A 136,632-nucleotide genomic window follows, 5' to 3' on the forward strand; every position below is an offset into this window, starting at 1 on the left:
CAAACAAAGTCTAAACAGATCAAAGTTGCTCTCTTTATTTTCTTTTCTTCTTTATTTCTACTTCAATAAATAATCGTTGCTCCCTTGATTTTCCCGAGTACTACTGTCGTCTGTCTGTCGATCGAATCTCCTTGATGAAGTCGATCTGTGAATTGCTTCCTACTGATCAATAAATAATGAAAACTTTGTTGATGACTGAGTAATGTCAACAGAATCACATTGTTAAGAGGCTGTAGACAATTTTTCTATGCTTAAAGAGTTGAGACATGATGAAACTTGCAAGTAAAGCAAACTCCCAACCCCTGACATTAGAATTAAAATTGAGGGACTATGAAGCTAATGGCACAAATCAGAAAACGATTCCAGAATATTTAATTATATGATATTATTGAAAGACACATTTCACATTACACTTCTACGTACTTTTCATGCAGACAAAACATATAGATAATAAGGCATTTTACACTTCGTCTCAAGGTTCCCTTAGAAGATAGAGTGATTCAGAATTAGGACGGAAAATGAAGCATAAAAGCTTAAAAATCATATTAACAAAGAACATAATTCTTCAATCCTGCCTGAAGCCACAGTGCCATACTGATGCTGTATTGCTGTATATATATGTTGGTAGTGTAAGCATTTGGATTTAGTGTCCACCGCCAAGACCACCACCCAGTCCTGCACCACCACCAAATCCAGAACCACCACCTGCACCAAAGCCTCCTCCAGAGCCACCTCCTCCACCAAAACCACCACCACCACCAGTGCCTCCTCCGAGTCCACCACCTGATCCTCCTCCAGCACCAAAGCCTCCTCCTGAACCTGCTCCACCCCCTAAACCACCTCCACTACCTCCTCCGAAACCACCTCCACCTCCAGACCCACCACCAAGGCCTCCACCGGATCCTCCACCAGCACCAAAACCACCTCCAGACCCACCACCAAGGCCTCCACCGGATCCTCCACCAGCACCAAAACCACCTCCAGAACCACCACCTGCTCCACCTCCTAATCCTCCACCACCTCCCAATCCACCACCGCCGCCAGCTCCACCTCCAAGTCCCCCACCACTACCTCCTCCAGCACCACCACCAAACCCACCTCCAGCACCACCGTCTGCTCCACCTCCTAATCCTCCTCCACTTCCCAGTCCACCACCACCACCTAAACCGCCTCCACTTCCCAGTCCACCACCACCACCTAAACCGCCTCCACCACCAAGACCTCCACCGCCACCTGCTCCACCACCTAAACCACCTCCAGCGCCACCACCCAATCCACCACCTCCACCTGCTCCCCCGCCTAAACCTCCTCCACCTCCTAAACCATCACCTCCCCCAAGTCCACCACCTCCACCTAAGCCTCCTCCACCACCACCACCAAGCCCTCCACCTGCACCACCACCAAGTCCACCACCTCCACCTAAACCCCCACCAGCTCCACCATTAAGCCCTCCTCCTAAGCCACCACCACTATTTCTAAACCCTTTACGTCCTAGCAAGCTTTTTTCTTCAGCAAAACCCCCAACATCAGCAAGAACCAAATGGTTAAAAAGCAAAACAAGTAGAACAGCAGATGAAACACGACGACAAACACTTGTCATCTTTAACTGAACACTGAAACCCCACTATCAAGTTTCAAAACAACAAGAAGCTCTACCCAAGAAGCAAATGGTGAAGAGTACTTGTATTCTGCATGAATGAGAGCATTGTAATGCCAAAGTATATATAGCTAGCGTAACAGAAGCAGAGTTACTACACTGGCTCCCACCACCTACCAGTGTCGAGTTAATGCATCCTCATCATCTCTTATTGGCCAAATAATATAACGTGGAGTTGGGGTCAACTGATCGATAATGAGTTTAAGATAAGTTTACAATATAATATATATGATGTTATAAAAATTTTCTTGTTGAACATTTTGAACTCCAAACACTAATCTTATAATTCTAATTATGCTCCGTAGTGAGATTCTTTTTTTCCTATGTCAAAACACATTTGTGGAGAATGCTCCATTTTGACAGTTCTTTATAATAATCATCTCCCTCTTCTTTTTCATATTAAGACGTACGCTAGCAATCCTCTAATTTCTTACCTTAACTGAAAAAAAGATAATAATAACAGGAAGAATGGGGTTTTGTCTCTTGAATTGTAAGTAGTATTTACATTTTAAAAATCAAAGATTGATACATTGTCTTTTAAGAGGTGTTGCTAATGATCTTTAAACAGTACTTTCTGGCCGTTCTTATTCACAAAATTTATTCACCTATACATCTTACTAGATGTAGACTTCATAAAATAGGAAAGTGAATCAAACTTGGTGAAGTACATTCAGATAGACAAACACGATTATTCCGCCTTAACTTGACGCCAGAAAAATAAACAAGGCGTAGATACTGAGGAATGTAGACTGTATGTAGTTGAGCCTACTCATCACTAACTTCCAACACTGAGATTAGGTTAGGTTCTATTGAGTAATTCGAAGCTTCCTTGACTTGAACTAAGTACTTTTTTTATTTTATGATAATGAACTTGAACTAAGTACAATCAACCCTACCTACACATGTTTTGGCACCCGTAGCTGCCGAGTATAATTTATTCTGGCCAACTGCCAACTTCTACATAAGCACATATTTTCAACTCCAGGTCCACTAATTCACACAAGGACGCCTAGTTATCCTTAACTTAGCAAGGAGTGAGCAGACAGTCAACTGCACTTGGGGCCAATTGTACTAGCACTGTAGCAGTAGCATTGAAGTTGAATTGTTGAAATTTTAGTATTTCAACTCTAATAACATGGTCTCATTAAATTAAATGACTTCACAATGTCACAACCAGATATATTAACTGAGACGCGGTTTCGATCTATTCTTTTTTGAGGGGGTATTTCACCATATCTTTTTTGGTTTAAAGACTGGGAATACATCTGATATTGCGCACATGAAGGATACAGCTATGCGGTTCATTAATGTTTTGATGTAGTCTTATGCTGACGAGTGTTGGGCCTTGAATCCTATATGATATCACCCACTTAAAAACTCTGCCCCTGCGCATATTTTTCCGTCTTCCTTTGGTACCTTCGCAATTTCTATTCCAAGCCCTTGATCAATATCCATAGTGCTCTTTCTTTCCATTTTTTCAAATGATATGATATACAAGATAACTTTCTTGATTATATATTTATATGCAAACAACAATCAGATTGTGGACTGAAAAATGCACTCAAATTCTACAGATTTAGTAATAAAGGCACAACTTCTTTACTGGCAACCTATTGCTCTAAGGGCTTTCATTCAGAAGGTGTCAGGGTATACAGTGAACCTTCATCAACATCTCTGGAAGTTGCTGGAAGTTTCCAAACCAAACTTCATGGATACACAGATTGTACGTAGAAATATTTAATGTAATTTTTCATGGAAATTATCAAGCGATGTACTGGTGCCTGGTGCCTGGTGGGGTATTATTGTCCCCTGTCAAAACTGCCAGAGAACATCTCGAATTGCAAGCCAGAGAGAACAAATTATGAATGGCGCTTCTAATGAAACTCGATCCATACACTGCCGACAGTTAGCTTAGTGTCACAATAAGTCTTCTTTGCAGAAATATTTACATGTGCTACATTGCCACAGTTCATCCAATTGTTGAGTAATAGCATCCACTAATGACTAAACTGAAGATTTTGTCTTTCAATATTAATTCTTTCGTCCCATATGTAGTGTAGGAAAAGGATAACATACAGAAATAATAGGGTATGATTTCAATTTCCGAAAAATATATAGATATACATTTCAGGTCCGTATACACTCGAACAATTGTACATGCGAATTATTGAAAGTAAAAACGCGACTCTTAATTCTTAAGTATATAGGATGGAAACTGAACCCAATTACCCAAGTCTAGCTAAGTCAGAGTTGAGCGCCAAACTCCTTAAGTTTCCTGTAAAATTGCAGCTGTGGGATTGTAGACAGTGATGGTTTATCTCAGCATTTGCAAGCTGCAAATATTAGAATGATGCAAATATTAGAATGACTAAGGCTAAGTCCAATGGTGCGGCAAAACACCAAATATCACGGAAATTTTGATCCAATGGTGCGTCAAAACGCTAACCTGCCAACGCTAAGAGATAGCATCAAGTCTACACGCCACTATGAGTGGCGGGTAAAAGAAATCTATTTATTTTTTTTCCCACACGCCTTTGAGAATGGCTTGAGAGTCCAAACAAAAAAAAATCCTTTTTTTTTCCCACACTCCTGTGGGAATGGCGGTTGGAGAGTTCAAAAAAAAAAAAAAAAAAATCCTATCCGCCATAAGCACTGGCGGTTGAGAGTCCAAAAAAAAAATCTTTTTTATTTTTAATTTTTTTTCCCCACACGCCTGTGGGAATGGTGGTTGGAGAGTCCGAAAAAAAAAAAAAAAAAAAAAAAAAAATCCTTTCCGCCATAGGCATTGGCGGTTATGAAAATAACCATTGGGTTCGACCAAACCATTGGACTTAGCCTAAGAAAAGGAAATGTTTACATGGTATCACTATATTTTGGATTTTTATCATCCCATAATAACATGGTTAAGCACCAGATTACCCTCCAGTCGGCTCCAGACACAAAAGAAGGTTGAAACTACTTGTAACCAATATCAGGAGATAGTTGACATTGTCACCAGGTGGAACCAATACCAATTTAATTGGAATAAATTAGTCGGAAACAGTGTCACCGAGTTTGGACTTACAATAGATATGAAGGGATGTAACCCCCCTCCCCAAAAGTTCCAGAGCCTATTGCTTCTGAAGTACAGGAAGGGTATACAATTCTTCTGGATCATAATTAATCCATACATAAAATAAATAAATTCTCAACCCTTGAGAGTTTTTCTCCGTCAACTCTCCTAACTACGTACACCTGCATTCATCCGACCATATCTTTCCATGACTTTCCTAGTAGCCAGTGCTGCTGCCTCACTTGCCCTTAGTGTTCCACTTGCCATGATTGCAGCAAACTCACGACCGATCTCTTCCTGAATTTTTGATCTCGCATTTCCAAGAGGGTCACCAGCAACACCATCGACCTTCTTCTTTGGTGCCCCTACTGTTGATGCGGGAGTAATTGTCTTTGTGTTATTCGAAGTACATAATTTCTCAGACGCCTTTGCAGAATCCCCAACAGATTTTACTGGAACCTCTGCAGCACTGCCTGATTTTGTTTCCCGGGATTCTGTGATAGTTGCACTAGTCGTGGTAGTGGTTTTGTCAGCATTTGAATTCACAGTTGTAGACATAAAAGGACGCGGTTGGGTCAAGGGCATAGGCCTGAACTGAGGAGCTTGAGGAACATCACCTGACTTGAGCGTCGTTTCCAGTTGCTGAATCGTAGGCACTGTAGTGAAACAAAAGCAGATCACAATCAGTTGTATGAAACTCATGCTTTCCCAAAATTCATAAAAAATATGAAAATCGTTTATTACAATTTTCTCTTTAAACTAATGAAAAAAGGGCTAAAGCCGAATATCATAGCATCTCCTGTATAGAAAATATAAGAGGTCACTACCCAAAATTGTCGTGCAATTGACAAGAGGAAGAGTGTTTATCAGGGAAAGCATGTTGCAACAACAAAAGATCCATAAACTATTGATGATGTCAACATCCAGTTACACGTACAAGCATCACAAGGATAATATTGCAAATCCATGAATAAGATAACGTCAATAGGATCCAACCAAAAAGTGTGAAGAGAAGAAATACTCACAAATCAAAGCACCCATAGGGCTGTTAAGGACTTCATTAGGAAGTTGCAGAATGTAGTCTGGAATGTCAGTGCCAACTAAAAACTGGGTAACTTCATTGCTAAAGTTATTGCAGTTATGCTTGAGTGAACTGTAGGTCTCAGCAGTATAACGTGGGCTTATCTCCTGCAAATACTCTTCAAAAGTTCTTTTGGTACATGTGTGAAACCCAGGTCTACTACCCGGATTGATTTCCGTGGGCGTCGTCCCAACTGGGGCATGCTGAATTCCTCCTCCAAAGTAGTACTTTCGTTACCATACACCACTACTCCAGTGTGCCTGTTGCGTAGTCATCAATAATAAACATCAAATAAATAAGATGCAAAAATAAAGTGATTTCCCAATTTAATGATATGTGTAGATCTATTATCATTATCCATTATGCAATACTGCAGTAGTAATTCCAAAGAAATTTCTCTTCGTTCACAGTTACCATAGCAAAACTAAATGTGCTAAACATAATGTAGTACAATTGTCTCAGTGCAGTGGACTGAGAAGATAAGATCCCTACCAAATTCCTTCAATAGCTTTCCCCAAAAAACTTGTAGATAGTTGACGTGCAAGTCCTTGGCTTAGGTCATACACATTCAGTGACACCTTCTGACCATCCTGTTGAGACATTGAACAAATGTCAAGAAAAAATAAATTACAATAAATTAGTGGGCTAAAAGAGTGGCAATATGCACTAATCAACCTGACATAGATAAAAGAGAGACAAAAGATGCGACAAGGACTACATACCTCTGCCATTTTCCAACTGCTCAAATGTAAGGTACTTCAGACAGAAATACTGGGCGTAATCTTAAATTTCTGTTTAAAACATAGTTCAAAAACAAATAGAATTGGATTAAGATAAATCTAAACAGACTATCTGAATTCTCATATTATCATCATTCACAAACAAATATAAATCCAGAATACAGTTCACCATATTACTAGAGCACAAATGTTTGATCTATACTGATTTAACTTCCTTACGCCCCGTTTTTCTTTTCTTTTTAATGGGTGCACACTACTAAGGTATAATAGATTAAGTAATTAGCTTTCCACTCTTTTGCAACTCAATCTTTTCAATCTTATCGATAAATTCCAAACATTTGGTAACAAATCTTTTAAATCTTAACAGCTAGAACTTTTAAGAAACAATGCTAGTTCCTAATATTTTAGCTAATTACTAATAATCCTAGCAATGTGGAGTTTCTCGCAGTACAAACATTGTTTCACTGTTTAACTCTTATTATCCAGCTCTAGTTTACACAGAAAAATCTGACAATATCGAAAAAACTAAATAAAGGCCCACTCTTTATTTCATATTAATGCTGCATTATGTTCTCTTAACTCAGAAAAACAGGTGGAATGTAGATAAACTATGAAAACTAAAACCCTTCAGGGATCTAAGCAATAGAAAAAGATACTGACTTTATATTCAGAAACAATATATATAAGTTAAATAAAAACATAACCATAAACAATGATTCAAACATGATTAAAGGATCTATTTTTTAATAATATAAAAGAAGGAGAGAAAGATGAGACTTACATTGAAAACACAGGAGAAATTTGAGTTTTTGTGTTTTGAGGGGGGTGAAGATTTGAAGAAGAAGAAGAAGAAAAGTTATTTGTTTCCAATTTTATAGGCGTAACAGATTCTATCACACTTGTTATATATAAAAAGGTTTCAAAATAGACTTGTGGTTCGATAGTTTTCTAGAAGGTACTTACTTTGACACGTTTGAGGAGTTGTGTGTTTAAAGTGTGGTAGATTTGTTTCCCAAGTTACTACTGACCACTTTTGTACTTTCCAGTTTCCACACGTCTGTGACTTTGTAAGTCAACGTGTATCTGCAGTAGATTTCCAAGGTGGAACTGGTCTCGAAAGAACAAGTTATAGCACTGATTTGTAAACATAGTTTGTCGAATTTGTTCATACCATAAACACAAAGAAAATAGTGTGATCCTTCTTTAAATCAGGAAAAACAAAGAAAATGGCACAATCGGTCAAAAGTATGACAATTGATAAGTCAGACCAATCGCCAACTTTGACCCGAAATATTCCAAAAACTATACCAAAATTTCCACAATAGATACTGGTAAATGGTAATTCAAGTAGGGGTGGATATCTAAATATTCGAATTCGATTGGAATTTGTATTCGAAATCGAATATTATCTGAAAATTTTGGATTCGGATTCGGATTCGGATTCAGATAATTTTTTATGTCATAAATGGTTTTGGTTTCGGATATTGATATCCACATCCAATTTAAAAAATTAATAGTTATTATATATATAATTAATTATTATTTTTATATAAAATTATAAATTAATAATATAAAACTATAATAACAAAATAATAATAATAAATAACAAATATATATATTTATATTAGTTTTTATAGTGATAAAATAAATTATTCAATTTTAATTTTTGGATCTGATATTATCCGATATCCGATTCGGATATTTGAAATCGGATTCGAATAAATTTTTAATATCTATTCAATTCGGATTGTGATATCTGTATAAATTTTACACCCCTAAATTCATGTAAGCGAATTCATATAAGCGGGTATTATTAATACTTTTGACATATTTGAGTCCAACAATTTTCATTTCGTGACTTATTTATCCTGATATATATAAAATCAAGAAGATATCGCTATTTTGGGATTGGCAAGACAACAAAATAACATACATTTTTCTATTTTTCACCATAGAAAACAAAACGCAAATAATCATTCTCCGTTTATTAATAATCCAACTTTTGAAAACTTTAAAAGTTAAAAAACAATTGTAACATGCCTTATTTGCTTTGCTGTACAGGCGGCAGTTTCTCCGCTTGCCACGTGCCACACTTCTCTCTCCTAGAACGCGTTTTCTTTCCTTCTTTCTTTCATTTTTCCAGAAAAATTTACTTGCACTGAAAGAAAGCGATCTGCAGTTGAAGTTTTAAAAGATTAATATGATAGATATGGTTAGTGGAAATATTTTCCATTGTAGAAAACATTCATGGCCATCTGAAGAATACATCAGCAAAACTACTTTGCAGTTGGTAAGTTTTTTTTTTTTTTTTTTTTTTTTTGTTGCCACTGATTTTTATAACTTAGTTTAAACTTATAATGATTGCATGTTTTTTTTTGGACATGGTTATATATAGTTCGACTTCGATAGTGCTGCCCCACCGAAACATGCTTGGAGGAGGAGATTAAATAGTCATGCTAATATACTTAAAGAGTTTAGTGTCACATTTATGGAGGCACTTAAAATGGTTAAGTATATTTATTGGTTTTTATATATATATATATATATTGTTAGTTGGTCACTCTAACTTTTGTTTCTGGTGTATTTCAGATGCGACTTGGTGTTCGACTTTGGTCATATGTAAGAGAAGAAGCTTCTCAAGGAAGGGTAAATATCTTTTTGACTTGTTATTAAAATGTATAATGTCTTGGATAAGTTTGAGTTCATTGTTACCAATTTGAGCTTCTGTATTTTGTAGAAAGCACCTATTGATCCATTTACTCGAGAAAGCTGTAAACCCTCAGCGTCACAAGGAGTTCAGCTTGGAGGGATGGGGTATGTAGCCAGCGGGGCTATTACAATCGCGATAAATTTTTACTTCTATTGATGATATTGGTTTTTGTGGTATATGCAGAAGTGGTAGCATATCAAGAGGCTTTAGAGGAGAATTCAGACAGTTGCAAATAGTTCCGGGTTTGTGTGAAGCTTCTCCCATTATGGCCAATCAATTTTCTGTAAGTTTCTGCCCCTATTATTACTTATTTAACTAGGTGGTCTTTCCCATTTTGATCCTTGCAACATGTCTATGCCAATGTAATTATTTAGTTAAGATGAACTACTGACGGAACAATTTATCTGGCCATATCAATATCATTCCCGTTAAATAGGTGTTTTAAATAAATTTACTGTTCTCTACTGGATTGCTACTGGAACATTCTCCTTCAACAAGTATTTAGTTTTATTTTTCACAACCACTATCCCGTTTTACCAGTCACCAATTGTAAAACTTAATTTTTTTTTCCTGCAAGGTTAGGTATGTCCCTTCTCATGTCCTGTTGAGTCAAATTTTACCAGCAACCACTTATCAGAACACTAGATAAAGAAAAATTGTTGCAATTGATCCAAGTAGGTAACAAAAACTTGTGGATTGCTCACCATTCTAGAAATCTGTATTTAAATAGCCAATCCTAGTTATATACTTATATTTGGCTTTCATTACCTTGCATGTAACTCATCATAGGTTGGAAAAGTGCACATATTATATATGATCTGTCTGATGAATCGCATTGTTGTAGTACTATTATGCTTTGGGTTGTGGCTGGGATTTGGTTGGTGTGTTTGAGACATGCTAATCTGCTAGCCTCGCTTATAAATCTTTTATGCTGCAGATTTTTATATCTAGAGATCAAGGGAAAAAAAATACGCATCAGTTTTAGCTCCAGGACAACATGAAGGTTTAGGGTAAGATGTTTTCTTTTGGCTCGGGAGAGGTTTTATATGAAAGATCCATGTATCGACCTGTTTGAAACATGAGGCATATTTCAAAATACATTGCTAAGGACTAAGGTTTTGTCTGATACGTTAATAACTATCTGATTAGCATACATGAGGAATCTGTTGCTAATATTTACATTGTTTGACTGATGAAACTCTATTTATTTACCTTCTTGGATGATTCACAGTTTCTAACAGTGATGACTAATGTGTTGCATCAAAGTATAAACATTTATTCCAGGAAAAGAAAAAAAAGTGGAATAAAAGGATAGGAAAAGATACCCGACACAGTTGTAGGGCCTTGTTATTATTACACCCCGTGTCTACAGTCTTATTGACGTCCTTTGGAAGTTTTTTCTATGTAATCAGCCTCAAATTATCTTAGTAAGGCAGAGAACCCCTTTTCATTTCAAAATCTGAACTTGTTCAAGAACAAGGAGATAGTGAGAATGAGGTTCTCTGTTGTTTCCATCCTATTACTGGATTTGGTTTTAGCTTAATTAGTATTCAGAATTTCGGATGTCTAGAGATAGATCCTTGTTAACATTTAGCATGGGTAACTTCTCTAGTTTGTATCTGGTCCTAAGATGTCTTGTCTTCTTCCAGAAAATCTGATGGTCAGGGTACGTCTTCATGGGGATGGAATTTGAGTGGTCAGCATTCTACGTACCATGCCCTGTTCCCAAGGGCATGGACAATATATGATGGTAAGGTTTACTAATAATATTGTCTAAATGTGTTATTCAAATTTCCATTTGCATTAAGAATGACCTCACCTCTGTTCTTGGACCAAACCACAATAATGTCTCTTGATTTTGAAATTATTTCTCCAGGTGAACCAGACCCAGAATTAAAGGTCTCTTGTCGTCAAATATCACCGTTCATACCTAATAATTATCGAGACAGCAGTCTCCCTGCTGCCGTATTTGTGTACACGGTATGTATAATTGCTTGTTTCCATCACTAATTCCCATGTAGATAGTGAAGCTATTTTCCAGTGATCTGCTTCTACAGAAATGCCAGCTATGAGTTTATTGTATGTTTTCAATGGATAAGGCAAACAAATATAGTTGCGTGCTCATTAAGTTAATCTTGTCTTCTTTTCAGTTGGTGAACACCGGAAAAGAAAGGGCAAAAGTCAGCCTTCTTCTCACTTGGGCTGTAAGCAAAAGTTTCCCTGCCTACCTTATTTTGTCTCATCAGTTCTGCTTATATCATCTGAGAGATGTCATCTAAAAGTTTTTTGTGTTTGCAGAATTCAATTGGAGGAACCTCACATTTGTCTGGTGATCATTTTAATGAACCATTCATGTTAGTACATGTGATTTGTGCTTCGTACGAAATGGTAGTTACACGTCACTTTTGAAACTGATTGATCCTTTTTTCTTCTTTTGTTATTTGATAGAGGCGAAGATGGAGTATCTGGTGTACTTCTACATCACAAGCAAGTTGTCAACCCTTGATTGTTCTTGTATGCTGGTTAGCAGATACCCCTTAGGTTATTTTTTGTGATGATGGAGAGTTCCATCACCCACTTGTGTTGACTTAAACAGGCTGCTTTCTTGTGAAAAATGTTTTGCATGCCTCCTTTAATTATTATTAGGAGGTTGAACTTTGGTAGATCTTTGATATGTAGGAGGTTACTGAAATTTCCATTTATCACTCTTTCTATCATTGGCTTTGCCATTCATTATGTTGGTATCATAAGGAATTGTTTATCCATTTCTAAAGATTTATCGGGTATGAGTTTTTGACTGATACAAATATGCAGGACTGCGAAAGATAACCCTCCTGTTACTTTTGCTATAGCTGCATGCGAAACTCAGAATGTAGATGTGACTGTTCTGCCATGTTTTGGCCTGACTGAACAAAGTCACGTTACAGCTAAGGATATGTGGGGCACCATGGTACAGGTATTACCAAATCGTATGTTATGTGCTTATCACTGGCACACATTTTTATATCTGAATAGTTTGGTGGGTTTTGACTTTTGTTCTTTTATATCTTATGTGTCTGTTTTAGTGATCCACCCAATACTGGCATGTCACTTGTACCCGCTTTTTCACTTAGATCCAAACCCATAATTTGGCTGTCATTTTTTTTTGATTGGCATAATTTGGCTGTCATTGGTCATCCTCTGCTGTGGGGTTTTCTCAAAAGTCTCAAGATTAGTATGTCGTAGATTGATAGGATGTATCCAGGGTCTAGGGCTGTGCAGTTCCTAAATGGGGACTAAACATTGGCGTTACCATCACCTATCATGGGCTAGGTGCCTTTCCAGCATACCCCCTTCGAGTTATATGATAGGCTTAGGAACGAGTCATCATTCGCTTTGGTACCACTTTTTAACGATCTAACGATCCACCTGATAACTTTATGTCCAGATTGTCACTTAGTTAGTTAGTCACTAATCATAGTACTGCTCCTGCCAAGGCAATGCTTAACTGTGGAGATATGTTTGCATTGGTGTCTTCCTGTGTGTGTGTGAGAGAGAGATATAGAGACGAATCAGACGATGGTGATATTAAGACTGTTGCTGTTTGTCCTTCCTTCCTTTCTTCCCTGACACCCGACACCCGCCCCCATTTTTATATTTTGTGAATATGTTTCTCTCAATATATATATATATTTTTTTTAAAACTTATGATAGTTCTAATGTCTTTTTAAGGGTGGTCATTTTGACCGAGAAAACATCAATGTCGGGCGCAAAGCATACCATCGTCACCTGGAGATACACTTTGTGCGGCAGTTTCAGCCTCGGCATGGGTAGAAGCTCATGGAAAGTGCACTGTTGCCTTTTCTTTAGCTTGGTCATCTCCAAAAGTAAAATTTCTAAAGGGAGTACCTATAACAGGTGATCTCTCATATGGGTTTATTTTATTGAACTCATTATCAACATTTTCCCTTAAATTTAAGGAAAATTTGCACAGGGTTTCTTCAAGAATTTTGTTATTGTAATTTTTCTGTATCGGCGTTAGTGCAGCCACACTTCCTTATGGGATGAATAAAAGTCCTTTGATTTTCTTCTTAGGGTAGTGTTGAGATGTTTGTTATAGTCCCACATGGGATATGTGAAGCCTTGTAGTATAGTATAAATGTTCCTGGGCCTCTCCACTTATCACCAATTGGCATATGGGTTTATTAACGGAAGCAGTTTTTCCTAATGAGTAATGAGTAAGACGAGTGTCTTCTGTAGAAGAAAGCAGTTTATCGTTCTGTATTTGTCTGCCCTGTCTAAAACATACCCCCACCTGCTAATGACACAATATTCACAGGTACATACATATATACAGAAAGGGTATTGTACGAAGGATACCTACAAAATGGGGCTGATTTTTTTCGTAGATGATCTCTTTGGTAGATCACCGTTGCAAAAATTTCAGTTTGCTTGGACATTTTCAATCATGTTAAATATTGTCCTCACTTTTGGAGTACTTAGTCACCAGTAGTTGTTAATTTGCATTCCTCTTTTGACTTATTTATTTCTGGCAGGAGGTACACAAAGTTCTATGGCACTTCCGAGAGATCCGCCGTTAACTTGGTTCATGATGCATTAATGAGTATGTTTTTGTGAATGCATCCAATCTTATCTCAAAATTTGCATACAAGAGATCTTTCAAAGATACGGTGGATCCTTTATCCACGGAAATCTTTTGAAACTGATAGTCCTGTTTGCATTTTATGCATGTCATAGTTGAACTTGTTATTTGTTTTTAAGCATGATTAGGACTTGGAACTGTCCTTTAATATTATGATGTGATTTTAGCAGATTATAAGCAGTGGGAGGAAGAGATTGAGAAATGGCAAAATCCGATACTCAGAGATGACAGTCTTCCAGAATGGTATATTTGGCACATGAAAGCCTTATCTTTTGCCTTTTGAATTCGAGTCACCCTGTTGTTAGTTTGGATTTAAGGAATAAACTACATAATATGATATGTAAAGTTTTGGTACATCTTCCCGTTAGAAGTTGGAACTATATTTGATTCTGTCTGGTCTTTGACTCTTGTCAGTCACTGAATGATATTGAAACAGGTATTGTATGTTATATGATGACTGCTAACCAAGGTTTCTAACAATTTTCATATGGACTATATAGACCGCAGTCTGGGGATATGTTCTTATCCTTTGATGTGGAACCTATTTCATATCAAAATTTAAGTTAAGGCTTAGATCGTTTTATAAGTTTGCATGATACATCTTAAACTTTTCTTAATGGTTGCAGGTACAAATTCACGTTGTTCAATGAGCTTTATTTCTTGGTTGCAGGAGGAACCGTTTGGATAGGTACATTTGTCTTGATAATGTGCATTGCGCGACTAATTTTGGATTTGGCATATTCATCTCCTGTTTGGGCTGCCCATTAGTTTGCAATTTCGATCATAATGATACAGAATTTTGGTGAACTTTTTTTTTACTGACAGTTCATATATATGAATTATCCATAATAATATAGATTTGAATGCACAGATGTATAGATTTGTGCTATATTACTTATTTGTACCATCAACAAGCTTTCTGAAATGAATTTTTTGGAGACAGATGGTCACTTACCAGCTGCAGATGATAAATCGAATTTGGATGGTTATCGACATAAATTAAAAGATGTGGATAATTTAGATGCTAAAATAATTACAGCAAAGGTGAACGTCAATCAGGGTGTGGTGGTTCAGCATGACAGAATAAATGGTTTCTCAAGTAAAGAGCTTGATAGGATCAATGGTTTCTCAAGTAATGGTGTGATTGATGAAAATGAAGACACATACCAAGGATCTCTACACAGTAGCGAGTCGGTGGATCTTGAGGAAACTAGAAGAACCAACAGTTTGCATGGACCAAAAGATGATGATGAGGATGTTGGTAGGTTTTTGTACTTGGAAGGGGTGGAGTACATAATGTGGTGTACGTACGATGTGCATTTCTATGCATCGTTTGCTCTTTTAGCTCTCTTCCCCAAAATTGAGCTGAGCATTCAGCGTGACTTTGCTAAGGCCGTCTTATCAGAGGATGGAAGGAAAGTCAAGTTTCTGGCAGATGGTACTTCGGGAATTCGTAAGGCTAGAGGAGCAGTACCTCATGATCTGGGCACCCATGATCCTTGGCATGAGATGAATGCTTACAACATACACAATACAAGTAGATGGAAAGACCTCAACCCGAAGTTTGTTCTTCAAGTCTATAGGGATTTTGCAGCGACTGGGAACATGTCCTTTGCTGTGGATGTGTGGCCAGCTGTTTGTGCTGCAATTGAGTACATGGAACAATTCGACAAAGATGGTGATGGTCTCATTGAGAATGATGGATTCCCAGATCAAACATATGATGCTTGGACGGTTCATGGAATTAGTGCTTACTGTGGATGCCTTTGGCTTGCTGCTCTTGAAGCTGCAGCTGCTATGGCTCATCAGCTTGGGGACAAGGCATTTGCTGAGAGGTGTAGAAGTAAGTTCTTGAAGGCTAAACCAGTTTTTGAGGAAAAACTGTGGAATGGGTCATATTTTAACTATGATAGTGGGTCAAGTAGTAACAGTAGATCTATACAAGCTGACCAACTAGCTGGCCAGTGGTATATAGCTTCATCAGGCTTGCCTTCTCTCTTTGATGATTCCAAAATCAGAAGTGCTTTACAAAAATATTTGATTTCAATGTTATGAGAGTGAAAGGAGGGAGGATAGGTGCTGTTAACGGATGTATCCTAATGGAAAGGTGGACCGAGTCCTGCATGCAGTCGCGTGAAATTTGGACTGGTGTCACCTATGGCCTGGCCGCTACCATGATCCTGACTGAAATGAAAGATGAAGCCTTCACTACTGCAGAAGGAATTTTCACTGCTGGCTGGTCAGAGGAGGGATCTGGGTAAAGCTCTTCTGCTGTATAATACAATGTTTCTAACTTGTCAATTTGCAGGAAGTATTGTTAGTGTTTTTTTAACATCTGTTTCCACCTTAATAATTGTTTTTAACTTCCTATGTCAATGCCTTCGCATGTAACATCCGTGGACCTCTAACCACAGGATTGCCAAATAACCTGAATCCTATCTGACTTGATGCTATAAGATTCCTTGCATTATATCCATTTAACTTGATGCTAGGGAGCAGGAGTGTATTGTAACTTGCATGCTTTTTTGTTAACTGCAACTATTCATTGTTTATTGATTTATTCATGGAAAATCCTGTAACCTGTGCAGTTATTGGTTCCAGACACCGGAAGGTTGGACAGTTGATGGTCATTACAGGTCACTAATATATATGAGACCACTTGCAATTTGGGCCATGCAATGGGCCTTAGCTTTGCCGAAGTCTATTCTTCAGGCCCCGGGGATCAATATGATGGACAAAATGTACACATCAAGCAATGGGAAAGCCTCGACAAATGACATTGGTGGTGTCCGGAAACTAGTAAAGAAAACAAAGTGTTTCAGCAATGCAGTGTTTCACTGCTCATGTTGATTATTGTTAACAGAAGCTCTCTGCTGAGGGAGGTTATTTTTGTAAAGTAAGAAGATACTAATCTTTGTTGCTCCCCTGTAACCCTTCCGGAGGAAATAAATACTGGGGATGGGGAGTCTCTTGGAAAGCATGTAATAAAACTTGAAGAGGGTCTCGGTTAATTATTTCATGTAAATAATATTTTCCCATATAGAGGACACTGAATGATAAAATAGTTCTCAGTAGCTGAATTTATACATGTTTTATCTTCTGTTCTTTTCTTGGTGGCTGGGCGGTTTCTTCTCTGCACTGATGCTAGATGGGACTACACTTCCTGAGGTCACTAGCAGTTGGCCCAAACTTCCTTTTTCATTTTCAAAAGGGTATCTGCTAGGTAGGAACTTTACCAACGCATTTAGTTGCAGAAGATCAATTACACCACCGAGGCATCCTGTAGGAGGCTGTAGCTGGACATCCGGGTCTTAAAAAAAAAAAAAAATCTAAATCTCATTCCTGGAACCTGCGTTTGTTTGGAAATCTTTGGAACTTGGAAGTCACAATCAGGCTTCTTTGTGAGGTTGGAAATATTTTTGTATCAGTGGGCTCTGATAATTAATGAATGATGAGGATAGACTTGGCCAGAAATATGTCTACATCTGAAGTTTCAGCCACCGAGTTGGACAGTTGGACCTCGACATAACGCGCAAAGACCAATACAATGACACAAGTTGCATATTCCTCGTCGACATGATACGCGCGCAATATCTGAACTACCAACCACATTACTGTAAGCTAGAAACACCCTCGTGATTGACTGACTGGTTGCAGTGTAAGCTACGGAATAAAGAATTGAGGTTACATACGGGGGGGAGTCTTGGGCATTTCTTGGTATCTTTTTGTTGCAATGTTCTTGTTGTTTCCTTACTTTTCTTAAATATATAAGAATGAAGACCAGTTATTGCAAATTTTATCACAGTTGTTCTTCTCGTTGCTTAGAATGATGCTTTGGTGATACGGAATAAGTAGATTGTGGGTGTAGGATTCAAGTGGTCATGTTTCAATTGCTTTTATTCTTCTCTTTCATCGTCATTAGCTTGAATGAAATTCTTCTACTGTCTTCTTCCACTAATTGTTCGGCTGGGTTTCATCTTCCATACCCGTTTGGTGATCCCTTGAAATTTGGTGACAATGGATATCCAGCATTAGCGCTCAAATACTTAGCCAACCGAATTGTCATTAATGTTTCCGACCATCTTTATCGTGTGCAATGCATAGATCATAATCGGAAACTTGTAACAGTAGTGGACGTGGATATAGCTGAACCAGATTGTCCTCAACCACGAAGAAATGTCTACTGCCAATATGACCATCTTCTACAATTGCACCAACAATACTCGTACCCCAACTGTGGAGCAACTTCTTCCTTGTCCAGACAGATACAACAACAACAACAGAAATGAACGTTCTTATGCTTTCACTCTAAATAACATTTCAGAAGGATTTAACCTGTACAAAACTACAACTCTAAATAGCAATTTTTGGCGAAGTTTCAGTCTTACAGAGAAAATTATAATTGAGATTTTTTAATTTAATTTCCACAACTCTAGAATATATGTAAACTCACTTCTCAGACAGCAGTTCAAATATGGATGGTATTAGGAATGGAAATAGAGAGCATAATCATCATATAATGCACTCAAAATTCTAACAGAAAAAAGCACAACAAAATATTTATACAATTCAATAAAATGAACTCGTAACTATGGTCATGCCATGCATATGTTAACGAAAACCACATGTTTGCATTGCAGGCTCAAAAACTACACTGATGGTCATAATTGGTGAGCTTATTATATACTACATATCACTTGATCAACTATTTATAAAAACATTTGCAGGTTTAAATCTAAAAGCAATCTCTTGTTTATAGGCGTATCCACTGGAGTCGGAGGAGTAGTACTTCTAATCTTATTGGTACTTTACAGCAAGATTATTTCCTCATTATGCTCTTGTTTGAGGAATAAAACAGAGAGTTCAAAAACTGTAGAAGCAGTGTTCTTGGAGAACTACATGAGGATTATTTCCTTGTTATGCTCTTGTTGGAGGAATAAAGAGGAGAGTTCAACGAATGTGGATGTGTTCTTGGAGAACTATGGATGTCTTGGTCTACAAAGATATAAATATTCAGATGTCAAGAAGATGACCAATTCATTCAAGAATACATTAGGCAAAGGAGGATATGGCTGTGTGTTCAAAGGACAGCTTCGTGATGGCCGTTTAGTGGCCGTTAAGGTATTAAATGAATCCAAGGGCAAGGGTGAAGATTTTTTTGCAGGTGCCGACTAGCAAAGTCGGTAAAACCTTTGGGTGATGATACCAAAGGTCTGGGGCTCGAACCCCGCTAGCATCAAAGAGTTACTGATCTCATTTAAAAACAGGCTTACCAATAAAAAAAAAAAAAAAAGGGTGAAGATTTTGTCAATGAAGTTGCTACCATTGGCAGAACAAACCATGTAAATGTGGTCAGCCTTCTCGGCTTTTGTACTGAGAAAACTAAACAAGCTCTTAAATATGAGTACATGCCGAATGGATCACTCGAACAATTTATTTACAAAGACAAGGAATCAAGTATCACGCCTCCTCTAGAATGGGAAAAACTTTATCAAATAGCACTTGGTATTGCTAGAGGGTTGGTATACTTGCACCGTGGTTGTAACACCCGCATTTTGCATTTAGATATTAAACCTCACAATATCCTTCTAGACGAAGACTTCTGCCCAAAAATCTCCGATTTTGGGATGGCTAAATTTTGTCCAACAAGAGATATCAGTATTTTGTCCTGGTTTGGAGCTAGAGGAACTCAAGGTTACATTGCACCTGAAGTCTCGTTTAAAAACTTTGGAGGGGTGTCTCACAAGTCCGATGTTTATAGTTATGGAATGATGGTGTTAGAAATGATTGGTGGGAGAAAGAACATTGATGTAACAGTGGAGAACATGAGTGAGATTTACTTTCCACAGTGGATATATAATCATCTTAAACCAGACTTTAATATAGAAGGATCCTCTCAGATGTTTGAGGAGGAGACGACAAAAAAGATGATCATAGTGGCTCTTTGGTGTATACAAACACACCCAACAAATAGGCCTTCAATGAGCAAGGTAGTAGAGATGTTAGGAGGAAACAATGAGGAGTTGCAAATGCCTCCAAATCCTTCACATTCTTCTTCGGTATTGTCATAAGAGTACTCTACAATCGAATTGGGATTTGTGCCAGGACACTAGTGCTCGTTAAATATAGATATGGAAGCAGGTCTCATTGTACTAATTTTGAGCAACTGTAAAATATATGTTATAGCTCCTTTTTCCGTCTGTTATCCTCCATTGGCAAGATCAATCTGCAAGCTCTATATGACTCTTTGGTGCTAGTGAGCATTATTAAACTATCCAATGATGGCAATTTCTATCAATGTCAGTGGTAAATTAAGAAGTGTTCGTTTTTTTTTAATAAGTATTTGCGTATTTGACTACAAATGATTTCTTCTCAACCCTGTTTTTGAGGTAATTTTTGCAGGTCTTGGGTTTGACATCTTTAGCCCGATGGTTTAACTTGATGCAAAGGAATATTTACTTGGGGCATTTTTGTTTTCTATAGGTTGAGGTTGGTTAAATTGAAATTGTGTGTAGACTAGTCTGCCTCAAGGCCTCAAAATGTTAGACACTTTACAGCATATCACACAACCGCCATGATCTATTATTTAGATTTATGCAAATTTTTGGCCCAAAAAGATCAACAGCGGAAAGATAGCTTTACACACCAGTGTAAATCCAATTAAGAATTTGTATAAGGCGACACACACCTGTCCTCTGTCATCTTATCGAATTTAAAGGGCTACATGTGGTGCAAGCTAGGTCCTAATCAGGCCATCTCTGAGTCTTCAATGGGTTTCAATGCCTTCTGCAAACGGTGAAATGTGACCTTCTTTATGTATATCATAAAATACACAAGTAAATCATAGTCACAAAAATCTCCAATATATATGAGAGTATGAGACCACTAGCAATTTGGGCCATGCAATGGGCCTTAGCTTTGTCGAAGGCTATTCTTCAGGCCCGGGGGATCAATATGATGGACAAATTGTACACATCAAGCAATGGGAGAGCCTCGATCGACAATTGACATGGGTGGTGTCCGGTCGTCCCGAAACTAGTAAAGAAAACAAAGTGTTTCAGGCTTTCAGCAGTGAAGTGTTTCAGTGCTCATGTTGATTATTTGTTAACAGAAGCCCTCTGTGCAGGGAGGTTGATACTAATCTTTGTTGCTCCCCTGTAACCCTTCCAGAGGAAATAAATACTGGGGATGGGGAGTCTCTTGGAAAGCATGTAATAAAATTGAGGAGGGTCTCGGTTAATTATCTCTTGTAAATAATCATTTCCCATATAGAGGACACTGAATGATAAAATAGTTCTCTGCATTATTAGCTGAGTTGGACACTTGGACCTCGAACCCACATATGTTGCATCTTCGTCGACGTGATATGCACGCAATATCTGAACTAGTCAAGTCAAGAAACCAACTGTGAACCTAAAATAATTCTGACCACACATTATATGGATTTGAAACCACACTGTGGACTTCATTATTTTTTCGATGACCATCAGTCCATCACCCCAAAAATAATGCAGAAGACTTGATGAAGTCGTCTATGCGCTTTAAGATAGATGAACTCTCCGCTTGCCTATCCGAAAAAAATAAGAAAAGAAATCTTGTTACTGTTGTTCCACTGAGCTGCTCAAGAGTTGTAAACAGATGGTGTTTTGGTGATCGATCAGAAGAAGAAGAAGTATAGTTGTCATGTTTCAATTGCTTCAGTTTCTCACTTTTGTCCTAGTTATCACTGGGCTGAATGGAATTCTTCTAGTGACTTCCGATAATTGTTCATTACCCGTTTATTACCCGTTTCAACTTGAATTTCTTGACGGGTCTATTGGTGATTATGGATATCCAGGATTTGTGATAAAATGTTTAGACTCCCGTATGGTCATTAATATCTCCAACCATCTCTCTCTTGTGCGAGACATAAACTACGACTACAAAAGTTTGTCAATAGTGGACGTGGATATAGAACAAGATTGTCCTGAACCACGAAGAAATTTCTCATTGCAACCGTATTTACACTACGATGATTATTCCAAGGCCCAAAATATCGATATCGATCAATATATCGGTGTACTCAAAAACCGATATATATCGGATATTTCGGATATATCTATTTTTTTTGTAACCAGTCCAAACTATTTAAAATGTCGGAAATATCGGATATATCGAAAATATAATATCGGAAATATTGGATATATATTGGAAATATATTGGAAATATCGGATTTATATTTTAAAATGGTCAAAAAGTCAACTGATATATATCGATTATATCGGAAATATCGATTATATCGGCAATATAAAGTTTCATATCGGAAATTCCGATATATATCGGAAAAAAAAGAGTTTTATATTCGGTGGATATATATCGGAAATATCGATGTCGCTGTACCAAAATACCGATATATATCGGCGATATATCGGATATATCGGCGATATTTTGGTCCATGGATTATTCTACTCCCAATAATATGACCTTCTTCTACAATTGCAACAGCAGTCCTTATGGCGAAGGTTGGGAGCTGCCTTTCCCTTGTCTAGACAACAACAATACCAATCTATGTTCTTATGCTGTCCTTGGGTATAGCATTACAATGGATCCCTGTTCGGAGACTGGTGGTACCGTTTTTAAAAACCGATTCGTCCTATCGTAGTGATTCGCCCTATAGTGCCCTGGCACAGCTCAAACAAGGGTTTGAGCTCCGCTGGTCTACGCCAATTGAATGTCAGGAATGCGAGAGTTCAGGGGGGCTGTGCCAGTATAATAGTACAGGTTTTCGTCGTTGCAACGGCAAAATTGGAAAGTTTGCGCAAAGAATCTATCCACGTATGTTCCTAATTTCTTCCCCGCTTACTCTCTTGTTTCAACTTATTCCTTAGAGATGATCCTGATTTTAACAACGTACTTGTGTGTTTACAGCAACTCCATAATATGGTGGAGTGGAATTCTTACTTGTGTGTATACATGATGTAATGCTGGGTTTGCTATTGCATTATTGTCTATCTATTAGAGCATTCCCAATGCAACCACTCTTATTCACCTCCACGTCAGCTCTATTTCTCCTCTTTTCTACCGTTTTGGTGAAAAACAAGGTAAGGCTGCCCAATGCAAATGTGACTATTATTCTTCGGGATGTTTGATTCCGTCTGAATGTAAAATTCGAAAAAACGCGCCGGACGGAATGAAACATCCCGTTTGAAGTTAAAAAAAAACCCGAAAAAAAGTCAAAAAAACACGCGAGACGGAATGAAACATTCTGTACGAAAAAAAAAACCGATTTTTTAAAAAAAAACACACGAGACGGAATAAAACATTCCGTCTGAAGTTCCCAACTTAGCTACTATCTTGGTTGAAGGTTTCACTTTCGTTTTGACTTGGGAAAATAGTCACCTTGATATTCACCTTTGCATTGGGCAAAGGTTTTTGACCATTTAGAAGTGAATATTGTCACATCCCCTTGATATTCATCTGCATTGGGAATGCTCTTGCCCTGTTTCAATTATTTTTGTTCCTTCTGAAGGCAGAAGAGTTTTTTTGGCATTCTTTCTACTATATATATTATTGTCTGAAGTTCTCATCTCTCAAACACTCAAGTAGAGTGATTGAATTTTATATAGCAGAGAACGGTCGTTCATTCCATACTTCTACTATATTATTTTAGAGCGGACAAATTGAAAAAGATAAATATAGGTACATTTTATGGAAAGCCATTACTGCCAAGCACCAGATAATTTATGAATACACCATAGCTTGTTTCCTGATTCTTGTGATCGATGTAAATTATTGTTCTTTCCGGTCAAGTACATTTTTGTGTATTTTTTGCCCTAGACGCAGTTAGGCGTCTTACTTTGTCACATAAATAATGATGTTGTAGGAAACAAGCAAAGCGTACATGCCCAAATGAATCTAGCTAGACTTCTAGACCTTTATTATTTTTTTAAGGAAGGATAAAACAAAGTCTGAATTACAAAAATTTATAACGTTGTTTGGTTTGTATTACTAATGATAATCTCATGCTTGCATTGTAGGCAACTCTACTGGACAACTCATGCCAAAAGGTAAACCCAGCATCATATCCATACTTTTACAAAAATATTTTTGAACAGACAAATTGAAAAAGAAAAAAATATAGATACATTTGATGGAAAGTCATTACTGCCAAGCACCAGATAGTTTATGAATACACCACAACTAGTTTCCTGATTCTTGTGATCGATATAGATTGTTCTTTCCTGTCAAGTAGATTTTTTTGTATTTTCTGCCCCAGACGGCGATTAGGCGACTTACTTTGTCACATTACTAACAGTGTTGTAGGAAACAAGCAACGCTTACATGCCAAAATGAACCTAGCTAGACATCTAGACCTTTATTATCTTCTTAAGGAAGGGTACAACAAATTTTCAAATAAAAATAGTATGTGGGATGCTAATCGTGTTATGTTGTTTTCTATGTATTACGAATAACAATCTCATGCTTACATTGTAGGTAACTCTACTGGACGGCGCATGCCAAAAGGTAATCCATCATCCATATTTATACTAGATTATGTCATCCAAGGGAGCCTTTTTTTTTCATCGTAAAAATAACATGATAGAGTGGTCATCTAGACAATAAGAAGCAAGTTTGTTTGTTTGTTTTTTTTGTTTTTTTTGTTTTTTTTTTTCCCACTAACAAGAAGCAAGTTTTTATAGGGGTTAACTAGTACCCCTAGATGAGCTAGTTAGGATCCCCTACTAGATGGGAAAGAAATGCCCTCATTGTTTTCAAAAAGAAAATGTTCAATTTTACATAGGTGGGGGCAGTTGTGTCATTTTCAGTTATTTGACCTAAAAGTTAACCGTCAAACCAAGTTGACCGTGTGTTTGGTGGGGGGGGGGGGGGTTTAACCCAATTTTACGGGCTAGTTAGATGTTGTGAGCTATTGAGATGTTTAACATAGTGCCGAATGAGATTTTAATGACGATCTCATGCTTGCAGTGACGGGCAAACCTATTGGATTAAAGGTCATAATTGGTGAGCTTACTATATAATACATATCTTGATTAGCTCTTTATAAAAACATTTGCATTTTTTAAATTTAAAAGCTATCTCTTTGTTTATAGGTGTATCCACGGGAGTTGGAGTAGTAGTACTTCTTATCTTATTGGTACTATACAGGAAGATTATTTTCTCAGTATGCTCTTGTTGGAGGAATAAAGTGGAGAGTTCAACAAATGTGGAAGCAGTGTTCTTGGAGAACTATAGGAAGATTATTTCCTCATTATGCTCTTGTTGGAGGAATAAAGCGGAGAGTTCAACAAAGGTGGAAGTGTTCTTGGAGAACTATGAATGCCTTGGTCTACAAAGATACAAATATTCAGATATCAAAAAGATGACCAATTCATTCAAGGATATAGTAGGCAAAGGAGGATATGGCTGTGTGTTCAAAGGACAATTTCGTGATGGCCGTTTAGTGGCCGTTAAGGTATTAAATGAATCCAAGGGCAAGGGAGAAGATTTTGTCAATGAAGTTGCTACCATTGGCAGGACTAACCATGTCAATGTGGTCAGCCTTCTCGGCTTTTGTACTGAGAAAACTAAACGAGCTCTTGTGTATGAGTTCATGCCAAATGGATCACTCGAACAATTTATTTACAAAGACAAGGAATCAAGTATCAGGCCTCTTTTGGGATGGGAAAAACTTTACCAAATAGCACTTGGTATTGCTAGAGGGTTGGAATACTTGCATCGTGGTTGTAACACCCGCATTTTGCATTTCGATATAAAACCTCACAATATCCTTCTAGACGAAAACTTCTGCCCAAAAATCTCCGATTTTGGGATGGCTAAACTCTGTCCAACAAGAGATATCAGTATTTTGTCATGGTTTGGAGCTCGAGGAACTCCAGGTTACATTGCACCCGAAGTCTCATTTAGAAACTTCGGAGGAGTGTCTCACAAGTCGGATGTTTATAGTTATGGAATGATGGTGTTAGAAATGATTGGTGGGAGAAAGAACATTGATGCAACAGTGGAGAACATAAGTGAGATTTACTTTCCAAGATGGATATATAACCATCTTAAACCGGACTTCAATATAGAAGGATCCTCTGAGATGTTTGAGGAGGAGACAACCAAAAAGATGATCATTGTGGCTCTTTGGTGCATACAAACACACCCAACAAATAGGCCTTCAATAAGCAAGGTGGTGGAGATGTTAGAAGGAAACAATGAAGAGTTGCAAATGCCTCCAAATCCTTCACAATCTTCTTCTTCATCATTATAAGAGTTACTCTACAAATAATTGGGATTTGTGCTACGACACTGCTCTTGAAATTTACTATCTTTAGGGAAGACAATTTCACTGCTGACACTTGACACCTTGGCAAAGACTGCTACAACTCTTACAGCGAATGAGTGAGTTGTTTATGAAGGCAAACCAGAGTGGATTCACAAATGGGAAGGGCCTTTCCAAATTTCTTATAGATTTCAGTGAAATATACTTTATTCCATAGTTATAAATGGAAGTAATGGATGCTTGATTGAGCCTGACCTTATACCTTAGAGAAGCAGCCTGTTGCTGCCTTCCTAAACACCTTTTGTCCTTTTTTTTGTTTTATTTTTAATACAATTTAACTTACCCAGCAAAAAGAAAAGAAATTTAGATAGGGAAGGGTCTTATTGTACTAATTTTCAGCAACAGTAAAAGATATATTATAGCTTCTTTTTTCAAACTGTTATCTTCCAATGACAAGATCGATCTTCAAGCTACATGCATAATTGCATATGACTCTTCGGTGATACAGGGCTTTATTAAACAATCCAATGATGTCAATTTCTCTCAATGTCAATGGTAAATTTAGGATTGCTCGGACTTTGTTTCTCTTATTTTTTAGTTAAATTAAACGTATTAGGCTATTTTTTATGAGCACTACTTCGGTGCGCGAGATGTATCGTGCGCAGGAAGTGAGGGCCGTGGATCACTACTTCTTGATACAATACACACGCACCCCCTTTGTGATGAGTGGCCGAGATGTGAGGGCGTAGCCTACATCTCGCGCACAGTAGATTTAGCCATTTTTTATTTCTTCTCAACCCCGTTTTTGAGGTAATTTTTGCAGGTTCTGTGTTTGACATCTTTAGCCCGATGGTGTAACTTGATGCAAAGGAATATGTACTTTTCATTTTTGTGTTTCTATAGGTTGAGGTTGGTTAAACTGATATATTGTATTCTATTCAGCCTCAAACTGTTAGACATTTTACAACACATGACACAACCGAATATTTAGTTTACGCAAATTTTTGGCCTAAAAATGATAGCTTTACAGTTTACACTATAGTGTAAACCCAATTAAGAATTTGTGTAAGGCGACAGGCACCTGTCCTCTGTCATCTTATCGAATTTAAAGGCTCCATGTGGTGCCACTAGGGACCCCTAATACATATTTACGGCCTCGTATATAGTTCACAAGTAACTCAACATATAGAGAGAAAAAAAAATCAAAATACATTCGTACAGTAAAGGAGATTCTCCTCAAGTCAAGATAAGATCAGAGATATCAAAAAAAATTCCACCACGTCTAAAGTATACAAGTTATTACTTATTGGATGCTATGTAGTTGTTGCAGCAACCTACCATGAGTACTGAATTCATAAATTTTGTGAAGGTTGAAGTGGGTGCCACATGAGGATGTAGTATAATGCAGCTCTATAAGGTAGGTGGCTTTTGGCATTCATAATCGGAGCGTTCTTGCTGGTTCAGTTACAATGTCTAAGAACATTCATTTCCATCTTAGCACATGTAAAGCTAAATGAATTGAAGTTTCTAGTTGGCTTTGTTGTTTCACTTCTTGCTTAAAATTGTATACAGATGACTTAGAAATACAGAACATTGTGTCAACTGAGTTGGTGACCAAGAAATAAAAGAAGATTAGCAGAGGACTAGAGGAGTAGTATGTGCTCAACATTCAAGTAGTCATGTTTCAGTTGCTTCAACTCCTTACGTTCATCATTATCAGCCTGAATGGAGTTCTTGCAGAAACATCCAGTTATTGTCCGGAAGCTACTAATATTCGATATCCATTTCGGTATCAAATTAATGATGGGGCTATTGTCGGTGATGATGGATATCCAGGACTACTGATCAAATGTTCAGAGTATCCATATCGTCTGTTCATTAATATCTCAAACCACATCTATCATGTGCAACGCATATATTATGAAGCGAAAATTGTAACAGTGGTGGACGTAGATATAGAAAAAGAAGAATGCCCTCTACCAAGAAGGAACGTCTCATTAGAATCCATACCGTCTTTACACTACTATAGTAAACAAGCCAATATGAACATTTTCTATAATTGCACAAACATTGGAAATGTTGAGCAGGCTCTTCCTTGTCTAGAGAATAACAACAACAACAACAACAGGAATACCAGTAAACGTTCTTATGCTTTCGTTCGAGATAACATTCCAAAAGGATTTAACTGGTACAGAAACTGTGAGGAGAGTGTGGAGGTACTATTTGACGCCTTCTACTTTGATGTCTCTTTAAACAGGAATATCACACAGGCATTAAAATTGGGATTTCCGCTAAGCTGGTCGGCGCCTAGTGACTGTGAGGATTGCGAGCGATCTGGTGGACAGTGCCAGTACAATAGTACTGGTGCTTCTCGTTGCCACTGCAACAATGGAGAGTTCAGGGATAGAATCTGTCCACAGACACATCCGGGTATATCTTTCCCTCTTGACGATCTGTTCAACTTTAATCCATAGATATTCAACAACTAATGTCTTATTGATCGAGAATCTTATTTATCCTCTGTACTGATTATTTTATCCCCAACCAAAAGGTAAACCCAAATATTCATACTTCTATCATAGAAGGGAGAATTCATTTTTTTTTGTTTGATAAGGTTTCAGTTGATAGAGTGGTGTATTTGTTTTTTTATGGTTTTTACCTCAACAAAATAGTTTCAGTATTAAATTCAGTATCTTTACTTCTGAAAAAAATAGTAGGGTAAATTAGTAAGTGACGGTCATTCATTTAATGTATTGTTAATGAAAATTTCATGCTTGCACTTACAGGCAAAACTACCGGATCAAAGGTCATGATCGGTGAGTGTACTATGAATATACTTCACAGAATCCTACCTTCTTTGATACTTCTAAGATGTAGCTTATTTTGCCTTTTCTGCTCATAGGTGTCTCTACTGGAGTTGGAGTATTATGTTTCATCTTACTCGTTATTTATGGGAGGACTGTTTCTTCATCATTATACTTAGTAATCTCTCATTGGAGGAACGGAAACAAAAGTCCAACAAATGTGGAAGTGTTCTTGGAGAACTATAGATGTCTTGCTCTACAGACATACAAATATTCAGATATTAAGAAAATGACCAATTCTTTCAAGGATACATTGGGCCAAGGAGGTTATGGCTGTGTATTCAAAGGTAAGCTTTGTGATGGCCGCCTAGTGGCAGTTAAGGTGTTGAAAGATTCCAAGCAGAACGGAGAAGAATTTATCAATGAAGTCACTACGATTGGCAGGACGAACCATGTTAATGTCGTTGGCCTGCTGGGCTTTTGTAGTGAGGGGACCAAAAGAGCGCTTGTGTATGAATTCATGTCAAATGGATCTCTCGAAAGGTTTATCTACAATGAGAACAACTCAAGCACCACACCTCCTCCTTTGGGATGGGAAAAGCTATACCACATAGCACTTGGCATTGCTAGAGGGTTGGAGTACTTGCATCGAGGTTGTAACACCTGCATTTTGCATTTCGATATAAAACCTCACAATATCCTCCTAGATGAAGACTTCTGCCCTAAAATCTCCGACTTCGGGATGGCTAAACTCTGTCCAACGAGAGAAATTAGTGTTGTGTCCCTGGTTGGAGCTCGAGGAACTATTGGTTACATTGCACCTGAAGTCTGTTGTAGAAACTTTGGTGGGGTTTCTCACAAGTCGGATGTTTATAGTTATGGAATGATGGTGTTAGAAATGATTGGGGGAAGAAAGAACATCGATGCAGCCGCAGAGAACATGAGTGAGATATATTTTCCGCAGTGGATATATAATCATCTTAAACCAGACTTTAATATAGAAGAATCCAATGGGATGTTTGAGGAAGAAACGACCAAAAAGATGATTGTAGTGGCTCTTTGGTGCGTACAAACACACCCAACAAATCGGCCTTCAATGAGTAAAGTGGTAGACCTGTTGGAAGGAAACAATGATGACTTGGTAATGCCTCCAAATCCTTTTCTTGATCTATCTTCACTATTTTCTTCGAGTTGGTGTACCGCCAAATTTGGATTTGTAATAGATTTAGTGTGACTACATTAGATGTTCTACTTCTGAAGTTATTGCCAACTTATCGAAACTAAATGAGTGGCAAAGATTATCTCTTCTATTTTTGTTTTCATAATACGATGTACAGAACCTTAATGTTGTAGCACAAATTTGTGTAGTGTGTCGTGGTTCCCGTGTAAATTTGTGATCTGAGGTTGAATTCTAGACCTTTTGATTTTGCAAGAAGTCCTTGTACAGCTTGCACTTGAAACCCCACTCTTGCTAACTTAACGGCAAATACCGTTATGAAGTCCCAGCAGGAACTTCATATGATTATTGTTCATCTCAATATTACTACTTAACAAATTAGACAAATTTTTAGAAAGTAAAACTATAAATCTGTAGTTAAAAATAAAAACTGCCCATCGTAATCTTTGGCTGTAATAAGTCTGTGACTGCAACTTCAAAGGATTCAATCTCATGACAAATCAATGAAAAATAATTGGCTCATGAACCTCAATTTAGTTTCTCAAATAGCAATGTAAACATATGTACTGGAAACAGAGGAGGTATACAATAATCGTTCTTCTGGAGAGGTTCCATCAAAGCCATTTCCCATTCTTGAAAACAAAACGGGGGCATACCCATGCTTTAAAAAGAGCATCTTTGGTGTGGGTGTTATTGAAAAATACATCCATTTTCTCTATCCGAAATCTTATTGTAATGCATAGACTACTGTTCCTACTTCCTATGCCGCCGTAATTACTGTGACAAGGTAAGATGTCCTCGTAATAACATCCATGTAAATTATACATTTTAAAATCCAGCATGCATATACATGTTTGTAGTCACTAATCATGCACGGATAAGTGTTTTCCCTTCACATACATCGCAAATGTTGTAGCCAAGGCCTTCACAGTATGGACATTTTGTTCCCTTGTCAACCCATTCCAGAAACTGCAAACAAATTGAAAATGTGCCTGTGAGGCAAAATTATTTAGTGTACCACATATATATTGGTTCGCCAGTTCCATCACATTCTGAAACAGAATAATGACCATTATTAGTTTCAAGTTATAACCAAAGTCTAGTTTGGGAATCTGTATCTAGCTTCTTCCTTGTTAACTTCTAAATATGCTAGATATAGACAGTCTGATCACTAGTACAAAGGACATTTATTTCCAGAAGAGAGGGATAACACTCATTCAAAAATGCAAAGCTTACGGGGATATTTATAAGAAGGCAAATGCTCTTCGGCCTTAACAAGTCGAATTCTTGAGCAAATAGATAACAGACATACCTGTACATAATACACGCCCCTCCCCACGACAATCAATACACTTTGTTGTTGAAATTCCACCTTGCTTGCTGAAACCTCTTTGTTTCTGCCCACAAGTCTGTATGAATCTTCCCACCGATTCTCTCCAAGAAGGAAGACACATTGGTGAGATGCCTCAAATTCTGCATCTTCACTTTCCTTAATAACATTCTGCTTGATCTCCAAGACTTCTGTCACAGAAGCAACTGAAGCCCTATTTGCATTCTCCTGACAGAAAAGGAAAACCTCTTCAATCGTGACATAGAAATTGAGTAATGCACCATGTTTTAACAGTGATGTTCTTCAGTTTTAGCGCATATGGTTATGTTATGTTAGTGAATACATCCGCATTACAAGCCAAAAGTAGATACTCAAATCCATTGGATTCCATGAGAAGCCATTCACATTTTCAGTAGTAGAAACAATTATGTTGATCATGGGAAGAACTATGGAAATTTTCAATCAACTAGTTCAACCAACAAAAGGATTTCCTTCTACTTTTATATATCAGTGTAAAAAAACTGTGTACACTGATTTCGCCCTAACGTTGTATTCAACGCCATTGCTGACTTGGCTGTATACATTTCCAAAGCTCACCATTCAAATGGCCCCATCAAAATTATCTTATTCTTAGCAGCATGCATTGGTTGAGGATCCTGAACTTGGTACGTGAGGCAATGGGTTTGTACAAATCTTCACTTCTTGAGCATCAAAATGAAAGAGATGACACTCCAGCTCATTGAATGAAGATTCTAGATGACAATTCCAGCTCATCTCGTGAAGATTCTAGATGATATAATCTGTGTATATTCCTAGTATATTTTCTTTCTTTATACACAGATTATGTCATCTAGAATCTTCACGAGATTATGTCATCTAGACATGTTGGAAGGAACACTGATGACTTGGTAATGCTTCCTAATCCTTTTCTTGATCCATCTTCACTATTTTTCTTCTTTGTCGTTATAAGAGTTAGTCTACTGCCAAATTTGGATTTGTAGGAAGATATAGTGTCACACTGTCACTACATTAGATGTTCTACTTATGAAGTTATTGCCAACTTATTCAAAACCAATTAAGTTTGGCAAAAGTTATCTGTTCTATTTCTGTTTTCATAATACGATCTACAAAACCTTAACGTTGTTACACAAATTTTTGTAGTGTGTTGTGGTTAACGATATAAATGTATGATCCAAGTTCTCAATTCTAGACTTTGATTCTGCAAGAAGTCATTATGAGACTTACAGGACATGAAACCCTCCCCGTGAACCCCACTCTTGAAGTCTTGCTAACTTCACTTCAGATACCATCTTGAAGTCCCAGCAATGACTTCCTACGATTATTGTTCATCTCAACGTCACTACTTCAATGACAAATTAGACTAATTTTTAGAAAGCAAAACTTTAGCTCTGTAGTTAAAAATAAAAATTGCACAAAACTATATCTGTAACTGCAACGTCAAAGGATTCAATCTCATGACAAATCAATGAAAACTAGGTTGCTTTCAAATGGCAATGTAAACACATGTAGTAGAAACACGGGAGATATACGGTAATCTTCCTTCTGGAGAGGTTCCATCAAAGCCAATTCCCATTCTTGAGAACAAAACGGAGAAGGACATAACTATGCTTTAAAATATTTATAAGAGATAAATTCCCTTCGGCCTTAACAAGTCAAATTCTTGAGCAAATAGACAACAGACATACCAGTGCATAATACGCCCCTCCCAATGACAAAAGCAATACACTTTGTTGTTGAAATTCCCACCTTGCTTGCTGAAACCTCTTTGTTTCTGCCCACAAGTCTGGATGAATCTTCCCACCGATTCTCTCCAAGAAGGAAGACACGGTGGTGAGATGCCTCAAATTATGCAACTTCATTTTCCTTTATAAAGTTCTGCTTTATCTCCAAAACTTCTGTCACAGAAGCAACTGAAGCTCCATTTGTACTTTCCTGGCAGAAAAAGAAAACCTCTTCAATTGTGACATAGAAATTGAGTAATGCACCATAGCTTAACAGTGATATTCTTCAGATTTAGCACATGTGGTTATGTTATGTCAGGGAATACATCCGAATTACAAGCCAAAAGTAGATACTCAAATCCTTTGGGTTCCATGAGAAGTACCATTCACATTTTCAGTAGTAGAAACAATTATGTTGTTCATGGGAAGAACTACAGAAATTTTCAATCAACTAGTTCAACCGACAAAAGGATTTCCGTCTACTTTTATATCAGTGTCAAAACACTATGAAAACTGGCGTCGCCCTAACGTTGTATTCAATGTCATTGCTGACTTGGCTGTACACGTTTCCAAAGCACACCATACAAATGGCCCCATCAAAACCATCTTAATCTTAGCAGCATGGATTGGTTGAGGATCCTGAACTTGGTACGTGAGGCAATGGGTTTGTACAAATCTTCACTTCTTGAGCATAAAAAATACAATAGTTCTTGCTTGCTGCAAAACGAGCAGGTCTTGGGTGTTCCAAGGGTTGCCATTCCTTAATATAAGACTTCAAAATGGACAATCCATGTCGGATTTATACATATCTGTGTGTCAAGTTATGTTTCCTCTTAATCTATCCATTGAAAGGGAAGGCTATTCTTGTTTTCGACTTACTATATTATAACCTCCAACAATGTCTTGTAAAGTAAAAGACACTTGGAGATACTTTGCTACATTGCAGTGGAACAGGTACTAATAGACGACATCCCAACAGTATAAGTAATAGTATCCAACAGCAGGCAGCATGACATTATATGCCAACTATCCAACAAACCATGAAGCATAAGCATTAACAAGGTTTCCACTATAGATTAACTAAATAAACCTTTTCGGCTCTAATCCACACTTACATGAAAGTTAGGGACAACTGCTCCTTGCGCCATAAATAACTTTTCCAAGAGTTCAGCTGTCATAATTCCATCTTCAAAAGCACCTAATGAGGCCTGTCATCGTTTTTGAAGTAGTTAAGTTATATATTGGTTATTACTATAATACTTTCCTTTTCCTTTTCTTTCTTCTCCCTTTTTTTTTTCTTTTGTGAAAAACAGGATTGAGTTCCCACCATTTTGATGATTTTATAGAGAAAAATGACTGAGCAAGCAACAAATACACCACTCACTTGCCGAGTTTTTACAGCACGTTCAGTCCCACTCGAGAAGCTAGAAAACTCCATATCTTCCTCACCTGAATAAAATCCCAGTTTTTGTAATGCTTCCTGTCATGATCACACCCCTATTAGAATCCAAATTTCATTCCAGAGATTTAGGTTTAACACTTTCGAGTTTCAACTTATAGGTGAGAAACCAAAGAAATTCATGTTACCACCATAACAAACTTGGGTTACTCCTGTCGAATATACACCCATTACTATGACATTTTAGCTCTATCCTAACTGAGATGCTATCTGGTATAAAGTGCAAGTACAGACAATTAAGTATATTTGTTTTATAAATTTTATCAAGCACATTTTCCCTCTTGCATAGTGGGTCATAATCAAGTTCTTGTCCAAAAAAACGTCTCCGACTTTTCATCCTCACAATTTACAATATATTCCTTCTGACCAGTTCAAATAGTAAAATGTGCTAAGTATCACCTTTACATCTAATATCCCAAAATCCTTCGACAGTGCGCAATGTTTTTAAATATCTGGCTATAAGACGATATGTGATTATGAAAGTTTCAGCTAGTTCACTACTTTCTACATATAAAATAAGCAAAAAAAAGTTTATAAGCAGAGCGCTTTCGCAACCCAGAATGCTATAGAGATCTGATTTCTGCAGAAGTGCAGAGCACCAGGTAGTAATAAGTTAATAACACTATGGCCATAAAGCATCATGTCAGTCTATCTTGACTAGCCTCATTTCTGTGGTTATGTTAATTGTCCTTTAATTATTTTTCATCATGAAACTGTCTGCGCAATTCTTTTTCATCTGTAACAGATCTTATACATAAGTGTCATAAAAATTTTATATGGAATTATTCAATTCAAATTATATATAAATAAAATCAATCAACCAACCTCGCCTTCTGAGCCTTTCCTCAAAGACGAAACCCTCTTATTCTTCGGCCTTTTCATATCTTCATTTACTCCGCTATCGAAAACCATCATTTCCTTCACTCCCTCCTTCTCTTGAAGAAGTGAATTCTCTTTCGGCATTCCAACGTGTCACTTATTTCTTGGTTTGTCAAGTTTGTGAAAAATAACTTGGTCTCAGCCGCTGGGTTTTACCACGAGAGCACAAGGTTCAAACCAAGTGGGCCTAAAACAATTATGTGGATTTGATTTGAAATAATTGCTGAAACATTCATTATGTGGAATTGAATGGCAGAAGACTTGATGAAGTCGTCTATGGAGATGAGCTCTATTATTTAAAATCTTGTCCCTGTTGTTCCACTGACCTGCTCAAGAGTTGTAAACAGATCAGAAGTATAGTATGTGTGTGTGAGATTGGAGTTGTCATAATGTTTCAATTGCTTCAGTTCCTCACTTTCGTCCTAGTTCTCATCGGCCTCAATGGAATTCTTCTAGTCACTTCCGAGAAGTGTACAGGCGATTTTTCTGTTTATTACCCGTTCCGACTTAATTCAGGTGACCAGATTGTGAGAAATAACGGGTATGTCGATTCTGGGTTTACTTTGAATGATAGTGGATATCCAGGATTAGTGATAAAATGTTTAGACTCCCGTCCGGTCATTAATATCTCCAACCACCACTATCTTGTGCGAGAGATAGATTACAGTAAGAAGTTTGTAAGAATAGTGGACGTGGATATAGTAGACCAAGATTGTCCTCAACCACGAAGAAATTTCTCGTTACAATCCACACCGTACTTGGGCTACTTCGGTGAACATGTCAGTGCTATTGTCTTCTACAATTGCACCAACAATACCCAAAATGTCGAGCAGCTTATTCCTTGTCTAGACAACACCACAAATGAACGTTCTTATGCTTTCATTGAAGGTAAGATTCCAATAGGATTTGACGGGTACAAAACCTGTTCGGAGAGTGTAGTGGCAACGTTTAGTGACCTGGCACAAAACTTAACACAGCAATTAAAACAAGGGTTTAAGCTCGGCTGGTCTCCGCCTACTACTGAATGTGATTACTGCGAGAAAAATGGCTGGTGCCAGTTTAATAGTACAAGCTTTCGTACTTGCATCCACTATCCTTTTGTTCCTGATAGAGGTATGTTTCTAATTTCTAATCTTTACACCCCCATAAATCGGACTAGCGCCCCTTTGACCAATTCAACGGTACTAGCACCCTTCCATTAAATACACAAAAAACACTAACGGCAAGCAGCTACGCGGGATCGCACAATCTACGACATCAGGTTGCCGCGAGATCCCATATCCCACGGAAAGTAGTTGCCGTAGATCTTTTTTTAAATTTTTTTTTTTTAATAGCCACCGTAAAAAAAGTTAGTTCCTGCGAGATGGTTTTGTTTACTAAAATGGAGTCTTTGCTTGTGTTAACTATCAAAACTCTTTTTCATTAATTTGATCACAAAATTTTCTTATAACATGAAAATATTTGCCGCGAGATAGTAAAATTATGACTCGATTGTATATTTTTTTTGTCATAGTTTTGGTGTTGTTCTTGGAGTGTATAAAGAAACTTTAAAGAAGAAAATAGGGTATCCATATGTCGTGTGTGTTCAATACGCAAAATTTGAAGTGAAAAAAAAAAAAAAAAAAAAAAAAAAAAAAAAAAAAAAAAAAATGCCGCTCAAATCTGCTTTGCCGTGGGATATGGGATCTCGCGGCAACCCGATGCCGTGGATTGTGCGATCTCGCGACAACTGCCTATTGTGGGATATGAGATCTCGCGGCAACTGCCTGCCGTAGAACTATGGGCATGTGGAGTGTAAAAGGACATATAAGAAATAACCATTATTGTTTTACTTTTTGTCAAAAGGGTGCTAGTCCCATTTATGGGGTGCCAATACTGTGCCCCATACATCATGTAATTCTGGGTTTCCTATTGCAATATTGTCTATCTATTACCCCATTCCAATTATTTGTTCCTTCATTCTGGAGGGTGTTTTTGGAATTTGTTCTAGTAAATATATTGTCTCAAGTAGAGTGATTGAATTTTATATAGAAGAGAATGGTCCTTCGTTCCATACTTATACTATATTATTTTAGAACGGACAAATTGAAAAAGAAAAATATAGATACATTTGATTTGATGGAAACTAATTGCCAAGCACCAGATAGTTTATGAATACACCATACCTCGTTTCCTGATTACTTTTTCCTGTCAAATAGTTTTTTGTGTATTTTCTGCCCGGAACGCAATTAATAGAATAAAAGGTTGTAAGAAACAAGCAAAACATTAAAAGGTTCACTAGGACTCAGAACTTGTAGTGCTACAATTTTGAGTGTCTGATTGTTTTATCCTGATTAGACAACGCTTGAAGAACTGTTAGCACTCGGTCAGGAGCAAAATTCATGTTTAGGGCATTGCTATGCAATCCTCAATCCATAAGTGTGTATTTCTATTACTTTGATTATAATAGTCTGTTAATCATCTTTTCTTAATTCTACACTATTATCAAACAAGTTATTCATTCTTATAAGTAATTATCCATATTGTTTATAAGTGATTCTAACGCGAATTTAGTATGAAAAATCATTTTTCAGATAACAGTTCAAATATTGTTGGTATTAGGAATGGAGATAGAGCTTGTAATGCACTCGGAATTCTAAGAAAATAAGAACAACAAAATGATTGTACGATTCAATAAAATGAGCTTGTGACTATGGTCATGCCATGTATATGTTAACGATAACCACATGTTTGCATTGCAGGCCGCGGCTTACCCATTATAGCACGCAAGATAATTACTATTGGTGAGCTTACTATATACTATATATCATGTATCGGCTCTTTACAAAAACATTTGTAGTTTTTTAATTTAAAAGCTACCTCTTTGTTTACAGGTGTACCGTGTGGAGTTGGAATAGTTATTACAATCTTATTGGTACTTTACAGAAAGATAATTTTCTCATTTGTCTCTTGTTGGTGGAATAAAAAGGAGACTTCAACAAATGTGGAAGTGTTCTTGGAGAACTATGGATGTCTTGGTCTACAAAGGTACAAGTATTCAGAAGTCAAGAAGATGACCAATTCCTTTAAAGATACATTAGGCAAAGGAGGATATGGCTGCGTGTTCAAAGGACAACCTTAAGTGATGGCCGTTTAGTGGCAGTTAAGGTATTGAATGAGTCCAAGGGTAATGGAGAAGATTTTGTTAATGAAGTTGCTACCATTGGCAGGACTAACCATGTCAATGTGGTAAGTCTCCTTGGCTTTTGTACTGAGAAAACTAAACGAGCTCTTGTGTACGAGTTCATGCCGAATGGATCCCTCGAACGGTTTATTTACAAAGACAAGGAATCAAGTATCATGCCTCCTCTAGGATGGGAAAAACTTTACCAAATAGCACTTGGTATTGCTAGAGGGTTGGAATACTTGCATCGTGGTTGTAACACTCGCATTTTGCATTTTGATATAAAACCTCACAATATCCTTCTAGACGAAGACTTCTGCCCAAAAATTTCTGATTTTGGGATGGCTAAACTATGTCCAACAAGAGATATCAGTATTTTGTCATGGGTTGGAGCTCGAGGAACTCCTGGTTACATTGCACCTGAAGTCTCGTTTAGAAACTTTGGAGGCTTTGGAGGGGTGTCTCACAAGTCGGATGTTTATAGTTATGGAATGATGGTGTTAGAAATGATTGGTGGGAGAAAGAACATTGATGCAACAGTGGAGAACATGAGTGAGATTTACTTTCCGCAGTGGATATATAATCATCTTAAACCAGACTTCAACATAGAAGGATCTTCTGAGATGTTTGAGGAGGAGTCGACCAAAAAGATGATCATAGTGGCTCTTTGGTGCATACAAACACACCCATCAAATAGGCCTTCAATGAGCAAAGTGGTGGAGATGTTAGAAGGAAACAATGAAGAGTTGCAAATGCCTCCAAACCCTACACTATCTTCTTCCTCATCGTCATAGGAGTTACTCTACGACCAAAGTGGGATTTGTGCAACAACACGCTCTTTAAATTTAGATAGGGAAGGGTCTCACTGTACTAATTTTCTGCAACAGTAAAAGATATATTATAGTTCCTTTTTCAACTGTTATCCTCCAATGGCAAAATCGATCTTCAAGCTCCATATGACTCTTTGGTGCTACCGGGTTTTATTAAACTATCCAATGACATGTAAAGCTAAATGAAATTTCTAGTTGACTTTGTTGTTTCACTTGTTACTTAGATTTGTATACAGATGACTTAGAAATACAGAACATTGTGTCAACTGAGTTGGTGACCAAGAATTAAAAGAAGATTAAGGGAGTAGTATGTGCTCAACATTCCAAGTTGTCAATTTTCAGTTGCTTCAACTCCTTACGTTCAGCATTATCAGTCTGAATGGAGTTCTTGCAGAGACATCCAATTATTGCCCGGAAGTGACTAATATTCGATATCCACTTCGGTATTAAAATAATGATGGGGCTATTGTCGGTGATGATGGATATCCAGGATTATTACTGATCAAATGTTCAAAGTATCGTCTGTTTATTAATATCTCAAACCACACCAATCATGTGCATCGCATATACTATGAAGGGAAAATTATAACTGTGATGGACATAGTTATAGAAGAAGAAGAATGCCCTCTACCAAGAAGGAACGTCTCATTAGAATCCATGCCGTCAGACTACTATAATGAACATGCCAACGTGATCATTTTCTATAATTGCACAAACATTAAGGGTCTTCCTTGTCTAGAGAACAACAACTACAACAACAACAATACCAGTAAACGTTCTTATGCTTTCGTTCGAGATAACATTCCAAAAGGATTTAACTGGTACAGAAACTGTGAGTAGAGCATGGAGGTACTGTTTGACGCCTAGTGGCTGTGAGGATTGGGAGCGATCTGGTGGACAGTGGTGGGGTTTCTCACAAGTTGGATGTTTATAGTTATGGAATGATGGTGTTAGAAATGATTGGGGGAAGAAAGAACATCGATGCAGCAGCAGTGAACATGAGTGAGATATATTTTCTGAAAATCATCTTAAACCAGACTTTAATATAGAAGAATCCAATGGGATGTTTGAGGAAGAAACAACCAAAAAAATGATCGTAGTGGCTCTTTGGTGCATACAAACAAACTCTACAAATCGGGCTTCAATGAGTAAGGTGGTAGACATGTTGTAAGGAAACAATGATGACTTGGACACTTGGTAATGCCTCCAAATCCTTTTCTTGATCTATCTTCACTGTTTTCTTCTTTGTCGTTGTAAGAGTTGGTGTACCGCCAAATTTGGATCTGTAGTAGATTTAGTGTGACTACACTAGATGTTCTACTTCTGAAGTTATTGCCAACTTATCGAGACCAAATAAGTGGCAGAGTTTATCTCTTCTATTTTAGTTTTCATAATACGATGTACTTAACACGAATTTGTGTAGCGTCTCGTCGTTCCCGGGTAAATTTGCGATCCAAGGTTGAATTCTAGATCTTGATTCTGCAAGAAGTACTTGCACAACTTGCACAGCTTTAAACCCTCCCCGCAAACCCCACTCAAATACCGTCGTGAAGGCCCAGTAGTGACTTCATATGATTATTGTTCATCTCAACATCACTACTTCAATGACAAATTAGACTAATTTTAAGAAAGCAAAACTATAAATCTGTAGTTAAAAATAAAAACTGCCCGTGGTAAACTTTAGCTGTAAGTCTGTAACTGCAGCTTCAAAGGATTCAATCTCATGAGTCATGACAAATCAACGAAAAAATTGGCTCATGAAATAGAGGAGGTTTACAATAATCTTTCTTCTGGAGAGGTTCCATCAAAGCCATTTCCCATTCTTGAAAACAAAACGGGGGCATAACCATGCTTCAAAATAAGAGCATCTTTGGTGTCGTTTTATTGAAAAATACATCCATTTTCTCTATCCGAAATCTTATTGTAATGCATGGATTACTGTTCCTATGCCACCATAATTACTGTGACAAGGTAAGATGTCCTCATAATAACACCCATGTGAATTAACATATTAAAATCCAGCATGTATATAGATGTTTGTAGTCATTAATCAGGCACGGAGATGTGTTTTCCCTTCACATACATCGCAAATGTTGTAGCCAAGGCCTTCACAGTACGGACATTTTGTTCCCTCGTCAACCCATTCCAGAAACTGCTAACACATTGAAAATGTGCGTGTGAGGAAAAATTATTTAGTGTACCAAATATATATTCATTTTGAAATACTACTCACCTGCGGCTCGATATTTGGTTCGCCAGTTCCATCACATTCTGAAACAGAATAATGACCATTATTAGTTTCAAGTTATAAGTTATAACCAAAGTCTGGTTTAGGAATCTGTATCTAGCTTCTTCCTCACTTATTAATATGTAAGATATAGTCAGTCTGATCCTGTTTGGGTGAGAACTCACGCAAACACACTAATGATCTTGTTGGAGAGGTTGATATGGAGTGAGAGAGACTGTACCACCAATGGCTGCCTACGTATCCAAATTGTTCTCTGGAATCAAGTCTCAAAAATGCACGTAGTTCTTTGTTTGAAATGATTGTTGGGTATTTATAGGAATCTTATTGCTAAAAATACCCTTTCCTTATTTGACGAGATATTTCCCTCTTTGTATGAAATCTTTCCTAAAGCTTCATATGGAAAAAATCCCTTGACATATCTCCGGACCTGCTATATATAACTTGGGTGTCATATTAGTGGGCAGTGTCATTGCTTTAATAGAGGGCATGCCCGAATGCCACATTAGTAGACAAGCGGGGCTGCCACAGTAGCGGGCTAGCAAGCCCGCCTCATTAGTGGCCGGCTCTTATAGTGGTACCCAATGATTGTCGTTCGTAGGGGTACAAGTACAGTGGTACATACACCGCCCCCTCTTTGCCGGATGGAATTGCTTCCTTCGGGAAGAATAGACATCATATTACTATAAAAGAATGAAACAGTGTGGTCACAATTTCTGCGATGCCACGCGAATAACTTAGTTAAGGTACTTAACTTAGAATGCTTTGAATTAAGTGTCGATGTGTGCACAACCTCTTTTATACTGAAGAACACCTAGGTGATAATGTAAAATTTGGGAAACAGAAATTTCATTTTGTTGATAGACCACGATAAACCGGTTTGCATTTATATAGTCATTCCCGCTTGATTGCTATGTGATTTGTGATGAGTGGGGTAAGGTATTGTAAATGCTAACCCCACGATTTTCTGGTGCGTGGGTCAAGATATTGCATATGCAAGTCCCGTGACTTCTTGATGCGTGGAGTAAGGTGTTGCGACGCAAAACTCCACGACTTTGTGATCGTGGAGTAAGGTTTTGCAAACACAAACTCCACAACTTTTTGATCGCGTGGAGTAAGGTTTTGCAAACGCCAACTCCACGACTTTTGATCGTGGAGTAAGGTTTTGCAAACGCCAACTCCACGACTTTTTGATCGTGGAGTAAGGTTTTGCAAACGAAACTCCACGACTTTTTGATCGTGGAGTAAGGTTTTGCAAACGCAAACTCCACGACTTTTGATCGTGGAGTAAGGTTTTGCAAACTCAAACTCCACGACTTTTTTGATCGTGGAGTAAGGTTTTGCAAAGCGCCAAACTCCACGACTTTTGATCGTGGAGTAAGGTTTTGCAAAACGCCAAACTCCACGACTTTTTTGATGCATGGAGTAAGGTTTTGCAAACGAAAACTCCACGACTTTGAATTTGTGTAGGTTAAATACCAACCTCACCTAAACTAAGGTGGTGGTGGTGAACTAGAGCGCTTTCTTTGTACATTGCTTTTGAGGAATTTATATACACCGTGTCGTGTCTTCTTTGAATGGAAGTCAAATATGGAAGAATGAAATTTTATTGATGATTTGAAATTTGAAACAACATAGCTAGTCTGTCTCATGGACAAACACTAAGGAGTCATCCTCAAGCTACCAATTTGTACTAATGGGAAACCAATTTAACGATAAAAACGCCTAAGATGGAGCGATTCCATGGTTTTGGGAGAGGGTTCCCGAAATTGTCTTGAAGGAAATATCGCCCTTAGAGGCGATCGGTCAATGATAAGAGGTCCTTCCCAGTTTTCGCCTAGCTTCCCTGCCTCGATGATCTTTGATTGTCTACACAAAACCCAGTCGCCTGGATGAAAAACTTTCAAGCGAAGCTTCTTGTCATATTGCTTCTTCATTGCGGCTTGGTAATGGAGGAGACGAGCAATACTTTCCTCGCTCAAGACTTCATCTAGATTGGCCTTTGAATGAGCTACTAATTCGTCATTATGGCCATCATTTAAAGGCGTGCCCGGTCGTCGCCCCAAAGAAAAATTTCCGTGGGTAATACCGCCGCTCCATCGCCCGGTTAAATGGTGACATTCTGTCGGAGCTTTGGAGTTGTTCTATACGCCCATAGAGAACGGTACTGGTAACTCCCTTGTCCACTTGCTTTTAGCCTTGTTCGAAATCGGCGTTTGAGGATTGCTAAGATGGATTTATTTGTCGCCCGGCTGCCCATTTGCTTGGGGGTGATAGGGTGCGAAAAATTGTCTTTGAATATGGAGACTAGCACAAAGCACAGTATTTCTTTCGCATCAAATTGCTTTCCATTGTCCGATATTAGCTCGGTAGGGGGATACCAAATCGGCAAATTATATCCTTCCATAGGAACCGCCGTCGGCGTCCGAAGCTTGTATGTGCACCAAAGGTTGTATACGCCCACTTGGTAAAGTAATCAGTAGCTATGAGGAGAAAGCGAACATTCCACCGGAGCTCTAGGTAGGGGCCCAATGATGTCTAAACCCCATTTTGCAAATGGCCATGGTGAGAAAATTGGGTGTAGCTCGATTGGGAAGAGTACCCAAATGATAGTGTTTCTGACAAGGAATACATGTCTGGGAAATGTTTTTCGCATCCAATTGCATATGAGGCCACCAATATCCTTGCGTCATTGCCTTATGAGCCAAACTTCGACCACCCGAATGATTTCCGCATATCCCTGCATGGATTTCTTGTAGCACGGCTGTTCCTTCCTGTGTTGTGAGACACCTCAACATAGGAGACAATGAATTACCTTTCCTGTACAATTGCAGAGTTCCTGTGGATGAAGATATGAGTATAAACTTCCATGAGTCTCTTTTGACGTTATCTGCGATCTTGGGCTCTGCAGGGACTATGCCATTGCGTAGAAATGCAATGACCGGTGTCGCCAATCGTCGATGTCTGCCACGATATTTGGGTAAGTGAAGTTGTCGGGATCTTCTGTAATTTCGTCGTCACCTTGATCGTTACTTTCAGGTATAGAGCAGGAGTCTGCATCATTTTCTTGAAGAGTCATGTTTCCATCTTTCTGGGAAGCGTCTTCACTGGGCTTGTCTTGTAGGGGAATATCATACTTCCTTTTCCTCGTATTGACAATATTAATGTCCGATGGTAGATGTTCCCTATCCATACTGAAAAAGCAACACGCGTTGATGTAGATGTCTGTGAGTTGTTCTAAGGACAAGTCAATGCTTTCGGTCTTCTTTGGAAATCAACGTTAACTTGTCTTGGTCCATCAATGTCTACTGCTGCGGATAGATATGCTAAAGCGTCTGCATGTCGAACATCATTCCGAGGCCTTTGTATAATCTGGATGGTTTCAAACTGGTGAGCAAGTCTGTGAATTAGGTCTAGGTATGCTGCCATTTTATCGTCTCGGGCTTCAAAAGAGCCTGAGAATTGCCCCGCCACCAACCGGTGAGTCGGTGAAAATTTGTAATTTTCGAACTCCTAAGTCCAAAGCTGTGCGCATTGCGTACATGACAGCTTCATATTCTGCTACATTATTGGAGGCCTTGAACCCAAAACGAACTGAGCGCTCAATGGTTGACTTATCTGGCTTGATAAAAACACATCCTAATCCGGCGGTTTGTTGTGTGAGCCATCCGTGTAAACAATCCATGAATCGGATGAAGGGTCGGTATGCTTTGCGAGGGGCTTCCTCGCCTCAACTATAGCCGTTTCACTATAGATCTTTGCTGTCTTGGTTGACCGGGGGACAAAATCGTCGATAGGAAATCTGCCATTAGGGATGCAAGTGCATGACCCTTTTCCGAAATCACGAGGTTCAAAATTGATGCTATAAGCACTTAAGTAGATGTCCCATTCCGCGAGTCTACTTGATTCCCGGCACGCCGGAAAACTTTATAGAGGATATTCCGTGTACACTTTGATCGATCTTCCTTGGAAATATGGCTTGAGTATGCCCCGGCAAAGCATGAACCAAGGCTAGAGCAATTTTTTCAATTCTCGAATATCTGCTTTCCGCCCCCGTTAATGTTTTACTAATGAAGAAGATTGGACGACCGTTTTCTCCATCGATGAACATGACTGCACTTACTGCCGTATCTGTAGCGGCCAAGTAAGCTCCAACAGGTTGCCCAGAATTTGGGCCGCCAAGATTGGTGGTGCGACAAGGTAGTTCTTAATTGATTGAAAGGCATTTTCACAATCATCATTCCACTTTGCTGAGTCTTTTAACGTCTGAAAGAAAGGATGACACCGGTCCGAGTATTTAGAGATGAAACGATTTAGTCTTTCTTAAAACGCTGTGAATCTTGAATCTCCTTTTTTGTTTTTGGAGAGGGCATGGATTGAATGGATCGGATCTGTTCTGGGTTAGCTTCGATGCCTCGACGAGTCATCAAATACCCTAGAAATTTTCCTGATATCAGTCCGAAAGCACATTTCAAAGGATTTAGCCGCATGTTGAATTCGTCAATTCTGTCAAAAACTGATTGTAAGTCAGAGATGTGATCGCCGCTGTGCTTGGATTTTACAACCATGTCATCAATGTAAGCTTCCATTGTCTTGCCCAACATATCTCCGAATATGGTGTTGATCATCCTTTGGTACGTAGCCCCTGCGTTTTTTAAACCGAAAGGCATAACTTGGTAACAAAAAATCCCTTGGTCAGTGATGAATGCAGTTGCTTCTTGGTCTTTAACAGCTAGCGGGATCTGGTGGTATCGAATCACGCATCCATAAATGATAAGCGTGGGTAGCGGGCGTGGCATCTACCAATTCGATATTAAGTGGAAGAGGGTAGGGATGAATCGGGCAAGCTTTGTTAAGGTTCGTGAAATCAATGCACACTCTCATTTTACCATCTTTCTTGGGCACCTTTGCAACCACGTTAGACAACCACCGCGGATATGAAACCGGTCGATATGGTGAGTTGAGAGTAACCGATCAATTTCCTCTCGACTTTGAGTTTTCTATCACGGGGCCATCGCGCTGGAAACCGCCGAGGCGGCTTGATGGTAGGATCCATGTCAAGTGTGTGGCATGCAACTTCAAAGGGTGATCCACGGCATCCGCTTTCGACCCAAGCAAAGATCTTTTTGTTTTTCCGAGGAGTGCTACCATTTCTTTTTGTTCATTTTCCGTCGATTCGCGAAAATGAAAGTTGTTTGTCCGCCTAAATTCCCAATTTGAACTTCTAAGAGGCGATCGATAGTCGGCGGTCCTTCATTTTGTGAACTAGCGGTATAAATCGCGTAAAGTGGCTAACTCGATTTAGACACCTTTGCTTGCGAATTCTCGAGAATTGTATTTCCCGCATATCCGTGACGATATTCATCCAAGACTTTCTCGTGACAAAATTGGGAAGCCATCCGGTCACAGCGCACCTTACAAATTTTGTCGAGATGGGAATTTTCTCTTGCTGGTGAAAGGTAGAGACTCTTGCGCCCATCTTTGTGGAGCCGATCTCTTCCTAGGATTGCATTATCACGGGGACTTGCAATTCATCGGGAGGAATTCAATGTCAATAGACTTGTCCATGGCGTGGTGGTAGAGACTCTTCCCTCTTGGAGTTGTTCGCGGTTCCGTCAAACCCAATGATTGGAGTACTTTTCGTAGTAATTAAATTTTTCTCGACGGTGCATGTTCTTGTAGCAACCTTTTGCAAAAAATGACGACAGAGCTTCCGATATCTATCATGATCGCGGTTGAACTTCGCCATAATCCAACGAAAGCTGAAATGGCGAATGACATCATAATGAGGATGATGGGCCAATTAGATCTCTATCACTAAAACATAGGGGACCAAGCTCGTGGTTTTACGAGCGAATTCCTTCAACAAAATCAATGTTATTGGCGTGATAAAATTCCCGTAAGAAACCAAACTTTGCTCGTTGTTCACACTTTTGCCTTGTTAAGTGAAACATCATTGATTTTGGCATGACCCGGCTAGTATGACATTGTGGCGATCATTGCTACATTTTGTTTCACCGTTTTTGAAAGCACAAACTCATCTAATTGTCCCTTGTCGACTAGCCTCTATTTTTTCCCTTGAGGGATCTGCACTCTCTGTTTCATGGCGAAATCATTGTGGAAGTGACACCAAAGATTTTTGTCACGCGTGTAGACTTAGTGTTTTCGGGCAAGGGTAGTGGTGGAAAAAGTAAGTTCGCCCTTGATCTTTTCATATATCACATTGTACTTGGCATTTAATGGAGTGAGCTTCATTTCCTCCGCGAACCGTGTTAACCTTGTTGTATTCTAACTTCGCTGGTCCTTCCGATATGTTTTGCTTCCGTTTGCCTTTACCTTCGTTTGAGTCTTTACTCCTAAGTCTTTGTCTCTTGAGGCTTTTGATCTAACATCTTCCTCCACGTTAATGAACTAGCGTGTTCGTGCAAACAAATCGGATTTTGATTGTGGGGGTCCCGCATAGGGAGTTGTAAATTCGTTTTATCGAAATGGACTCCTTCCTTGAATGCATGAATAATCATTACGTCGGGGACATCGGTGACCTCTGCTTGCACTTGGCGGAAACGAATTACTTAACTTTGCCAATGCTTCATCCTTTTGTTGCTTGGTGTTGAGCAAGATGTTGACATCCTTAGGGCGTGTCCAATTATGCTTAAACCGATCGTGAACCGGGTTTGCTAATTCTGAAATGACGCGATAGATTGAGTGGCAAGCCGGAAAAGCCAACGTAGAGCTTCTCCTTTTAACGTGAGCCGGGAAAAAGTTTGCCGCGATGGGGGTCATCTTTGCGCCATAGAATTACCCTACTTTTAAACTCCATAACATGATCGTTTGGGTCTCCTCTGCTTCGTTGAGCGTAGGAAGGTCCAGTTGTTTGAATCCTTTCGATGCTCGCATTTTGTATTTTTAGAAAAATCTCCGACGATATCTTCATTTCTTGCAAGGTCTTTCCATCGTGGCTTAGCCGGTGACACCCACATTAGTCATTGTTTTCTTGATGATGTCTTTGATTTGTTGTTCCGTGAATGGTGCACCCGTGGCTTCTAGACTTCACGACTTGAGGAGTAACTTCACTACGTTGCATCTCACGGTGTTGTAAGCCCCGTTGTTGCTTGCTTCTATATTTGGTGGTTCCTTGGGAACATGAGACCTATGCCGATAAAACGGGCTAGGGTCATCGAACCGGGACCCATTTCTTTGGTGTGGCCATATTCGGGCTGACCGTCATTAACCCGTCTCATCGGTTTGTTTGCATTCAAGCCATGTCTAAGGTCATGTTGCAATTAAGCCTCACGAGGTCCCGATCTTGGCGTTGAAATTTTAGTCTTATGGTGGATGTTGTCCACCTTTACGACACGCTTATGATCAACATTCAATGATCTTGTCATGTTATGACCACTTATCGCCTAGTGTTGTTGGTATTTTGAGATCCGGATCGTCTTCTTGAATGAGATGAATGTCCGTTTGACCTTGGGTGACGATGCTTTCGGGGACCGTTTCCAATGGGCCGGGATGTCGCGTAATTAAATTAAATGTAGTCGGTTGGATACACTCCGATTTTCACCGGATCACGGGAGCTCTTGCGGTGTGGAAGATCACGACATCGATCGTCATCCCTTTGTACTTGCTTCCCTTTGTCAAGTCGCTTACGCAAGTAGTTGCTATGCTCCTTCTCTCTTCTCGAACCTCCTCGACGCAAAGACTTCTAACGGCATGTCTTCATCTCCTATCTCCATGTTATCCGGATCTACTTCGCGTTTGCATTTGTAACATCTAGATCTTGAAGGTGAGTTCTTGGAGCCCGAGATGTCGGACGCCTAGATCCGAGTTAATCGTGGCACCGGGAGTTGAAAAGGCCGATCTTGCAGATCTGTTGCGGCCGGTTGTTCTATCACCTCCTGATTGATTAGTATTTCGGTTTTCGTCTTGTTGTTGTTGTGTTCTTGCATTCTTGTTACGCTGAGACCTTGTAGTTTTGCCATTAATGGTGCTTGGAAGAAGGAACGTGGAAGAGGGCCCGATCAATAAGGACCACGGACGGCCCAATTATGTTTGGGTGAGAACTCACGCAAAACACACTAATGATCTTGTTGGAGAGGTTGATATGGAGTGAGAGACTGTACCACCAATGGTCGCCTCACGTATCCAAATTGTTCTCTGGAATCAAGTCTCAAAAATGCACGTAGTTCTTTGTTTGAAATGATTGTTGGGTATTTATAGGAATCTTATTGCTAAAATACCCTTTCCTTATTTGACGAGATATTTCCCTCTTTGTATGAAATCTTTCCTAAAGCTTCATATGGAAAAAATCCCTTGACATATCTCCGGACCTGCTATATATAACTTGGGTGTCATATTAGTGGGCGTGTCATTGCTTTAATAGAAGGGCATGCCCGAATGCCACATTAGTAGACAAGCGGGGCTGCCACAAGATGGCGGGCTAACAAGCCCGCCTCATTAGTGGCCGGCTCTTATAGTGGTACCCAATGATTGTCGTTCGTAGGGGTACAAGTACAGTGGTACATACAGATCCCTAGTACAATCGATATGGATATTTATTCCAAAAGAGAGGGATAATGCTATGAAAACATCAGCATGCTGGCACAAAAATGCAAAGTTTACGGGGATATAATGCCTTTTCGCCTTAACGAGTCTAATTCTTGAGCAAATAGATAACAGACATACCTGTGCATAATCGTGCCCCTCCCCGACAAGCAATACACTTTGTTGTTGAAATCCCCACCATGCTTGCTGAAACCTCTTTGTTTCTGCCCACAAGTCTGGATGAATCTTCCCACCCGATTCTCTCCAAGAAGGAAGACACGGTGGTGAGATGCCTCAAATTCTGCAACTTCATTTTCCTTTATAAAGTTCTGCTTTATCTCCAAAACTTCTGTCACAGAAGCAACTGAAGCTCCATTTGTACTTTCCTGGCAGAAAAAGAAAACCTCTTCAATCGTGACATAGAAATTGAGCAATGCACCACCATAGATTAACAGTGATATTCTTCAGCTTTAGTGCATAAGGGTTATTTATGTTATGTCAGTGAATACATCCGAATTACAAGCCAAAAGTAGATACTCAAAGCCTTTGGATTCCATGAGGCGATACATTAACATTTTAAGTAGTAGAAACAGTAATGTTGTTCATGGGAAGAGCTACGGAAATTTTCAATCAACTAGTTGAACCGACAAAAGGATTTCCTTCTACTTTTACATCAGTGTCAAAAAACTATGTAAAATGAGGTTCCCCTAATGTTGTATTCAGCGTCATTGCTGACTTAGCTGTATACCTTTCCAAAGCACACCATACAAATGTCCCCATCGAAACCATCTTAATCTTAGCAGGATGCATTGGTCCGGTCCTGAACTTGGTACGTGAGGCAATGGGTTTGTAAAAATCTTCACTTCTTGAACATCAAAGTACAGTAGTTCTTGTTTGCTGCAAAACGTGTGCAGGTTTTGGGTGTTCCAAGGGTTACTATTCACTAATATAAGACTTCAAAATGGACAATTCATGTCGCATTTATACATATCTGTATGTGAAGTTATGTTTCCTCTTAAACTATCCATTGAAAGATTAGGCTATTCTTGTTTTCTACTTACTATCTTAAAACCTCCAACAATATCTTGAAAGGTAAAAGAGACATATATGGAGATACTTTGCTACATTGCAGTGGAACAGGTACTAATAAACGACATTCCAACAGTATAGGTAATAGTATCCAACAGCAGGCAGCAAGACATTGTAGGCCAACTATCTAACAAACCATGAAAACGCCATTAACAAGGTTTCCACGATAGATTAACTAAACAAACCTCTCCAACTCTGATCTGCACTTACATGAAAGTTAGGATCAACTGCTCCTTGCTCCATAAATAACTTTTCCAAGAGTTCAGCTGTCATAATTCCATCCTCACAAGCACCTAATGAGGCCTGTCATTGTTTTCGAAGTAGTTAAGTTACATACTGGTTACTAATATCATTCCTTTTTCATTTTTTCATTAGTCCTTTTTTTTTTCTTTTGTGAAAAACAGGATTGAGTTCCCATCATTTTGATTTTATAAAGAAAAATGACAGAGCAAGCAACAAATACACCACTCACTTGCCAAGTTTTTACAGCACGTTCAGTCCCACTCGAGAAGCTAGAAAACTCCATATCTTCCTCACCTGAATAAAATCCCAGGTTTTGTAATGCTTCCTGTCACGATCACACCCCTATTAGAATCCAAATTTTACTTCAGAGATTTAGGTTTGGACACTTTCAGCTCATAGGTGAGAAACCAAAGAAATTGATGTTACCACCATAACAAACTTGGGTTACTCCTGTCGAGTATACACCCATTACTATGACATTTTAACTCTATCCTAACTGAGATGCCATCCGGTACAAAGTGTAAGCACAGACAATTAAGGATATTTGTTTTATACATATTATCAAGCGCATTTTCCCTCTTGCATAGTTGGTCACAATCAAGTTCTTGTCCAAAAAAACGTCTCCAACTTTTCATCCTCACGATTTACATTATATGAGACCTCTTCTGGCTGGTTCAAATAGTAAAATGCCCTAAGCATCACCTTTACATTTAATATTCTAAATCCTTCAACAGTGAGCGATGCTTTTAAATAGCTGGCTATAAGAAGATATGTGATTATGAAAGTTTCAGATAGTTCGCTACTTTCTACATATAAAAGGCAAAAAAAAGTTTATAAGCAGCTACAGAGATCTGACTACTGCAGAAGTGCAGGGCACCAGGTAACTAGTAATAACACTATGGTCACAAAGCATCATGTCAATCTGTCTTGACTAGCCTCATTTCTGTGGTTATGTTAATTGTCCTTAGATTTTAATTCATAACTGCATGCTACATTCCAATGTACTTCTCATCTATAGCAAAATTCGCTCATGAAACTGTTTGCGCAATTCTTTTTCATCTGTAACAGTTCTTATAAGTGTCATAAAAAATTTATATGGAATTATTCAATTCAAATTATATATAAATAAAGTCAATCAACCAAACTCGCCTTGAAATTTCTTAGCGGAAATGCAAGCAGACCTGCATTGCATGAACCTCCACGCCTTCCGAGCCTTTCCTCAAAGACGAAATCCTCTTATTCTTCCTCTTTTTCATCTCTTCATTTACGCCGCTATCGAAATCCCTCATTTCCTTCACTTCCTCCTTCTCTGACTCCAAGATCATAGGAATAGGACCTGACCCACTCTCCGAAATCAAATTCTTATTCACAGTACTCAAATCCACTTCCTTCAAAACCTTAAGAATGTTATCTACACTCGATACATTCTCCGAAACTGAACTCGACTTCTGTCTTTCTAACGCTTGTACTTGTTTTTTCAAATGATCAATCTCTTGAACAAGTGATTCTCTTTCGGCACTCCAACGTGTTTCTTCACGTACCCATCTTTGTTCTTCACGTATCCATCTTTGTTCTTCTCTTAACCAACGTATTTCTTCTCTTTCCCAAGAAGAAGATGGATTATTCGAAGAAGAAGCAGAAACTAGTGAGAAGCATCTTGGTTTGTGAATATGGAATGAAAGTGAGTTTAGTTGTGAAGGGGTGTGAAGTCTGTGAAAGAGCATGGAATGAGAAGGTGGTGGTGGTGGAGCATGTAGGAGAAGAAGAGAAGAAGAAGTTGCCATGGTGAGAGGGAAGGAGAGTGAGTCAAGTGTTTTGAGAGATAAGATAGTGTTCGTAGTGTTAATTCTGAAATGAGGAAATGCGCTCCACATGTTTCAACTTTCGACGCGAAAGTTCTGCAAGTTACCATAATAACCTGCCGATATTTTCCCTGTCAAAAATTTTTGACTGCCAAATATATCAATGAAATCTGCCCAGTCTAACCCAGGGGTAGAATTTGGGTCGGGTTAGCCCAAATCCAATGGGCTAAAACCCGATTTTTGTTGGTTCTGGGCTAACATTTGTCTAGGTCTTGTAAAATCAAAACCCAAATTAATTTCGAGTTGGGTTCGGGTTAGAATATCAAATAACCGAAAAGCCCGAGCCCGTCTGCATATATGTATGTGTATATTTCATTCTTTATATTCTGTTACATTGTTTCCTTATAAAGATTTATTCTTGTCAAAAATAAAGTTGAAAATATCAATTTTAGAGAGAATAATTAAATCAATCAGGTTAACTTCTCTTTCAAATAATCAAATCCCTTTAATTTAGTTAAAAATATTGAATTTCAGTGTTATTTATTTCTTAATTTATTTATTTAACAGTGAAAAGACGTTCAGTTCTATACTGTTTAACACTGAAACCCGAGAAACTTGACCAACCCGAGTTGGACTTGAGTTGAAAATTTAAAGAACGACTAGAGTGTAGTCTCGGGCTCGGGTTGAAACATTTGTAACTCGGGTTGGGCTCGGATTAGGCCTCAATCCGATCCACCCCGCCCGAGTTCCACCCCTCTCAAACCTTCCGCTCTCTCAATTTTTTGAACCATCACACGAGAAAAAAAACAAGAAAGAAAAAAAATAAAACCCAACCAGGCAACCAGGCATTTGGACAGACTCTTTTCGTTGTATTGATGAGTATGGGAAGTTAGTTGCAAGTCCGACTTGGTGATGATAAACATGTGCAGGTATTAAAAGTCTGATAAATGATGTTTATTATGTTCCTGGTTTGGCTCATAACTTGCCAAGTGGTCGGTCAATTGATTCAAAAAGGTTTTCAAGTTTTATTTAATGGTGATGCATTTTATTAAGGATATATGTGAGTCAAAGGAAAACTGTCAAGCACAGTCAAAGTTATGACAGCTCAGCAACTGTAACTAATTATGTTTAGTAGTGATTAGTAACTAATCTTATGTAACTGACTCTGTCTAGTATATAAGAGCAATGTAATAGTTTATGTAAGAAGAGAATAAACTGATTTTTCTTCTCAATCACTCTTCTATCATGGTGTCAGAGCGCGTCACCAATTGGTGTTCCTCAATCACTCTTCTATCACATTTGAAATCAGAAAACCCAAATCTGGTTTGCCTCTTGTTAATCTTCAGATGACGAAAAACAAGATGTACGTTTTCTCTTGAGCTCTGTAATGAAAGTTCAAGGCTTTGGCATTTACATTATGGCCATTTGCATTCTAATGGACACTGAAGTTATTAAGACAGAAAAAATTGGTGGTTGGGTTTGCCTAATTTATTGATTGTGTTGATGGTGTATGTGAAAGTTGTATATACGGGAAGCAGCGCCGGTTACACTGGAACTTGTCTATGCAGATATTTGTGGCCCGACAAGAACTCTATTCTTTTCAATAAAATTTTATTCTTTATAATATATAAAATTATTGGCAAACTTGTTTTCGAATTTTGTCGCAGTTCACTAAGAGCATTTGCAATGCAAATTCACCTCCACGTAGGCACTTATTCCCCCTCATTTTATCAAAACGGTGAAAAGCAAAATGAAGCGGTGCAATGCAAGGTGAAAAAAAAAATTCGGTCGGGATTTTGATTGAGACGGAATGTAACATCCCGTCCGGTATTTTGTCTGAAGTTAAAAAAAACACTCGAGTCGGGATGAAACATTCCGTCCGAAAAAAAAATCGAAAAAAAACACACCAGACGGAATCCAACATCCCGTTGGAAATTAACAAGTCAGCCACTATCTCGGTGGAAGGTTTCACCTTGTTTTTTGAAAGGGGAATAAAGTCCGCGGCTTATTCATCCCTGCGTTACCAATGACCTTTTTGGCCAAAAACTGGTGACTATAGTCGCAAACCCCTGATATTCACCTGCATTCATAGTTCGTGATTCCGAACGAAACTCCGGAATTCCGCTCGGAATTTCGGTTTTTCAAAAAATCGAAATTTTAAACATAGTGTTGAAATAATCGAAATTCCGAATTCTATAGGGTCGAAATTTACTGGATTTCGGTTTTTGGATTTACCGGAATTCCGAGAATTCCGAAATCCCGAACTATGCCTGCATTGCAAATGCTCTAAATACACCATACTATATCTAGTTTTTATATTGCCCCTTTTCATCACCTTTCACTAATTCTATACACCGTGTATGTGTATGATGAAATATTCAAAGCGATTTCAACAGAACGCCATTGAAATCTGTTAAAACTTCAATAATTTTTCGTCTAAAATGCAACTATGCAAGTTAAACTTTTTTTTTTTCTCTCTTAAAAAAACCAATTCAAAATTCAAAATTTCAAGTGACTGAAAATCCAACAGTCCAACACAACAAGGGTTCTTCACTTAATTTGAGTCAGACTAATTACCATATTTAGCACATTTAAATGTCAGTCAGACAGTACCCGCCAACACAACCAAAAACCTGCTTTCTCACAACTCTCTCTCACTCTTCACTTTATACACTCTCACCTACTCTCTCTCACTCTCTCACTCACTCTTCTTTACCTTAAAACTCTCATCTACTCTCTCTCTCTCTCTCACACACACACACTCACAAAAAACCCAAACCATTTTCATCTTGTTTGAGAGAGAATGTCGGGAATTACAGGCAGCCAAGTACCAAAACTTGAAGCAGGGGAAGAAGAGAAGCCCAAAACTGTTAAGAAAAAACGTGAATTTGCAAAAGACAAAGGCTATTTCTCTCATCCACCATACAAGGAGGTAAAATAAAATAACGTTTTCATCTTTTTTACTTCTTTTAAAGTTTTATCATGTTAATTTTTTTTTTTCTGATACCATGATGTGTGTTTTTATAACCATGGTCAAATATTAGATGATCATCACTGCAATTGTTTGTTTGAAAGACAAAAATGGTTCAACTCAAAAGATGATCTTGAAGCACTTTGAAGACACATACATAGGTATTAAACTCCCGCCAAATTACAGAGGTCTTGTTTGTTATTATCTTAAGACACTTGTTGCTTCCGAGGAAGTTGTTAAGCTTAAGAATGGTGGGTATGTGCTTGCTCCGATGCTGAGTAATCAACCGTCTTCTTCCAGTGAGTCTGTTGTTTCTGTTGTTAGGGACATGCCAATGAAGAAACCCGTTGCTGCGAAGAATAAGAAGAAGGTGAAGCCGGTTGATGTGAGGAAGAGGGTTACTACTAGGTCAGTGACAAAGAAAAAACCGGGCCCAGTTGCGAATAAAACGATGAATGTAGCTAAGGCGAAACCAGCTGCAAAGAAACCTAAGTTAGTATCTGAGCTGAAGAAGACTGCGGCTAAGTCGAAGTCCAAGGCAGCGACGAAATCTAGAGCTGGATTGAAGGGAAAAGAAGTTGCTAAGCTGAAAGCTAAGCAAGTAAAGAAGGCAGCGTCGCAGCCTAGGGCTGGATTGAAGGCAAAAGCAATTGCTAAGCCAAAAGCCAACCAAGTAAAGAAGGTTGTGAAGAAACCAGAATCTGCGGTGAAGCCAAAGGCGGCTAAACGAGCTAAGGTTGTTGAGACAGTGGCGCGAGCAGCTCCAAGGAAGAAGGAGACATATGTGCCAGCAGCTCCAAGGAAGAGAGTAATGCTTGATAGAAAGGCAAAGATGAAGCAACCAAAGACTATGCCTAAATCAAAGCCAAGTCCAGCTTTGAAGCCTAAAGCTAAAGGTATGAAGAAGGTTGCTCAACCAAAAGCTGCAATGAAGTCAAAGCCGAAACCGACTAGGGTAATGCCTGCTAGGAAGGGAAAGGCAGAGCCACCAAAGACTGTGGCAAAGTCGACTCCAAAGCCAAAGCAAGCAACAAAGCACAAAGCTAAACCGGTCAAGCAGGTTGCCAAGCCCAAGGCTGGAAAGAAACCAAACCCGAAACCAGCCAAGGTTCCCACGAGAGTGATGCCTTCTAGAAAGGCCAAGAAGTAGGAAATTCAATGTTGGTTTAAGTAACTCTGTGTGCTCTTTTACGTTTTTTTTTTTCTGTTGGAAATGTGTGTAGGTATGTAATAGACTAATAGTACGCCGTTTAGATGTTGTTTTCACTCTCACGGGGACAAATTATTTTGTAATGGCTGGTGTTATATCTGTTGTATTCTGATAGATACTTATGTGTGTATAATCAGGTCTCCGACAAGCTTTTGTTAGTAGATGCACTTCTATGTTGTAGTCACTTCAGATGCTAGAACTTTTGCCTGTATGAATTCAGAAGCGGCTAATCTTCAGATGCAATTTTCTCTATATCGTACCCTTAATCTTTCCTTCAATCTATACATCTAGCATTCTGTACTAGTCTCAATGTTGATTTTGATTACTACCCTTACTTGAAGGTGCAACGTATATATTAGATGTGTCCCGAACTATATGCAGTTGGGTTGTGATTATAGTGTTATACATACCATGTGGTACAAACCCGTGGCAGTCTTACTTACTTATTGTTGCCTATAATCTGCACCCGATTTACAAGACTTCAGTACATGGTGGATTAACCGAATATACACTCTCGTGTATACTAAACTTCTCTGACAAAATCTGGATCACACTGAGATGACTAGTGTGTGACAGTTTTGTTCTTAACGGGATTCTGAATTCGGTTTATGCTTCTTTTAATTTACAGAGACATGATATAAGGTTGCATTTGAGAATGAGGGTGACAAGCAGAAACTAGACTAAATATATGAGGTTATCATGATCTTTTTTGTTGGGAAAGAGTTTGGCTTGTAGATGCTATAGAGTCTTGCAAAAATGTTCATTAGCTCTGCTAACATAGTCAAAATTGTGTTGACTGAATTGGAGTTCAAGACATCTCTCCTTCAACTGCCTTTGCTTCAGTAAGAAAATATTGGCAGTGAGTGCAGAAAAAGGGCTTTGTTCATTTAGCTTACCTTGAGTTGCAGGTGCAGTTGCAGAAGAAATAATAGTAAGAAGCCAAAGTGGTTTTCAGAATTCATTACAGTTTGGATTGAAAATGATATATTCTATTGAACTTTAATTCAGTCTACAGAAAAAGCTAAAAGAGAAAGGAAGAACAGCATTCGGAAAACAAAAGTAGCCACACCAAGTTTTTTCCCCAGTAAACAATGACTGTAGAAATCTCTACAACTATTGAGCGTCAGTTAAAGAAAAATTTAGAAAAGATAGGAGGAACTGTGTTCAAAAACAGAAGTAGCCACATCAAAAAACTTATTCAGTAAACAATGACTGCAGGCTGTTCAACATTAGAAGGCAAGAATTTGCTATAGTTATGTAAACTATAGTAACAGGTTAACCGCATTGAACACTGAACTGACAAAACTCTATGATCGAAAACGAAACTGCTCTAGAAGCAGCTGTTATCCGTGAGCCAAACAAGAGCAACTTCAATCTGAACAAAGTAAGCATATTGGCATTGCTTTTGGATCAACTTCCCAACAGCCTTTTAAATGTGCACCCCTTTCTCCCCGTGAGCTGAAAAGCAGGTATCCTATGAGAAAATCTTAACAGTTGACACCGAGATATGTCCAAAGTACACTGTAGATTTGCCTTGAAAACCATATCAAATCCCTCGACTAATTTCACAACCAGCACTTTTGTAACTTCATCAGTGATATCAATGACTTCTACAATGTCATATTCATACTCGACAAGCTCAGAACAGGTCATTTCACTGTCAAAGTTCTTATATAATGCCCATAACTCGCCCTTTCTTGGGATGATCTCGTACTTGTGTATACCACAGACCTTTGCTTCTGATTTATGAGAGAACATTCGAGAATCACTTAATTGAGTTAATACAACTGTTTTACCAAGTCTAAACATTCCACAAGCAACAGGCATCTCCTTTTCAAACCATTGTTGGACGCCTTTAGGTGCCCCGTATGGTTCAAGCCATGTAATAGACAGTTTAAAATCCGGAAAAGTTTTAATCCAATTTATCTGCGCATAATTCTTTGGCATTGCATCAAATCGGCAGTTCACTGCCCAGATCTGATGATGCTGAAACTTCCATGGCTTTCTGTCAGCTTCAAAATCATAGTGGACTTTATATCCAAGTTGGGTACCATCACCTTCCGGACTTTGGCCATGCTCTGAACTTTCTTCTTCATCTGAATCAAGTACCACAACAGTGACCGTAGTTTTCTCAGCCACTGATTCTGGGTTCAGCGAGGAGCACTCCATATCAACTTCCTTCCATACTCCCTCCCCTTGGGAAACAGCAACTTCTACGGGAGGAATAGCATCACCAAGTGGAGACCAATCCATATCAACTTCAGGCTGTTCTGCTTCCCATTCTGAATTGTTGTCATACAGAAGCTCTGTAGCTTCTTCTTCGTCTGAATCAAGGATTATGATCGGAGTGCTCTGACGGTTATGCACATTTTGACAGCCAAGACCTTGCAAGTCTTCAGCATGTGATCTATACGTCAAAGGAATCCAGTAGGCAAATCAATTCCAGTAAAATGGGTTTGTCTTCCCATTCTGAATTGCTGCCAAACAGAAGCTCTGTAGCTTCTTCTTCGTCTGAATCAAGGATTATGATCGGAGTGCTCTGACGGTTATGCACATTTTGACAGCCAAGACCTTGCAAGTCTTCAGCATGTGATCTATACGGAAGAGGGTCAAGGAATCCAGTAGGAAAATCAATTCCAGTAAAATGGGTTTGTCTTCCCATTCTGAATTGCTGCCAAACAGAAGCTCTGTAGCTTCTTCTTCGCCTGAATCAAGGATTATGATCGAGTGCTCTGACGGTTATGCACATTTTGACAGCCAAGACCTTGCAAGTCTTCAGCATGTGATCTATACGGAAGAGGGTCAAGGAATCCAGTAGGCAAATCAATTCCAGTAAAAATGGGTTTGTCTTCCTCATCCGAATCAGAAGAAGAGAAGCATGATGAGCCACTGGTACTTAGGTTCTCCATGGTAGTTTCTTGAAAAAGAGCGCGAAAAGAAGTTGTTAGTATAATTTAAGAGAACCAGAGAAATACAAAGGAAGAAGACTAAACAAAATTCCAAGAGCAGCAGCATAGGAACAGTAAATGGAAACTCTTGATCACATAATGCAAAAGAAAACAAGAAAAATAATATAGAAACGCAAATTCCGTATCAAACTCATGCAGTCTTAAACCTAATGAAATTCAGCCGAAAAGCAGAACCAATGCCTAGGATGGAAGAGAAGTATATATGGATGGTTCCACTTTTACCTTAAAGATAAAACTAACTGTAAGACATTTATGCAACTTATCACATTTCTGCATTATTGAATGTACTGCAACTAATATCTATCATTGTTAAAGAACTTGCTCAGCCTAAAATGAACTGCACTAGTACCTAAAGATATTTGCCTACTCATACACATTTATTCACAACAAAATCTAATTTATTAGGCAGAAAAAACAACGTATTAACTATTAAGTCACTAATTAAAACACCTAATCATACACAAATGAGGTTTAAGGACACACATGCCCACTCACACTCATTCTTAACATAAATCTAATTAGGTTGAAGAAACACCATAGTCTGATTACAAATCAGCACACCTAATTATACATAAATCATGTTTAAGGATACCCTCCTAATCAGATCTCTCCTTCTTGACGTAGAAGTGAAGGGGATGCGTTATCGGCTTCTATTTCTCAAAAGCAGCAGGCCTGTGCCTCTAAAACCTATTAAACCTTCTAGTTATTGACTGCACATATCACACTTGTTATACGCAGACAAAGGCTTTCTGTTTGCTCAAGGGGATTTCCACCCTGGTCTTGACTCGTGAAGTAACGGATATTGTCAATCAGTTATTTTAGTAGTCTGGAGCTACAGTAAGTTTGCAAAACTTTTCTATTTTCCTTGGTCCAAACATCACACATCCTCTTTGTAGAGACTTGCCACACTCCTTCAGAGTTTTTCTAGCACCAAAGTACGAAAATTATTCGGACTTGCCTCTACAAAATGGTCCTGTATCAGCACTATATGTTGCCCAGATTTCATCTCGTTGGACAAGACCTTTGTCTAGTGACTTTGGTAAAAATGTGCATTCTCTACTTCTAGTTTGCCAATATATACAATGCATATAATTCTCATTCCTAAACCTCTTCTCCATAATTGGCCAAACAAAAACTTCCACTGGTCTAAATCAAGGGTTTTATACATAAATAAAAACTCTGGAATCCCTCCAAAATAAAACACACAAACGAAAATGAGTCTGAAAATGCTTACCTATACCAAAACTAGGCCTCTCATCTGGTTCTGAAAATTCTTCCTCTCCTGCTTTGTTTGATACTTGTCTATCAGTTACACAAGTCCTCATCTCCTCTTTCACTGTATCTTCACCAAAAAGAAAAACCAATCAGCACAGTTACTTGAACAAAACAAAGAAAGTAATGGGACAAAGGGGTATCCCAATTTTGTTCTTGCCCAACATGATATGTTAAAAAATGGACACTTTCTTGCGTTTCTTTCTATCATAAACACTTTTAACGTTCCCACAAACTTTTGTGGTAATTCCAAACCACATTTCTGAAAATTTTGACCAAATTCCATAGCTTGTTTTCAACCAAAATTTCATAAGACAAACATATTGTTCTAAAGGTTGAGTTTTTACCGAAACTGTTGTGCGTTGGTGATGAAGAATATTCTGAGTCATAGAAAGAGGAAGATGAAGATGATGGAGAAGAATGGTAAGGTGTACTTGTCTCCATGAGAGCTTCTTGTGTGATTCTGGTACTCAGCTCAAATGGTGGGTGTTTCAAGTGTCAACTCTTCTGAAGTTCTGACCGTTGTTGTGAAGATGGAAATTCAAAGCAAGTATGGTCTGTGTGTTTTGAGTTCATTCAATCCAATTCCCCGAAATGGTATGGTAGAAGTTTTGGATAAAGTAGGTTCCCTCTCTTTTTTTCATTTTTTGTGAAAAGAGACAAGAAGCTTTAAACTTGGTACAGAGCAAATATATTTCGGTTGTACCCAACGGTCACAAAATAATGCCTTCAATGTACTCGGAATCAATTGTATCGAAATGAAAATTATCATTAAAATGTCCGCTACTCCAATGGTATGTTTTTGCCAAAATCTATGTTGCATGGACATGGACCCGGACACTAACGCAGCGACTCGATTACATAGTACAAAATATCAGGATATGGGTATTTATCGATCTCTGATTTATGGATATGTATCGTGGATATATCTCTCTCTTTGGGGATATTTGACAATGTTTCAAAATATATATATTTATCGAAAATTTTATTTTTTAATATATCATGAACATTATTTAATTTATTTGAAATATAATGGTAAATATTAAATAAAATTGTTACATATACAAAATATCGCCAAATATCTCTAAATATCGCAAAATATCTCCAAATATCTCAAATATCGCAAATATCGTTGAAATATCGCCGATATTTAATTATATATCTCAAACATAATATTTATATATCTTTCTCTGAAATCTGGATAGATATCGACAAATATCGGGATATATCGGGATATTTTGTACTATGCTCGATTATATCTCAAAAAAATAGGACGCGTACGCGTCAAATGATGCAGAAATTAATTAATATTTATAATTTTATTTTATATAAACTGAACATTAAAAACTAAATTAAATATATCAACATTCATAAATTCAAAACTATTAAAGATAAATAACCATAAAATTAAGTTTAATATTTCCTAATTAAACTTTAAAAACATATTATAAGTCTTAACAAAACAAAAAATGAAAAAATTGAATTTTTTAATATTATTTTGAATTATTTTTTATTTTTTTGGGTCAAAATCTGCATCCGGACTATGTTGACCGCGTCTTGACCTGCGTCCGGTTTAGTTGACCACGTCCAACGCGCGTCAATGCCGCGTCCGCGTCGGACGGCGGACACAGCCCATTGATAGGTGCGTTCATGCTTTAGAGGCCAAAATTAAGGAAAAATCTTCAATTCACTTTCACTTTTTATCAGTGACGATGTGTGATTAGTTGTAACGGTCGTGTGACTAAGTTATCTATAGGCTCATCTGGTGGTGGTAATACTAGTTAACCCGGCTACTATTTGTGTAAAAGCAAATTTTGCTACAATTTGTTCTGTAATTTGTTTGTTGAAGTAGAAATAAAATTGTTTTCAGGGTTTGTTGCTTATGTCATTCAACCAGCAAATTGTTAATTCAATCAAAACGTCCAAACTACAACGACCCATTGATAGATTGGCTTGAAGGGAGATTTATGCTAGGAAAGTGTCACACCCGTATCCACGCGCTGAAGCACTTACCATAATCTTGCTTTATATGATTATATCAAGCAAGCTAATTATATCTAAGTAGTTGTTCAATAATCTTATTGCCATCTGGACATCTCCTGGCTTCTGCCAATGATATGTGATGAATTTGAACAGTATTTCGCATGGTTTTTGTTACGACCTGAAAAATCTCAAGTCTCTTTCTTAGTTCGTTGTGACTCAGTCCTTACTTCGGACCTATGGGCCTCACAGGCCTAAATAAGGCCACAACAGTTTTGAAGAATCACTAGGGTAAACATCAAGCGAGGCAGAAAAATAATCAAAAACAGCTGAGGCTTGACCGCTTGATCAACTTGTGGACAGGCACAAAATGAAAAGTTTGCACTAAAACCAGCATCAGATTCCCAACTGATTAATGGAGCAGAATTCCATTTCTTGTCCATCCATAGATATATGATTATTTATTTCAAGATGCCAAACTTCAGTAATAAGCTTAACAAACAGTCATGCACGACTAATACTTTAGTGTAGTAACTGGCTTGCAGCGTGCTCGATCGTACACAACCATGAGGTGGGCTTTCATTTTTGTCCTCAAACCGCTGTTGCCGAGAAACCTGTATTACCTGGCTCTAGGTTCTTTTTCTGCAATACGTTCTATGCTATTTTAAACATATCGAACCATTTATGTTAATTGAAAAGGTTTACATAGTTTGCTACTTACACAGAAACGCTGCATGGCTGGCAGGCCTTCTTCCAACGAGAAACTTGCAGCTGTGGGCTTGGCTCTTCTCGCCGTGGTTTCACCACTGTTCATTGATCGAAATCCGTCAAGTGAGCCAGATGATGATGATGATGAGGTCAGTTCCATAAGTCTTGGTTCTTGGCTACCACTACTACTTATCGTCTTGATAGTGGCCATCAACATGTCTGGTTACTTGGACAAGAGCTTTACTTGTTCTGATCCTTACTGGATATACCGGATAGGTGGTTCTTCTTGCGGGATCATCCTTCTTCTCATGGTTCTTGCTTTGGTTTTGATGTTCAAAAGTTCAATTGGTTAACAAAGTGTTTAGGAACATAGCAGTATGCATGAATCATGATCATCTCTGTTCTCACCAATGTATTCCACCCAGTGAGGCTTTTCTAGTATATATGAAGTAACAAAGTACTAATAGTGACTGCTATTAAAACCGATTGTTCATTCTAAAGTCTAGTTCCAAAATAAGCAAATACATAGAAGAGGAAATCCGTCGTTACGGCAAAGAGTTTTATTCTCTCATAGGATCGTGTTGTGGGTTTTAAGGGACTTCCTAAAAGTATTAAGGACTGGCACTAGCTGGTCTATGTTCTTGGAAAGACGGCCATCTTTCCACAGTTCAGGTGGTTAATTGGCTTATTGCTTTATCAGCACACAAGAATGCGTCGCTGTGCCAACGGTGCCATAGAGGCATAGACATCATATCCGAAACTACCTGAAATTTCAGTAAGACTTTTTAAGTTTTGAAAGATCTTGACTATGATTAATTCAACGACATTACTAGGCGTGCCGCGCCGAATACGTCATCCGGTTGAGCAAAGTTTATCTTTAATTTTCTTTAGAAGATAATACATTGAACGAAAAAAAGAGATGATTGATTTCAACAAATTATTGAATGGAGAACAGTACCTCTTATTTACAGTTTTACATATCCTATTTGGCAGCAATACATTTAAAGGGGAACATGATTTAGCAACTACAACCTCATTAGGATTTAGACGAGTCATTGTTTAACATGATCATTGATTGTAAATCACATGAACAGCAGACTACCGATGCTTGGCACTGTACTGCGACGTTTTTCACATCATAGAGTGGAAGCCGCAAAGTTTGAGGATGATGTGCATTTCACTTCGACAGCCAAACTTTTAACAGTGCCTCGACATGGGTCAGTACCAAATGCGGCATTTGAAACATCAATAGAACAGCTGTTTTTCCCCTGGCAAACCTAAACAACAACTCTTGATTAAACACAGAAAAGAGGACTACCCAGGTTTGGAGGGCAAAAATACATCAAGCAACCCTCATAATTATCAGGGCGAGTTGCTTCTAAAGTACTGCATATTGGTGACTGGTGCACGAGAAGGCGAGGCTCAAACATGCAGCTCCACCAATATAAGCAAACAAAGATCAGCAGTGTGAAATTCTTACCTTGGCTATAACAGCCGCTGAACTGGGTGCATGGCAGTGGCCTGTAGAAAAACTTTGGCAGCTTCCTCGAGGAGTTCCATAACTAGCAAAAGTTATTTCTGAAATGGTGTGTCCATAGTCACACTGCAAGTGCATCTCCGGTGCTTTAGCATTGATAGACACATTTGTGTGGATAGGACCTGGATTGGACCAGAACTGTAGAGGTGGATAGTCAGACTCTGATACTTGCGAGCAGATGGCCTTGGTATAATGCAACTTAATCGATATCTCCAATGGGTTTCCACCTGTTTCCTCAAAGATGACAAGCAGATTGTTTGATGCCTGCAACCATGATCGTGGGATATGGTACCTGGGAATATTCAGGATAATCTGTCTCAAATGCTAGTGTTAACCACCCAAATCATCCAATTGTGTCTACGGACATCTGAAGCTACAGTATGATAATACAAACGATTGTACATAATGCATAATCTTCACTCTGTCACAAATCCATTTTCCAGTGTTCATTGCCTCGGAGTAAGAAATATATCAACCCTCCCATCAAGCTGACATTTAAGTACTTAAAAGCATAGAGAACTTAGCCTTGGAAAGGCAATTCCTGATCCATTTTCTCTAGTCTGGGACCTTATCCTATTTTTCCCATTACAAAGTGTAGGAAGGAGCAACTTAAGTGATCAAATGCCATGGGAAAATCCATTATGCAAAAATGCCCGGCGCCATATCTCCATTATGAGAATCAAGTATTTTATTCGCTACTAACACCAATTCACATGATCAATAACTTCAACACATCATAAGTATCAAAAAACTATCAAAAACTACCCAAAAATAACAAAAAATAAATAATAATAAATAAAATAAAATAAGTAGATAAATAATAATAATAAAATAAAACCCAACAAACAAACCTCAAATTGCATATTTGCATTTGTTCTTATAAAAACCAATGGATAAATTAGACAGCATTTATCTCTGAGTTGAAGTGAATTAAATGATAGAAGGATGTAGGTAACAATTGGTTTATTCCAATCTTATTTTCAGTACAGGTCACCCTTTATGATAATAGCAGAGTACAAAATGATGATATAACAGTAAATGCGTTGATTAACAAGCAGATATACGCATACCAGGTTTGAGTAGGATTTCCACAGTTTGTTGCACATTTTTTTTCATTATAAGCTCCTCGATAATCACATGTTTTCTGGCAGCCATCTTTTGGGGCAACCATTGACCAGTACCTTCCTATGTTATGGCCATTGATCCAAGCCTGTCCCTTTCCCATACTTCCGAGATCAAGTGAAACAGGGTCTATTCCATCAGGGACTTCAAAATATGTCTGCCATCAAAGGAAAAAAACAGAGATATTACACAGACATCTACCAATATTGTTCTCTTCAAAGTTAATATAAACAGAAGATGTATAACTTCTTCCTAAACATTTCACACAGCATCAGACAAATCTTGTCACCTTTCTGTGGAACGAATCAACATGTGGGAGCAGAAGATCTAACTGAAGCAACACCTCCAAACATCTCAAATCCGACTTGGATATGTTACAGTAAAGTGGACTAATACATAATAGATAAAACCGTCAAAATTGATATTACTACATGTCTGACCAACCAGGAGACAGAATCACCTTGCTGGCACAAGTAGACACTAGACAACTATAAGATCAGAAGAGCTAGTCATACTAGATCTGGACTTCCAATAGACCATAAGAACGATCACCACTGAAGACCACACAACACCTTAGGTTGCTTAGTTTGCCTAAAAAGACCATGCTGCGGCAATTCCGGCCAACCAAAATACCACAATCCTTCTGGTGGGATGTCAACCACATTATAGGCTTATAGTTCCATAGTAAAGAGGGCTAAATTTAGCTGTACAGCATTGCTAGAAGATTAATATTAATTGCTAGTGCACAAGTCAACATCACCGCTGGAAGTGGAAAAGAAACAACTTTGCTACAAGATGGAGTGCATCACTCAACTTGGAAAAATGACTGAAACAGTCCGTTATTCATTCTATGGACACAATATAATTGCGTTCACTATTGTAGTATAGATAATCCATAAATTCAATTCTTTCATGGATTTGGCTATGTTGTTCAAATGCTGCAAAAACTAAGGAATAGGAAAACTAGGAATGGAATGGGCAACTAAAGTTCATGTAATACATCCCACCAAAAGATTACAATGGAAAAGGAAGAGGGAGCATACTTCAAGATCATTCTTACTGTAAAACTAAGTACGAAATCACCAATAAGAAATTGTATCTATCACAGTGATATATTTAAAGAACAGATTTGATTACCTTATACCACGTCAACATTGATGGTAATATGTCTGGTGACAAATTTACCCAATCAGCTGATTCATTTTGCTCTGGAGCAAACATTTTCAAAAATTCGCCCTTGAGCCCAACCTAGAGCCAGACATGTAAACAAACCAGTACCAGATCAATTTGTTAAAGATAAACGATTCACAGCTTTTTGGAAGAATACTATACACACTATCAAAATGCTATAATAAATTAAAGATCTATACTAGCACACAAATAGGGAATATTTGAACCCTAATGGCCTAATGTACATGCAGTATAAAGTTCCGTTTTCGTAATAGACGAGCAGGGAAAAATATTTGTGGCCTGAGTTGCATGGTAAAAGGAAATATATCAACTACAAAAGCTACTTTACTATCCACTTATATGCATCCTAGTGACTACTGTATCTACCTAAAAAATAATAATCAATATATTCATGCATACGTGATACGCCCCAAAAAAGATAGTTAACAACTAGTACTTCAAAGTCTTATATTGGATAATGTGGATTATGTTAAAAATGGATTTCGGTTATGATACTAATATCGAATATTCAGAAGGAAAATCCAAATTAAATAAAAAATTAACAAAACAACACTGACAGAAGGAGGGGGGGACCTGATATGTCCACAATGAGCTTGAGAGGTCAATTTCCCCAGTTTTAAAGCCAGTCAACTTAACTTTTCCCCTAAATCCTGCTCCATCCTTCTCTAGAAAGGCACCATAATTCTGTGCAAGGATATATGTAAATATAAATATATATACAATTTAACTCAAATATATATATTTGCTACTAACTTTTTCTTCATTATTTGAACTCGGATACAAAATGACTGTTAAAAGTAAGGGAAACATCAGTGAACTAATCTCAAAGTACTGTAGTGAAGGAGAAACATGGAAATTCTTGGCGGTAATGCCACATCACAGACCAGTTTTCATGCAGAAACAATGTACGAACACTTATCTCTGATAGAGTAACAATAACAGTCACGAAAACAAAGACTCCTTCGCAAGACACCAAATTTACTCATGATGCCGTGCCTAGCATCGCATGTTGTCTACATAACTGAATCAACAAAATTCTATGAGTGACTACTCCACAAAAAGTTTTCTATAACTAACATAACAGGCTGTATCCGTAGAAATAGAGCACAATTACGCAACAAAGCTCACATTTCCCTCATGTGTTGCAACAAAAACTTGGTGCCTATTGCGAGAGTATTTGTTTCATGTGCCAATCTAGCTTTTTGCATTTTTATGTCGACCTATGTTGGCATCAGATCACGTGACCCTAGATATCTCTATTTGTGACTATTACCTGCAAACCCACTGTCTCTGACAATATAGCCAATTCGTTGTATCCTTGCTGCAAATGAAGTGGTTGTTTAGCACCGAACCCATCATTAACTGCACTGCCTTCATACGCATAAGGCATGTTAGCATGGCACAACAGCAGTTACCTAGTGAATGTCAAGAGCATGTAACAAATGACATGCAGGGACACATGGAAACAGTTTCTTTAGGACTGCCAACAACAAATCTACAGAACTAGTTCAGCCTAATTGAAAAATATGCACAGCGTAACAGCGTAGGCATAGATGCACGATTTTACATAGAAGGCTAGTTCCCTCTGCCATCAATGGAGCATACTTGCCAGTAGAGTGAACAGAGCTGCCTCAGCTTAAACTTAAACCTCGTGCAATATAAGCTTGATTGGGGTTGGCACATTTAAACAGTTTTTCTGATTCATTTTTTTTTCTTTGATTTTTTTTTTTTAAAAAGAAAAACTACTTCACATAATTTAAATAAAAGAAAGGCAGAAAAAGGCCTTCCCTCTCAGTTTCACATTTCATGAGTCCCCTTCCAACTTCTATAGTTTAATAATTTAATCCCTCCGTCAGCCATTATTTTATACCATAATAGTGGCTATCTTTCTTTCAGTGATACTTTTTTTCTTTTTTGGTAACTTTCTTTCAGTGAAACTGAGAGGCTAACTCTCATCAGACGAGGTAATTACAATCCAAGATTCCAAACCCTTTCTAAGCTTAAAGTATGGGATACTTGGGTTTCAGGGTGAGCCAAGCCAGAGGTTTGCCCTAATCAGCCCATTATTGTTAAGAGCTGGAATCCTATTTGATCACCATAGATTTGTGCCTCAATGAACATTACCTTAATACTACATCAATAAAAAAAAAAAAAAAAAATGATCGTAGCAGACAATAATTTTGTATTATAAGATAAATGAATCACTCCATGAGTTAAATACCCTCTACCAGTCTACCTGCATGGCTGCACGAGACTTTTGGATCTTGCTTTTGAAACTTATAAGTAAGCTTACGTTTGAGCATCTGAATGATACAAAATCGTAATGCTAATTTTGATGTTTTCTAAAGCTTAGGTATGATGCCATACTATACTATGTCTTCCACAACTACAAGGAAAGTTTTAGCTAATAAAGTATACAGTACTAGGATATGGATCTCCAGTTCTCCAGTTCTCCAGACTACCTTCCCAGAACGATATGAAGAACGAGTATCTGTATGAAGATATGCCAGATTAAATATGCTTAGAACCTGATATGCAGGTCATTTGCAAGTAGGGCAGGGAATCTCTCCCATCCGACCCGACCGATTACGAATATATCGGGTTCGTCTTTGTATCCGAATTCGGTCGGATTCGGATTCGGGTATGTCGGGTTGATTCGGATATAATTTTTGGGATTTTTGAATTTTTAGTGTTATCCGAAGATATTCGCCAGATTATATTAAATTTGGATATAATCGGTTCTTCGGATATTGTGAAACCTGATATAGCCATATCAACCGAACCTGACCCGATCCCTGCCCTATTTGCAAGTCTGAAATCATTTTGCATATTCTTCACAAAGGCTGTGGTTGAGAACAACTCCCACTATTCTTCTAAAGTTAAGAAACACTATATGGGCAAATCCAAATTCACGATTCTTCTCAGTGCTTCAAATGTTTTTTTTGTTTTCTGTTATTTACCTTACAATCTCATAGCTACAACATAATGCTGCCTGAAGTTCAGAGTGAAATTCGGAACCACACCTGTAAACTGGCCATTCAGGAAAATCTGAACCACGTCACGCATGCTTTCAATAATGAGTATGGGGCTATCTTCATTTGCCTCCCAAAATGCAATATCTTCGTCAGAGATCTGTATTCTAATAGAGGTTGCATTAATGAAGATCAGTAAACGGTAAAAATTATGTGCACGAGCAATATGCTTATAGGCTTATATTTGGAGGGGAGAGGGGGTAGTTGAGTATAAATTTCAAAACATAAGTGATTATAATCAATACATAAAAGCGTCAAATTGTGACAACAAAAAAAATATGACATGATTTCCTTGAATTTTTTCCCCACTGTAACTTTAGCATAACACTTATTAACACGTGAGAAAAGAAAATGCAAAACTGAGAATAAATGAACCTTGTCATGACAAGCTTATATAAATGTAATCAACCAACTAACTCAGTTATATGCATACAAAAAGCATGATGATATATTTCTGAACAGCTTAAAAGTTAGACAATGATGTACCTGGTGATACACCATAAATAATCAGAGGTGTCCTTGGTGGCATTCAAATGCTCCACAATCCCTTGCAAAGTGAAACTGTTCTCACCCCATGCACCAACAGGCTCTTTAACAGTCATCCAACTCTTTGAGATGGTGGGATCTACATCTTGAAGCCACAATCCCCCAGATTCGGTCCTTTTTGAAGAATGAGGTGATCCGAACACTTGGGTTTTGACTGAGATCTGGGCGGTAACCTGGTATAAATATCCAAAATAAAGAACAGATCTATCATCTATGAACTGTTCATGTAAAGAGGTCATACTAATTCATACATATTACATAGAACTCTAAGACACAGAAAGACCAAGGTACATAAAAATCTTTAATTATTGGTATTTAAGAGCAAGACACAGTCTGTGGAAGAAAAGTGATACGAAAACAATTTGCTCTAGCCTATTCAGATAACCATGAAAAATATACAGTCATCTCAACCATAATAGTGTCAATGTTGAAAAATCAATAATTAGGTAGAAGATTACTGAAATATGGAGTAGAACTTCGTACTGCTCCAGTCACCAGTGGAGTAAGAAAGTGGAAGGAGAAGTAATATCATGACTGTATAGCATACATCTTTCAAAATCAATTTTTCTAGTCCCCCAAGCTCTTGACCCATTTCATAGAAATCCTTAGATTTGTACGTAGTTAGGAGACACGACATCACAAATTATGAATTTGATCTGTTTATTCTCAACTCTCAACTGACATTCGTTACGCTTCATATTTCATCAGTATATACATTTTTATTTTATTTTTTCTATAATGTATTTTCAGACAAGAAATAAACTAAACATAAGAAAATAAGTAACACATTTAAGTATCTTGATGACAAGAAATAAACTAAACATAATTAGGAGGCCCTAGGCAGACTAGGCTATACCACCCTTTGCCCCTTGGGTAGGCCTAGTTCCCTCGCCGATATAGTTCTCACATAACAAACCCATGGAGAGAAGTTTTCATTTTTCACAGATTTCGTAGGATCTTTTAAGGGGCTACTCTATTAAGAAAAAATAATAGAAAAACAAAACAATACTCATGAGCGATTTAATGAGCAGCTAAAACAGATCAAATGATATAACTTATATTTCACAAACTAATGAAATGACCCACAAAAGAAGTGCTCATTAGGTCTACTTGAATTTCTTACATTTATTATTTCAGAAACTGAAAAAAAAAAAATTGGTGAACCATTTCCTACATCTACAAACATTCATTATGACAGCTTTATCTCGTTGTTCAATTTGTTTCTTATGTTACTTTAAACAAAAATCGGAGATTCCTTTCACTGTTCTCACAAGTTTATCAATCATATTTCCATTTTTTGTATTTCAATTTCATGATGGTTAGTTGTTTCTTCTGCGAGTTTCCCCAAGTAATACTGACAAATTGGATGTAAAGAAAGATGACTTATCCACCACAATAGAAATCTACAAGTATGAGCAAGTGTAAAACATATTGAACACTAAGCTAGTATATTACCTTGGCGGTATTGAAAGCCACATTCACACAATCTGGTAATATACTCACTGACCAAGGTGGTAAAGAATATGCTCGACCAAGAAATGTCACACTAGCCGTCTTATGCTCGTCAATATTTGCCAGAAATGCTGAGCAACCAATTTCAGATTTACGATAAACATGTGCCTGAGGGGGAGAAAATGTCTCAAGTAAAACATCTGCATGCATAAGAATATCATAATTAAGATGGAATGTGTAATGAACTAATAAAAATATTTCAGTTCATACAAACCTCCTGCTTTGGACCCAATCGTATATACTGCGGTGAGTCATCCACTGCAACCAGAGCAGGTTCACAGAGTTTAATAGCTGCGTGTAGATTCTTCAAATGCCCCCACTTTGGCTGGCTCAGCAGGCCTAATAGAGTTAAGATGTAATCAGTAAAACCAGATGACATGTGCATACAGGTCTGAATTAACCGTAAAGGAAGAATTATCAGCAGGAGAGGATATCACTCTTGGACCATCAGGAATTAAAGACCACTCATTAAACAAAAAATAATTTCCCATACCATATTCATCGAGTGGAGCATCATAATCATAACTAGTAATATAAAATGGGCCTCCAGAAGTTCGGCCAAAATTTGTCCCGCCAAAGTACTGCAAACAGATCGGAGTAAGACTATGAAAACATGTAATTTGCGTACTGCATATTGAACCTCTAGTTGGTATGAAATTATTTTGAAATTGCAAAATGAAATGCAAAGGAAAACATTTTCTACTAACATGCATGGTGCTTAGTCATTTCTCGATGGTCCTAAGTGAAAAGTAACACGCGAGAACAATTTCCTCTTTGATAGTCCTGAGCTACAAACCAATTTTTTTCAGTGACCTTGAAAAACATGTTGTGTATTAACCTCTTGAAAAGAATTTGGAATCTCTGACTATTCTTAAAAGATCTTGATATGTGTACTAACTACTTTGACCAACTGAGATGCAGGAAAATCACGAGATGAGTAATAGCCACTTTGGTCCAATCTTTAGATAAGTGTATGTACCATATAATATATAATTACTACATAATATATAGTTCTTTTTCTTGGTAAGAGTGTAGATATTATATTTATAATCAAAGAAAGAGAACAAAGTAGACTTACATTACGTCACAAGAGCAGAAGAAAGCGATAAAAAATATTCAAACACAGTGGAAACACTAACTAGTGCCCATCGATGAGTCCCATTGAACAAAAAATCTCGCAAACGAAGTATACTACATAGTTACTATTTTAAAATTACAGGTGGCTTGAATATGTTAGTACCATATAATAGTTCTGAAAGCTCCCTCCACGTTGGAAGAAGCGAGCTACGGCAAATGCAATATCTTCAGCAGGCCTGTGAGGCACTGTTGCACCCCATGACGTGTACCTTCAAAAGATCGATAAAAAAGTGAAGGTGCAAATGCATATGAACTTGTTCCCTAGGAACTCGAATCTGATAATATACCAAGACAAAAGAGAGTGGCTGAGTAGTGTATACATAACCCTCCAAGCGTCTGCCTCATGTGAGGCATAAGCCTTAAAACAGCCGCCGAGTCAGGCCATGCATCAAAAACTTTTGCAAAAGTCGCCAAAAACTAATATGGAACATATCTTAATAGGCCATCAACATACCATCCGTTCCATTCCTCCGTCCAAAGTGCTGGTTTGTTATATGAATTCGGCCTGAATCCATCACAATAATATCCATTGCATGCATCTATCTGAAGAAGGAACATAGAAGAAGAGGGCAATTCAAAACATCCAAACTCTGTCCTATCAATGGATTGGAAAGAAAACTGGGGGAGTTGATTGCCAATGAAGCCAATGTTTTGGTAACTTTTTTAGTTACATGCAACATTTTCTACCTTCTATTAGTGCCATCTAAGGTGAGGACTTACAATATCTTCTGGAGCATCTGTTTGTTTGCACATAACCCAAGGAACACCCGCACCTAAACTGTGTGCCATTCTTGCAGCCCATTTAACATAGTCTTTACCACTCTGACCATATGAGCTTTCAATATTACCATATTCATTTTCGATCTGTCAAGAAATGCCCCAAATTATTTAACAAAATTTGCTATTTTTAATTTATAATGAACTTCAGAAATGTTTTTACAACCTGCAACAATATGATAGGGCCACCTTGCCATGAAAAAAGCATTTCCTGGTGCATCAAACCCACCATCTTTTCAACAAACCTTTGCATCTCATCCTGGATAAAACTAATATCATAAGAATCATTAACCAGAGACACCTATAATGACAAAATTTTAACGATCCACTAGATCAACACCATTCAACTTTGTGCAATTCATTCTGGATTAAATATGTGTTATATTGCTAATCAGTGCAAGAACAATCAACTAGGAAAAGGCTTAGCGTTACGTTAAGAAGCCATAATCCACTTATTCAGATTACACAACTAATTAGTGCTTCCAAGGAATACTATCCAAATTACTGCAACCGATAAAAGAAGCATGATATTAGCATTTTAGTTGTACATGTAGACACACAAACAAACACAATACCTTAAATGGTCCATTGTCAGTTCGGAATTTTATCCCAGGGACATCTCGCAACCATACAGGAAATCCCCTGCAAGATTACCAAGAACTACGGTAAACATCTGGACAAACAACAATGTCAAGCATGAAACCTGATCAAAGATAGAATGGGGAAAAGAACTTTTAAAGGGAGAGAGTGATACCCAAAATTCCACTCAGCACACACATAAGGTCCTATACGGAGGTGGAAATAAAGTCCACTCTGCCCAACCAACTTCACAAACTTAACAATATCATATCTTCCTTCGAAATTATACTGGGGAAAAAACAGGATAAAATGATAACATATCCTAGAAACAAAATATGTTGGATAAAACTAATATATATACCTGTCCTCTAACTGGCTCATGACCATTCCAAAATGCATAAGTTTGTACAACATCTGCACCACCTTCCTTGATCTTAGCAATCAGACCAGGCCACATCTGTTATCATTCAAATGTATAACTAACACTCAATATATAATATAAAAAAACACACTTTAATCAAAATAATGTTGAGAAAAGAATTGAACCTGAGGAGTTGCCCGTGGGTAATGAATACCAGCAGAAATAAGCATTCTTCTGTGTCCATCAATGATCAAAGCTCTATGATCATAACTCACATTAAATGGTTTGAAAAACAACTCATCACCTCTACATATTGACAACTTGATAACTAGTACAAGTAAAAATATACACTTCAACATTTCCATGAGAGAGAGAAAAAATGGATAATGAAGAAGAAAAAACAATGACGAAGTATTTATATATGTTTTTTTTATACCCGCCAAACCAGTCCAACCGTTACAGCACGTGCGTTCCCACAACTTGGGCGGGCTTTGGGCCCTCAATAAAGATAACCTTATGGGCTTGGGTATGGGTTGGTTGGATTCATATTGGGCTTGGGTATGGGTTGCCACCTGCTGCCCAAATTGGGCGGGCTTTGGGCCCTCAGTAAAGATAACCTTATGGGCTTGGGTATGGGTTGGATTGATATTGGGCTTCATCATTTGCACTTCTACAGTAGTATCACTCCTTCTGTGGAACATTTGAAGAGACGGCTACGTTGAGAACTTTGGCTCCACACGATGTCTTATCTATCTTCACTGTTTTCCTTTTCCACACATTTCCATCTCTTCTACTCTTTATGCATGCAGCATCCCATTTCTCTCTACTTCATTAGCTTCTCTTTGCTAGCACTTTCTACCTAGCTGCCACACTACACATTTCAGGTCATTCCTTTAAACATTTTTCATATGCTCTAGTATTCATCTATATATGTTCAAGTATATGTATAAGTGTATAGCAAATGCAATGAGGTTTACTATAAGTGTCATTTATTTGTAGAACACAAAGCAACATGTCCAAAAGCTGAAAATTGCACTATGTAAGCTTATTTTAGTCTAGAATTATGTTCATGTAATTTTTCTCTCTATATTTAGACAAGAATAGAGTAGTAGACTGTATAGAGAGATGCAATGGGGAAGACCCATTTTAGAACATGTAATGTGGATGAATGTAGTTTATTTTTCTTATTTACAACCATTATTACATTCTAAATTGGCCTAGGACAATTTTTCAAATTTCATTAGGATGTAAAATCCTGTAGCATTATATCTTTGGTGTCTCATTCATAACTTTATGGTTGAGTACTAAAATCATATATCTTCATATTGGCATGAGGACTATTGAATTATGTCAATCACAAATTCTCCCCCACTGCTTATTGTACTCTGGCATTTAGTTTTTCAATACAATAATTTATTTCCAAGTAAATTATCTATGATGAGGTAAAGTCCAACTTATTATGTCAGACTCTGATAATGCAGATAATATACTAGAATCTCACCTTGCGTTTGAACTTCAACCCTTGTAATATGGCGTCGTCTGCACATCCATTCTGTTTCCCTCGCTGTGAAAGTGTTGTTACATGTATAGAACCGTTGCCTATAAACAATGAAAAGTTTCTTGGATGTGGGACTTGGAGTCAGCATGGATTTGTCAAAGTGAGGTTGTGGTCCAGTAGCAGAGATTCAAAAACCATCCAGTTGACAAAATCTCAGAACAATTGTTTCCGGCTGGAGTCTAAAGCCGCGCATCTTGTGTCAAGCTCGAAAGACAGGAATACTTCAGTTAGTGGTCTTGACACTAATACATGCTTTCCTAAGGTACTTTCCAGATTGTACATCTTCTTGGTTTTTTTATGACATACAAGTTACTTGAGTCATGAATGATATCCTGATTTTAAAATTTTGCAGGTCGAAAAAGAAATTGAATTTGTGAAGGGTTGGAAACTGGCTTTTGGGAAGCATTGGAGACAAATTCAAATTATGGCAGTATCAGGAGCACTGGCATCCACATTCTTAGTTATGCCATCTGCTTATGCTGTTGATGCTCTCAAGACATGCACTTGCTTATTAAAGGAGTGCAGGTATATCATCTAAACATGCTCTCTTTTTTTTTGGTCGTACTGTCTATCCTATTGAGGCTGCTGTGCCCGAGCTTTGACTCCACCTTTCATTAGGACTAGTAATCAGAATGAAGTAGAAAGGAATGCAGTGATTGTGGTAATTTTGGTAGAAACTCTGTAGCGCTTGCAGTATTTTATCGTATGTCATGAAGTCATTCTGCATACATTAGAGGAAACTCTAGCCTGGTAGGTTAATGTAAGTTAAAATGCCTTACCATCAGCTGGAAAGTATTAAAAGCTATAATTCAGTTCTCGTGCTTTCAATCTTCAATGTTTTTCGTCTTCAGTTAGTTATCAATCACAGAATCCTCTCAGAGAAACTTTCACAGCCATACATCTCACGATCATAAACAGCATAGTGGCTAGAGCACAAATTTTGTTTTCCTTATTCAGTTGTACAGCTGTAGGAAACAGTCATGTCAATCTACATATTGATTGAACTTATGTGCCACACTTTAAATTGCAAAAGCTATATTGAGACACTGTACCTTTTCTGGGCAATGTTTAAGCCTCCAGTTGGTATGAGTCATAAGCAACAATACAGAAAGTGTCCTAGTAATCTTGCTTGTGTTGATGAAGCTTGTTGAACCTTCTCGCCTCTTTTTTAGGGTGGAACTGGCCAAGTGTATTGCAAGCCCATCTTGTGCAGCCAATGTGGCATGTCTGCAGACGTGTAATAACCGTCCTGATGAGACAGAATGCCAGGTTATTTGCGCATTGTAGTCTTATTCAATTCACAGGACCGCTGTTACATGATGAATGACTAATTGTGGTTTGATCCATCTCTCAGTGTTTTGTTCTTGCAGATAAGTTGTGGAAACCTGTTTGAGAACAGTGTCGTAGATGAATTTAATGAATGTGCAGTCTCACGCAAGAAATGTGTTCCCCAAAAGTCGGATGTGGGTGAGTTTCCTGTGCCAGATGCAGCTGCGCTTGTCAAGAGCTTCAACATTGAAGATTTTAGTGGGAAGTGGTATATAAGCAGTGGGTTAAATCCTACTTTCGATACATTCGATTGCCAACTGCACGAATTCCATATGGAGTCCAACAAGCTCGTGGGTAATATAACATGGCGTATAAAAACTCCAGATGGTGGCTTTTTCACTCGTTCTGCTGTGCAGAGATTTGTGCAAGATCCTGCTCAACCTGCGATTCTCTACAATCATGACAATGAATTTCTTCATTACGAAGACGATTGGTTTGTGCTTTCCTTCTTTCCTCACCATTCTCCTTCATGTTTGTGTATTTGTATGTACTTGTACAACTGCAAACACAATCTACTTCCTCATTCATTTCGTATATTATTGATGAACTTGCAAAAGCATATACTTCTGAACATACTAACTCTCTTGTATGGTACCTTTCAGGTACATTCTATCATCCAAGATAGAAAACAACCCAGAAGATTACATATTTGTCTACTATCGGGGTAGGAATGATGCATGGGATGGATACGGCGGTTCTGTCCTGTACACGAGAAGCAAGACCGTACCAGATAGCATAGTGCCTGAATTAGAAAGAGCAGCAAAGAGTGTCGGGCGTGATTTTAACACGTTCATTAAAACAGATAATACTTGTGGGCCTGAACCTCCACTCATAGAGAGACTGGAAAAGACAGTGGAAGAAGGAGAGAAGACAATAATAAGGGAGGTAGAAGAGGAGGTTGAAAAAGTAGAGAAGACTGAAGAGTCTTTGCTCCAAAGGCTTGCAGATGGATTCAAAATGCTTGTACAGGATGAACAGTATTTTGTAGACGAGTTGAGCAAGGAAGAGATGGAGATTTTGAGTGACCTGAAAATGGAGGCAAGTGAAGTTGAGAAACTCTTTGGACGGGCACTTCCTTTGAGGAAGCTCAGGTAGCCAGACGTCTGTTAGATGAGGGAAGCCTTAATGTTTTACAAACGGAAAATTGATTTACGCTTATTGAGTTCGACTCTTTGTAAAGAATTTAGAGTTGGAATATGATATTATGTTCCCTACCACCCATCATGCCTGCGCGAGAATGCTGGATGGTGCAATTGTGAAGAGTCATTCTTTTGTATACGAGATTACTAGTACCAAAGTAATTGCAATTTTACACTCTCTATTATCATCTAGCAACTAAAATTCGTGATGCCAAAGGCCGTGGGCTTTGGGGGCCTGTTATTGTTAATTGACACCGACTGGAATTAGAAATAGAGATAGAACTAGCCCAACTAGGAGTCTGGAACTCAAACATAAAACTTACAAATAGAAACTCTAATCCACTTCTAATTTAGAAAAGGAAACTTTGTTCGATTCGGATTCGGATTGCCAAGTTGTATAGCCTATAATCCCTATATATACATGACATGGGGCCACAGAGAAGAAAGTAATATTCATTACTATGGCGGGTACATTAATTGATCACCTGCGTACGGAGATACAGCAGACTGAAGTTGATATCTTCCAAGTTATTAACCATGCGATTCTCATTGCTGCATGGAACCACCCTGATGAGTTTAAGCAGAAAAGAGTAGGAATAATTGAGAAAATCTATTCAGAGAAGTTGAATAGACCGTGTATTGCTGAAGAGGGTGTTGTTGACGAAGGGAGTGGCGTTGATGAATTCTCCAAGGGTCGTCCAAGAAGTTCTGAAGGAAGCAACGAAACATGCAACGTGCCTATTCTTCAAACAACAAAGGTGAGGATATCACTCAAGAAGCTCAAGAACCGTTGTAACTCCAAAGGAGATGACAAAATACACGGTTCAGTCCCGACGGAATTTGCTCTAGGAGATTCAAAGTGTTCCAGTGGAAAAAAGACGTCTGATTCTTGTGAAACAACTTGCGTTGTTCAGAAAAAGGATTGTGAGTCGAAAAAGGAAGCCGAAGGGTGTAGTGCTATTGATACCTCTAAGGGTTGTCCAAGAATTTCCAAGAACCAGACGAACTCTAATGAAGACAGTGGCAAAAAGAATGCTTCAAAATCCACGCAAGGATCGGAATGTTTGAATGAAGAAGCAATAAAGTTGAAAATTGAAGCGTCAAAAAGAAAGCTTCAAGAGAATTATCAACGGGCAGCGAAGAGGCCCTACGTAAAAATCGTGGAGTTACATGATCTACCAAAGCAGGTGCACGAGGTGATTACTAAAAGTCGTACTCAAGGAAATCGCGGGTGCACTATATTTAGGAGGCGATAAAGGCTGCTCAACTCATCTATGAGTTTTCGAATTGTGAATTGAAATTCCATGTGATGGATCACATATGTAATACTCACGAATTTTTTTTATGAAATATACTTGATTATGTAAAGGTTAATTGTTGTGTTTTTCAATCATGTTTCTGAATGAAAAAAATCGTTAACAAATACATATTTTGTTATAGCTGCAAGAAACATTGTCTTTGAGCCTTAAGTTGCCACGTTTTACAAGCACAAAAGAAATCATTATTGAAGAATCAACTACAATATCAACCACCAAGAGAATTCATCCAGCGTAGAGACAAAAGAATTTTGATCTGAACTTAGGTCCCTTTAGTCAAATATAATCAGAAAACAAAAGATAATGACACTGAAACAGAGGATGAAACAAGAAGACACAGAAAGGTTTTCCACATCAAACCTCCAGATAATTATTACAAAAAAACACACATGTAGCAACAGAAAGAATCATCTCTAGAGAGTCAATATATAGACAGCTTTAAAAGCTATTTACAGTTCTACAAACCATATTTCACTCATAAACCCGGGATATCATCTTTTACCCCGCGGAAAGCAGAAACACCCCTGAAGGAAAACAAACAAAAGACAGATCAAGTAAATGTCAGAGAGTCGAAGCTGCCGCAAGAAAACACATGAAAAAGCAAGTTACTATAACCATCATACCGTTGAATTGCTGTTATCTGGCTTGTGTCCGCCAGAGTAAGGCTGCTGCTCGTCTGGCACAGTTGCTGAATTTCCAGATCCAGTCAGTTTTTCCTCCCTCATTTTGTTAAAGATGTGGGTAAATCCATCAGCTGATGCAGGATTGTTCTCATCCCACTCGCCAAACTTCGGTACAGCAGCACCTTTATCAGGCTGCCAGAACAGATAGCATACAATGCTTCCACTCAGCAAAAACACCCACAGTTACATCTGAATAATGTCCTAAAAGCATTTTATTGTTTCTTCATTCACTTTAAACAACCATGGTCACCTATCAAGTGATGTACAAAGGTATGAGAGTTATTTCTCTCCTTGGCACTCTTTTGCACACATTACTGGGGTAACATATTAAAAATTATCACCTAATCATCTTACCATAAACCTTTACCAAGATTCATTTTGGCTCCCAAGGGAGCCTTGAACTTCAGCTCAGTGGTTTCACTCTGGACGTTCTCACTTAACTGATGCCACCTATTCGATGGATCTAGTGAATATTTAGAACTAGTTTGTGTGTATGTGTGTGTGTGTTCGGGAGGGAGGGGGAGGGGGGAGGGGCGTCGTCACTATACCAGATAAAACCAATACCATTCCATGTTAACCAATACCATTTCATGTGGGTCCATGAGTGTAGTGTCAGATATGCTGTGTCATAATCTTTAAATTATATGAAGACCATAAGGCTACTAATACACTTACAGTTTCATCGCCTCGAGCACCAGGTCTCAGTCTGGATCTTCCTGGCGTATTTGGAGCCAATCCATGGCTACCTTCAGAAGATTTTCTCTCCCATGAGGGAGAAGACACGCCACTACCTCTGCCTCCAGTCCTTGTCTGATAATGTTGATGCAGAGGAGAACGCTCGATGCTGCGGTCATGTCCACCACTTTGTCGACCGGATCTTTTTGGGATTTCTTCAGAGCTTGCGACTCGATGATGTTCAGAAGTTTTCCGACCTAAAGCATCATGACGTGCAGGAGAATCAGTCAATCGCCTGAATTCCCCATCTTCCCTGCTTATTCGCTGCTCATGCTTGGGCTTTTGTGCTCCCTCTCCAACTTGTAAGTCTGGCTCTACTCCATTTCTGAATGGAGGAGCTTGAATTGGCCTTGTACCAGCGTCTACATCCAAGCTGTCTTGAGGATCATTTGGATTGATCATCTTCCCCGCATTTTTACCCTTCCTCGCCTTATCAAAATACTGTGTGTAAGGGACATCTTGCTCATTTTCCCAGTTGCCAAATTTAGGTACTCGTGAATGCTGTTGCTGCAAGAATCACCAGTGGCTACGTTATTTCTACTACAAGTATAAACATACTGACACAATACACATTTCTACAAAACTCAGACATTTGCAATTTGATATATAGCTGTAAAGTCTGCTTCGGTTAAATTACTATGCAACTTACGTAATACAATCGAAATATTTAATATGTTAAAGTCAATCGAGAAAACAAGAAAACCATGATGAAAAACAAATGTTTTATGGAGTTTGTGTTAATAATATGCCTCTTTCATGTAGAATTAATTTTTGTTTTATATTTATTTGTTTTGATCACATGTATCACAAATGTATGGCAGGTGCCATTTTCATTTACCTCACAAAGACAATAATAAAGCATTAAAATTCATTTTTCTTCCGTTTGCCTAATCAACGGGCAAAGGTGATTGCTAGTTGCATTTAAAATCCATGGACACAGGGAACCTCCCAAACTAAGAATCTCTTTTTCAACAGTTTCAGTGACCCTAACAATATTTACTACATGCTTTTTGGAAATCACTGAATCGTGGTGCCAAAAACGAAACTATGTCCCACAAAAATTGGGTCTACAAAAGTAGCAATCCAAAACTTTGTCTAGGATCAACAGCATCAAACATTTGACTTCGAAATCGTAAGTGTTGGAGGTTTGAAACCAGGTTTAGAGGTTCCAAAGTCTCAATATATATGTCTATAAGAACTTGAAGGGCTCGATCTCCTCTTGAACCAATAGCCAAAGCAAAGGGCCGATCTCGTTTGGAGTACACCGACACCCTAATGACGTTTACTGTTCAAGTCTCTTCGGACCCCCAGTACAGCTAGTCGCCTGACAGGCGTGGGTGCCTATCCTCAGGAGTCCAGACTACAGGCTGTTTAAGAACCCGGTATCTAAAGTCACTACCCAATGTCGCAAACAAAATTGCATTTCTCTCAGACACACAAAAGATAATACCACAAATTTCAGTCTCCTAAAAATTATTTAAAACAATTTTGAAGATTCAAATCCATTAATCTACTGTTGAAACCAGCTCTCTAACGGGCCAAAAAGGAGAAGAGTACAAAAAGAATCAGCCTGATATAACAATCACAACTAACAGTTCTGTTAACTAGCACTATGTAATTAGTATGATTATGTATGCGGTAAAAAGGGGCTAGATGACATTAGTGATCATTTCATCATTTCTCGTTTAATCTTGCATCATTTTTAGAAATGAAAAATGCCTGACTATAATATCATTTCATCAGGTGAATTCTGTCATTTGGCCATGAGATACAGGCACAAAAACTTGTTTGGGTTGGCAACTCGCGAAAATGTCACAAGTCGCAACCAAAAGACCCAGATGACCATTTGAGGGATTTTAAGGTCCACAACAAATCATGAAACTCAAATGAGGATAATGTTGCCATAACAAAATGACCAGCTGTAGGGGAGTGATATTCTCTATCCAGCACGCGCCTAACATGGTGGAAATAACACATCGACCTAGGGATACAGGTCACATCCATGAGCCAGTAGAACGCTACATACAAATCGCAATATCATGCGAACTACGTTAGGAAGTGACACAGACCCCCTATCCATAAGCAATCATGACTAAAGAGTACTTGTACATATCTTGACCGTCAGCCACTGATCACGGCCACAAGCTACTTGTACAGACTGCCACTCCACATCATTACGGCAGACCTATGAGAACAGTTCTCACGTGCCATCCTAATCTCCACCCCACGTTTAGGACACCCTTTACATGTGCAGTAGAGAGCAAGGATACACTCTCAATCTCTATAAATACCTCTCCTATGAACTATGCCAGACCTGATTCTACTCTCCCCCATAAAACCCAGAGTAAGATACGTAGGCAGTTCGCTCTCAAGTCGAACTCAGTCTCATCCAATAATCTATTCCAATCCTCTAAAGACTGTTTGTAAGGGAAAACCATAACACACCTTCACATTGGCGCCGTCTGTGGTCTCGATTACTTGAGTAACCAGACCATTTCCAAACAAACTTGTAACCAAAATTCTCAACCCCACGAAGCATGGCAAGCCTCGAAGCTCAACTCCACCATCTAGCAGGCCAACTAGGGACAGTGAACGAGCAAATAGCTGAGCTCCGGCAAGAAAACATCACACTCCGCGCACAAGTGGACACCACGTAACCCACTAGGAGTCATCGCGGAGGACGGCGTCATCAACGTCGATCAACCGGATCCAGAAATGAACCAAAGGCTCGACAAAAATGCGGTCAAGAAAGATTCCACCCAGATAGTGCAAAAGATGTTGAAAACCTACCGCGCATCTCCATTTGCTGCCGAAGTACTTCACAAAATCTCACCTCCAGACTTTGTCCAACCACGGTTCCGTTAGACGACGGCGACGACATGCCCAAAGCGGCATATAGCACGATATGCTCAAAGTCTTGCACTCTACAAGCGCCGCGAGTTCGACCATCTCCGTTATGCATCAAGTTTTACGGCGAAGTCTAAAAGATGGCCCACTCGATTGGTTCTTCTCCCTCGAGGCGGACTCCATAAAAGCTTCAACAACGGCTCCACCGACACGTTACAAGCCGACGCATTAACCAGGCGTAAGAAGGGTGATCTCAATTCACTCTTCCAGCTCGCTCTTGGCAAGGAGGAAACCTACGACTCCTTCCTAAAGCGGTTCAAAATGAACTCTTGGACATGGAAAGCGGCCTCAAAGAATCATTTGCCGCGGTGGCTTTCACAACCGCTGCCGCGCAATAATACCGACCTAACCGGATCGCTCCGAAAAGACCCGGCCCGAACGCTTAGCCGAAACATGCGCTCGAGTAGATAAATACATCAAGTCGCAAGAGGGTCTGCAAAAGCAGAACCAAGAAGAAGAACAGTCTGGTCCCTCTACGTCGATGGTTCTAGCAACCCAGGAGGTAGCAGTATCGGAGTCGTTTTAGTATCCCCGGAGGGAGCTATGATAGAGAAAGCAGTCCGCATAGACTTCGCAACTTCCAACAACGAAGCAGAGTACGAAGCACTAATAATGGGAATGCGTCGCGAATCCAAAATTCGGTGTAAAGGAGATCCAAATCTTTAGTGACTTCATGGCCGGTCGTTCGCCCAGTTGCAAAAGAGTATACTACCAAACCGGCGTAACCTTTCCAAGTACCTTCAAGTTGTTAATGATTTGCTTCCTTCCTTTAGCGAGCTACGATACACCATTTTTTGCGTGACGAGAACCGTCACGCAGATAGCTTAGCATACTTAGCCACTCAGACACCGAATTGTGCCCCTAGACAACTGACCATTGAAGTGGTCGATCGACCAGCCTACCAAGCAAACCATGTCTTGGCAATCGGTGACACATGCCCGCTCCACTATCCGAAGATGTGTCAAACATGGATGCGACCTATTATACAATACATCCAAAGACGGCACACTTCCGGATGAGCGTGCACAAAGCGAGAAAGGTCCCACACCAGCATCGCGTAGCTATTGTTTGTTGAATAACAAAGTTATTCGAAGTCCTTGGGAGGACCTCATCTGAGGTGCATCAGTCCAGAGCAAGGTCAGTTAATTTTCGCCGAGATCCATGAAGGAGAATGTGGCAATCATGCCGGAGGTCGCTCACTGGCCCACAAAGCGATCTCCCAAGGATACTTCTGGCCCCGTATGCAGATTGATGCCAAATCGTAAGTCCTCAAGTGTGTCAAATGTCAAACATTTGGTCACAACATTATACAGCCGGCCCGCGAATTGATCAACATCGCGAGCCCTTGGCCGTTCCACATGTGGGGCATGGACATTATGGGACCATTCATCCCTCAGAAGAGCACCGGCTTCCGCTTCGTTCTTGCTGCCACAGATTATTTCACTAAGTGGGTCGAAGCAATTCCGTTGGCACACGTCAAAGAGTCATATGTCAGGAATTTCATTTGGACTCATATCATCACCAGATTCGGCTTACCACACCACTAGTGATGGACAACGGCTCCGGTTCAAAGGCAAAAGCGGTCGAGAGTTCCCGCCAAGTGGAAGATAGTTCACGCATTTTCCACTCCCCAGTACGCTCAAAGCAATGGTCAGGCAGAGGCCAGCAACAAAGTTATTCTAGAGAATTTGAAGAAAAAGATTGAAAAGAACAAGAGCCAATGGCCAAATCAGCTCGAAAACATACTATGGGCTCACCACACCACAGCTCGCTCCAGCACCGGCGAATCGCCATTTTCCTTATGCTATGGCACAGAAGCCGTCATCCCCACCGAGCTGACAATCACGACAACCCGATCTGAGCTTGTCGAGTCAGGCCTTAACGACTCAGTTTTAGCTCGAGAGGTCGACCTCCTCGAGGAACGGCGCGATCTAGCAGCTATCAGAGTAGCATCCTACCAACAAGTCCTAAAGCGATCCTACAACAAACGAGTACACCCCCGATCTTTTCAACCTGGGGATCTAGTTTTGAAGAAAACTCAAGATGACTCAAAGCTAGCGCCTACGTGGGAAGGCCCTTACATTGTAGAACGCGTCGTTGGCAATGGAGCGTATTGGATTAAAACCGGGAAGGGGAAGTTGCTGCCCGCGACCTTGGAACACATACTTACTAAAACAGTTTTACCAGTAGCGGCATTATCTATTATAATTCATGTCCACATGTACTACAAGTTTAAGTGTAAGCTACTGAAGATTGTCATCATAAACTGCGGTTTTTGTTTACTCAAGTCTCCAAGCTAAGCCAATCGCACCACAAGCATCATATACACGCTCTCATGCGAGCAGAACGCTCTCAGGAGCTTACAGGCTCATCGCCTCTCCGAATCTCGCTAAGTTGAGGACCTATACTTTTAGGGTCAACTCAGCGAGAACGCTCTCAGGAGCAGCACGCCCTCAGGGGCTATACACGCTCTCATGCGAGCAGAACGCTCTCAGGAGCTTACAGGCTCATCGCCTCTCTGAATCTCGCTAAGTTGAGGACCTATACTTCTAGGGTCAACTCAGGGAGAACGCTCTCAGGAGCAGCACGCCCTCAGGGGCTATACACGCTCTCATGCGAGCAGAACGCTCTCAGGAGCTTACAGGCTCATCGCCTCTCCGAATCTCGCTAAGTTGAGGACCTATACTTCTAGGGTCAACTCAGCGAGAACGCCTCTCGAGGCGAAGCGCCCTCGAGGGTCAGACGCTCTCATCTTGGCGAGCGCCTCTCGAGAGCTTACGGGCTCATCGCCTCTCCTCAATCTCGCTAAGTTGAGGACCTATACTTCTAGGGTCAACTCAGCGAGAACGCTCTCAGGAGCAGCACGCCCTCAGGGGCTATACACGCTCTCATCGAAAGCGTAACGCCTCTCAGAGCTTACAGCTCATCGCCTCTCGAATCTCGCTAAGTTGAGGACCTATACTTCTAGGGTCAACTCAGCGAGAACGCCTTCGGGAGCGACGCCCTCGGGGCTACACGCCTCATGCGGCGAACGCTCGAGCTTACAGGCTCATCGCCTCTCGAATCTCGCTAAGTTGAGGACCTATACTTCTGTGGTCAACTCGGCGAGAACGCTCTCGAGGCAAAGACGCCCTCGGAGAACATTGCGCTCTCATCGCGGCGTAACGCCTCGGGAGCTTACAGGCTCATCGCCTCTCCGAATCTCGCTAAGTTGAGGACCTATACTTCTAGGGTCAACTCGGCGAGAACGCTCTCAGGAGCAGCACGCCCTCAGGGGCTATACACGCTCTCATGCGAGCGGAACGCCTCTCAGGAGCTTACAGGCTCATCGCCTCTCCGAATCTCGCTAAGTTGAGGACCTATACTTCTAGGGTCAACTCAGGGAGAACGCTCACAGGAGTAGCACGCCCTGGGTCAGACACGCTCATCACGGCGTAACGCCTCAGAGCTTACAGCTCATCGCTCTCGAATCTCGCTAAGTTGAGGACCTATACTTCTAGGGTCAACTTCGGTGAACGCTCTCGAGCAAAGCGCCACCGGGGGCTATACACGCTTCATGCGAAAGCGTAACGCTCTCAGGAGCTTACAGGCTTATCGCCTCTCTGAATCTCGCTAAGTTGAGGACCTATACTTCTAGGGTCAACTCAGCGAGAACGCTCTCAGGAGCAGCACGCCCTCAGGGGCTATACACGCTCTCATGCGAGCAGAACGCTCTCAGGAGCTTACAGGCTCATCGCCTCTCCGAATCTCGCTAAGTTGAGGACCTATACTTCTAGGGTCAACTCGAACGCCTCGAGAAAGCAAAGACGCCCGGGGGCTATACATGCTCTCATGCGAGCAGAACGCTCTCAAGCTTACAGGCTCATCGCCTCTCCGAATCTCGCTAAGTTGAGGACCTATACTTCTAGGGTCAACTCGGCGAAACGCCTCAGAACGAGCATGCCCGTGGGGGACTCACGCGACGATCTCGGCAAGCGTAACGCCAGAGCCGCATGGGCTCGCCCCCTCCGAAAGTGTTACTCGTTGAGAACCTATACTCCTAGAACCTACGAAAGAACGATCTCAGTGAGCAACATGCCCTCAGGGAATCACAAGGCCATGAGCCCCTAAGTCTACACTAGCCGGACACCTACATCTCCTAGATCGCTCTTCCCAACAAGAGTAAACAAGTATAACGCTTAATGAGAACACATCCCAGAGACAAGCCCAATAAACTAAATAAGCTAGCACTAGTCACAGTCAATCAAGCAAAAGGAAAACATTAAGCTTACAATTACCATGGAGATATACAGCAGGTTTCAGATAACCAGTTCAAACCCACCGATCTGCTGGGTGCACCCAGGAAATCCAGATCGGACCAGGGAACAAAGTAAGAAAAATTAACGAACTGCCACTTTCGTGGAAACCAGTTCTCTGTATCGAATAAAAGCAAACTGCTCAGGGCAAGCCTGAAAACACAGCTCTAATGTTTAACCCTCGTAGGGGCAAAGAACAAGCAGGATCATTACAAACACGAACAAAATTTCTTACCAAGAAGCAGAATCAACATCACGGAGCATCAACCACATGTTTGTCCTGAGGAGCAGTGCTAGTCGAAGGAACATGCCTCGCAGCTCGCAGAACAACGCCGCGATACCGGCCCTCGAGCCCCATCCGCCTTTAGTCACCGACAATACTTCTACTTCGGCCCAAATTTGGCATACTCACTACAGGCCGTAGTATACGCGCTTTGAGCTTTGCGAGCAACCCGCTGACATCGCTTAGCATACTCAGTGACTTCCGCCACTTCCATCTGCAGCTCAGCCATCGCAGCGACCAGTCTAGCGTTCTCATCCTCCGCAGCACGGTGCTTCGCAGTCATCGCTTCCAGTTTCCTCTTGTCGGCCCCCCAGGCAGCTCGCATCCCAAAATTCGACCGGAGTTGACATCGATATCGACGACGTTGCCTGGCGTCCTTGATTTATCATACCCAGCCAGAAACTACAAGGACAGAGTCATAATCAGAATCACTTCAGAAACAAAGTGAAAGCTGATAGAGAGATACTCACCAAACAACTCGCCATATCCATAGTCCCCAGCAGCGTGTCCATGTCTTCATCTTCGACCTCACCGGTCCCCATCTAACACGATCCCGCTTCACCAAGCTAGTCGCCATTATGGCGCCGAAAGTGGAAGCTGCAATCGAACGCTTTCACAAAGACGCTTCTTCCCCGCCCTCCCGTAGTAGAACTCACTCCCTACGCCCCCGACGCTGAGGGAGCTTAACTCACTAGCGACGTGGATCGACCTTTGCTCCGTGTCGCCGCTTCCATGAGCGGCCGATGGGAGCCTTTCGCCACAAGGGCGACTAACACAATGCCGCCCGTCGAAATTTACCCGACCCGCGATTGTTTGCTCCTCTTGCCACCAGGTACAACAGCTTTCCTCTTACCACGGTCCCCATGCACATGAGGATGGAACTCCATCTCCTCCATGAGCAGAGGGGAACTCGCTCTTACACTCCCTTCTCCTATGACGTACGGCACACACCGAGCCATAATGAAAGCTACACACAGAAAACAACACAAAGACGCCAGAAAGCCACCCGGTGGTTTCGTCCACAATCTAAACGCGAAAGCCGAAAACGTGCGAGTAAAGGGAAAGCGAGAAGCCGGGGCGGTAGCAAGAAGAGGCAAAGAGGAAGAACAAGAAGAAGCAAATGTCGTTGCTCTCCCTAGACCGGTCGTATTTAAACTCACGAAACGTCTCTTCCCAATGCACACCATTATGGCATCGAGACACCAAACGCCAGCCAACCTGGCAGCCATCATTTCACACCCCCTGACCGCCCATATTCCGACACGTGCCACGCACGCAATGCAGTTCAGGCCGCTCCAGAGTACAGAACATCCGGCGTCCTCATCGATATGAACGACCTGCATCATTTAGTTCATAATAGCAGGCACACGCTTACAAATATAAACATTCCTCTCATACACAAGACAAGGCATAAAACGAAAGAGCAACAAGATTCACATTCAAACAGGTAGCGACCTAACGACAACAAGGACACCCCAGTTCACAGATTAACCGTGCTGTTGAGAATACTCAGGAAATCCATCACAATTAAACATTCAGTATCACAGTCAATAACAACGAAGACAAGCGAGCTGCCCAGGTCAACCCAGGAAACCAGCTCTATTGTTTACGGCCAGAGGCCCATTACAACAGCATGTAATAAACATATATCTTAAACATTTTCGCCTAAACCTTCTCCAAGAATCACATTCAAAACAAACACGGAGCTTGCACCACCGGAGGACGCCACAACCGTGATCGCCGGCACAACCACGGGGAGATTGTCGGACCCACGAAGTCTGCTTCACTCATCAAACCAGCGAGAGAGGGTGACACGACTGCAGGAATAGGAGCGGCCGCTTCAGGCAGTTCACCTTCGAGCTCGCCCGAAATCCGGCGTTCCCGCTCTTCCTGCAGGTCGTCCATCTTCCTTTCCAGCTCCTCCACCTCAGCACGGATGGGGAGATAGGCCTCTTTGGCTTGTAGAGTGGAAGTCTTACAGCGTTCAGCATAAGCGTTCGTTGCGGCTAGTTGGCCCATCAACGCCTCCACCTCATGCTTCAACTCGATCGACTCGTTCACCACCGGTCTTCTCAGAGTCGAGCGCGAGGTGAGGCCTCACAAGATCCAGTTCGGCCTTTTCCGCCTCTTGCACAGCCCGCAGATTCGACAGCTCGTCCCTTAGCGACTCAACGTCCGCCTTCTCCAATTCAGCTATCTGCTGGCCGCCTTCAAACTTTCGTACCCAAATGACCGGTATGGATGATCGCACCATATATCAGATCATTATCAAACAACAACATTTAGCGCAATAACACAGTCAAGATAAGCGCAAAAGATACTTACCAGGCACATCGCCTTTGTCCATCCCCCTCGGAGTTCGACTCAGCTCCTTCGCATCCAAGTCTTTTCCTATCACCGTCCGGGTCATCCCTCTAACGAGTAAGCCGCTATAGGGCGGACTTTTAGCTGCAATCGGACCTCCTCACATAACGCTTTCTTCCCGGCCATTTCATCAATGTACATCGTCAGGTTGTGCTCCATTTCGTCCTTCCCAAGATCGACCCCACTTTACCGGTCTCTTTTGCCCAACCTTTCCTTTCATCTTGCGGAGGATCTCCAACAACCCCGGGTCGAAGCGACCTCCGGGCGCCCTCACCTAGGGCGCTGAAGTCGAGCATCGGCCTCGCCTCGGTTGCGAGCAGCCTTTCCCCGATTCGCGACTTCACCACCCAATCGCGATCTCAACCACCTCGAAAGCAGCCTTCGCGTCGATGATACAGGATGTCAAAGAGAGTGTCATCCAGATCGAAAGGAGCCGCCCTCTCCCCTTCCCGCTCCGGACCCGTAGTCCTTAACACTTCCAAATGGGTCGCTTCACCCTAGTATGGCCCCGTCTTTCGTCTTCCCGCTCCACCGGATCGCTCTACGCTTCTCCATCCCAGTTTTCTTCGGCGATTCCCACTCCGGTTACCCCGCTTCGGGCCTTCGTTTCTACTCTTTTTCCCGGATGGCAAGTCCTCCTCAAGCTCTTTTAAAGAAATGCGCAACTTCGGTAGCTTAGCTTTTTTTAGTCTCGCGACAAGCGGCGAACTTCGATCACTTGTCGACTTGACTCCTTTTTCATGCGGATATCTACATAACCAACAAGACAAATGTATTCAAAAAAGTTCAACAAAATCAAGTTCGCGCCCGTATCGACAACGCGCCGCCACCCACCAATAAAGTTGCATACTTTATGGTTCATTAATCAACCCGCTAGCACAAGATGGCGTCCTACAAGGAGCGTGGGTCGCTTTGTCCACGACTGCGTTACTCTTTACCGTCCCGTAATCCGACAACAGAGCTCGTGGTTTGCGAGGCTAAAGTTCAACGACCTAGATCGCTTTTACGGTAGTGCTTTCGATCACATCGGCGACCTCGATCAGTACTCACCAATCGGGCGCTCAAGAGATCAAAACCTTAAATAGTCGCCATGTGTTCCCCACAAACCGAACAGCAGCGCTTTGCCACAAATGTTCGAACTCGCAAACCAGCTTGGAGAACGGTATCGTCATGTGCGCCCTCAGCTGTCCCTCACAGATGATCACCCCATTATGTGGTGGGGTATACCTCTCGCTAAAAACCAGAGCGTTCCGATCAGGCTCATGGATCTCCAGATCGCTTATGGTTATCCCATATTTCTTTCTCAGATATGGGAAGGCCCTCACAACATGTCTATCCACAGCCCTAGGCAGCGGACCGCTTGAAGACGACAACCCCTCACCGCGACCTGAAGTGCTAGCTTCAGCAGCTACAGACGCAGATCGAGCCACATCTTCCTCACTGCCAGCCCCCTCAGCCGCCTCGCCTTCATCATCACTCTCACCCATCCCACACACAGACTCATCTTTCTCATCACCTTCGTCATCCCAGCCAAGAGACACTTCACGAACCTCATTAGATCGAGTGTCATCGAAATCAGACATTTTCTCTTCTAAACCTAACAAATCTAGCTACTAGTATCTAACAGCGTATCCTAACAACTCTAACACAGAGGCTTAGCACCAAACAAGAAGAAGAGGTTCAAAAATGGCAGAGAACTAACCTGAAGGATGATGCGGTAATGAAGTTCTGTCTACCAGACGAAGCAGCCAAATGAAGTCTCAACAGAGCAAGTAAAATTTTTGAGCAACCGCCCCTCCAGTTTCCAAGGCATCATGATTACACCCTAGCCCTAGCTGCCCACGACTTCCAACCAACTGTCCTGTCTTTTCACATCCCGAGAAAACGGGGCGCCACGATTTCTTCCCTGCAACTGCTCAGATCCTGTCACGTGCTGCACACGCGTCAAACGCTCGCACCCACTAGCTCACATGGTTAACACGAGCCGTTCCTCACAGATCGTTGGAGATTTCCACCTCTCACATAGTCCACGCGGGCTACCGATCTCTCTCAGCAGGTCGTTCTCACAACCTACTGAGAGGGGGCTGTGTAGGGGAGTGATATTCTCTATCCAGCACGCGCTTAACATGGTGGAAATAACACATCGACCTAGGGATACAGGTCGCATCCATGAGCCAGTAGAACGCTACATACAGATCGCAATATCATGCGAACTACGTTAGGAAGTGACACAGACCCCCTATCTATAAGCAATCATGACTAAAGAGTACTTGTACATATCTTGACCGTCAGCCACTGATCACGGCCGCAAGCTACTTGTACAGACTGCCACTCCACATCATTACGGCAGACCTATGAGAACAGTTCTCACGTGCCATCCTAATCTCCACCCCACGTTTAGGACACCCTTTACACGTGGAGAGCAAGGATACACTCTCAATCTCTATAAATACCTCTCCTATAAACTACGTCAGACCTGATTCTACTCTCCCCCATAAAACCCAGAGTAAGATACGTAGGCAGTTTGCTCTCAAGTCGAACTCGGTCTCATCCAATAATCTATTCCAGTCCTCTAAAGACTGTTTGTAAGGGAAAACCATAACACACCTTTACACCAGCCCACATTTATCTTAATCTACAAGGAATGAGTCACTGAAGAACATTCATTTACACCAAGACTAGTGGAAAGTAACTAAGAGTATAACACTTAAAGTATAAGCACATGAAGTATGCCATTTGTTTTCTAATTTTCCCTTTAGATATGAGACAACCAAAAACTAAGAGTAAGGAAGACAAGAAAAGAATCACAGAAACAAAAAAGTGACGTTTTATACACTCCAAACTCAAAAGGACGAGTAACGCTATTAACCTTTATAAGAATAGATATAGAAATCATAAAATTCTCTTTGTAGAGCAAGATCATATTAAATTTCATCACCACGAGTCCAGGATAAACAAAACCTTCCCAGTACTCTCAAACTCGAACCCTCAAAGCAATTTCATAAAATTATTCTAGCTTACTCAATCAAAATAGAAATGTATTACACATCCATAGTAAATTAGCCAAACACTACTATGTATATAACGCACAAATAACAATATTCTACTTCACTTTGACAAATGTTTTGGCAACGGTTCCACGTGTTATGAAAGCTATTGGTATCTATCACAAGTAATCAACACCAAATCTTTCAGAACTTACAATGTGTAGAGTTTTTTCTGCTTTTTCATTCTCAGAGCGCGCCCACGCTCAAAAGGGTGCGACCAGCTCATGGTCCAAGATTTTTAAGCGCGACCAGCTTTAGAAAGGCGGCGCCACAGGGCTTTTTTTATGGGCCTCGCTTCAAGAATCCCAAATTTTGGTTTTTGGTATAAAAAACAAAATCGGTTTTTGAAAACCTAACTTTTCCAAAACCAAGAAAGAGAGAGATTATAAAAGAGCAATTCTTTGTGAGTTGAGTGTTCATTCTTTGTGAGTGAATTGAGAGACTTGTAATCTATTACTCCGGACATCTAGTAAAGCTTGGAACTCGCAGTGTGGACGTAGGCAAATTGCCGAACCACGATATATCTCGTCTTGTGGTTTGTTTTTCTTTTACATTAATTGTTTTACTTTATACGCTTGTTATTTGATATTGAGAAGTGTTGGGATATTGCTTGGAGGGTGTTGAAGTCTTGTCTAGTGTGAAGGATCGATCTTTGTGTAGGATTGATCCGTTTGTTGTGGCTAACGTTGTTTCCGCACTTATATATTCACAAACAATTGGTATCGAGCTTAGGTATACGACTCCAGATTTTGAGTTTAGTGCTTTCGAAATTTGTGTAGACAAGGTGTTCGATTAAATTCGAGGTGAAACCGTTTTTTGGGTTATTGTGTGTAACTTGAAAGATGGCTCCCAAGATGTCAAACGCATGAGGTTTGAAGTAGAGAAGTTTAATGGGAAGAATAACTTTGGGATTTGGCAAGTCCAGTAAAGGACATCCTTATCCAACAAGGTTTGCCTGAGGCTTTAAAGGGGATTAAATCTAAAGGCCCGAGTATGAGTAATGATGATTGGGAAGAGTTCGATCTTCGCCCTGTTCATCAATCCGGTTATGTCTTGCTAATGAGGTCATGTATAGTGTGATGGGAGAAAATACCGCTGCCGGTATTTGGCTCAAACTAGAGTCTATGTATATAACCAAGAGCATGATTTAACAAGATGTACCTTAAGAAGCGTCTTTATCGGTACATGATGGTCGATGGTTCAACGATGCAAAAGCACGTTAGTGAGTTTCGTCGGACGCCTAGCGGATTATTTGAATGTTGGTATGAAGATGGATGATGAGGATCAAGCGGCATGTTTAATATTCTCCTTGCCGAAAAGCTATGCGCATCTAATGACTACATTCATGAACGAGAAGTCGCCGATCTTGACGAAGTTCAAAGTGCACTTCTTTCTTATGAGTTGATGAAGAAGACACGCGTGTAGAGAATAGCATTGATGCGAGGTCGGGGGCTAGTGGCAAGAGGAAATTCATTATGAAACGTAATTATTCAAGTAATGAGAATTCTAGGTCCAAGTCAAAGAAGCCTTTAAAATATGTACGTTGCTTCTGATTTGCAATGAAAAGGGACATTATGCAAGTAATTGTCCCCACCCTCAAGAAAGAGAACAAGAGAGATGGTCAAAGAAAGGTAAGGCAAAAATTGAGGCAAATTATGCTTCGGGCTCAAGAGGATGAGTTCGGTCTCGTGTGTCCACACAAGACTATATATGACCGAAAAAGTGGATTCTTGATTCCGGATGTTCCTATCATATGTGCCCGAATAGGAAGTGGTTTACTTCTTATGAGAGCATTGATGGTGGTTCGGTTTTAATGGGTAATGACGTTGTTTGTAAAAACGGTAGGAATTGGAACTATACGGGTCAAGATGTATGATGGTGTAGTGAGGACTTTAACCGATGTGAGACATGTTCCCCGAAGCTAAAGAAAAGTCTTATTTCTCTTGGTACCTTGATTCCAAAGGCCACAAGTTTGTGGGGCTGAAGGTGGAGTCCTAAATATTGTTAATGGCTCTTTAGTTGTTATGAAGGGTAAAAATATGGAACCTTGTATACTCGATAGGTAGTACGGTGATAAAGCGATGTAGCGGTGGGTGCATGTAGTAATGATTCGAAAAGCACTAAGATATGGCATATCGTTTAGGGCATATGAGTGAAAAGGGTTTGTCCGAGTTGTCTGGCAAGCGGTGGTTCTTGAAGAACTCAAGAAGCCAAGTATGGGGTTCCGTGAGCATTGCGTCTATGGGAAGCAAAGCAGAGTCAAGTTCAAGTCAAGCAAGCACACGACAACAGCATCCTTGATTATGTGCATACGGATGTTTGGGGACCTCCGTGGTGGGCTTCCAGGGAGGTAACCGCTATTATGTCTCATTCATTGATGATCATACTCGCTATGTGTGGGTGTATATGATGAAATCGAAAAGATGAAGTGTTTGAGACATTTAAGAAGTGGAAGGCAAGGGTTGAGAATTGCCTGCGATAGGAAGGTAAAGACATTACGGCCCCGACAATGGTACCGAAGTATACCTATGAACCTTTCCAAGAGTTCTCGGGCGCAAATGGGAATTGCCGCATTAATCGACAACAAGTCGGCACGCCACGCCAGAATGGAATGGCGAGAGGATGAATAGAACTTTGCTTGAAAGAGCAAGATGTTTATTGTCTAATGCCGGTCCCCAGGCAAAGAGTATTAGGCGCGATCGGCGAAGTCCATGGCGTGTTACCCGCATAATAGGTCACCAAGATTACCGGCTATAGATTGCGGGACACCTTATGAGGTGTGGTCGCAACCCACCGATTATAGTATTTTATGAGTGTTTGGATCGATAGCTTACTACCATGTGAGGACGCTAAAGCTAGATCCCAGAGCTAAGAAGGCCATATTCTTAAAGCTTCGCAAATGGGGTAAAGGGATACAGATTGTGGTGTCTAGAAGACCACAAGTTCCCCGGGTCGCCAGAGATGTTACCTTTGATGAGACTTCCGTGTTATCTTTCGATGTTTCCAAGAAGTAGGCTGGCGAATGGTGAAGTCCATAGAAGTTCAAGCAAATGAGCTTGAAGTTGTGCGATCACGCAGAGATGATGACCGGTTAGATCATGATGAGATACCAAATCATGGAACCACAAGACAAAGAAGAAGAAGAGCAAGAGCATCCGCGAACTTGTGTAGTGGTCGACCACAGGCCACGTAGACAAGTTAAAGAAGTGCACAAGTATGGGCACGAAGTCGGTGAAACACTATGGTCGGTGGATTTAGTGGCATATGCACTCAATATCGAAGATGATGAGCGGATAGCTTCAAGAAAGCCGTTAGAGATGCTCATTCTGAGATTGGTTGGTGGCTATGCAAGCGAGAGATGGAATCTCTTGATAAAAAATCACACATGGGACCTAGTTTTATTGCCAAAGGGCAAAAGGACTATCGGCAAGAAAATGGGTGTTCGAAGAAAGAAAGAGGTCCTTCCCGAGTCCGACAAAGATCGGGTACAAGGCAAAGAGTGGTAGCAAAGGGTTTTTCACGTATGGAAGGAGTTGACTACAATGAGATATTTTCCCCTGGTCAAACATACGTCCATTCGTGTGTTATTAAGTTTAGTTGCTCACTTCAACTTGGAGTTAGAGCAACTTGATGTGAAAACCGCTTGCATGGGGACTTGGAAGAAGAGATCTATATGAGACAACCCGAAGGGTTTGTCGTTCTTGAAAAGAAGATTATGTATGCAAATTGAATCGGTCAATGACGGGTTAAAGCAATCGCCCATGCAATGGTACAAGCTTTGACACATTCATGATGCAACATGAGAGTACACCCGGCAAGTATGACTGTTGTGTCTACTTTAGAAGCGCTTCGTGGTAATGACTTCATCTATCTCCCCTTTTATGTGGATGACATGCTTATTGCTTCCAAAAGCATGGTGGAGATAGACAAGTTGAAATCTCAACTTAGCTCGAAGTTTGAGATGAAAGACTTAGGTGGAGCCAAGAAGATAATTGGGCATGGAGATTGACGAGAGATAGGAAGAAGCGGACGGATAGTTGTATCTCGGAAGAAATACATTCGTAAAAGTAATTTCTCGATTTGGTATGGAGAATGCAAAGTCGGTTTCTACACCTTTAAATTTGGGCATTTTAGGCTTTTCAGCTAAGTTCTCTCCTAGTTCGATTGGAGGAACAAAAGCATATGGCAAATGTTCCTTATGCAAGTCGCCGTGGGCGCTTTAATGTATGCTATGGTGTGCACATGTCCGACATTTCACAAAGCGCTTAGTGTTGTCGGCAGGTATATGGCAAATCTCGGAAGCGGCATTGGGAGGCGATGAAATGGGTACTAAGGTACTTGAAGGGTACCTTGGATGTGGGATTAGCTTATGGTGGAGGCACTTGTTATGTCGACCGGGTTTGTGGATTCTCGATTATGCAGGTGATCTAGATAGACGACGATCGACTACTGGTTATGTGTTTATGATGCATGGTGCACCGGTTAGTTGGAGGTCTATGCTACAGGCTACAGTTGCTCTATCATGATGTTTCCGCACTTATATATTCACAACACAATGCAATGACACAGAAATACAAATTTTGTTAATCAGATCCTACAAAAGCAAATAGAATAACAACTAAGAAAAGGACTGAAAACAAAGTGCAATAGCCCCAATCACCAACAAAGCAGAAAAAGGAAAGCTACCAACAACCTTTCTAAGAACATCATGATGTTCAACCAAATCTAACTTCAACTTTAACAAATCAATCTATCCAAAAAAAAGTACTAGGTACACAGCCTTACCGCACATGTATGGGGGTGGAGGGAAGTCCAACAACACTCCCCCTCAGCGGGATCGCAGGTCACAGACAAGGTAGGCATTTGCCTACCGACATATGGGGCGGGCACAACATCAATGAACAGATTATACAAGTTATAGAGATTAGTACTGTTGTGGAGACATAGGAAAGTAAAAAGGAAAGATTCACTAGTCCTCATTTTTCTTTTCAAGGTTTGCAGTTTGGTAAAGAAAAACACAAACTAAAAAGAAATTTCCCTATCGTAAAACATAGAGATGATGATAGCAATGCCTTCACAAGAAAGGAAGTAATGAGTTGTACAATCTTACTCTTTCTTTGGCTGCAAGTTGGCTCATGTTGTGGCTAGATTTAGCTGACTCAATCTCCGATTGCTGATTTGGTTTAGTCTTGGAAGGCTGAGTTGTCTCAGTCTCCAACCTCTGCAGCAACACAACCTCGGATAACTTAGTTGATTCAGTTTCGGAAGGCTGAGCTGGCTCAATTTCCAATGCTTGCGCTGACTCTATCTCAGACAACTGAGCTGACTCAGTCTCAGAAGGCTTGGCTAGCTCATTTCCCAACCGCTGGGCTGACACTTTTTGTAGAAATTCTGAATGTCTTAATGCAGAAATTTGTAGATAATCAACCCATACATCGGGAATATGTACAAGCTTTCTCCATTGTTCTTCTTGTTCCTTTTGGCAGAACTCTTTTAGCAATGGACAGTCTATGATCACAAGATGTTGAAGCGAATTCGGCAGTCCTTTCTTTGGGAATGATTCAAGTGAAGGACACAGTCTAATCTCTAATTTCTTTAGGGAACTAAGGAGTGAGAGTTGGTGAAGAGTGATAAGGTTAGAGCAACCAAAAATGTTCAATTTCTGTAACTGAGGGAAGTCACCTACTACCACTCCAGTCCATTTCTCTAACTTCGGGATTTCATTAAGTGTGAGGTTCACTAACCTCGTAAATGCTTTATCGCTACTTAGATTCTCATATACAGTTCCACGATCGAGTCTCTCTAAGTCCAGACTTTCATTATCCATGTCTCTACCACAAAACTGATGATTAATTACCTTAACTTCATGCATTTTACTTATGGAGAGAGCTTTCAGGAGAGGCAGCTTCCCTAACGGTGGAAGTAGTTCACACTTTCTACAATCATGTATAGTAATGGTCGTAAGTTTGGAGAAAATGGGGTCACCAATCCAAGTCGGAAACTTAGCACCTCCATAGCCTACTATCTGCAACTCTTCAAGTTTCATATGAGGTCGGAGATTCTCAAGGATCTCATGTCCATTGTGTAACTCAGTCCATTGTAACTCCAACTTTTGTATATATTTCAATTGATCTAAAGCTGCTTCCTTGGCCTCCTCCAAGCTAAATACGTTCTCAAGCCTTAAAATGTGAAGCGTCCCATGAACGTTCACCATGTGCTTCAACTCAGTTATGTGACATCCGTTCTCTTTACCAACAACAAAGGCAGGTAATGTTTGTAACTCATTTAGATCTCCAAGTCCCGGTGGCATTGAAACCAATAGAGATGCTACATTAGCTTCTAGATGTCGTAAGTTTATAAGTTTCCTTATGCATTTGGGTAAACTTACGAGCTTGAAACAATCTCTAAGTTTCAGAGTTTGCATTTGGGAAAGGCTACCTAGTAAGTTAGGCAATGCCTGTATAGGAGTCCCAGAGAGATTGAGAAGTCTCAGATCTTTCAAATAACGTATCGTGCTCGGCAATTCTGTGATTTTTGTGTCACTAAAATCAAGTACCCTTAATGACCGTAAGTTTAAAAAAAGATCGCGAGGGACTTGTTCAATGTGGGATCCATGTTGATGGAGTATCATTAGACTGCATAAATTTTTAGCTTCGAACAAGTCTTTAAGAGTGACTGGATCACGAAACGAAGAATGCAGAGTATTCTCCGAAATACAAGAATTTCCACCATCATCTACTCTATAATATTCATCGAGTGCTGAGTGCCGCTCTTCAAAGAGGTCAACAATAGAGGGGTTGAGTTTGTACCTTGGTTCGCCAGTCGAAGCAAGAAACGAGAACTGAAAAATAGACAGTTCCTGTAAAGCTTCGAAATAAAGACCAGCTGTAGTCTCTAATCTTATGTGGGTAACTGGAATAAAACCTTCAGCAATCCAAAGCTGAATTATGTCATCCTTGTTGAACTCATGAGTTTTTGGAAACAAGTAGCAGAATTTAATACAACTCCACATTACTTCACCATCAAGATATTTATCTGAAACAAGTGCTTTCCACATGCTATTAAGCATGTCCCAAGAATCATATACAATTGCCGCATCTGTCTCATCCTTGTTATCTTCAACAACTACTTCTTCAGCCAAGTCCGGCATAGATGTCTCTGGCATATTACTAATACTTTCTCTCGATTTTAAATTTTAAGATGATGAATGATGAATGATGAATAATGAATAATGGGGTGGGAAGATATGCTGACAAAGTTTAAGTCAGAAGTCGCAACAAGGAAAACCATATTTCCATTATTGGGTTCTTTAAACGATTAGTGGGTGTTTGGTTCTCATTTTTTCAAAAAATCATTTTTTCTTAAAAAATATTTTTATAAAAAAGTATTTATTCTAAAAACAGTTTTTCAACATGTTTGGTTGTGATTTTTTTTAAAAGCTATTTTATCAAATCAGATTTCGCACTATGTTTCTCGATATATTTTGGCATATCATGACATAAAGTCTAAAACATCCGGGGAGTTCATTTGCCTTTAGCACCTAAAGTGTTTCCTTCCAAAAAAAATAGTTTTTTAACTTGAAAAACAAGTTTTACCTAATTATCATAAAACAAGTTTTTGGGACCAAAAAGTGTTTTTTGGATGAAAAACTATTTTTTTTTTAAATAAAAACCAAACACATTTATTTTTTCAAAAAATATTTTTTCACTAATAAACACTTTTTGGCAATAAATAAATAGGATCCAAACACCCCCTTAACTTTTTTTCGGTGTTTTTATACTATTTATTCAGTCCAATTTGCCGCCTTTCCTTCTATTATTATTGGGTTCGGGTTAGGGTGCAAGTGGATATCAAAATATTCGAATCATTCGAATTCGTATTCGAAAAATTGGATATTATCCGAAAATTCGGATTCAGATTCGAATAATTTGTTATGTCCGAACTAATTTCGGATACGGATTCGGATACTGCCATATCTGTATCAAAAAATATCCGATCCGATTTAAAAAATTAATAGTTATTATATATAATTTATTTATTTATTTATTATTATATAAAATCATAAACTAATCATTTAAAGCTATAATAACAAAATAATAATAATAAATGACAAATATATATATATATATATATATATATATATATATATATATAATGAATTATATATAATAGTTTTTATAGTGGTAAAATGAATTATTCAAAGCAAATAAAATTTTAATTAATATTAATTTTCGGATCGGATATTATCCGATATCTGATTCGAATATCCGAAATCGGATTCAGATAAATTTTTTAATATCCGTCGGATTCGAATTCAGATATCGGTATAAATTTTCGGATTCAAATTCGGATACAGGCATATCCGAATTCGAACCTATCCGTTTGCACCCCTAGTTCGGATGACAACCATACGATAGCCCAACGACTTAAGTTCACCTAAGAGCATTCCTATTGCAAGCAGCTCTTCGAAGAGGGGAAATAGCAACTTGTCACCCTTACGAGCCAAAAAATAATGGCCCAAAATGCAAAGGTAACAACAATGAGGGTAGTTTTTCACTAAGTAACAATAGGATGATAATGAGGATAGCTTTTTACTAAGTTACAATAAGAGTAGCACTTGCTACTGAGATAGTTGCCGATTTGTGATCTTCGGATGAAACTTTTTATTTCGTTTTTTTTTTTTTTTTTTCTCTCTCTCTGACGGGATGTTTCATTCCGTTCCTTATGTTTTTTTTTATATTTTTTTTTCATTTTTTACATTCAGACGGAATAAAACATTCCGTCTGAATTTTAAAATCACTTTTGCATTGAGCAACTCATAGTAGTTTCTCACCATAAAAGTAATTGTGAGGGCAAATAGTCCTATATCGCTTATGTGGAGGTAACAAATTGTTGTTTGTATTGGGAATGTCTATTTTAGGACCCCACCATTCTCTAATCCTACTCTTCTCCTGTCCATACACTAATAAAAATCTATAAAATTGAAAACGTCAACACCCAAAATCTGTAAACCATAGGTGAAAGGAGTGTAGGATATCATGCCAACATTCACCATAATGTGGTTGTGGTTGTGGTTGTGGTTGTGTTTGCGAGTGAAATTATGTGTCAAATATGTATGTCCCCGAACCCGACCGACTCTTTAGTCTATTATTATTGAAGTATTCTATTATTATTTTTTGCTAAAGAAGTATTCTATTATTGGGTGCATGTTATACCAACCATAAAACCAAATTTCACGATAAATATTGAGATTTCAGCAAAGGATATATAAAAATATCACGATAAGTCTAGAAATATATACAACTGCAAATATCAGAGATATTTTAACGATATTTATGATATATTGTGATATTTGGAGATATTTTGTTTAGATAACAATTTTATTTAATATTTATCATTATATTTTAAATAAATATAAATTATATATCGTAATATATCAAAAAATATCTACAATATCCACAATATTTATCGATATTTTAAATATATCTACGATATTTGTATATTAAATAATGTAAAATATCCCCCCACCATACATATTAAAAAATTGAGTATTGATAAACACTCGTATTCTCCTTATATTCTGTACTATGACACCAACTAGTCACAAGCAACACATATGACAAATACAAACGGACCTAGTAACTGGTATTGGTTGATTTTTTTGTTTGGGTAAAGTCAACATTCATGTAAAATTCATGTGTATTGATAACATTCATGCGTTTGGGACAAATACAAACGGACCTAGTAACTGTCTGATCATGAGATACGTGCTTGCGTGCATTTTAATGCAAATCTAACGTAATTCGTGTAATTGTTCATATAGTGAGTTGAAATAACTAATCCATGTGCTGTAGTTCCAGATGAGTTGTGTGTTGCTCCACAGACCACAGACCAGACCACAGTCCACCCCACGGCCACCCTGTGCTGTAGTTCCAGATGAGTTGTGTGTTGCTCCACAGACCACAGACCAGACCACTCTCCTTGTACTATGTTGAAGTATGTAGTGTCGGTCTCACACATTCTATAAGTGTGAGACCGTACCTTATTTAGCTTGTTGCTATTTTAGTTATTCCATCTCTAGTATAAATATATATATTGTAGGTTAGAGTAATATATACTCTAAACCCTAACTTCTTCTTGTGCCTCCATCCTCTCTTCTTCTTCTTCTACATACTCAATCCCTTTAACCTAACAAGCTAACCACCATATGTATCTCCTAGTATAAATAACATGGTATTGGAGCCGACTCTGTTTAGAGAATACTAAGAGAGAGATCCTCAGTTTCAAGGTTCCAATTTTAGTATTAGTTGTTGTCTTAGTATTGTTTCGCTTCCGCAATCTCTCGGTATTGATAAAGAGGAGTACGTCAGGTTTTCATAAGGCGAAGGCATGGTATCGTCATCTCGATGGTTTTCAATCTACGCGTGCGAGCGCGAATTGGCTTCGATTAAAGCTTCTTCGAAGTGCGCCACGCGCTCGTAGTACTTTGTCTCGCAGTTTCACAGTTTTGTATTCTTTTTCATCAAGTGAGTTTTTCTTCTTTTTACAATGACTGATGTTGTTCCAAAATCCGATGAATTCGGTAATACGTCTGTTTTCTCTGTTGGTATGACCTCTGTCAAATTGGAGGGTGTTGCAAATTACCTTCAATGAGCAGAGGCAGTTACTGTTTATCTTATTGGAAAAGGTAAGGAAAATCATCTAACAGATCCCCCATATGATAAAGGAAAGACAACTTGGACGAAAGATGACGCCTTGGTTAAGAATTTCCTGTGGAATACTATGGAGAAAGATGTTTGTAATACTGTGCGGTTTTTTAAAACCTCGAAAGAGATTTGGGAGTATCTACAAGAATCATACTCTCAATCTCAGAATACTTCTCATATCTTTTAGTTGTATGAGAACATCTTTGATCTCACTCAAGGAGATATGTCTATCTCTGAATATTACAATTCTCTTCGTAGCAAGTGGGAAGAACTGAATATATATCACCCACTTACTACAGGCATAAATCAGTTGAAGAAACAAAGAGAGGAATTTCGAGTCTCCAAATTCCTATCTGGGCTACGTCTCGAGTTTGCTAATGTGAAAGCCCAAGTTCAAGTGAATCTAAGCTCCCTACTGCAATCCGAGGGCTTACTCGCTTGTCTCAGATTACTACACCTCCTCCAAGGCACAATGACAAGGTCGGGCTTTATTGATCCCTCCAGCAGTAATAACAACCCCTCTTCTAGTCGTGGTAATGGCGGTAGAGGAGGTAGAGGGGGTTGTGGCTGTGGGGGTGGTCGTACCCAAGGGAGTGGCCGTGGTCGAGGTATTGGCAGTTTTGAGCCTTGTGAGCATTGTGGGCACACAAATCATAGTTCTGATTTTTATTGGGATATAACAGGACGCCCACCGTTGCACAAAGCCAACAATGCATGCATGCCACAGTAGTTGATCAGAAAGTGACTGATTTTCAACAAGTTCAAGAAGACTTTGCAGCCCTGATGAAGCGGATACAAGCTATTCCCAATTCATCGAGTTTGTCCGACCACCCCACTGCGACCCTAGCCGATTCAGGTAAAACATGTCTTCATACAAGTGGTAACAACTCTTGGGTTATTGACTCAGGAGCTTCTGATCATATGACAGGTAATCCCCAATTGTTTTCTAATCTTGCATATACTCACACACCATCATATGTCACATTAGCAAATGGGGCTAAGGTTAGTATTCTTGGTCGGGGTACTATTCAGTTAACTCGTAATATATCACTTGTCTCAGTCTTGCTTATTCAAAATTTCCCCTTTAATCTATTGTCTATTCATCGTCTCACCCAATCTCTTCACTGTAATGTCATATTTTCTTCCACTCATGTTGAGTTTCAGGATCTACAGACAAAGACACTAGTTGGTGGGGGGTATGAGCACGGGGGCATCTATTACTTTCAAGATGATTATGGGCACTCTCACCGTATGTGCTCACAGCGCTCTCTCTCGCTTCTTGGCATAGACGCGTCTTGGTCATCTTCCTCTGGCTAGTTTGCGAAGTTTAGTTCCCAGTATTTCTTCTAGTATTCGGTCTTTAAGTTGTGAGGTTTGTGAGTTAGCTAAACATCGTCGTGCTACTTACAAAATAGGTTAAATAAGTGTTCTAATGCTCCTTTTCAGTTAGTCCATTTAGATGTCTAGGGTCCTTGTAGAACCACTGGCCTTTTTGGAGCCAAGTATTTTATTACATTTATAGATGATTTTTCTCGTGTTTGTTGGATATATATTATGGAAAATCGTTCTCAAGTATTCTCTGTTTTTCAAAAATTCTATGTTGAGATTACTAATCGGTATTCTGCACACATGCATGTTTTTCAAACAGATAATGCCAAAGACTATACCTCTATAATATTCCAGAGTTTTTTAGATGACCATGGCATTACACATCAAACCTCCTGTGTGGATACACCTCAACAAAATGGGGTTGCTGAGAGAAAGAATAGACCCATTCTTGAAGTCGCCCGATGCTTAATGTTTCAAACAAATCTCCCAAAGTTTTATTGGGCAAAGGCAGTCCTTACTGCCACATACTTGATTAATCGTATGCCCTCTTCAGTATTAGGGGGGAAAACACCACACTCTATTCTTTTTTCTGGTCAATCTTCTTTCCATCTTCCCCCTCGGATTTTTGGTTGTGTCTACTTTATTCATAATCTTCAGCCGGGTCATGATAAGTTAGACTCTCGTGCTATTAAGTGTGTTTTCCTTAGGTATTCACGTACACAGAAAGAGTACAAGTGTTATAGTACTCATCTGCGCAAATCATTTGTCTGTGCTGACGTTACCTTTTTTGAAGATGTTACATTTTACTCTTCAGAAGGGAAGATGTCCTCTGAACCATTTGAGGATTGTGTTATGCCATATGGCGTTGCTGGATATGATCTTGGTGAAAATGAGGGAGCTCGTGAAGAAGGAGCGCGACCTGCGCCCATAGATGGCCTTACAGAGCGCGACCTGCGCTCCCTTGATGGTCGAGGTCCAGGCGATGGAGCGCACCCTATGCCCACTGATGGCCTTCTAGAGCGCAACCTACGCTCTGTTGATGGTCGAGTTCCAAGCGATGGAGCATGACCTGTGCCCACTGATAGCCTTCGGGAGACCGGGCGCACTCCAAGATCTTCTCTGGTTGCCATTCCGAGTTTGAGGCCGAAGTTCAATCGCCTCCGCCCTCACCTCTTCCCACCGGTTGGTGGATCTTATTGCCATTCCATCTGACCTCGATGTTCCTATTGCCCTCCGAAAACTTGAACGTCCACCTGCCAGTATGCGTCTTCCTAGTAAGTATGCTCAGTATTCTATTTCTAAGGGGCCATTTGTTTTTGCCTCTTATAAGATCTCAAGGTCTTATAACCTCTTATAAGATGTGGCCCAGTGATTTTGGACATTTTTTTGGTTTGTTTTTTGCCTCTTATAAGAGGCATTCTACTAGAAATGTCTTATAAGAGGCACCAATTCTATAAGTAGCAAAATTGGATCTACTTCAATTTTATAAGTCTTATAACTTGAAAAATGACTCAAACACCCCGTCCATATACCCCTAGCCTCATTTCTCTCTTTTTCCCTTTTCATTACCTTCTTCTCCAAATAACTTAATTGCCCTAGCCACCACCACCACCAAACTATTAAAAGCACCACCACCACTGCCGCTACTACTACCACCACCACCAGCACCACTACTACCACCACCACCATCACCTCCACCACCACTACCACCATACTATTAAGACTACCACCACCACTGTACTATTAAGACCACCACCACCATCACTACTATCATGCTATTAAGATCAATATCATCACCTCCACTACCACCACCACCACTACCACTACCACCGTGCTATTAAGACCAATATCATCACCTCCACTACTACTACCACCACCACCACCACCACTATCACCACCGTGCTATTAAGACCAATATCATCACATCCACTACTACCACCACCGTGCTATTAAGACCACTACCACCACCACCACCACTGTGCTATTAAGACCACTACCACCACCACCATGCTATTAAGACCACTACCACCACCACCGCCAATTAAGGTAGTTTCCTAAAATCGATATTCTAATTATCAAAATTGATTTGAAATCGAAAATCAAATTATACGCTTGTTTCAAATTAATCTTTTCAAGTTAAATGTGATGTAAAGCAGGGTTATATTTGTCAAATAACCATCTATAAGATGTCATGTATTTGCTTTTTCTATTTTTACAAGTGCTTATATGAGGAACTTAAAATGAAAAACAAACCACTTTATAAGACCATCTTATAAGACCCTCTTATAACACATGGTCTTATAAGACCCTCTTATAACTTAACCCAAAAAAACAAATAGGCCCTAAGTATGTTTCCACTGATTATTTACCACCATCTGTCAAGTCTTTTGCTACATCCTTGTTGTCTGTCTCTGTCCCGTCTAACTATAGGGATGCTCTATCTCATCCTGACTGGATGCAAGCAATGGACGAGGAGTTGAGTGCCTTGTATTCTAATGACACTTGGGTTCTTACAGATCTTCCTTCTGGGAAGAAAGCAGTTGTTTGTAAGTGGGTTTTCACTATTAAGCATAATCCGGATGGTACTATTTCTCTTTTAAAGGCTCGTCTGGTTGCAAAAGGTTTTACCCAGACGTATGGTATTGATTACTCCGAGACGTTTTCTCTGGTTGCAAAGCTCGCCTCTGTGCGTATTGTGATTTCTCTTGTTGTTCATCATCACTGGCCTCTGTTTCAGTTAGATGTGAAGAATGCCTTTTTACATGGCGATCTTCTGGAGGAAATCTATATGGTTCAACCTCCTGGTTTTGTTGCTCAAAGGAGGAAAGTCTGTCGATTAAAGAAGTCTCTTTATGGGCTCAAGTAGTCTCCTAGAGCTTGGTTTGCGAAGTTTAGTCAGGTTTTGATGGCTAATGGAATGACTAGGTGTGAATATGATCATTCCGTGTTTTACCGAAAGACCCAGCAAGGGATTATTGTCTTAGTTGTGTATGTTGATGATATCATTGTCACAAATTCCGACAAACAAAAGGTATTGATCGACTTAAAGTCAATCTCAAGACAGCCTGGACCAAAGATATAGGAGAACTGACGTATTTTTTAGGCATTGAAGTTACCAAGTTCCCTGGTGAAATTCATCTCTTACAGAGAAAGTATGTATTAGACCTGCTCAGTGAGACAGGCAATTTAGGAGCTCGCCCAGTAGAGACTCCTATGGATTCGAACAACAAACTCCAGTCGGATGTTGGAGAGATGTATGCCGATATTGAGGGATACCGTAGATTGGTGGGAAAGCTGATCTATGCTACTATTACTCGCCCTGATATCTCCTTTGCAGTCAGTGTAGTATCTCAGTATATGCATGTGCCACAGACTCTATCACACCCCAAATTTCAACAGAATTCGAAAAAACAATATTAATTCCCGACTTTTCGATATTCGAGGTGTGATGCACTCTCCACTTCCAAAAACCCATCATCTATTTAATTACGCGGATAATTCAAAACCAATAAAAATTTTTAAATAAACAAAAGTCCTCTTCATAACCAAAAACTCACAAATAAGATTAAATTACAAATCTCCTTTCACCCTCTTTAATTATAATTACAACTGAAAATACAAAACAACATTTGTCTCAACTAAAAACTATTACACCTTAAGGGAAAACAAAACATATCCTGAATGCGATGCTAATGCAAACCACAAGCAGCAACCAACCTTCTTCAACACTTATCCTGCCAAGACTTATCAACTATGTTCATTTAATGAACACACCCGATAAGCAATCATGTAAATCGAGTCAGCATTATACACAATGCTGGTGTGAGTAGCCCTAAAATACAACATATACTTATACATATATTTACACAATAAATAAGGTAGTTAGTTCCTCCACCGAGGAACCTTAACCTCCAACGAATAATACAACATCCTTAAGTACCATAATTAAGGCAGGTAGTTCCTCCATTGAGGCGCCTTAGCTTCCAATAATAAAAACAATCATATTGATATGTACATACCACATGTAAGGCAGTTAGTTCCTCTACTGAGGCGCTTTAACTTCCCACTAACCACACAACAAACCATACGCATAATAAAAAGGCATTTAGTTCCTCCACCGAGGCGCCTTAGTTTCTAGCTAAACTAATAACCAGCCAAACATATTTTATACTTACCGTATTTCATGCTCAATTACAGAGTGGGTCGTCTCTGCACAAGTAATTAGTTTGACCCACCCTTCTGCAAAACCATATACAATCATATATTTAAAGATATATCATTAACCAACATATTACCATAATTATATTATTTAAGGCTTTCTTTGTGTGTTCCTAAAATCACGTCGTATCTATGTCTTACCTAGTTTCCCTGGCTACCACAATCGCTACCCAACGCCAAACATGTACATCCACATGCCTCCCCTCCCATAATGAACCACTCCGTGCGTAGCTACCCTAAGCGGGATATCGTATACCAGGTAACCCTCACACGAAAAGCCATTATGTGAGTAATCGCCACTATTCGCATAAAATATCGCAAGATCTCGCTCTAATTTTGCGCGAACGGAATAATCAAGCCACTATTCGGCGCCCGAAGGGCCATTCAGATTCAACGAAATGCCGAAGGGGCCAATCACATTACTTACGCCAGAAGGGCCATTCAGATTCACTGAAACACCCGAAGGGCCAATCATATCACGAACGCCCATCACAAGGGCCAAATCACATGAGTTATGGTAGCTAGGTTCTAGGATTTTCGTTACGTAATTTATTCAAGTGTCATACATTTATGTCTCATAATAATTCTTGTTCTATCTCATGCCAGTATGCTTAATTGTACTGAAACTCAACGTTTCTCGTTATAATAACAACCACATTATCACGTGCCAATACTATTCATTGCACGACATCCAAGCATCTCTATTTCAAATCTCAAAACTTATTATTTCACGTGCCAATCATATATTGCACTACACCATATGGAATATCTCAAGCCTTCATAAATACTACAATTTATTTAAGTAGCAACTCATAATAGTAATCAATCATGTAATGTATTCGTTCAATATATTTATGTGAACTCAATTCACCCTCAAAGGCACGCATTATTTTTATTTGTGCACAATATAAATAGTAAATAAACAATCAAATTATATGTCCATTCTACCAATGTCAAAATAAAACGACTTTAAAAAGAAAGAACAACTCAAGTACAAATATCACGCATAATTGTTCGAGTCCAAATCACAAGTCTTATAAGAATTCCCCTCTTGTTACGTGCCAATATTAATATTCTTTACACACTACTTATGTCAAATCTTAATTAAATAATGACAACCAAGGTTATACCATTTTCGACAACATTTTATTATTATAATTGTCCATAAAATTAAATATGTGAAAAACTGGAAAAAGTCAACATTCCACAGTTAACGATCAATGGTCAATGGTCAACAGTCAATGTCAAAGTCAACCTGTCGTTTCCATGTTCAACAGGTTCAGGGTCATAGCCATGGTTCGTGGCTAAGGTCAAGGTGCATGGCTCATGGGCTCATTACTAAGGTAATGGTTCGGACCCAACTAGCCAATCCCAAACCCAAACCTTAGAACCCAGCCTCAAAAGTCTAAACTGGCCTAGTGAATCAACCTGACCCACTTTAAAACATATGGACCAAGCCCAAAACAAAAATAGAAAAACCGGTCCAAATGTGAGCCGGCCCAACAACAAAATTAGATTTCAGGCCAGCAACTAAACCATCTAAGGCCCAAGCCCCAAGCCCAACCGACCAACAGGTCGTCTTCTCCATCAGACTTCTTCCTCCATGGCACCAGCTCGCGCCGGCCACCACCATCTCTCCTCTTCATCATATCGGTTTTGACCCTTGACAAAAACCCAATAACTTTAATAAAAGCAAAAACCACAAATCATTCAATATATGTTCTTCATCAAAACTAAATCTCGAATTCACGCCGCCATTAATGCTGGATCCAAAGCTTCAAACGACACTACTGTCAAGCACCCAATCATCCTCACTACCACCAAATATAAACTAACCCACAACCACCACATTATAAACATTATCAAGATTCAAAATAGTTAACAGTACCGATTTCTATGGGCTGGTGCCTCCATTAACGCCGGTTCAAAGCTTCCACAACACCCCAAACCATATACAACAACAACCCAATATCCATCCCTAAACACAGTTCAATCAACACACTTCACCCATCCACCCCGACAGTTTAACCATCAATTTCAATCTCGACAGCCCCAACAAACCTCAACAACCAAACATCAAAACTATATACAAAACTATATACAAGTTCAATCCATATTGTACAGGACGATTCTTTCCTTTGGGCTTTAGCCACCATTAACGGGCCCAAACAAGGTTCGACATTTCAATATCAAATTTTAGAGTTTCGAGTTTTAACAACACGACAGATTTCAACAGAGTTTTAACAACACGATAGACAGGACGCCAAATAATGATAGGAGAATAAGCAAAAATAAAACGGAACCTTGGACAGAAATAAATATCTTCGTATACACGTAAAACAACTATAGGTTCAATGAAATAGCAAAAATAACTACTCACTTTAATCAAAAGCTCCACGAATCCTTATCGTCCGAATCGTCGTGCTCCAACTCTCTAGCAATCGAGCTTTTATCTCCGCCTCCATTTTTTTTTTAATTTTTATCTAAAAACCCTATTCTCTAGAAAAATATGTATATATACTTGGGTTTGAAACCAAAGCCCAACACAAACTCGGGCCCATAAATCAGGCCCACGTATTCCAAATCCAATCCAACAAATTTTAAATTAATTAATTAATAAATAAATAAATAAATACATATTTTAAATACGGGCGATACATATTCCTCACTACCAGGCAGTTATTCGTATTCTGAGGTATTTGAAAGGTTCTCCTAGTCGTGGATTGGTCTATCGTTCTAATGGAAATTTTGATGTTGTTGGATATTCAGATACTGATTATGCAGGATCAGTTTCAGATAGACGATCCACCACTGGGATTGTACTTTCCTTTGTGAAAATTTGGTGACATGGAAGAGTAAAAAGCAAATAGTTGTGTCAAAGTCTAGTGCAGAGGCTGAGTATAGAGCTATGGCTCAAGGGACTGGTGAGTTAATGTGGATTTGTAATCTGCTACATGAGTTAGGTTTCGAGGTACAGTTACCGATCCCTCTTCATTATGACAATCAGTGACCATTCATATCGCTTCTAATCCAAATTTCATGAGAGAACTAAGCACATAGAGGTAGATTGTCATTATGTCAGACATAAGGTTGAAACAAAAGAGATAAGTACTCCTTATGTGGCTTCTCGAGATCAGTTAGCTGATATCTTCACCAAACCAGTGATTCATCCAGTTCTGAGTTATATTGGTAACAAGCTGGGCATGAGCGATACCTATGCTCCAGCTTGAAGGGGGGTGTTGAAGTATGTAATGTCGGTCTCACACATTCTATAAGTGTGAGACCGTACCTTATTTAGCTTGTTGCTATTTTGGTTATTCCATCTCTAGTATAAATATATGCATTGTAGGTTAGAGTAATATATACTCTAAACCCTACCTTCTTCTTGTGCCTCCATCCTCTCTTCTTCTTCTACACACTCAATCCCTTTAATCTAATAAGCTAACCACCATATGTATCTCCTAACATAAATAACATACTCATTATCAAAAGTCAGTGAATAGTCAGGTGGATATATATTTTGAGTGATGCTTCTCCTATCACCATATACATCACCACCTAAAAGGACTAAGTAGCGTCCAACCTTCAGGGGTGCAACAACAAAGACACCATGGTGTATTGGTTTGCTTCGTTTGTATCTGCATCTCTTCAAGTCCTACTTGAAAAGTTGGCTGACTTGGGGATATCAGTGTATAAATGAATTGGAGGATTTGATGATAAGCTGAAAAAGCTAGAAAGGACTTTGAAAAGAGTCCAAATCTTTATCCATGAAGCAGAGGAGAAGCAGTTATTAAGTGACATGGAATGGAAAGGTTTGCTGCAAGATCTTGAACAATTGGCATATGATGCAGATGACTTAGTAGATGAGATCGCAATTAAAATTCTCAAGTTGGAGGGTAGGAAGCTTAAGAAGAATCAGGATCAAGTAACCAAGTTGCTCTCATCACTCTTTAAATGTAGCTCAGCGCCTAACTTGAGTAATATTCAAGCTATATTAGACGGTTTATTGGGGGAGTTGGGGGAGTTATCACAACGCAGAATAAGCTCCAGACCACTTCTTTTGTTAATGAATCCCGTGTTTTTGGTAGAGAGGCTGACAAGAGTAATGTAGAATAGATATTACTTGCTTTGTCGTCGTCAGAAGAATCATCTAGGAATGATGTTGTTGTTGGGGTTTATACCAATACAAATCGATTCCCCCATTACACAAATAACTTGTATTTGAACACAATTCAACTCCAAATAAATTCTAAATATCAACTACAACCTATACTAACATGCCCAACTCGCTAAACAACTATTAACAACAGATAATAATGTAAAGCAGGAAAAGCAAAACCACAACACAAAGATTTACATCGGGTTCGCCAATGGTGCCTACTTCCACAAGAGCTAGTCCTTTATAAAGTGGGAAGGAAGATTACAATCTCTTCTTTCAGTCTCTCACCTTACTAGATCACTCTTATCTCTTTACAGGGTTATCTCTCTGTAAATGTTATCTCTCTCAATCTTGATAGCTTTCAAGATTGGATTTTCTCTTTCTGGTTGCTTGCTTGCATAAGTCTTTTTGGTTTTCCAAAACCTTGATTTTGTTTTTATAGAAAAAAAAATAAATTTCGTGGTTAATGTAGCAAAGCCCACGAAAATAGACCTGGGCGTGGGTCGCACTCGGGTCAAGACCAAACTGAGCGCGGGTCGCGCTGAAAGGCCTAGAGGTCTTCTGTGGCATGGGCACGGGTCGCGCTCTGACATCTCCACGCAGAATGAACTTCTTTTTTCTCTCTCTCTCTCCTCATGTGAGGGATAAAGCCAACAATCTCCCCCTCCCGAACAGTGAGGGGGGATACCTCCATGCAATTTCCAAATCAACAGGAGGAGTGTGCTACCATTCCGGCAATAGCACAACAAACATCAAACTTACCTTTCAGTAAGACTTTGGTCATCATATCCGACCTGTTCTTGTCGGTATGGATCTTCTTGATACACAAATGCTTGTCTTCGAGTACTTCTCTAATCCAATGATAACGCACGTGTATGTGCTTGAATCTAGAATGAAAACTCAGATTCTTGCTCAAATGGATGGCGCTCTGACTGTCACATAGAACTACAAACTGTTTCTGGTTTATCCCTAGTTCGTCGAAGAACCTCTTCATCCATAGAAACTCTTTGCAACACTCAGTGGCTGCAATATACTCGGCTTCTGTGGTGGAGAGGGCAACACACTTTTGCAACTTTGATTGCCAAGAAACTGCTCCCCCTGCAAAAGTAACCAGATAACCGGAGGTAGACTTCATCGAGTCAACATCACTTGCCATGTCTGCATCAGTGTAGCCTTCAAGTAAGGGCTTACTTTCACCAAAGCACAAACACGATTTGGAAGTTCCCTTGAGATATCTCAATATCCACTTAACACCTTCTCAATGTTCTTTACCTGAATTTGACAGAAATCGGCTTACAACACCAACGGCAAAAGCAATATCCGGTCTTGTACACACCATGGCATACATTAAGCTGCCCACTGCGGATGCATAAGGAATATTTTCCATCTGACTCTACTCATGCTCACCCTTTGACACATCTCTTTGGTCATGCAGAAACCGCCACCAAGCCGGACAACCGACCGGCTTCGATCCATGTTGAATCTCTTCAACACCTTCTCAATGTAGCTTTCTTGAGAAAGCCACAACTTCCCACTCTTTTCACACGAAAGATCCGCGATCCCAAGTATCTACTTTGCTTGACCCAAATCCTTCATCTCAAAGGACTTACTCAATTCTTTCTTCAGCTTGGATATCTTGTTTATGTTTGGGCCAACTATCAACATATCATCCACATACAGCAATAGCACTATGAAATCCCCATCTGGAAATCTTTGAACAAACACACAATGATCGAAAGCAAACTTTTTGTATCCTTGCTTCGCCATAAAGGAGTTAAACTTTATGTACCACTGCCTCGGTGCTTGCTTCAACCCATACAAACTCTTTATCAGCTTGCATAATAGGTGCTCCTTACCTTTGACCTCAAACCCTTCTGGCTGGTCCATGTAGACATCTTCTTCAAGGTCTCCATGAAGAAAGACTGTCTTAACATCTAGCTGCTCAACCTCTAGGTTCATACTTGCAGTCATACCCAATACCACCCGGATAGAAGCCATCTTCACTACAGGAGAGAAAATCTCATCAAAGTCAATCCTTTTCCTTTGACCGAATCCCTTCACAACAAGGCGAGCTTTGTGCCTTAGGTGAGGATTGTTCTCCTCATGTTTGACTTTGTATATCCACTTATTCTTGAGAATTTTTTGTCCTTGTGGTTTCTCAACTAACTCATAAGTGTGATTCTTATGCAAAGAATCCATCTCGTCATGCATGGCCTTCAACTACTTTTCTTTGTCTGTACCTTCAAGTGCCTCTTGATAGTACATAGGTTCTCCACCATCCGATAAGTAGCACGCACGCATGTGGTGGATACCTGTTGAAGCTAGTCTCTCTCTGCCGACCTCCTCGCTCCCATCCGGCCGGTGCCTCAGGAGGATGCACTTCTGCTTGCTCTGGTGGTGGTTCATGCATCTCATCTGCATCTTCTATACCAATAGGTTCTATCCCATCATGAGCAATAGGATTCTCATCATGAGCTTCAAACTCATGGTTCTCTGCATTCTCAATGCCTTCTGCACGTTCCACAGTAGGAACAACTTCTGGTTCTGAATCAACAAGATCATTAGTGAAAGCCTGTAGCTTCTTACCCTCCTCAAAGTTTGCTATGGTTTGGTCTTCTAGGAACACAACATCTTGACTTCGGATTACCTTCTTGTTAATCGGATTATAGAGTTTGTAACCAAACTTTTCATCTCCATAACCCAGAAAAATGCACTGCTTGGCTTTGTCATCAAGCTTGGATCTCTCATCCTTCAGAATATGCACAAATGCCCTGCACCCAAATACCCTCAAGTATCCATAATCAACATCTCTGCCTGACCATACTCTCTCTGGATAGTCACTATTCAGAGGCTTTGATGGCGATAGGTTGATCACATGCACGGTCAGTATTACATTGCTTCTACCCAAGAGTTTCTAGGTAGCTTAGAGTGAGATAGCATGCATCTCATCCTCTACAATGGTATGGTTCATTCTCTCTCCGCTATTCCATTCTCGCTAAGGTGTTTTGGGGAACGGTTTGCTCATGACGTAATCCCATGACTCGCAATACTCTTCAAACGCCCAATGTATTCACCCCCATTATCTGAGCGAATACACTTCAACAACTTCCCAGTCTCTCTTTCCACCATGCTGTGGAATTTCTCAAACACACCAAGTACTTCATCCTTAGTCTTCAGACTATAGGCCCATATCTTTCTTGATGTATCATCAATGAATGTCAAGAAGTACAAAGCTCCCTGGTGGGACTTTACTCTCATAGGACCACATAAATCAGTGTGCACTAGTTCAAGGACATTGTCCTTTCTATGAGACAGGAATCTTTGGAAAGACACCCTGTGTTACTTTCCTACCAAATAGTGAGTACATGTATTTAAATGTGTACCTTTAATGTCTGGCACGGCCTTTTGCTTAGCAAGAGCTTCCATCCCTTTTATGCCCATATGACACAATCTCTTGTGCCACGCCGGAGGAAGCTTTCTTCACAAGATTCACTTCTACTTTACACAAACTAGCCCGTGTTTTGTAAAGAGAGCAAGTTTTCTTTTCCTTTGGTCGCTACAATGGAACCTCTCTCGCCTTCCATACCCCGCTACCAAACGAAGTTTACAAAGCCATCGCCATCTAACTTCCCAAAATTAAATTAGGTTTAAATTAATGTCGGGGATATGTCTTACATCTTTGAGTGTCAAGGTGTAGCCGACATTGGTTTCTACATGAACATCACCAATGCCTCAAATCTTCGAGACGCCATCGTTACCCATCCTTACTTCACCATATTCACTACAAATAGTAGTAGTGAAGAATCCCCCGCGGCGTGTGACGTGATAGGATGCTCCCCGTGGTCTATCACCCACTCTATATCCCTCGGCATGAGGTACTAAGACAAAGACACACCACACCGACACAATTCCCACTAGGTCGTCGACTAGTGCGGTAGTATCTCTGCTTGTGTTTCCGTTCCTCTACACCATGTCTTCATGTACATAGTTATTCTTCTCATCCCTCTTTAGTGTCCCGTGACTCATATCCGAAGTGGCCCTTTGGTGGCACAATAGTAACATCGCTCCTCGCCTTAGGAGTTCTAGCTTCACCCCTAGATTTACTTTCACATCACCTCTAGAACGAGATGGTTTTATGTTTCTACCTCTTCCCCGTTTCTCTGTGAAAAAGATCTCTGAGTGAGAAGAGTTGCTTCTTGCACTCCTTCTAGTCTCCTCATTCAACAAAGACGAGGTAGCCATCTCCATGGTAACAATTCCATCCTTGGCTCGCTCCATGTAGAGAAACCGCTAATGTCTCCCAACTTTCGGGTAGAGAGCCTAATAGAAACAAAGCCTCAACTTCGCCTCCCAAATTAATCTTCATCAAATGCATCCGATTGATGATATTCTCAGACTTCATTAAGATGCTCGCACATTGAAGAACCTTCTTGGTACTTCGTAATTCAGAAACTTCTTAACGACCAAAGACTTTGTTTCCGCCTTCCCTTCCTCTCATAAAGGTCTTCGAAGTTTCTTCCACAAACCGGAGGTTGTAGTCTCTTGAGACACATGGTGAAAGACACCGGCAGAAATCCACCAGTCGAATGTATCCAATCGCTTTTCACAAGCTTTTTCCACTCACCTCATCAATCTATTTTGGGTTTTACTCCCTCATTCTCAATGGAAGTGCCAAGTCCTTTATGGTATAGCAAGTCTTCCATCTTGGCTTTCCGGATGGTGTAGTTCTTCCTATTCGGACTCATCATAATGAGTGTTCACGGAATGGTCCATCTCTACAACTTATTTAACCTCAAATCTTCTCTCAGGAATTTTGTCAAACACCTTCTGACCAAGATTCGGATAATACCCTAGGCTATTCTAACCTGGCTCCGATACCACTTGTTGGGGTTTATACCAATACCAATCGATTCCCCCACTACACAGATAACTTGTATTTGAACACAATTCAACTTCAGACAAATTCTAAATATCAACTACAACTTATACTAACATGTCCAACTCGCTAAACAACTATTAACAACAGATAATAATGTAAAGCAGTAAAAGCAAACCACAACACAAAGATTTACCGTGGTTCGGCCAATGGTGCCTACTTCCACAAGAGCTAGTCCTTTATAAAGTGGGAAGGAAGATTACAATCTCTTCTTTCAGTCTCTCACCTTACTAGATCACTCTTATCTCTTTACAGGGTTATCTCTCTCAATCTTGATAGCTTTCAAGATTGGGTTTTGTCTCTCTGGTTGCTTGCTTGCATAAGTCTTTTTGGTTTTCCAAAACCTTGATTTTGTTTTTATAGAAAAAAACAAATTTCGCGGTTACTGTAGCAAAGCCCACGAAAATAGACCTAGGCGCGGGTCGCGCTTGGGTCAAGACCAAACTGAGCGCAGGTCATGCTAAAAGGCCTGGAGGTCTTCTGCGACATGGGCGCGGGTCACACCTTGGTCAAAGCCAATCTGAGCGCGGGTCGTGCTTTGACATCTCCACGCAAAATGAACTTATTTTCTCTCTCTCTCCTCATGTGAGGGATAAAGCCAACAGTTGTCTCTGTTGTTCCTATTGTTGGTATGGCAGGTGTTGGGAAGACGACACTCGCTCAGCTCCTGTACAACCACGACTATGTCTATCATCAACGGACAAAGAAGTTTTTCAACTTGTTTCCTTTTTCCCCTAAGCAGCAAGCACATTTCAATTTGAAAATGTGGATATCTGTTATGGAGGATTTTGATGTCATGAAGCTTACAAGGTCTATGATTGAGGCTGCCGCCAATGGCGAAAGTGCTGAGGCTCTCTTGAGTTTAGATTCCCTTCAAGTTAAACTGAAAAGTTTACTTCAAAATAAGAAATTTCTGCTTGTGTTAGATGATTTGTGGGTTGAGAGACAGAATGATTGGGAGCTCCTGCTTCAACCCTTGCGACATGGGCTGAAAGGAAGCAAAATTACCGTAACCACTAGAAGTCTTGAGGTTTCGATGCTGGTTAGTGCAGGGAAGCCATATCATTTGCAGTGTTTGTTGGACGGAGATTGTTGGTCATTGTTGAAAGAAGAAGCACTTGGGAACACGGATCTAAATACAGTTCCAGAATTAAACAAAATTGGGGTGAAAATAGCAATCAAGTGCAAGGGGTTGCCTTTGGCAGCCAAGACTCTGGGAAGCCTTATGCGTTCCGTCAGAGTAGATGAAAATGAGTGGAACAAAATTCTACAAAGCAAGATGTGGGACTTTATAGTTCCGGATCTTAGAAGTGGTTATCATCCTCTGCCTTCACATTTGAGGCAGTGTTTTGCATATTGTTCATTGTTTCCTCAAAATTATGACTTTGAGAGGGATAAAATAGTCCAAATGTGGATGGGGAAGGGTTCATCATACCTGAAGGAGAAAAGAAAATGATACAAGACGCAGGAAGCGATTACTTTGATCACTTATGGAGGAACTCGTTTTTCCAAGTGATAGGTGGAAAGTACTACATGCATGATGCAGTGCGTGAGTTTGCTCGCATACCGCAAGAAGTTATTAAGGATGGAGAAGATCAATGACCTGGGAATCGATGAAGCAACAAGACATTTATCACTAGTTTGTGAATTTACCCGGACAATGACATTTAAGGTTTCGTATGGTTGCAAGGGTTTCTACTATTAGCTAAATACAAGTCCCCCATCAGAGAAGTCCCAAATGATATATTCTTGAAATTGAACGCCAAGACTGCGCTTGGATTTGAGCCGTACTCATATTGAGGAGTTGGCAGGAGATATTGGTAATTTGAAACATCTTCGTTTTCTTGACTTGTCCTGTACACTCATCAAATGGTTACCCGAAAATGTGAAAGAACTCTGTTTTTTGCAGACATTAAGACTTAGAAACTGTTTAAAGCTTCTATGTTTACCAAAGAGCATAGGTAGGCTTAAAAGCCAACAACATCTTGAGTTGGGCGGGAGCAATAAGTTAACTTCCATGCCATTTGGAATTGGAAAGTTAATTGGTCTTCAAACAATAAGGGAATTTATTGTTGGTCCAGAGAGAGGACAACTGATGGAATTGAAGGACATGAATAGCATTCGAGGATCACTTTACATTAAACAGCTCAAGAAGGTGAACAACATTGAAGAAGTTGTGGAAGCCAAATTGGCAGACAAGGAGTATCTCAACATCTTGGAATTGCAATGGACCTCTACTGCTGATGGCAATAGCGATAATGTTCTTCAAGAGCTTAAACCTTGTGGAAACTTGAAAGAGCTAACTTTGAGAAGGTATGGTGGTAGAATGTTTCCAACATGGGTGAGTGATCCATCGTTTTCCAAACTTACGAGTATTTGCTTGTATGATTGTGAAAAATGTGGTCTTCTCCCTCCTCTTGGCAAACTTCCAAAGCTGAAGTTCCTCAAAATTGTTGGAATGTTCGAGTTGACAGTGATTGGTGAAACATTTCTTGGTTGTGATGCGGGATTTCAATCGCTAGAGACTCTAGAAATTTGTGAAATGCCTAAGTTGGAATGTTGGGTTGGACTGTGTAACAAGGACATGGAAAGCCTCTGCAAACTTATCAGTATCGAATGTCCTCAGATGGTTATGCTACCATCACTTCATTATCTTCGATCCCTAAAGAAATTGGAAATTGAAAGTTGCACTAAGCTTCCTTTCATGCCGGATGAAGGGCTAACAAGTTCAATCAAAACCCTGATTATTACGGAATGTCCCTTGGAAGATCGATGCAGAAGAAATGGAGGACAAGACTGGGAGAAGATAAAGCACATTCCCTACATAGAGATTGGTGACATATACTAATAAAATGGAGGACTTTGAGTTTGAAAGGTATTACAACTTACTACAGCTTTTACTAGTTTTGTGTAAAGGCTTATCTTAGTAATTAACAGAGGCCATATATTTATTGAAGTGGGAAGAGATAACAATAGAAACAAATATAATAGATAAGATCAAATCAATGATCTTAGATTATCCTGTATATTCTCCAACATGCCCCCTCAAGCTGGAGCGAAGATATCTATCAAGCCCAGCTTGACAATAGAACTCCTGAGTAATGAAGGTCCAACTGGTTTGGTGAACATACCTGCTGTTTGTGCCATAGATCAAACATACACTGGAACAATAACCCCGACTTTGACCTTCTCCCGTATGAAATGTATATCTACTTCAATATGTTTCGTCCGCTCATGAAGCACAGAATCGGAAGCAAGCATTATGGCTGAGTTGTTATCACAGAACAACTTAGAAGAATGTCCCACCGAAAAACCCAACTCATCATATAGAGAACGTAGCCAAAGAATCTCACAAGTTCCTTGAGCCATCGCACGATATTCAGCCTCTGCAGAAGATCTAGAAGTAACATTCTGTTTCTTACTTTTCCAAGATATCAGGTGTGACCCAAAGAAAGTACATAAACCAGATGTCGACCATCTATCTGTCTTGGAACCAAAGATAGTCTCCGCATCAGATAACAAGACAAATTCCGACCGCTTCACCCGATGCATAAAACAAACCAAGTCCTGGGCATGACTTGAGATACCTCAGGATATGATAAACAGCCTCCATGTGAGATGTACGAGGAGCATGCATAAATTGACTAACAACACTAACCGCAAAGGTTACATCAGGCCTGGTGTTAGTCAAGTAAATCAATCTCCCAACCAAACGCCGATCATCGAGATGGATCTAAAAGCAATTCGCCCGGACTTCGGAGAGAGTTTCAGATTAGGATCCATAGGTGACAATGCTAGCCTACATCCTAACATGCCTCAGATCTTCAAGAAGTCTAGAATATACTTCCTCTGAGATAGAGAAATCCCATGCCGAGAATGTGCTACCTCAATGCCTAAGAAGTAGCGAAGGGGCCCCAAATCTTTCACATCAAATGCCTTACTCAAATCAGATTTTACTTGAGCAATGCCAGATATATCATCACCTGTAACTATAATATCATCAACATACACAAGAAGGAGGACACGATGTCCAAACTTGTTCATTCGAACAAAGCAAGTATGATCAGATTGGCAGCGGTTGAAACCAAGAGACAACACCACCTGGCTGAAACGAGAAAACCAAGCCCGCAGTGACTGTTTCAAACCATATAGAGATTTCCGAAGACAACACACTTTCCCAGCATACGCCCCCTCACCGCGAAAACCAGGTGGAGGATCCATATAAATAGTTTCTGTTAGATCGCCATGAAGAAAAGCATTCTTGATATCCAACTGATATAGAGGCCAAGAATGAGAAGATGCCAATGAGATCAAAAGTCGTACAGAAGAAAGTTTTGCCACTGGAGCAAATGTATCACCGAAATCTTTACCAGGAACCTGGGTAAACCCCTTGGCAACCAATCGAGCCTTGTAACGATCCATAGTACCATCTGCCAAATACTTAATAGAAAACACCCATTTGCATTAAACTGTTTTCTCACCGAGTGGCAAGAAAACCATATCCCATGTATGGTTCCGTTCCAGGGCCTCCATTTCACATTGGATTGCAGTAACCCAGTGGGGATCATGCAAAGCCTCAGAAACTGATCTCGGAATTGAAACCAAAGACGTTGCATGCAGCTAGGAAATCCCGATAAGAGCTAGATAGTCCCTAGTAAGAAACGAACTCGCTAATAGGATGGTGAGTGCAACAGGAAACAATGAGACGGTCAATGGGATGCCTATCCCATGAAGACTTACGAAGTGGTGGTGGTGGTGGTGGTGGAGTAACATGTGGACCAGATAATGTAATAGACTCAGAAACAGGAGTAGAGTTACCTGGGGAAGAGGCACCAGGAGCAAAGGAGTCTGGCAAGGGTGGGGCATGAGAATGACGAACATCTTCTTGCAAAGGCTGCTCAAATACCTGTGAATTAGTATCAAAAATAGGTAAAGGACAAACATGGATAGAGTTTTCATTTCCAAGTGGAAAAGGAGAGTCCATAAAGGTATCGTGTTCCTGCAAATAGAGTTTCGGAACAAAGAATGGTGTATCTTCCAAAAAAGTCACATCCATGGTATGAAACAACTTACGAGTATGGGGATCATAACAACGATAGCCTTTTGAGAAGGCAGCGTATCCCAGAAATATACACCTGATTGATTTATCATCCAACTTTGTTCGACTTGGACTACGATTTTGGACATAGCAAGTATATCCAAACACCCTGGGAGCTATCAAGAATAAGACTTTATCCAGATGAAGAAGATGGAAACGGGTTTTACTATGCAAAACACGACTCAGTGTACGGTTAAGAAGATAACCAGCAGTCAGAATAGCCATATGCCAATAAGATTTGGGAACATTCATTCCTCGTAAAAGGCAACGAACAATTGCCATAAGACTTCAGTTTTTTCTTTCAGCAACCCCATTTTGTTCAGGTGTGTAGGTGTTGGAAAGTTGTTGGAGAATGCCTTGCTGATTAAGTTGAGACACAAAGGAATATGAAACATACTCTTTGGCATTGTCAGATCGAATACCCCTAACGGTAACATTATACTGGGTTTTAACCATTCTGAGAAAATTGGTAAATGAAGAGAGAACCTCGATCAGATTTTTGCTTGAGCAGATAAACCCAAGTACACCTAGTATAATCATCAATAAAAGTGACATAGTAGCAGTGTCCTGACCAGGATGTTACCGGAGACGGTCCCCAAACATCATAATGAACAAGGTCAAATGCACAGGGAGTACGATGCATTCTAGAAATATAACTACAATGAGTATGCTTAGACAATGCACAAATGTGATAATGAAACTTATGAGACTCGCAAGCTTTTATTAATTCAGGAAATAACAAACAAAGATACTAGAAGTTAACATGTCCTAAGCGAGCATGCCATAAGTTCAAAGACTGTAAAGAGAAAACATAAGAGCCGGTTGGCAACATAGAGCCTTGCAAGGCGCGTGGACCGTGGAGGTTCCCCAAAATAGTAAAGTCCGTCACGCTCATACCCCATGCCAAAAAATTTCCTCGTACTCTGGTCCTGGATAAGACATCGGTCAGAGAGAAAAATGACAGCACAATTGAAATTTTTGGCTAACTGACTAACAGATAACAAATTAAGGGAAAGGCTTGGCACATGCGATGCATCGAAGCGTAATAGATGGTGAAAGACAAACCTCCCCTTACTTATAATGGGGGTAGATGACCCATCAGCAAGGCATATAGATCGATGGACAGTAGATACAGTGGATGTAAAAAGATTAGACTCACCAGTCATATGGTCATTAGCCCCTGAATCAAGAACCCATGTGGGTTTATCAGAATCCAATCTAACATGAAGAGCGTGGAGAGTACACGAGGCAGTCATAGTCAGTAGGGACGGTAGAATTCGACACGAATTCCGAACTATAGTGAAAAGCTGATCAATCCTAGAACTCAGCCGATTAATTTCTGCAGGTGCACCTGATGGAGTCTCAAAAGATGCTTCAGCCACTGCAGCAATACGAGGAGCACGGTTCTTAGAATAGTTCTGAGAACTAGTCTTAAATCTCAACTCCGGATGCAGTTTAAAACAACGGTCTCTAGTGTGTCCTGTATTCCCACAGTGATTACAAACAAATGACTCCTTTTTGCGATTTCCAACAAAAGAAGACTGATACCGAGATCCAGAATTAACAGCAAATGCCATTTGATCAATGGGAGTGGGTGTCTCTGAAGATGGTGTGACACTAATAGATAAACGAGGACGACGTTCATCACTTTCTACCATAGCATAAGCCTCACCCGGAAAGGGTAGTGGAAAAGTACCCAAAATCTGACAGCGAAGGGTCTCATACTCATCTCGAAGACCCAAAAGAAACTGGTATACCTGCTCATCCTGTGATGCTTTGTTAAGTTCATTAGCAATAGTTGGAGTCATACCACTAATATTGGCCAGAAATTGAGACTTATAATGAGCTAACTCGTCCCATCCCTTCTTCAGATTACCATAATAAACTTTCACTGAATCAGTCTTTTGGCTAGCATGAGTAACGTGCCCATAAATCTCATACTTACGGATTTGGTTTCAAGAATGTGCATACATCTCGTTCAACCCACCCCAGAAGCCATCCACAGTATCATAGAACATAAACAACTCATAAACATCAGGCTCCATAGAATTAAACAACCATGTTAAGATCTTACATTGTTCAGTGTTCCATTCTTCTAACTTGACAGAATCTGCTGCAGCTGGTTTTGGCAGCGTCCCCTGCAACCAGCCTGCCTTCCCTCGAGCACCAAGAAACAAGTTAACTGAGCATGACCAAGCTGAAAAGTTGTTGCTATTAAGCAATGAATTAGTAATATGATGAATAGATGAACTAGAAAATCCATCAGAACTGGATACTATAGATGTCTTAGATACTGTCATATCGGTCATCATCATAAATCACCAAGTGCAAACAACGGCAGCAGCAAAAAAGGAGGACTGAGCCCCAAATCTGTAGAAAGTCTTGATAAAACAAGACACCGAATAAAAAGATCTGGCAGCACTAAAAAGGCCGAGAAACAAAGAACAATCCAACAGAAAAAAAAAAAAAATAAAAAAAAAAAATAATAATAATAATAATAATAATAATCTTATATATAAAGCGGATACCAGATTTCCCAATTAGTTCCCAGATTCCGCTTTTAACACAAAGTTTTTCATGAAAAGGGTACCGAAAAGTTAGACAGCCATTTATTTTTGTTCTTCATTAAAAGGGTAAATTGGTCAACATGCTTAGCCTTTAAACCCTTTAAATAACAACCGCCAAAAACCGCCAGCTTACATTCTCTTTTCTTTTTCCTTCCTCTCATCGCGAACCAACTCTCCTCTCTTCGTCATTCCAAACTCTCAAGTGTTCTCCTTTCAATTATACCCAACTCTCCTCTCTTCATCATTCCAAACTCTCTCCCCGACGCTTTTCATTGTTGTTTTGCTTTTTATTATTATTATTTTATTATTTTATTTTTAAAGTCTCTCTTCTACAGAGTTTTGTTATTACTCTCCTTTCAATTACTACTCTCTACGAGCATTTCCTTTGACATTTTCATTTTTGATTTTTTTACAGACCCAAAGTGTTTCCCATCGGCGGCGCCGAACCAGACATCGAAGAAGAATTCCTGAAAATGAACAACAAAGACAAGAGGTATGCTCTATTGCTCATAGAAATCGCTACCGTGAGGCGACATTAATCAACAACACTTATCTTCTACCGCTAATGAAGGTTGCCCATTTCCTTATTCCTTATTTCCGCCTTTAAACTTTATTTTTTACTCAGATAACTTATTCTTTTTAAACGATTTATTTCAGATTCCCATCAACAAATTCCTCGCGACCCCCCCCGCTGCGACTAACAACCTCATTGCAAATTGCAAGAAACATAAACACCTAATTTAGGTGACATTTATTGTTGTTCCCGTTTGATGCTTTTAGTTCTTCTACGCCGCTTATGAAACTCGCATCTAATTTTTTTTTACCTTCTCAGGCTTATATTTTTACTCAATCAACACTTTCCGTGGAGTAATGTAACAAGCTCGCATGTAATGCCAATACCTCTACCATCTTCGAGACCGCCTAGGATCACCATGGGTTTTACTGGTGTGCAAGAGGTTTTGTTTTGATCCAAGCTTTGATCCTTACATGTTGCCCGAACCTACACTTTGTCAATACTGTGGAGCCAAACAATTCATTCACGAGACATCTGAGATATGTTGTGGAAAAGGTAGAATAAAGCTTCCTAGGCCATCGGCGCCAGCCGAATTAGTTCAACTATTTCTTGATGGTGGTGACCTTGGTAAACATTTTAGAGAAAACATCCGCTCCCTACAATCATATATTTGCGTTTACTTCAATGGGTGTTGATTTTGATAAAGATCTTGCAAATGGTAAAGATGGCGTCTTCTCATTTCGTGCAAGAGCTTCTATTTATCATAGGATTGGAAGTTTGTTGCCGGGACCTAATAGGAAACCTAGATATTTACAGATGTACATCTATGACACACCATGAGAGATTGAGAATCGAATTCTGAAAACCTTAAATTACGGGCGGATGTTATATCTACGCTTGAAAAATATCCTAGATAATTGCAATAATCCCTTTGTCGGCGCTTTTTAGACAACTTGGACAGAGAAACGATTTACAGAGTTGTCGGCTCATTATCAAAGAATTGAGAATAGACCGTCGGGAGCATGCTCTACCCACAGCATCACAAGTTGCTGCAGTATTGATAGGAGATACTGATCCAGAGAGAATGGAAGCGAGAGATATTATTGTACAAACACAATCGGGCTTAACCTTCGCCAATTCCTGACACTGCTGGATATTATGACCCGTTACAATATCCTCTTATGCTTCCTTTTGGTGAATATGGTTGGGACTTGGGTGTACATCGCAGTGGTACAAGAAGAATAAGTTGCCGCACCTACTATGCGTATATTTTGCAGGTATGCACAAAATTCATTCAACAGTATTTATATTGATTATAAAAGTTTTTCCTTTTATTACAAATTGTTGCATTTGGTAACTACTACCGCTACTATTTTGTTAATTGTTAAATGAGGCTGCTACCAAAATTTATCCATACTGGAGAAAACGCTTTGGAGGTGATCATTTATCTCAGACAAGCTCATATATAGCTTCATTGAAATATCTTTTTCTTTTTTCTGTTTTTTAAAATCTCTACTTCTTCCTTTTGTATATAGCAATATTCTTTTCTGAACACTTCAACGATTTTGGGATTATCTTGCACTCTTTTATTAATTGATCAGTGCATCTTTTCTTTAGCTTTCATTAGCTTCTTTACTTTGTATGTCCCGGACTTGGAGATATTTCAAATTTTCATGCCTTGGCTAGATAATCAATTGCATTGGAAGTTTACCTGTTGTGGTTTGAGATAAGGTATTAAATACTTACTAAACGATGCTTGAGGGAAGTCACCCTCTAAATGAAGTTGAGTGAGATGTAAACTAAGCATGTCCTCTGTAAGATGCTTGGAAGTCCATGCATCGATAAAATTAAGTTTCTGATACAGTTCATTGCATCTACTTATCTAACATTCTTCATCTGCCTACACAAACAACAAAATGGAATTCAGTTTTCATTTCCTGCAATGAAAACAGTTTCAGTGTTCAGGCTGTATTGCAAGTACTTCGGAGGAACCAACTGGAAAAATACTGACTGTAAGTACGCTGGGATTAGAAGCTGAGGCTTATATAAACCAAAGCTCTTACATCTGAAACAGACTTCAAAACCTTAAACCGTTCTGACAAACATAGATAAGATGGATGGCCAAAACACCGGATTAGATGGTATAGATTGCTCATATAAACAGACTTCAAAACTTCAAACAGTATTCACAGGAACAGATACCCTTGACATTATGGCAGTACTATTAAACAGTTTTTATATGTTGTCGCCCACAGTACATGTATATATGTCCAACTATCAACTATATTAGGCTTTCCTACAGTATAACTAACTTCAACCTAAGCTGTTTGACTTTGTTCTTCATTTATGCTTGCACCTGGTGCATTGGTTTTACACACCATGCTCTACTTAATCTTCACCTAATATAAGATCAAAGAGGACTACAACAACAATCTAAGACCACTTCAGCAGAGTATCTTGCATGCCAAACCATCACTCATTGTAAAGACTTCACCAGTCACTGCAAGCTCTTTAACTTTAGGAATTAAGATTCCAAACAAACGGATGGACTAGCTTATAGACTCTGCCCCTATTAGTTACCAAGTGTTGTAATGACCCCTTCTGCAAGAAAATAATTCACGCCAGGAAAATCTTGAATGAGATGAAAGAAAACATAAAATAAAACTGCCCCTAGCAAAATATTACAAGGATTAGTTTTTAGCACAGTTGACCAAAAAGAAAAAACATAAAAGCTCATCAACCATGTACAACCTTCAGAATTCTTACCACAGGAAACCAGTCCTTGAGACCTTGCCTGTTATCACTCTAACAAAACAATGCGCTTTATAATTTACTGGATATCACTCAAAGTTCATACCCACTCTCTGCTAAGTAAGTGATGTTAGTGAGAAATGTTTCTGTCTCAAATGGCGATCCCACTGTTGGAACATACCCCCACCAAAATTAGCTTCCCCAGATTTACATCTCATTCACAAAAGTATCTCCGCCATATCTATAGAATCACAATACGAGCCCTGAAATTTTTGTCTTCTGCACTAGCTATTCACAGTTTCTTGACATCATGTGCGACACTCTTAGAACCATAAAAACTACAACGGTTATGGATCATCTGTTATTTTTCCTGCATGGAAATTTATAAAGCAAATATCCTGAATAAACCATTTTCGAGCTACGAGAATTTTAACTGTTTTCAGATAGACAATGAGATTGAATTTATGGTGAAAAATAACATTTATGAAACTTATGGAAATTGCATTATACAGGTTATATTGATCTTATGAAATTCCTTGCAGTTATTGATAGTTGCACAAATTGCCAGATTCCGTGTTTCACTTTTATTCTCAGCTTAGCCCTGCAAAATACATTTTAGATGTCGTCCCGACCATTCTTTTGTCCACTACTGTTCAGGCTTGAATTATTTTTGGCATATGGGACTGCTGTGCCAGCATTATCGTCTCTCAATGAGCAACTGTACTTTTATGAGTGCTACCAAGTATTATGCTAATGCGAGTCTTCGTATCAAATGTTTCCAATGTCTTAATACGACCATGCATTTAATAATATTTACTGAAATGTCATTCAACTATCTCATTTAAAAAAATCTTTGCTCGCCAGTGTTTGGTTGCATAAACCTTAGATAATGTAATTGACTCTTTCTTTTTTATTTTATGGATTGACATGTCTTTTTGTTATTGGGCTGTATAATGACTATTTCATTGATAGTTCGTTAATATTCATTCTTACAATTAATATCAGTGTGTATAAGTTTTATTTATTTATTTATGCCCTCAATTCTTTTAATAGTTTATATATGAATTCTAATTCCTCTTATTGCTTTCATGCGCTCGTAGCCCTAAGTCACAAGCTTATATTAAACACGCTCTACAAACAGATTGTTAAACTACACATGACATTTCACGAAGACCTACTTATTTATTTTCAGAGTTGGGCACTGACACAGCCGTCGAGAATACTAGAGACAATACATTGTTGTTGTATATCCGAATATATAGTTGTATATCAAATGGGATTACTGCATTATAACTTGCTGTCATCAGAGTTTAGGACATATCAAACAATTACAACAAATTATAGAATTTAAACTCATAGTTGTTTCAGAGAGTTAACAACGTCTTTGACAAAACCATATATCTAATGAGCTAATCGCTCATGTTTCTACATCTTTCAGATTCGCCCCATGGAGGTCTCATTGTTCCTTTTGGGGTGTCGTCTTCTGCAACAATTTGTCGTTGATATGTGCGTCAAAATTGAAACAATGAAAATGAGGTATTATCGGGATAATCAAAAGAATATTAGAGCTGAACTGTACCAAGGCATTCAAGATGCATTAAATGCAGGGGAAACATCTGCAGGTGCATTATATTTGTCTTCCGATATTCATATTATTAACTAATTGCCATTCTCTTTTTTTACTTTTTATCTTTTGAAAACTAACTTATTTACACTTATGATAACTAGGCAACATTGGTAGAAGGATCATACTTCCACCGCCTCATACGGTAGCCCTCGGATATGCATCACCGATATCGGGATGCAATGGCGTTGGTAAGGAGGTATGGAAAACCAGATTTATTTATAAGCTGTCACATGTAACTCATCTTGGCATGCAATAACACGAGAATTAGACCTAGACCTCATTACACAAGATAGACCAGATGTGGCCACCAGAACATTCCATTCTATTTTAGGGGAACTTAAACATGATTTATTTAACAGACATATATTAGGTAGAGTGATTGCACAAGTTCATGTTATAGAATTTCAAAAAAGAGGCCTTCCACATGCTCATTTTCTCATCATCCTCCATGAAGATGATAAAATAAATAATCCTGAAGATATAGATAAGATTGTTTCTGCTGAAATTCCAGATCCTGATACGGATCCTGATTTGTATGCTGCTGTTACAAAACATATGATGCATAACGCATGTGGAACTATTAATAGGAATGCAGTTTGTATGAAAAATGGTAGATGTAAAAGTGCATTTCCTAAGTCATTTTCACACTCAACTTCACATGGTACTGATTCATATGCTACATATATGAGACGTGATAATGGAAGGCATATAAGTGTTGGAAAATACACATTAGACAATCGTAATGTTGTTCCATACAATCCTTATCTTCTCTTAAAATATAATTGTCATATCAATGTGGAGATTTGTTCCAGCATAACTTCAGTAAAATATTTGTATAAATATGTTTATAAAGGACCTGATCGGGTGTCGTTTGGAGTTAGTAGTAAACCATCTGGTAGTGATGATGAGATAACACAATTTGTAAATGCAAGATGGATTTGCCCACCTGAAGCTTTTTGGCGATTATATAAGTTCCCTTTAAATGGCATGTTTCCTTCTGTTATAGCCTTGCAAATACATCTACCTAATAGACAACAAGTTACTTACTACAGTGGTGAACTTATAGAAGATATATTAGATGATGAACACCGGCTGAAAACCATGCTCACAGAATTTTTCGCAACAAATCTTATTAATGAGGAAGCACGCCAATATCTGTATTTGGAGTTTCCAGAATACTTTTATTGGGATTCAACTCGTAGGGAATGGTTCCGTAGAAGTCGCAATCGCAGAACGATCGGAAGAATTGCAACAGTTTCTCCTATGGAAGGAGAACGCTATTACTTGCGCCTTTTATTGTTACATGTCAGAGGTCCTACTTCTTTTAACGATTTACTTACAGCCAATGGTGAGCATGTGGGCACTTTTAAGGAATCAGCTAGAAAAAGGGGTTTACTTGAAGATGATGACAGCATCAAAAGTTGTTTAAGCGAGGCTGCAAGTACACATATGCCTCTTTCTTTAAGACGATTGTTCGCTACCATCTTAATTTATTGTCAGCCAAGTGGAGTAAGACAACTTTGGAATGAATACTACCCATTTATGATCGAGGACTACGCTTCGACAAATGATAGAAATAGAAATACCCAACTATTTATTAATCGTCTTCTGAAGGAACTTGATGATATTTTAGCTGAGAAACAAAAGAAAATTACTGATTATGATTTACCCAACATTATTGGGGGCATTGACGAGGATATTGATTTAACAAGGCTTATTGTTGAAGAGAGATCTTTGCAAATTCCAGAAGGGGACCTTATGGCGATTCAAAACTTGAATGTTGAACAAAAAATGGCTTTTGATGAAATCCTTTCATTTGTTAAAGAAAAAAAACATTCTATTTTTTTCATTGATGGACCAGGAGGTACAGGGAAGACATTCTTATATAGAGCACTTCTTGCATCTTTAAGGAATGATAATCATATTGCTATAGCGACAGCCACATCAGGGATAGCAGCCATTGCATTACCTGGGGGTAGAACTGCACATTCGAGGTTTGCCATTCCAATAAATATAGATTACCTGTCGACATGTAACATTGGTAAGCGCTCTGCACTTGCCAAGCTTTTGTGTTGTGCAGATATACTTATATGGGATGAGGCAACAATGGCTCATAAACACGCTTTTAAAGCTCTTGATAGAACCTTAAAAGATATCACCGACTCTGACCTCCCTTTTGGTGGAAAAATTTTTGTTCTTGGAGGTGATTTCCGTCAAACACTTCCTGTTGTTCCGCGTTCTACAAGGGCTCAAGAGATTGACGCATCTGTTGTTAGGTCATGGTTCTGGAACAAGGTAAAAGTAATTTCTCTAACAAAAAATGCGTGCGTGCGAAACCGATCCATGGTTTGCTGATTTTTCTATTACGTGTGGGGAAATGGTGACGAGCCTTATATTGATGATGATAGAATGATTAGATTGCCCGATGACATTGTGTTGCCCTCGACAAGTGATTCAATAATAAATGATCTAATAGATTTTGTTTATCCTTCATCGAAGTCTTAATGGATGTAATAGTAATTACATTATTGATAGGGCTATTTTAACACCGAGGAATGATGTTGTCGACAAACTCAATAATCAGATTATAGACATGTTCCCAGGACAAGAAAAAACCTACTACTCATTTGATATTGTTCCACCTGATCTGAGGAACTTATATCAACAAGAATTTTTGAATTCTATTGCACCAGGTGGCCTGCCCCCACATCAA

The 136,632-nt window shown here is 39.5% G+C and overlaps 14 protein-coding genes, 1 long non-coding RNA gene and 5 pseudogenes across 27 annotated transcripts; 10 read left to right on the forward strand and 10 right to left on the reverse strand.

The window, feature by feature from the left end:
* Positions 1–365: 365 nt before the first annotated feature.
* On the reverse strand, positions 366–1,682 carry LOC147500759 (uncharacterized). Its single transcript, XM_086562363.1, has one exon. The coding sequence runs from the start codon at positions 1,598–1,600 to the stop codon at positions 644–646; it is 957 nt and encodes a 318-aa protein (XP_086418489.1). The 5' UTR covers positions 1,601–1,682; the 3' UTR covers positions 366–643.
* A 2,974-nt stretch (positions 1,683–4,656) lies between these two features.
* Positions 4,657–7,482, reverse strand: LOC147500760 (uncharacterized; annotated as a pseudogene). Its single transcript, XR_015196511.1, has 5 exons — positions 7,312–7,482; positions 6,513–6,581; positions 6,283–6,380; positions 5,735–6,050; positions 4,657–5,365 (listed from the first exon to the last, which is right to left on the reverse strand). The product of XR_015196511.1 is annotated as an uncharacterized LOC147500760 (transcript).
* Positions 7,483–8,567: 1,085 nt separating this feature from the next.
* On the forward strand, positions 8,568–16,987 carry LOC147500761 (uncharacterized; annotated as a pseudogene). Its single transcript, XR_015196508.1, has 18 exons — positions 8,568–8,820; positions 8,926–9,036; positions 9,120–9,176; positions 9,268–9,344; positions 9,424–9,523; positions 10,178–10,250; positions 10,890–10,990; positions 11,117–11,220; positions 11,391–11,444; positions 11,539–11,594; positions 11,689–11,727; positions 12,055–12,196; positions 12,952–13,137; positions 13,776–13,843; positions 14,053–14,125; positions 14,509–14,570; positions 14,826–16,139; positions 16,471–16,987. The product of XR_015196508.1 is annotated as an uncharacterized LOC147500761 (transcript).
* Positions 16,988–17,687: 700 nt separating this feature from the next.
* On the forward strand, positions 17,688–20,221 carry LOC147500762 (rust resistance kinase Lr10 pseudogene; annotated as a pseudogene). Its single transcript, XR_015196512.1, has 2 exons — positions 17,688–18,552; positions 18,642–20,221. The product of XR_015196512.1 is annotated as a rust resistance kinase Lr10 pseudogene (transcript).
* A 2,104-nt stretch (positions 20,222–22,325) lies between these two features.
* LOC147500763 (rust resistance kinase Lr10-like) lies at positions 22,326–26,515 on the forward strand. Of its 2 annotated transcripts, XM_086562367.1 has the most exons (5): positions 22,326–22,696; positions 23,899–23,928; positions 24,356–24,385; positions 24,848–24,883; positions 24,973–26,515. In XM_086562367.1, exons 1-5 carry the CDS (start codon positions 22,438–22,440, stop codon positions 26,133–26,135), a joined length of 1,518 nt encoding a protein of 505 aa, XP_086418493.1. In that variant the 5' UTR covers positions 22,326–22,437; the 3' UTR covers positions 26,136–26,515. The 2 variants fall into 2 exon arrangements, with proteins under 2 accessions (XP_086418493.1, XP_086418494.1); XM_086562368.1 differs by lacking the exon at positions 24,848–24,883.
* A 958-nt stretch (positions 26,516–27,473) lies between these two features.
* LOC147500764 (LEAF RUST 10 DISEASE-RESISTANCE LOCUS RECEPTOR-LIKE PROTEIN KINASE-like 2.4) lies at positions 27,474–30,384 on the forward strand. Its single transcript, XM_086559420.1, has 3 exons — positions 27,474–28,577; positions 28,934–28,963; positions 29,050–30,384. Exons 1-3 carry the CDS (start codon positions 27,827–27,829, stop codon positions 30,183–30,185), a joined length of 1,917 nt encoding a protein of 638 aa, XP_086415546.1. The 5' UTR covers positions 27,474–27,826; the 3' UTR covers positions 30,186–30,384.
* Positions 30,385–30,596: 212 nt separating this feature from the next.
* LOC147500765 (protein disulfide isomerase pTAC5, chloroplastic-like) lies at positions 30,597–35,733 on the reverse strand. Of its 5 annotated transcripts, none has more exons than XM_086562370.1 (5): positions 35,485–35,733; positions 34,585–34,680; positions 34,316–34,408; positions 31,441–31,683; positions 30,597–31,180 (listed from the first exon to the last, which is right to left on the reverse strand). In XM_086562370.1, the coding sequence occupies exons 1-5, from the start codon at positions 35,620–35,622 to the stop codon at positions 30,992–30,994; spliced, it is 759 nt and encodes a 252-aa protein (XP_086418496.1). In that variant the 5' UTR covers positions 35,623–35,733; the 3' UTR covers positions 30,597–30,991. The 5 variants fall into 5 exon arrangements, with proteins under 5 accessions (XP_086418496.1, XP_086418498.1, XP_086418497.1 ...); XM_086562372.1 differs by having other exon boundaries at positions 30,597–31,097; positions 31,441–31,686; XM_086562371.1 differs by having other exon boundaries at positions 30,597–31,120; positions 31,441–31,686.
* Positions 35,734–35,771: 38 nt separating this feature from the next.
* Positions 35,772–37,181, reverse strand: LOC147500766 (uncharacterized). Its single transcript, XR_015196515.1, has 2 exons — positions 35,865–37,181; positions 35,772–35,825 (listed from the first exon to the last, which is right to left on the reverse strand). It is a non-coding gene; the product is annotated as an uncharacterized LOC147500766 (long non-coding RNA).
* Positions 37,182–38,092: 911 nt separating this feature from the next.
* Positions 38,093–39,852, forward strand: LOC147500767 (rust resistance kinase Lr10 pseudogene; annotated as a pseudogene). Its single transcript, XR_015197080.1, has 3 exons — positions 38,093–38,156; positions 38,280–38,321; positions 38,412–39,852. The product of XR_015197080.1 is annotated as a rust resistance kinase Lr10 pseudogene (transcript).
* A 1,415-nt stretch (positions 39,853–41,267) lies between these two features.
* Positions 41,268–53,504, reverse strand: LOC147500768 (protein disulfide isomerase pTAC5, chloroplastic-like; annotated as a pseudogene). Its single transcript, XR_015196514.1, has 6 exons — positions 52,834–53,504; positions 51,882–51,977; positions 51,620–51,712; positions 50,462–50,706; positions 41,765–41,802; positions 41,268–41,683 (listed from the first exon to the last, which is right to left on the reverse strand). The product of XR_015196514.1 is annotated as a protein disulfide isomerase pTAC5, chloroplastic-like (transcript).
* Positions 53,505–56,132: 2,628 nt separating this feature from the next.
* On the forward strand, positions 56,133–57,878 carry LOC147500769 (uncharacterized). The gene is made up of 2 exons (XM_086559421.1): positions 56,133–56,386; positions 56,499–57,878. Exons 1-2 carry the CDS (start codon positions 56,258–56,260, stop codon positions 57,573–57,575), a joined length of 1,206 nt encoding a protein of 401 aa, XP_086415547.1. The 5' UTR covers positions 56,133–56,257; the 3' UTR covers positions 57,576–57,878.
* Positions 57,879–58,812: 934 nt separating this feature from the next.
* Positions 58,813–62,411, reverse strand: LOC147500770 (uncharacterized). Of its 2 annotated transcripts, none has more exons than XM_086559422.1 (4): positions 62,224–62,411; positions 61,839–61,946; positions 60,207–60,552; positions 58,813–60,019 (listed from the first exon to the last, which is right to left on the reverse strand). In XM_086559422.1, the coding sequence occupies exons 3-4, from the start codon at positions 60,295–60,297 to the stop codon at positions 59,046–59,048; spliced, it is 1,065 nt and encodes a 354-aa protein (XP_086415548.1). In that variant the 5' UTR covers positions 60,298–60,552; positions 61,839–61,946; positions 62,224–62,411; the 3' UTR covers positions 58,813–59,045. The 2 variants fall into 2 exon arrangements, with proteins under 2 accessions (XP_086415548.1, XP_086415549.1); XM_086559423.1 differs by having other exon boundaries at positions 61,839–61,940; positions 62,224–62,363.
* A 1,939-nt stretch (positions 62,412–64,350) lies between these two features.
* LOC147500771 (uncharacterized) lies at positions 64,351–65,046 on the forward strand. The gene is made up of 2 exons (XM_086559424.1): positions 64,351–64,489; positions 64,582–65,046. The coding sequence occupies exon 2, from the start codon at positions 64,591–64,593 to the stop codon at positions 64,915–64,917; it is 327 nt and encodes a 108-aa protein (XP_086415550.1). The 5' UTR covers positions 64,351–64,489; positions 64,582–64,590; the 3' UTR covers positions 64,918–65,046.
* Positions 65,047–65,487: 441 nt separating this feature from the next.
* On the reverse strand, positions 65,488–76,753 carry LOC147500772 (beta-galactosidase 9-like). The gene is made up of 19 exons (XM_086562376.1): positions 76,544–76,753; positions 76,359–76,454; positions 76,173–76,285; positions 75,994–76,060; positions 75,585–75,677; positions 75,362–75,505; positions 75,096–75,184; positions 74,745–74,850; positions 73,998–74,085; positions 73,719–73,843; positions 73,448–73,612; positions 71,933–72,165; positions 71,438–71,553; positions 69,688–69,785; positions 68,988–69,098; positions 68,361–68,471; positions 67,172–67,380; positions 66,045–66,393; positions 65,488–65,841 (listed from the first exon to the last, which is right to left on the reverse strand). The coding sequence occupies exons 1-19, from the start codon at positions 76,721–76,723 to the stop codon at positions 65,701–65,703; spliced, it is 2,634 nt and encodes an 877-aa protein (XP_086418502.1). The 5' UTR covers positions 76,724–76,753; the 3' UTR covers positions 65,488–65,700.
* Positions 76,754–77,069: 316 nt separating this feature from the next.
* On the forward strand, positions 77,070–80,564 carry LOC147500773 (violaxanthin de-epoxidase, chloroplastic-like). Of its 2 annotated transcripts, none has more exons than XM_086562374.1 (6): positions 77,070–77,242; positions 77,840–78,178; positions 78,269–78,441; positions 79,089–79,185; positions 79,287–79,678; positions 79,848–80,564. In XM_086562374.1, the coding sequence occupies exons 2-6, from the start codon at positions 77,888–77,890 to the stop codon at positions 80,338–80,340; spliced, it is 1,446 nt and encodes a 481-aa protein (XP_086418500.1). In that variant the 5' UTR covers positions 77,070–77,242; positions 77,840–77,887; the 3' UTR covers positions 80,341–80,564. The 2 variants fall into 2 exon arrangements, with proteins under 2 accessions (XP_086418500.1, XP_086418501.1); XM_086562375.1 differs by having other exon boundaries at positions 77,106–77,242; positions 77,825–78,178.
* Positions 80,565–81,935: 1,371 nt separating this feature from the next.
* Positions 81,936–83,654, reverse strand: LOC147500774 (uncharacterized). Its single transcript, XM_086562377.1, has 3 exons — positions 83,059–83,654; positions 82,324–82,515; positions 81,936–82,224 (listed from the first exon to the last, which is right to left on the reverse strand). The coding sequence occupies exons 1-3, from the start codon at positions 83,518–83,520 to the stop codon at positions 82,192–82,194; spliced, it is 687 nt and encodes a 228-aa protein (XP_086418503.1). The 5' UTR covers positions 83,521–83,654; the 3' UTR covers positions 81,936–82,191.
* Positions 83,655–101,088: 17,434 nt separating this feature from the next.
* On the reverse strand, positions 101,089–103,272 carry LOC147500775 (putative disease resistance protein At3g14460). The gene has a single exon (XM_086563677.1). The coding sequence runs from the start codon at positions 103,177–103,179 to the stop codon at positions 101,089–101,091; it is 2,091 nt and encodes a 696-aa protein (XP_086419803.1). The 5' UTR covers positions 103,180–103,272.
* A 12,794-nt stretch (positions 103,273–116,066) lies between these two features.
* On the forward strand, positions 116,067–124,210 carry LOC147500776 (putative disease resistance RPP13-like protein 1). Its single transcript, XM_086563678.1, has 3 exons — positions 116,067–116,268; positions 121,953–122,786; positions 123,174–124,210. The coding sequence occupies exons 1-3, from the start codon at positions 116,067–116,069 to the stop codon at positions 124,208–124,210; spliced, it is 2,073 nt and encodes a 690-aa protein (XP_086419804.1).
* A 2,538-nt stretch (positions 124,211–126,748) lies between these two features.
* LOC147500777 (uncharacterized) lies at positions 126,749–128,760 on the reverse strand. Its single transcript, XM_086563679.1, has 3 exons — positions 128,432–128,760; positions 127,526–128,368; positions 126,749–126,917 (listed from the first exon to the last, which is right to left on the reverse strand). Exons 1-3 carry the CDS (start codon positions 128,758–128,760, stop codon positions 126,749–126,751), a joined length of 1,341 nt encoding a protein of 446 aa, XP_086419805.1.
* Positions 128,761–130,267: 1,507 nt separating this feature from the next.
* LOC147500778 (uncharacterized) lies at positions 130,268–136,274 on the forward strand. The gene is made up of 3 exons (XM_086563680.1): positions 130,268–130,818; positions 133,731–133,914; positions 134,021–136,274. Exon 3 carries the CDS (start codon positions 134,475–134,477, stop codon positions 136,272–136,274), a length of 1,800 nt encoding a protein of 599 aa, XP_086419806.1. The 5' UTR covers positions 130,268–130,818; positions 133,731–133,914; positions 134,021–134,474.
* Positions 136,275–136,632: the final 358 nt, after the last annotated feature.

This window comes from Coptis chinensis, chromosome 5, assembly GCF_015680905.1.
Source record: "Coptis chinensis isolate HL-2020 chromosome 5, ASM1568090v1, whole genome shotgun sequence".
Lineage (NCBI taxonomy): Eukaryota > Viridiplantae > Streptophyta > Magnoliopsida > Ranunculales > Ranunculaceae > Coptis > Coptis chinensis.

Coding starts and splice junctions, on each gene's coding strand:
- LOC147500759 (XM_086562363.1), bottom strand. CDS start 1,600: ATGACAAGTGTTTGTCGTCGTGTTTCATCTGCTGTTCTACTTGTTTTG.
- LOC147500763 (XM_086562367.1), top strand. CDS start 22,438: ATGCTGTCCTTGGGTATAGCATTACAATGGATCCCTGTTCGGAGACTG. Junction 23,929..24,355: donor TGGACAACTCATGCCAAAAG/GTAAACCCAGCA, acceptor CTTACATTGTAG/GTAACTCTACTGGACGGCGC. Junction 24,884..24,972: donor TGGATTAAAGGTCATAATTG/GTGAGCTTACTA, acceptor CTTTGTTTATAG/GTGTATCCACGGGAGTTGGA.
- LOC147500764 (XM_086559420.1), top strand. CDS start 27,827: ATGTTTCAGTTGCTTCAACTCCTTACGTTCATCATTATCAGCCTGAAT. Junction 28,578..28,933: donor CTGTCCACAGACACATCCGG/GTATATCTTTCC, acceptor TTGCACTTACAG/GCAAAACTACCGGATCAAAG. Junction 28,964..29,049: donor CGGATCAAAGGTCATGATCG/GTGAGTGTACTA, acceptor TTCTGCTCATAG/GTGTCTCTACTGGAGTTGGA.
- LOC147500765 (XM_086562369.1), bottom strand. CDS start 35,622: ATGCCGAAAGAGAATTCACTTCTTCAAGAGAAGGAGGGAGTGAAGGAA. Junction 34,681..35,484: donor GGAAAGGCTCAGAAGGCGAG/GTTGGTTGATTG, acceptor TGATCATGACAG/GAAGCATTACAAAAACTGGG. Junction 34,409..34,584: donor GTGCTGTAAAAACTCGGCAA/GTGAGTGGTGTA, acceptor AAACGATGACAG/GCCTCATTAGGTGCTTTTGA.
- LOC147500769 (XM_086559421.1), top strand. CDS start 56,258: ATGTCGGGAATTACAGGCAGCCAAGTACCAAAACTTGAAGCAGGGGAA. Junction 56,387..56,498: donor CTCATCCACCATACAAGGAG/GTAAAATAAAAT, acceptor GTCAAATATTAG/ATGATCATCACTGCAATTGT.
- LOC147500770 (XM_086559422.1), bottom strand. CDS start 60,297: ATGGGAAGACAAACCCATTTTACTGGAATTGATTTTCCTACTGGATTC. Junction 60,020..60,206: donor ACATGCTGAAGACTTGCAAG/GTCTTGGCTGTC, acceptor AAGACTTGCAAG/GTCTTGGCTGTCAAAATGTG.
- LOC147500771 (XM_086559424.1), top strand. CDS start 64,591: ATGGCTGGCAGGCCTTCTTCCAACGAGAAACTTGCAGCTGTGGGCTTG.
- LOC147500772 (XM_086562376.1), bottom strand. CDS start 76,723: ATGGAAATGTTGAAGTGTATATTTTTACTTGTACTAGTTATCAAGTTG. Junction 76,061..76,172: donor TGTGCTGAGTGGAATTTTGG/GTATCACTCTCT, acceptor GTAATCTTGCAG/GGGATTTCCTGTATGGTTGC. Junction 69,786..71,437: donor CCTGAATGGCCAGTTTACAG/GTGTGGTTCCGA, acceptor ATGCGTATGAAG/GCAGTGCAGTTAATGATGGG.
- LOC147500773 (XM_086562374.1), top strand. CDS start 77,888: ATGGCGTCGTCTGCACATCCATTCTGTTTCCCTCGCTGTGAAAGTGTT. Junction 78,442..79,088: donor TGCTTATTAAAGGAGTGCAG/GTATATCATCTA, acceptor CCTCTTTTTTAG/GGTGGAACTGGCCAAGTGTA. Junction 79,679..79,847: donor CTTCATTACGAAGACGATTG/GTTTGTGCTTTC, acceptor GGTACCTTTCAG/GTACATTCTATCATCCAAGA.
- LOC147500774 (XM_086562377.1), bottom strand. CDS start 83,520: ATGATCAATCCAAATGATCCTCAAGACAGCTTGGATGTAGACGCTGGT. Junction 82,516..83,058: donor GTGCTCGAGGCGATGAAACT/GTAAGTGTATTA, acceptor CTGTTCTGGCAG/CCTGATAAAGGTGCTGCTGT. Junction 82,225..82,323: donor CAGATAACAGCAATTCAACG/GTATGATGGTTA, acceptor GTTTTCCTTCAG/GGGTGTTTCTGCTTTCCGCG.
- LOC147500775 (XM_086563677.1), bottom strand. CDS start 103,179: ATGCCAGAGACATCTATGCCGGACTTGGCTGAAGAAGTAGTTGTTGAA.
- LOC147500776 (XM_086563678.1), top strand. CDS start 116,067: ATGGAATGGAAAGGTTTGCTGCAAGATCTTGAACAATTGGCATATGAT. Junction 116,269..121,952: donor TATTCAAGCTATATTAGACG/GTTTATTGGGGG, acceptor TCCTCATGTGAG/GGATAAAGCCAACAGTTGTC. Junction 122,787..123,173: donor CCAAATGTGGATGGGGAAGG/GTTCATCATACC, acceptor AGGAGTTGGCAG/GAGATATTGGTAATTTGAAA.
- LOC147500777 (XM_086563679.1), bottom strand. CDS start 128,760: ATGACAGTATCTAAGACATCTATAGTATCCAGTTCTGATGGATTTTCT. Junction 128,369..128,431: donor TGGGGTGGGTTGAACGAGAT/GTATGCACATTC, acceptor TACTCATGCTAG/CCAAAAGACTGATTCAGTGA. Junction 126,918..127,525: donor CCCATTATAAGTAAGGGGAG/GTTTGTCTTTCA, acceptor CAATTTTCTCAG/AATGGTTAAAACCCAGTATA.
- LOC147500778 (XM_086563680.1), top strand. CDS start 134,475: ATGATGCATAACGCATGTGGAACTATTAATAGGAATGCAGTTTGTATG.